This window comes from Antedon bifida, chromosome 8, assembly GCF_963402885.1.
Source record: "Antedon bifida chromosome 8, ecAntBifi1.1, whole genome shotgun sequence".
Taxonomy (NCBI): domain Eukaryota; kingdom Metazoa; phylum Echinodermata; class Crinoidea; order Comatulida; family Antedonidae; genus Antedon; species Antedon bifida.
In genome coordinates this window covers 9,059,827-9,204,005 of record NC_136233.1, presented here as the reverse complement: position 1 = coordinate 9,204,005, position 144,179 = coordinate 9,059,827, and the positions used below count along the sequence as shown (strand labels likewise).

The 144,179-nt window shown below is 31.4% G+C and overlaps 3 protein-coding genes and 1 long non-coding RNA gene across 5 annotated transcripts; 1 reads left to right on the top strand and 3 right to left on the bottom strand.

The window, feature by feature from the left end:
• Positions 1-11,474: 11,474 nt before the first annotated feature.
• LOC144849816 (iroquois-class homeodomain protein irx-1-B-like) lies at positions 11,475-19,008 on the top strand. The gene is made up of 6 exons (XM_078706889.1): positions 11,475-11,902; positions 12,313-12,531; positions 13,848-13,960; positions 15,833-16,164; positions 17,252-17,875; positions 18,920-19,008. Exons 1-6 carry the CDS (start codon positions 11,858-11,860, stop codon positions 19,003-19,005), a joined length of 1,419 nt encoding a protein of 472 aa, XP_078563015.1. The 5' UTR covers positions 11,475-11,857; the 3' UTR covers positions 19,006-19,008.
• A 53,099-nt stretch (positions 19,009-72,107) lies between these two features.
• On the bottom strand, positions 72,108-93,272 carry LOC144849856 (uncharacterized). The gene is made up of 3 exons (XR_013614009.1): positions 93,073-93,272; positions 84,337-84,490; positions 72,108-72,939 (listed from the first exon to the last, which is right to left on the bottom strand). It is a non-coding gene; the product is annotated as an uncharacterized LOC144849856 (long non-coding RNA).
• A 1,265-nt stretch (positions 93,273-94,537) lies between these two features.
• LOC144849828 (carbonic anhydrase-related protein-like) lies at positions 94,538-111,123 on the bottom strand. 2 transcript variants are annotated; one of them, XM_078706905.1, is made up of 9 exons: positions 110,881-111,123; positions 107,587-107,781; positions 106,943-106,996; positions 106,549-106,673; positions 104,666-104,761; positions 102,439-102,501; positions 98,182-98,233; positions 96,233-96,345; positions 94,538-95,329 (listed from the first exon to the last, which is right to left on the bottom strand). In XM_078706905.1, the coding sequence occupies exons 1-9, from the start codon at positions 111,080-111,082 to the stop codon at positions 95,195-95,197; spliced, it is 1,035 nt and encodes a 344-aa protein (XP_078563031.1). In that variant the 5' UTR covers positions 111,083-111,123; the 3' UTR covers positions 94,538-95,194. The 2 variants fall into 2 exon arrangements, with proteins under 2 accessions (XP_078563031.1, XP_078563032.1); XM_078706906.1 differs by lacking the exon at positions 110,881-111,123 and adding an exon at positions 109,511-109,703.
• An 8,617-nt stretch (positions 111,124-119,740) lies between these two features.
• LOC144850145 (GTP-binding protein RAD-like) lies at positions 119,741-132,333 on the bottom strand. The gene is made up of 4 exons (XM_078707359.1): positions 131,723-132,333; positions 125,432-125,520; positions 121,924-122,128; positions 119,741-120,743 (listed from the first exon to the last, which is right to left on the bottom strand). The coding sequence occupies exons 1-4, from the start codon at positions 131,919-131,921 to the stop codon at positions 120,436-120,438; spliced, it is 801 nt and encodes a 266-aa protein (XP_078563485.1). The 5' UTR covers positions 131,922-132,333; the 3' UTR covers positions 119,741-120,435.
• Between the last annotated feature and the right edge of the window lie 11,846 nt (positions 132,334-144,179).

Below are 144,179 nucleotides of genomic sequence, written 5' to 3'. Positions count from 1 at the left end.
AATAATTCTTTCAAACATTTTTGTTGTCGATAGTCTGGGAATTTTTTATTCTTAAAATAAATTTGTCTGTCCCTTTCTCCGCCAACTTTTCTTTCGCTACTGCAACTTTGAAACATTTCTATGCTTATTCATGCATGCAATAGTATCTGGCAACTTTATAAGTTAACAGCAACATTGGTTAATATTTCTGTAACTTTTATTCATTCATGTGAAAGACAATGTAAATTAGATTACAAATTAACAAGTGTAATATAATGCAATAATAACCAGTTGGTTATTTTCCACCCTGTCACATTAAATAATATGTAAATTGTAAAAAAATGATTTGAATAAGTTTAGAAATGAATACAATTTGGACTGTTATATGAAAAAGTAAAAAATGCATTCAATTATTTTTATTAAAATGGTTGTATAGGGTAGCACCCATCCTAGTGTTATTGGTTCGAGAAAGGTTCTGTCAGATAGAAGTTCATTAATATGTATTTATGAATCAAATAGGACATTTTACTTTTGGAGTCATATAGCAGTTCATAAAAATGGTAGTATGAAAAAGCACCTTTTCTTAAATTAAGAGGTTAATGGTTCAAACATGATTTTGTGGGAAATAATTTATTTGAGTCAGTATGTACACACTGAATACGTAAATAAGGCAATTGATCAAGAGAATTATAAACAGCGTATGCCAACTCCCTCGAGGGCACTTGATGGAATGTACTCAACAAAACAATATCTATAAATGAAATTAGAAACCACTTAAAAATAATACGGTGAATCAATCTTAGTCGTTAAGACTTACCGCTTAACACTGCTTGCCTATATGGCTCAAAATCTCCTCCCTGGTAACTCGGCCTTGTTGTAAGGTGTCGCGCTTGGCTGCCTCGCTCGTGTGTAAATGATCGGCGAGGGAGAAATGAGTTCCTCCTTTGCTAAGACGAAGGTGTTAAAACATCATTAAAATGGTAATGGACTTTATGTGATCACGCTTTTCACATGGTTGTCTGGTAATGATGTCGTTCGTGACGAGTTGTAACAACAATTACAGAAGAGAATTACCCAATTGTGGCCAATTCATTTTCCATTATTAATACGAATATCAATTTCCTACCTCCTCGTAGAGATCTGCTAATGATAGTATGATTGTAAAACTGTGAAAGCGAAAACAAGAAAAGAGACATTTAATTATAAACCAAGTTATTGAAAGCAAAAGTCTAACACATTTGGAGATGGTTAAAGACAGCCATCTCGTTGGCAATGAGCTGAGAAGTTAAGAATATTACGAGGCATGATTATATGTATGTAACATGCATTATTTAATGTTCACACAAGCTATGCTATGTTGAAGTTAAAAAGAGTAAAGTGGAAAGCAATATACATAAAACAGTTTTTAAATGATTAGAAAGGAAGTATAAAAATTAAATGTATTTTTAAATGTTGAAATTAAGAGTGAATCATTACTGGATTTCCAGTTATTGCAAGGAAAGTATGAAATTACTATGTGTTCATGACTGAAACGGAACATGGAATATGTTTAATATCTACAATAAAAGACTTCCCCAATTTAAAATAAAAGCTTGGAAATCTCCTGATTATGTGGGTCATTTGCAAACCTAGAGTAAGGCTCTGTTCATACTGGTGTAATTCCAATGTTTTAGCATACAACCCTGACAAAATTTATGTCTGTATAGTATAGTGTTTTAATGTAAATGTTTACGAAATTTAGTATAGAAAAGTGGAAAATGGTAAAGCGTTACGTTTTAGCTATATCTATCGAATCTATTTCCTATCAAATGTACACAGCCTTAGTATTAAACAGAGTTGTTCATTTTTATATATTGTTAGGAGTTTATATATGAAATATACATTAATCTTGTTATCAAACTCAACATCACCATCCTTCCTGTAAAAATGGAATTACTATTACTTATTTAAATAAAAATAGTGATTTTAAACCCAGAAGAATGCTTCCAGTAATAACAGTATTTAGGAAAATAGTATGTTTACTTTCAATAGGAACAAATAACCTCTCTTTTCATTTAATGATACATCCCTCTCTGTCCAAACTAAATAAGTTAAACAGTAGCTTTCTATTTAATTTATTTTATAACATATTACTTTTAACACAATATTTGTATTATTTAGATTATTTAATTTAGATGTAAAATGACCCCAATGGAAATAAGCTCCTAACATTTTGGGCTATCCAGAAAAATCTTCTTATTTTTTCTTCTATATTCTTAAAAATGTATTTTCATCCTGAAAATAAAATAATAGTAAAAAGAAATATTCACTTTGACCAGTGGTTAAGAAAAGATTATTTTCCTGTAATTTAAAGAAAATAATAGTCAACCTGAAACCCATTATCTGATAGTCAATTGGTTTCTGGTTAAATTTAACTGTTCATTTTTCCTTGCAAGTGCAATCATTTTTGTTTGTTCTGAAAATGGCTTATTCAAAAGTTTGATTTTAAAAATATCTCTCTACTTTTCATGTTTAGAGAACAATACATATTTAATTAATGTTGTTAATTTGTAGTTTAAGCATTTCAAAGAAATTCAAATTAAATCAGAATTACTTTCACTTAAATAGGCTATAGTTAAACGTTTGTTTTTCCAAAGAAACTTGCTCAACACTTAGCTGTCATCCACATTGCAAATTACTAATTTACATTTTAATATGTTCCATAATTCTTACTTTCATTACAGATTCTAATTACTATATTAATAATGTTTAATAGGTCATGTATATCATAATCAATATAGAATTTCTCACATTTGTTATCCGAATTTCATACTACCTAAATAAATAATGCTTCAGATTAGTGCTCTAGTAGAATATGATTATTTTTTTGTGAAAGTAAAACCAACATTAAAGATTATTAAAAATTATTATTATTATTAAAGATTATTTGTTGTTGAATATGCCTATATCTCACTTTGATCAAAAATTGCATCGAAAAAAAAACCCCTGAAAAAAAACTGTAATTTAAAGCACAAAAACTACGTACACTTATAACTTGTGTCAATGATGACATTTTTCATGAGGAGTCTCTCTTGTTGATAAATTGCCCTTCGTTCAAAAATTAATGCCAAGAAAGTAAATCCTCCGAAAAAAAGAATTTAAACAAATTTGTTTTTTGTTGAATAGTTAAGTTAAATGTTATTGTTTTACTATAGTATAATTTTGAATTGATCTGAAATATCTGGTTTCCGAGATTCAGAAAATTTCAAGAAAGTTTTCATTCTAAAAATCAGTGACAAAAAAAAATAGAAAAATTTGTAAAAAATGAAACATTTTATACATTATATATATATAATACTTATTACATATGGTATATTATAATATGTCCAAATATTGTATATGTATATTCATTTATTTAAAGATATATTAGCCCTCTAATTTTCTTTTTTGTTGTTGAATGTGCCATATTAATGTCACAAAATAGTTATTCACTTTGACCAAAAACTGGATGGAAAAAAAAATTGTTTTCCTGAAAAACATATAATTTAAATCAAAATACATGGCTGCAGTCGCATGCTCAAATTTGAGTTAGTGTTTACCGACCAACCGACCAATCGACCGACCGACATAGTGAGCTGTAGAGTCGCATGCAAAAAAACAACTAAATTGTCTGTCGGACAATGGTCTAACCGTTTCTAATTTTTTTTTTTGCTGAAGTGAATAACTTTATTGAAACTGCAAAACGACCAATTCAAAGTCTGATTTATTAACCTTCATTTTTCAAGTTTTTGAGGACAATACATTTTTAACATATTTTTTGGAATCGTTCTTTGTAATTAAAAAAGTAAAATTAGGTGAAACTTACCATTCTTTTGTGAAACTAGATGAATTTATTTCATCATTTATTTTTAAAGTATAATATACAAATTAATTTTCTAAAAATACAGTTGTTAATATGAATTCACATTGTTATGGTAGATTTATTTATTAAATTAAAATAGATTCACTTGCAATTATTAAATAATTTTCTTCGTCAGCAATGTATAATGACTAGTCATCAAGATTTTCACACATTTTTCATTTTTAAAGATATCCTTAAACTTCATACTTGAATGCATATAATTCAACTCTAATTTTATAATTTGAATAAATTAGTTTAACCTCAATAAATCTGACCCGATTCCAGACAATACAAAATTTCACTTGCACATAAAAAATATAGGACAAAGTTAATTTAAATGTTTTATAGCTTTTTATTTAATACATTATAATTTAGATACATTATAATTACAGTTACATTATTGTACCTTATTTTAAAAGTTAGATTACAAATTTTGGACTAAATTCAAGTATATCATTAAAAAAAAGAATAGGATTCAAGGATTCAAACAATATTTGTTTATGTTTATAAAATATATATGAAATGGAACAGATGTATATTTGTAAATTATTAATAAATTATTTACTTATTTAATACTTATTCATTCATTTATTTATTAAAGCAATAAGTAAAATATGATTTAACTGTTACAATATTTTTTTGTAAAATTGTATTATGAATTATTATTATGAATAAATAATTAATTATAGGAAAATTGTTTAGATAATTTTATTTACTAAGATTTATTAGTTTGTAAGAAGTTATATAGAACTGAATGTCAATAAATATAATTTATTTAATTATAATTTACACTTCACACAATTTACAAAAAATATTTAATTCACATATTAAAATATATATTTAATCAAATAAATACCCAACACATTAAAAGAATTATAAATACATACATTTAAAAAAATTGATGTGTGTAAATGTTCATTCACATTTATAAAATATAAATTTACGCCCAAATTTGATTTCAGGTTAAATATAATTTGTTTAAATTAATATACTGTACAGAAAAATCATTTTGATGTAACTATAATTCTTTATTTATTATGTATGAATAACACATACAAATATGGATTTCAATTAATATGATCTTAAATCAATCAGTGATGGATGATTTGATTGAATATGGCCATCCTTCAACAACACATTTAATGGATGTTTTGAAAAACTGAAGATTGATATTTCAATCCAGGTTTTCACTCTTGCTGAATTTCAGCTACATATTTTTCTAAATTTATATTGAGCTTTAACTAACCAAAGTAAGGAAACAAATAAAATGATTTGATAGAACATGGAAAAGAGATGATGAGAATGCCAAATAGCTATAGAGTGATGGGATCCCTTGTGACATCATTAAAACGAGAGTTAATAATTAAATCTAAAGTAAGGGATACAAACACAACTGATGGAAAAATAGATTGTTTGAAATACCTATGATTTGTTCTGGGTATAGTGTTCAACTTTTACACCATCATATCTTTACAGATGCATCTATATGTAAATTTTCTAATTTGTATTCACCTGACACGGATCATTGAACTGTCAGAACAGTTAGCGAATAGATTATGGGCAGTACGGTATCTATTTAAAGATGATTCCCTTGTTCGCTAGACCATGCACACGACAATGTACTGAAGGGGTTTTCGTCTTGCCGAGCGGTCGGCATTCTACGAACATCTCTACGAATAGCTGTGCATCAAGTAATTTCAAATGATTGTTGAGCCCCCGGCGGAATTTACGATACTGTGTAAAGTGTGAATCAACAACGCTAAATAAATCTTTGAAAATATTATATATAATTAAGGTTCTAGATTTTGACATTGATGCAGCAAGCTTGATTTTACTAGATAATTACATTTTGCCACTTGTAAAGCAAACTGAAATTTATCGATGATCAAAAGTTTCTTAGTTTATTAGATATTCTTACACTTGTTAGTGCTGTCGTAAGCAATTTATCTTATATATAGCTTGTTAAGTACAATCATACACATTATGGTTATCACTTTACACTAACCCTTAACCTTATAGATTGTGATGGCTTTTTAATTGACAATTTGAAAGTGCAATGCATAAACCTAATTAAAGAAAACATCATATACAAAATTATTAATGGAATTGTGGCGCGTTTGATATAATGCTTCTGTTTCCATATAAAATCTTAATATTTATATTATCTTGACCAAATAATACTGTGATCAATAATGTTATTAAATTACTAAAGACTTCAATTAGTCATGTTGGACATGAAGCACATTTTAATGATTTAGTATTTATTACTCTTGGGAAACTTTGACTCCTCATCATCATATTATCACATATTCAATGGGTAATTGTTTATTTTTCAGCTTGTCATTTCATAGGCAATTTCAAAACATTTAAAAGTGCAATATATCGGTTACTTATATTTTAACGATGGTTAGTGGTAAATTAGAAGACAGTTTAGATACAGAGTACAAACTAAATTAATTATAGGTCTCTAAAGATTTTGTTTCAACAGATTAATGTAAAGCAGAATATTATAATACAAATATATCATCCTCCATGGTTATACCAACCAAAACACAAAAGTTCCAATTTCTAGCATTTTTTGGGTGTTTTTGGGGGTGGTTTTAAGAGTCAACATATTCTTCTTATCGAGTTATATAGTCTGTTGGGAGTTGGCTTGGGACCAGGAAAGAATATTGTACTCAGGACCGAGTCGAGAAAGCGTTGAAACAGGATGAAGTTGACATGCGACCGAGTTGGCTGGGACTGACATTACTGACATAAGTAGACCTAACGTTGGGGTTTACGATGAAATCGGTCGCGTTTGAAATTGGTTGCAATAAAATGAACTTCCAGTATTTTTGTATGGCGCGCCTCTAAAGCTATAATACGTTTTATGATATCGGTCATCATGTCAGAGTGGCGGATCGAATGCAAAAATCAGCATGCATCATGTTCTCTTATTGCATAAACCTCATTGAGCTGGTATCCACTAGAACGAGTTTCATAATTAACTGTGATTAAAAAATACGCAATAGGCACGTCTACTTGTTTAACTAATAAATTATTTTCAATGCCTATATCAAAAAGACTATTTTAAAACGATTTTCTAAAAGAACACATTACAATTCATTGAAACCTGTAAGATAAAATGAAAACACTAATTATTTTTAAATAATGAGATATATTTATATATATTGTACTTAAAAAATAATACCGATTGAGGTTTAAAAAAATGTCAATAGTATTAATAGAATTTCTATATTCAAAATTAACTAAAAATATAATGAGCGTTTTCATTAAAAACGATAATGTATCTGGTGCGCCCCATATCAAACTAATAATAATAAAAAAGCATATCTAGCAGCGCTCCATACAAAATACCGGATGTTGATTTTATCGCGACTGATTTCAAGCGCTACCGATTTCATCTGACACCAACGTTGGCCCAAATAAAGATAAAAATGCTGCTACTGTTCTTTTGCACCTAAAACAGACCATTCATTCACCATCACCGACAAGCCACAGACAAATGTTTTTCAATTGGGTTAAGCTTGAGAAATTGAGGTAAATAAATTACAAAGACAATAGGGCCTTTGGATAGGTGCGGAAGTACATTAGCGCAGTTAAAAGGGAACTTTTTTGTGGACTGTCTCCCCATGGAGGTAAATTTACCTCCATGGTCTCTCCTCACAAGTTCGGTAGGTCACTCTTTCTCCACCACCTCACTAACAACCGAGCCAAACATTACTTCTATGTCTTATGAAAAAAAGTAAAAGAAATTTTGAGTAATTATGATATTACATTTTATTTCAATGATACCTACGTTTTAAACATTATTTACTAAAATAAATACCGGCGGCGGAAAATACAGGTGTTACCACGTCACTTCACTTCCCAGTTCACCTATATAGCAAGCTTAAGCTAACACATTATATTGACCAATCAGCAATCGAGAGCTGATGAACTTCAGCCCCTTTTTACTTTAGTTTGTAATTTGGTGGTTTCATGGGACAGACTGGCCTAAATTAGGTTTGATGAATTGTGGGTCGAACTTCGAAAATATCTTTCGATTGTTTCCTATATGTCAGTATATGTTATATCATATAGTAGGCATAATCTTTACAGGGGTGGTTAATATTTAGTATAATACAATATAGAAGTTTGTCTTATTTAATTTTCTAGAATATAAGTCGAAGAGAACATAAACCAAGTCAGTATCATGTCATAATAAAGCTTAAATGAGCCATTACATAGAAAATTAATTACAAAAAAGTTTTTAAATATTTTAGGTAGGTCTTTTTAAAAATGTTTGTTACTAATTTCGTCGAAAATGAGATTTGATTATTTTTTAAGATATAAATAATTACTGTTCTATGACCCGAGTCACACGTTGTTACGACTTATTAATTTACTTAATCAAAATAAAACGAGGGGGTTTAAAATCTGTTTTATTTGCAATTTAAATGCTAATATTGTTGTTTTTAAAGATGCATATTTTACGTCATATATTATTTGTAATATATAGTAATAAATTATCAGAAATAATGATTATTATCATCACAGCTAATTGATTGGTCAAGTGATTTGTGACGTGTTTGAAACTGAGGGCGCAATTTATGTTTCGTACACTTTCTTTGGTGACAGTCGTTAGATCTGTGACTGTGACATTGTAGTATACGTGAACATCTACAGTTTAGAAGGAAGGTGACTATTTAACACTGTGTACGAACTCATCAGATAACGTAGAAGAATTATTATATATTCCTATTATATTATTTTATTTATATTTGCTATTTATATTATTTTATGTCAGTACAAGACCAGCTAAAAAAAACAATAGTTATGATAGGCCAATTAATAAGTATAAAAGATATTAACAATATCAATAATATTCTTAATAACGTAAAACCTCGTTCACCAGAAATGTGTTCTTCCACACAGTATAATGTATACAGTCGGGAAAACAGGCCTAAGTTAACTTTAACTTTGAAAACCAATGACCACGCGATACCAAGATAGTTATTTATGTTACTAATGATAGGGATCGAAAGGCGGAATCTCTCAAATGCAAAAACCAGTTCATGCTTAAGACTTTTGTTTAATTCAATTTCAAATGACCATTACAGTATAGATAGGCCTATATTATCATTACCAACCAAAGAACAAAATAAAAAACAGCAAATAAATATAATTACTAATTAACGCATTTGCCTATTGTTGCAGTGACATCGGATTGTTTTTTATAATATATTATTCAATATTATTAGGCTACATTGTATTACAAATATATTTACCTGACGCTACCCGTGTCAAAAATAATTTCTTTTGAGGCAATATGAATAAATTTGTATCTGTATTATCATGGAAGTTTGATTACATATTAATAGGCCTTTGATAATGTTTGATGATGATAATAATTTATAGCGCGGCGTAGTTTATTTAAATCGTGAACGGCAGCAGTGTGAATCGCTGAATTACACCACCGATAGGCTTAAATCCGTTCAAAGACGCCGCAGTAATCGTTGGGCTAAGATTCTTATTGAACATTCACCTACTATTAGATGGAACGATTAGCCTGGCTCTGACACAGTATTCTAGGTAGACTGTCTATAGAAAAGAAGCATTAAGGACCGCATTGTCTTTATAAAATGACTTTAAAATTTAGTTAAATCTGAAGTACTATACTTTATAAAATGAATAGTCAGTTAAACGTGTTTTCCCATGACTTTAAAACATCGGATTACGCCATAGAAATTCGGCCAAAACAGTTTGTCTTCTTTTTCATTGGGATCATTTATCGTGTGTTCAATTGGTGATACACGATTTTAATACACTCTTCACAGTGCTGCCATATTTTATTTAATTAAAATGAATGGTGATATGCAAGATATATAGGTAGTATGTAAAACCTGCACTGATGAAATGATTTTACAACAACATCGAAGAGGACCGTGGGCCTATTTCTTCTATGTTTAACATTTGCACCAAATACTAAAAATGCAACAATATTCCGCAGAATTGTTCAAAATGCATTGGTTTGACTTTTAAAATGTGTCTGGCTTAACGAATATACTTTACCATGAAGGAAGAGATTGCGAATACCGAATTTAACGAATATATACAAAATGTCCATAAAACAGTATGAATAAAACGCAAATATGAAGAACAAATATACGTCCGTAGAATCTGCTGATGAAACCGGGTATCATCAGGCTGCCGCGATGATGCTGTATGTATATCACATACGCAGTTTAGGCCTATATCACACAGTGTCGTGATATAAGGTAAAACAATCGAACTTAATACTTAAATTTAATCAGTTTCAGCCAAATATAAATAGAAATTATTCATACGAATACATCCATTTATTCGCTTAAAATGTTATAATTATTTATACTTTATTTATCATCATTAAAATGCAGTCCCCAATATACGGTAATATGCTAGGCTCGTATGTTCGTTCTAAAATAACGGTAAGTTATAGCATTGGATAGGCCTGGCTATACTCATATCGAGTATAATGACCATGTATTTATATCTATACCTATCTATATTGCTGACAAACAACAATAAACAATTAATTAAAAATATTATCGAATGATGTATCAATGTTCGAGTAGGTTTGAATTTCAAGATGGTATTTTTTTCTTTTACAAAATAGGTCCTTGTAGGTTTTTGCTTCAACACAATAGAATCAACGTTATATAGGCCTAGTCAACGAAACAACATACATTCTACATATTATTCTACATCACACAATATAATAACCTATGTAGAGCAATAAAATTAAATTCGTTTATTTCAAATTTTATTTTCAACTTGGGGTTACCGTATATTCCACAATAATTATTATTATTGTTCTCCTAATATTACTCTTAATATTACATAAAAATATGAACATTATAACAAATGAAGTAGACTTTAATATTCGTTTATCATAATATGTTAAGAAATTTCAATCTACGGTAGGTTGAACTAGGGTTTATCTAAAGTCCGTTTTTTTTCTTTGTAGAACGTTTAAATAAACGAATGGGCCTAATACACTTAAAAGTAAAATATTTTCAACACAATATTTGTAACTGAATGGTTAAAAATAGATTTGCATTTAGTACGGCAGTTTGTTTTATTCCATATTAGATAGTAAGATTAGATTAGATTTACATATCCTACCATTTCTACTACAATAAACTACCGCTAAAAAATGAACGAATTTTCATTTCGCTTCAGTTATTAAAACACAGTTTATTTTAAAATATATATATATAATATTCGCATGTGTTTAAAAACAACTAAAATCGAAAATTTCGCTAGATTTGTTGACGACCAAGCCTAGCTGTAAACTGTGATTAAAAAGCGGTGGTTTATTTTTTGTTGTGGTCACAGAAATAATCGCCATAGGCACTGTAAGCGGGCGCCAATCTAAAACCTTTTCACTACACTTTTTTTTGTAGCTTTGGCTCGCGTGGAGTTGAAGGAAGTTGCCCGAAATAGGCTCCGCCTACTTTGGGCGGAGCGAATGAGTTTGTTTGGGTTATTCCATTATTATAGCGCGCTGTCAATTACCTAAAGTAGCGTCAATGAACGACTAATACAATTGGCTAATTCTTAGTAGATCATCAAGTCACTGACAAAACATGGGCTCAGTGGGCCGTATGGTGATTAGATAGGGACTAACACAGTAGACTACTTAGATATAGTACCCTCCCTAGTAGCTAGCATAACTTGTTAAAGTGACATACAGTGGGGTACTACAATCAAATCCACCTAACAATACTATACGTAACACTTTGGAATATAAGCACATGCAAGTTTTGAAAACTGTTTAAAACTGTTTCTACCTGTGAAACATCGTGTGGGAGATTAGTGTTGCTCTATTACTTGAACTGTATCAACGTGTTTGTACAGAAACCTATTCATGGTGTAGCTGACTTAAGTTTGAACTGAATGGCACAAATATAAATACCAGAAGTTTATCTACAACAACTGGTTTTGGAATTATATTGAAATCGTCTTCAAGAAATGTCTTCCTATCCACAGTTTAGCTACCCGTTTTCAACTTCACAGGTAAATATAAGATGTTAAATTGTTACTTTTAAAAAGGATGTAAAACAACTTTAAAGCTAAAAACTGTTTAACATTTTGATATTTCGTTATTTTCTACTTGTTTGTATAAACTAAACTATTCGTATTAGCTACTATAGTTAATTCGATGCACTTCCCTCTTTATAGTCATTTTTTAACTGGTACTCATATTGTGTAGCATTATAACTGTATTATTTTACCATTTTGTACACATTTTAACATTTTCGTTTCTTAATGAATAATGTTTTAACGCGCAAAACTTTAAAACAACCATTTCTGAAAAGATATAACTTGTACAAAAATATTATGAAACACTTTTTAATGCTTTTTAATAATATAGTATAAATACCATTTTATTTACTGAATAAATTGTATTTTTCTTTAACTTACAGCTTCTAATGCCTTCAGCCGCACCTCCACCACCGACCTCGTGTTGTGATACAAGCCGATCCGATGCCCACAGCCAAGGCACAGCTGTGTGCTGTCCACTGGATAGAGCTGCCTTGCTGCACGGAAGGGTACCTGGTTTACCATCGCTTTACACCTCACCCTATGCTGAGCCTGGCCTTATGCACCTCGCAGCGGACCCATCAGCGTTTTATTCACCCCTGGTAAGCCAATTTCTTTAATACAAAAATACATGTTTTTAAATAGGCCTATTATTGATATACATTTTTAATATTCTATACCATTATTACTATTTTAGTCTGTGCTTACAAAAATTACAACTTAATCAATTCAGATCCAATTTTTTTTACGACGCCTATGTTTTGATAATAATTTATTATACCACACATGCATTAATACATTACTACATGTAATTTGAACTACTGTGTGTAAATAATGTTACCATTAAGTTCATATAGCGTGGCCTAGGCCTATATGCATTCATTTCATAATAGTATAGTATATTTAATGTTAGTGATATATCACATCGCAAGTGAAAAACATAGGCCTAGATAGATGTTTAATCTTTTATTTGATGACTAACATTTATGTTAAGATAACAAACTAACGTATTTTGTATGTTTAATTATTTCAAGTAACGACAAGTTATTAAAATAGAAGTAGCAAGTATTATTAACAATAAATACTTTTTACTTAATTTAAAACCTAAAACAATTATTATACATAAGAACATTATAGACATGTTTAGCAGTCAAATATGAACGAAATTTGCCGATATTTCATGCCTAATTAAAAGTATCTGTTTACTGTTAACTAAATTGATGACCACACAAATCTGCATGGTGTTGCATCAACAGTCGTTTCTGTAGCTAGGCCTAGGTTTAGTAACAGACGAGTAATGGGCCTAATATATGTGAAGTAATATAGTATAGTAGTAGACATACAGTACACAGGACATAACAATATTCGTTAGGACAGTTGGTATTGGTTGTCATTTATTGTCTCATGAACCATCTAAACCTAAACTCTCCGTTTTCTAATAATAATAATAATTATGCCTAGGCCTATATAATTCAACAGCAAGGTACATTTGAGCCTTTATTTATGTGACAAATTATGTATTAAGGTTAAATAGTTTAAGCAAGTAATAATATACTAGTTTCGGTATTTCGTTTTAAAAATCATTACAAATTACTTCGTAAAAAGAGGCCCGATGTAAACGTCATATATTCGGTTATGTTTAAAAATGAAATCGGTCTACAAAGTACTGTATTCGTTTTGGTACTTTTTCGTCTCATGACTATATTCAGCATTTTTTTTATTTGATCTTTTCTATAAATCATGACGTTTAAAAAATCCATAAAAAGCGAACGCACATTGGTATTTTTAACGAATTCCTTATAACAGTTTATACTGTGACTGGAAATATAAAACAGAGAGTTATATTTTGAGTTTGTGTAGGATATTAGGCCTATGTGTTTATGTTTTTAACTGACCAATGTCCAATACTATTTTACAGAACGCAGCCTATGCAGATCTGAAGAACAGTTCGGCCGATGCCTGGTCAGCAATACACCAACCCACCGCTTGTTACCCCTACGATCCCACTACATACCCGTATTACGCTGACAGGTAGGAAACATTCATTTTATTTCCTTTTTAGAACATCATTTTCCATTTTACTTAAATATGAAATAAATATCGCGTGTGACGAATAATATAAAAAACCCAGAAGAATGCAATTCATTTTACATTAACAGTGTACGGATTTTCCGGCTATTAAGAGTAAAACTCGACATAATAGCCTGAATTAAGGTCCTATTGTATTACGCTAACATATATACAGTTATAGTATGATCTAATACAATACATTACTATACCGTATTGTATGATATGGTGTTATCCTTTGATCATTTAACGTCAGTCTTCTTGTATACTCAAAGAGCAAGCAAATAGTGACTCTATGGTACAGTATAATAATAGTATATCATAATTATACTTATGAATTCACGTGGATAGGTCATCATCCGGTACAGAATGCAGGAAACTCCCGTGGAGTTAAAATCATACACATATACATACATCCGTACAAACAGTATTACGTACGTATGACGTATAATATAACACTAATTGCTGTTAAATGGTAGATAGATAATTTAAAATAAATGTGTGCAGGAATATTTCTATGTGAAAAATAGAAATCGACTAAATCGGTATAATAATATATGGTCTATTTTTTAAAAGCAGGTCGTCCCTCTTTCGTTCATATTCATAATAATCGTGCCGTTTAGTGTGTCAGATATGGTCTTAAATACCTTAATCCACAATCTAGCGACACTATTGTATCATATACTTTATTAATAGGTAGTCCTAACACGGATCATATTCATTGAAATGTTTTGTTTGCATGATTGTGGTGCGTGTGGACAGACGCCACTTCATCAAAGTTCGTAAAGTATTTAAGTTTATGTAGCGGTGTGTTTAACGTTTTAAAATTGTTAAAATTCCAAAAGAAATCACGTTCGACGTATTAAAATCTTATAGTAGCTACAAGTCGTTTGTTCATGTACTTTATAATATTACTTATTTTAGTTTATGCATTTGAAATTCAGTTTTCCCATTATTGATGATTTATCAATCCAATAGGCCTATTATACTAATCGCATATACAATAGCTATCGTTTTGTTATACCCTATAAAATAATTATTTGATATGCATATTTTCACATTGCTTAATATTATTTGACGCTTACGGGTTAATTTAATTATGAAAGCACGATGAAGTCCAATATTATTCTCTATCGATATGACCTCAATGATTAAATTTAATATTACGATAAGCATGATAAATTTACTCCCGTTATCACAATTGAAATTAATAAAACACATCCAATTACCGAGCGTGTTATACGGTGGTGGTTAAATGATGATATCATCGCTATTGTAACTCTTTCACAGGCGATTTGCCTTTGTGTAATATGCCAACCTTCTGACCCTGCCCGATCGAATTCTTTACACTCTTATTTGTACAACAATGCATTATTTAAGTCAACAATTAGTAATTAACATCATCTATTAAATGTACATTCGAAGCTGTGAGTAAACTGAATAAACTAGCGCGGGTTGTACTATGTACATTTGTAGGTATTAGACCGTTCACAAGCCCTCAAGTGTAACATAATAAAGTTTCAAACCAATTAAATGAAAACTATTTTTAACTATCCAAAGGCGTGAAGAACCAGTAGAGATACTGTGTTGAAATCTGTACTACTGTACTACTGTATATGTTACAACTGTAATACTTAATTGTACTTGTACTTATCCCCGCAAACCACAATTGTTAAAGCAGATATAGTCAACGTTGTTTATGAAGGTGGACAAAAGTTAATTCGTGTACCGTGTAAGAAAGTGAATAAAGGACCCGATAAAGAGGGTTTAAGTAATAATAGTTCTTGTGTAAACGTACTAAATTATTTATACTTTGAACTGATTTGACTTTTCCAGATATGGGGCAATGGACATAAATGGAGCGCGAAGAAAGAACGCAACGAGAGAGACGACGAGTACTTTAAAAGCTTGGTTGTACGAACATCGAAAAAATCCATATCCTACAAAAGGAGAGAAAATTATGCTCGCTATCATAACTAAAATGACTTTGACGCAAGTTTCAACGTGGTTTGCCAATGCAAGGAGGAGATTGAAGAAAGAAAATAAAATGACATGGTCTCCTAGAAATAGATGTGGGGATGGACGTAAAGATGATGAGTTCGATTCAGGAGATGAGGCTGACGAAACGCGCGAACGAGATCCTGCAGACGACACCTCAAGTTTGTTAGGTATGTACAAAATTAGACTGGTTTAGTAAACATACAATATGTGTATTTGGTATATAGTAGAGAATTTAAACAATGAACTGAAACTACCATTCTTGCTATATTAACAATATCCACAGAATTTGAGTGTACATTATTGTTCACTAAAGAAAATAAGAAAGAACAACTTAGCACAATAAACACAAATGCAATATTGAACATTTTACTATTATAATACGACACATTTATTGGAAATCAAGAAACATTGACGTTATTAAATTAATCGTATCGGATATCTACAAGATAATTCGACATTGATACGGTACGCCCTTAATTGAAACTCCAATCAACCGTCGACTTATTATTGTACAGTTAATAAAACAATCAATACCATTGTAGATTTTATTAACAGAGGTGGTAGAATTTAACTACTGTGTTTCATTAAAACATGAATAATGTCCTCGAGATTGTCTAAAAGCAATATTTGTAAATTAATGTTGATGGATTGAATTAAAACTTGAAATACGTCGTTAACGAGTGTCATTATGATGGCCTCTGTTAAATTGTCTCCCCCTGGCAAAGTGGTTGCTGAAACCGCTGCCTTCGTTTGTATCCTTTCTATCGTTATCATTATAAAATCGATTATTCGTAAAACACCAGTTTTCAAATTTACAAAACAAAACTGTTTTTGATGCAGGTGTTTATGTTTTTACACTTAGATGACCTGCTTGTTCGTATTCATTTTGTTCAATAAATCAAACTGTATTTGTCTTCTTATAACGATTCAATAATGCATTAACTAAAAATCATACGCGAAATATGTTTAATAAAATATGTTGTGTTATGCGTATGTTTATAAGGCTTGTATGTATTAGAACTCGTGGTTTTATTTTCATTGGCTACGAAATATGAATAGGATCGGTTATTGTCTGCCGTTGGTATGTGAACCACTTGTGACCCGAAAGAAGCCTGCTTACTCTGGTGATGATTCATCTTAAAATAATGTTGGGAAAACTCGGTTTCTATTCCCGCAAGATCGCAATAGTTTATGTTACGTTGCTTTAGAACATAATTATTTTCATATATTTACTAAATGTGTGATTTATTACAGGTGATGATAATAAAGATGATGAACCAATTGATGTTGAAGAAGAAGACTTCAAAGCTGCTGTAGGAGAAGCAGATGCAGCGATGGAACAGGAAGAAAGGAGGAGAGAACGAAATGAAATGAATGTACATTCACCTAAAGCAAATGATGTTGAATCATTAAAATCAGACTGTATAGATGAACATGATACAAATGAAAACTCACGTAAAGAAACTAAAAACATTACTCAACCAGAGAAACCAAAAATCTGGTCATTAGCACATACTGCCACGTCAAGCAGTCCAGATAGAAAATCACCAAATTATATCAGCCCGCATTCAATGCCTCACGGAATCCATTTCCGTCACGGACTAAATCCTTATAGTGCACACTTAGCTAGCTTTAGACATTGGATCGACGGACCCTATCAAAATGCTCTACCGATGTCTAGGCTACAGATGCCTTTAAATCATTTACCCACCGGTTCACAATCCGCCACCACGTGCGTTGTTAGCAGCTCGGGGGTACCGTTGTTTTCATCATCAATACCCCTTAGTGCAGATAGATTCCCAGGCATGACAGTGAAGGCGCCAGCACCCGTCACTATTTCAAGAAGTCCGGAGCCAGCCACGTCAGTATCCTCGGCAGGTAAGGCAATATTTTAGATTTTATCGTATTTTTATACAATGCTTAAAGCACGAAATAGTAGTTATCGTGTACAAATATTATTAATAAGTGCAATATAATATTTAGATTCAGAAGCGAAAATATTTAAATGAATGATTGATCGGAGTTTGATTTGACCAATTAAAATACCAACGAGCATACCTCCGCGGTGGCTTCGACTGGGCCTACGGTCCTTTACAAAATATGTAACGATTTGAATGCTAAACTTCAATGACAATCATTCGCAGCAGGAATACTTAAATAAACATCGTACTGTTGTCCAAAACTCTTATTAAGCATGGCTCAAAAATTGTAAACTAAGTTAACATAACATATGAATTATTACTATAACACGCTTTATCAGTCAGCAATATCGCATTTAAACCGTGTCATTACTGATTGAATGAATTGTAAAAATTCTTACGAAGAGATCGAGTTACCTTTTCATAATGAATCGAAATTGATAACTTCTTGATTTAAACACACAATTCCAACTCTCTTTCATTTAAATATAATTCAAACTTTCCGCCTTCAAGTTTTCAAATATCTGCTCGTAAAAAAGAAAAGAAAAAACAAAAAAAAAACTTGTCATTACTAAAATAACCAGGTATAGGCCTACTTTGTGTCATGTTGTTAAAAATGATATATAACAATTCAATGGTGACCGAAAGTTGCTACGACAGGTAAACTGTGTTAACGGGTAACCTGTTCGTTACTTATTAAATTACAATTCTAGTTAACAGGTAACCTGTTCGTTACTTATTAAATTACAATTCTAGTCTCTTAGTAGTGATTAGTTTTGTCCCTTGTCGGGTTTAGAAATGACCTTAAGTAGCTGCTAATAAGTTCATCATTGTGCTACAATATAGTTTTACATCAAATACCATCGCTTCTAAATGTAACATCTTTTCTATTTTCTATTTTAATGTCGTTTTTACACAGTACGTTTTAAGAATTTTGCTGTTTAAATTATCTGTTACGAGTTTTCAAAGTGTTTATAATGTTTTTAAAATTTGTATCTTATAGGAGAATGTGGATCACCGGGGCATTTAGAAAGCGAATCATTGAGTCGATCGCTGACCACGGCTTTTAAACCCGTTCTCAAACGATAAAAGGTACGTTTGAATTACATAAGCTTGACTATTCTATCTAGAACAATGTGTGACTATTATCAGTATAATTCAATTTTAATCAAAATAATATAAAAACCTATAATTCTTGATATTCTTGAAATATTTGAAATTAGTAATTCTATTAAAATCTATCTATTGATAATCTAATCATAAATAACAATAGAACTTGATTACTTGATCTAATCATTGTAATCAATAAACCAAATTCTTTTAATATAATTCTTAAAAAATATAAAAAAATATAGCTTCTGAGAAAAATCGATAATATTTTAATCACTTAAATATCAATCACTTTAGTTTCATAATTTGATGTCAAAAAATTAATTTAGCGATACGTTTCCCTCCATTACCACATTTTACAGCACAGGCAAACGTGTTAATATTAAAGTAATGACATAATAATATACATAACTTGCGTATATTTAAGCCAGTCAAATATTGCGTGTTAACGAGATGGATTCGTGTTCATTATTTTAATTATCTTTACTTTTACAGAAAATAGAAACAGAATGAAGAATATATATGCACTCTTGTCTCGGCATCTACCACTAGACAGTCGCCTCAGAGAATACATCACCAGGCCTAGCTCTTCGACTCAAAATCGTCAATATTATAACTCATCTGTCGGCTAAAAGGACATTCCATTGAAAAGAAGAATATGTATTTGACTTTACAGAACAATTTCACCAAGAAATTAACAAAAGTTGTCAACTCGTGTTCTCCATAAGTTTCAATCTATGTTTATACTTAGGTAATGGTAAAAGTTGTATATCAGATATTTATTATATACAAATATTCTTAATTAATTTTTATCAATTTGGATTTGATACGGTATATATTTACAGGGTCGAATTTATATGTTCCAAAAAGTCAAAATTATTTGCGCGCCGACAGTTTATGAAGCTTGGTTCCCACTAGGACAAAGTTCTATAGAAATGTAAAAATGCTACTGTAATGCTATTAGTTAGTATAATTGAAGTATAAATAATGGCATTGTGATTTTGAATTGTTTGATGAACAAATTGTTTTTCTTTCTAAAAAAGATAGGCACATTTATTCTTGTCATCAATTCAAATAAAACCAAGGAAGAGTTAAATTTAATTTAACTCTTCCCTGAATAAAACCATTTTCAATCATTCATGTATTAATTAATAGTGTTTATTTCACAAACTACCTGTTCTAAAGAATATCGTAATTCGGATACTTATCTATAAGTTGAGTGAATGATACTGATCTTAATAGAACAAATTGTTTGTGACTATTTAGTCTCACAATCTTATGTATGTCTATTGAGGAATTTACTCGCCCTGATTACAATGGCAAATCAATAATATTTAAATTTATCTTACCGTGCGCCCTCAACGTGCAGGAGTAGTTAATCCGATAGTAGTCTTTTGTATCGATCTGTTGCATCTTTTTAAGTTACGCATTAGTGACATGTTTACAGGCAATAGAACGCGTTTCATGAATATTTAATTAAACGAATACATACTTCCTAAAGTAATTGAATATGGAATGTACAAGGTAGCATCTTCAAACTGCGATAATCGATGGTGCAATTATACTTTACCAAACAAAAACATCAAGTTGTTTACTTGATCGTCTGACTTTTGTAATAGTGTCACGCATGCGTCGTTACTCAATTATGGTATCATTATTCATACGCACTTAGATATTGGATATTCACTTTGACCGAGCTCATACGCAAGAGCACAAATCTCTTAATAATACAATAAAAATAGATAAACTTTACGAGTGTATCATCATAGCTTACTAATTATATTATTTTAGTTACATTAGTTGCTGATATTATTTCTCAGAATTATCTATAACATTGTCCTTATTTACTGACAGTTGAGTTATATGCTTTTTATAGAGCCGGGTTTATTTTGACGAGTAGAAAATAGTTTCTTGTATAAATTTCAGCTACAGTATTCAATATATTACTTTTATCTTGTTGGTGATAAATATAATCTAACAAGAATTACGTCCCCTTCTTGTAAATGGGAAAAGTGCAAATGTATAGTTAAAATAAGTTCAGAATATCAAATTTTATTTGACAAAATATGATAAGCCTATATATGGACATAATGAAATCATTATTATGACCATACATGGATACATCATGATTATTTATAAGAGTTCACTGGTCAAGTAAAATTTGTCAATGTGAACAGAACTTTATACGCCGTTCTTTAATGTTAAAAAAAACGATAGTTGAGGTCATTGAACGCGTTTGAACTGCGTCAGTGTTTCCTCTAAATGTGTATTGTGGTCAAAACTTTTGAATTTTTTTCTTTTATTGAAAGTTGTATATAATAGTGAAGAATAAAGTATTATTACCTCAGAGGTGAATAGTTTGGTTCAGTGTCATTGTTATAGTGTACTTACTATATGTATTGTGTATATATTTAGTAGCTACTGTTTGCTGAATTTTCACAAAGGCTTGCTGTGACCGACTTCCACGGTCACATCTGGGTCTTCATCGTCCTCTCCTGGGAGAAGGGTTTTCTTTAATGGATATATACGGTATCAATCACTCATAGAACCATGTTGTTTGTTCTTTTGCCAATAATACTGACAAGCTTTTAACTGTTAATTATTAAAGGCGAGAAGAAGACAAAATAAAACATAGGTTGTAGGTGTACGTTGAAGAAGCAGATGCAGAGTTCCCAGCCTAACAGAATAATGATACCTAATGCATAGTCCATTGACAACTTTAATGAGGTGTTACTATACGGTAGACAATCGAATCTAGATTGTGATTAATTCTTGGCGGTTACAGCACCAGAACAAACCGGCGAATGTTGAGAAAACTTCGTTAGATCTGAGATGATTAACTAGGTACAGTAACTGGTAAGCCAGTTTACGAAACTAGTTAAGTACCTCGTTGTGGTTTGTGCCTACAGGTTGGAACTGGCACCTGGCCCCCTGGCAGTGCTAATTCAAGTAAAACTTGATGTTGCTGATACGATATTCAATTAACACGACCACTGCTTACATCATTGATGATGTTTTAGCAAGCGAGCAGTTTGACTCAAGATACACTATTTAATTGTATATTTCCTTTATTGTGAGCCCTCTCTATTCTAAAATAAAATAAATCATGATAGATATCAATAGAAGGGCAATTCAAAACCAAATTGATTCACGTCCGAGATTTGAACATTCTTTTCATTTTAATTTATTTTGTGCAAAATATCATAATATGGAAAAGTACGAATACATTTCATTACAAATACATTTGGATACAAAAACTTACAAATGAATATTAAAATGACATGGGATACAGTATAAGTATTTAAAAAAATGGTTAAAATTCTATAAAATCCAAACAAATAAAATGTTGATTTATTTAAACATTTAGATTTAGAATGGGATAAAGCTTTTATTGCTAATTTACCAGAATACAAACCTCAGAAATGGAAAATAGAATGATTATACCGTATTTAAATTTGTTTGATGAGGAGCATTTTGCTAATGTGATTTACCAACATAATGGCAATTTAATCGTCCTGTTTACACACGTCGGAACGTCTGTCGACCGCGACCATACAATTTCAATGAAAATTGGACGTTTCTTTTTTTTGAATTGAAAATAAAAAATTAATAAAATTAGTAAATAGTTAAAAAAAAGGTCATGCGGCTCCTAAGAAAAGGGAGGATTTTTGTTTGCACAAATGGAAATTTTTTTTATCACATATTACAATTACATAAAGATGATGTTGATTGTTTTTTTTTTATTAATAAAAACCGTCAATCATATGTGAGAGCCTGGGTCTTTGGTTGACAGTGAATAAAAAGTGAATATTGCACGATTTGACTCAAGATAAAATAAAAGCTTAACCGTAAGCTCCTAGCTTGGAAGTTTCCGAGCCAGTTTGGGTTAAATCGTATGACTCAAAGAACAATTTGATTTCTGACGGTAACTGAAAGTCCTCAGTTAATAGTAATAATATAAGATAATATTTATTGGTCCATCATAAAACAAGATTAATTTTCAAAAACGGCGTACCATATACAAAAAAACTTACAAACATATAAAAACATATAATACTGGCAATAGGTAACTAGACTATTGTATAATTATTAATTAAATTTTATCGTATTGCACACTGATTATATAATCTTATTGAATTCACAAATAAAAAATTATGTATAATTATTATGTGATGAACGGAGAGCTCGCAATCTCAGACCAGAACGCATAATAAATATTGACTATGTAGAGTGTGGGATTCGTGGAAGATAATTGTATTTATTTTTTCTAACATTCTCTTCATACAGAATAACAATTTTAACTTAAAAGTTGGTAAGAGATATTAAAATATTGTAGCCTATTTCGTTTCCATCCAACAGCGTAAACACCAAGTGCAGTATAGAAATAATATGCCTACAAATACAAGGAAAAAACAGAAGAATTTACAAATATGGGAAAACAATGATGTACATAATAGGCCTAAACAGAAGAAAAAATAGAAATATTTATAGGGACTAGACGAATAAAGATATTCGATAGCTTTTTTCTATCTTCTGAAAACTCTTTAAGGCGTCACATCACATACATTGTATTATTAATAGGCAAATTACTGAAAAAATGACAATGCTGTGGGTATATTATTATGTATATTATACAAATTATTCATATTTAAAAAAAAGTATAGTATAGGCCAAGGATATTTACGCAGGAAAAATTATTATTTAATTTATTGTTATTTCCTTCCATTTTATGTTCCACGTTTGGTAATTAAAGTTGAGTTGATAAAAACTTTGAGGAAAAGTTGTATTCTTTGTTATAGGCCTACAAACGAAGGATTACTTACAACATGTATATTTGACATTTTGTTTAGTATTAAATCTCTAACTTTTGGTTTGATAGTGGCGCTGTTTAGGCTGTGGAACTCAAATGTGACATGGGCAGGATTTGAACATTTATCTTTACATTAAAATGATGTCGTAACATTTTTTTTACAACATTGGCTAATGTATGTCAAAGGTTCACTGAGCTAATCCCTATTTGACTTAGACTGCATGCTAAAACCAACATAGGAAATAGACTGAGAACTTCTAAATCCTTAAAAAATGATGTGCCATGCGAATTAAGATATCAAAATATTGGTACTATTGGAAAACCAACTTCAATAAGGTCATATTATAATTAAGGTGTCAAGATGACGCAGTGATACATATCCTACGATTTAACGGTTTTATCCTGTCAATCATAAAGAGATTGCCTATAACAACACATACCTGGTATAAAGTGACTCATATTTACTGAAGATGTTCATTTATTTGAAGTCACTTTTATTGGAATTATGTTATTAAATTTGACATAACTTGTTGACTTAGACATTGAGAAACAACAAGGATACAAGTTAAGCCGTGCTTTATTCACTTGCAGAACAAAGGAGAACAAAACGGTAATATAATTTAGAAGTAACCAAAGGACGAGCCGAGGTATGGACAAACACGTTTTGCACTTGTTAGGATAAGCAACGGATAAGCAGTCTTGTCGCCGCCTCGGAGGTCACGTTTGACATGCGTTGAATTTAGGCCTAGTAACCTTTCAGTTCAGATTCTATTTTATCTACGATGCGACAAACGTAAAAGTACGCCCATCGTCCACTGCACGCCCTTTTTGGTTGTCAAGGAGGTAGTCTTCGTTGAATTGGGATGACATTTACATTCTTTAAAAATCGTCCATGTCCGTCTCTTTGAGTAGGCCTACAACAGTAAATTAACACTAAATATCCCATTGAACTCATAAACATTCATCCTAATTAAACTTTAATTAATCCGCCTATTCCATATTGTATAGGCCATGCAAAAAGGCGGCGCTCAGATTTTGAGAACAGTTACATTTTCACCATTATTTAGATTAAGATTCATTTTATTTCGTCATATTTTTCTGTTTTATCTCACATCTAAAAACATATGACATTTTTTTCCCAAGACAAAATATAAAAAAGTTATTAAAAATTATATTATTATTATACAATTAATTGTGTTCCAAGTTTTAAAATACACAATTACTTTCTGAATGTTGATTATTAATTAATTATTAAAATGCAAGAGATAACCAAATGAACGTGATAGGCTAAATATGAGTACAAATCAAAATGAACTTCTATTCCTTACAAACTAAATATACTAATATAGTCATGCCTATAATACGTTTACTCGTTGCGAAAGGAAATAATTTTCATTAAAAAATGGCTAAAACTTATTGCAAATGTTTTTGCTATGCTTTTGATACACATTACAAAGAACAATTGACAACATGTTTGTAGTTACCATTAAACTGTGGAAAAATAATACGCTGATTGTACAATAGCATTATATTATGCATACGCCATTTATTTTATCTTGGTCCATTCGAGTAACAAAACCGATACAATTGATTTAAATTTAATTTTAAGTAGACTATGGATTTGTTCTTCAATTCCAGTTTTAATCGTAGGCCTAAACAAATCTTTATAAAACTTTATCTGTAAATAAATGAGCGGCAGGTGAGTGGATTCCGACTCTAATGTCGAGAGAGCGTCTCAGTGATTTTTTTTCTCTTTTGTGGCAAAACTTCAACTTTTTTCATTAATCATCATTAAAAAATATTGCATTATTAACATTTTTTAACAAAATTATTATTGTCATTGATAAAAAGCTTATGAAAGAATTCGAAGTTCCACTATTTAACCTTTTTAAAATGTATTCATTTTATGCATAGAAACCCGTATTCCATCAGACTATTGAATGTATAAATAATTTTTATCTGTATACTATTATGATGTGTTATATTTTAAAGTACTGTAAAATGTTTTATATATAGTGTTCTTAAATATTTTAATATTTTAAAACAAATGTTATACTCTGAAATACAATAACAAATATTTTCCTATTGAACGAAATAAAGTGATTTTATTTGATTTGATCACATATCTAATGGTGGGGATGAGTAGTTGGCGAATATTGGTACATGTTTCACGAAAGAGGAATGTTTAGAACCAACAACTATCCAAAAAACAATTTAATTTAATGTATAAAATAACTAGAATCCAACATTGCCCCCTCACGTGAATTTATGTCAATCAGTGTATCCTCTCCTCTACGATATTACCGATCTAGGTCTAGGACGTCCAGGGATCTTAAAAGGTCAAGAGTTATTAAATATAATATTAAGATAAGTGACACCTGGGATGACATGAGAGTCAGTCATACAACGCATGCATGTGCATTTAGACGCTTTTTAATGTGATTTCCATGCACGTGTCAGTCAATGGGAAGTAAGTAATAGGCCTACATTGGCTAGATTGAGTGGCACATGGGACTACAAATGATGTCCATCATCTGGGAGATATAATTTCAATTGATAATAAAACGTTATTAAAATTAGTTGATGAATGAGAACTCAATTTCAAATGCTGCCATCCACAATTCATTCTCCAAGAAACTTAAAAATCACCTTTTGTCACTTCACTAAATCAATTCTTGGTCTTGGTTCCTTGACGTCATGTACATTTTGATCTTTTATTCAGTATAATGCTCAACTGTAAATTTTCTTATTATCTGTCTGTTGGATGAACATAAATATCTTTTGAATTGATGCTTTTCATTAAATTGTAAAAGAATTTAAAAACTCTTATTTTGAACAATTGTACTCAAAATTGAATTTTTAAACACATTCTTCATAGCTGTCGACCTTTTAATCGTTGTATAGACTGATATTTCGTTCTCGGAACCTATTTGCTACATTTAGGTAGGCTATGGCGTTACTGAAAGACGCCTAAAATTATTAATTATTATTAAAGGGATTTTCATACATATCAAGGCATTTTGATATATGTAACTTCCTTGGCTATACGGTAAATAAACACATCTTAATATTTTCCTTGTAGACCTACATATATTTGTAAATATATTTTGTTTCCTAATCTAAAGAACGATGATAAATAGAAAAACAAAAAGATGAAAGAAAAGTAAAGAAATTAGAAAAGTTTTCATCCACGATAATAATTTATGCTGTCTTTGATGAAAAATATTATTTTTAAAAAGCCAATGAAATGATGTCATAATCAATAAGAAAATTATCGTCACGATATTGCCCTTACTAGTCATGACACCATATGATTGGACTTGTAAAAAATATTAATTTACTTTCGGTTACATAGCAATGTAACCGAAAGGTCTGCAAATCAACTTCAAATTCAATACATACATATAGGCCTACATACATCAAGTAATTACAAATAAATGTATTGTATGTATTATAGTGTTTTACATGTTCGTTTAACATACATTGTATAGGCATAGAACTTTACCCCTTTTCACTTTCACATCGCTTATTTCTTACTTAAAAGAAGATTAGGAAATTGCCAGAAATTATTGAGCAACTAAAAACAATGGAGATTGGAATAGACATGAATATAGGTCTGGAAAGTGTAGCTCTAAAACGAAAAAAAACCCCCAATAATAATAAATAAATAAGCAAAAAAAAACAAAAAATATATATTTTGGAAAGATTTAGGTCTACCGGTTCTTATAAGGTACCTTTTATTCTTTTGATTAGTAGTTCAATGGTCGACTTGCTCTATTAAGCAACAGCGTGATCTGGATGATTGGCTTCTATGACTGATTACAGATTAGCGAAATATTACAAATTGTCTACTGATCCAGTAGATAAGGAAATAATGTATCTTGTGCCGAATATAATGAATAAAATAACACAGCCGACCCCTCGATACCCGTGCGATACAATTGTTTAAAATGAATGATTGATTCGTCAACTTGTTAGAATGGGAATCGCTTTTACATGACTGTTGTACAAGAATAGCACACTAGACTGTTTTTTTAATACAATGCAGCAATTGTCTGCGAACGCATACGTCTGCTAAATAAAAATTGATAAGATAGAAGATCGGAGCCGACCTCAAGTGGCATCATAAACCTGGTTACTGAACTTATACCTTCATATTCAACCCAGTAAATCTATTCACTTTTCAACAATCTAATAAAATAAATCATTAAATTCCAGGTAATCCTACCATTCAATTTCTTGTTTTCTTATTCTTATAGTTAATTTTGCTCAACAATAACTATTTGTAATTACTGTGGTATGGCATGCTAAAAGTTTGCTTCGACCCCATTTAAATATTTGTTGGCGGCGTGTAAGATCCTTTTGATCACCGAAATTATTTCATTTATATTGTACTTAGAGCCTATTAACAGGGTTTATACACGTGTTCTGTTATGAAGTTCAATTATGAAATATCAATAGGAGGCAATACTATACACCCCATTTTCTATAGAATAGTAAAACTCGTTAAAAAGAGTTACAAAACTCATAAAGTCGGTTGACTACAGGATTACGTGATAATAAAAACACAAATAAAAACTTTATTTCATCATGTTTTCTAAACAATTCGGCATTATACCGGCCTAATAAAATAGTGCAAGTCTAATATACTATACAATCTGCAATTTAAATGCCTCTAATTATTTGAGAGGTGAAATGTTAATCGCATTTTGTGTAGCCGACCTAATTTTAATGAATCGAGGACCTTAAATTTTGCTACGATGTATATAATAGTCTAAACTGGACTAAACTACAGTACACAATGAAAAGTTTGACTCAATCGGTCATTATGAAACTCTTTGAAACACCAATTCAATTAAATTCAATTTATTTGTTCAAATACACATAGTCACGGCTTAAAATCTGATCACAAATAACCATAAAAAGACAAACAATGCTAAACAACATCGATAGAAGCTTGTGTTCTCTCTGAAACTCCAATTTTTGAGTCAACTGATACTATTAAGGTATTTGGAACTCCATGAAACTCCGTGTTCCAGTCTACTGTATAGGCCTACACCAAGGAACTTGAACTTCTCTCTGAAACTCTGAAACAAGTTTGAGTCAACTGTAACTGTACATTGAAACTTGTGAACGCCCTGCTCTAAGTTTGAGTCAATTACATAGAAGCTTGTGTTCTCTTTGAAACTCCAATTTGAGTCAACAGTATATATACTATGGAAATTGTGATTTCATGGAACTTCTCTTTAAAAATTCAAGTTTTAGTCAACTGTAGGCATACCCACTATGAATTTGAACGCCCTGCTCCAAGTTTTAGTCAACTGCATAGGAGCTTGTGTTCCCCCTAAAAGTTTGGGTCTGTTCAACTGATACTATTAATGAACTCTCTGGAACTTGTGTACTCCCGGAAAATCCAAGTTTGAGTAAACTGTATTAGGCCTAGTAGAAAAAACCACAACAAACAGACATATAGATTATTTTCTTTCAACTGCAGTACGAATAGCAAACCATTTAGAAGTTAATCTGCAATTCAAATATTGTATTTGAAGTTTTATATTTTAAACTTTAAACACACATTTTAACCACATTTGTTAATGTATTTTAAATAGTCTAACCTGACATTATAGACACCACATATGATACAAATGGGATGCTGTGTTACAACATATTCCTATATGATACTGTGCAAATAATGTAATATGTGGGAGCACTGAGAATCGGTTATGTATTTCAGGTCAACATATTCCACCAATCAAATCATAAAATGAGTTAGATGATTCATTGACATATTAGCATTAATGGAGTGGGATTTAGATAGGCCTACACATAATATTAGTTTACAGATGGTATTTGATACAACATTATTTTGTTTTATTAACAATCCATCCATAGCCCATACACTGACATTCGTTTCTTGGACATCACTGCCAACAAAAGTCATCAGTTTAAATTTAGGCTTACGTCTATTCAGGTATTATATTTTACATGGAGATATTCTAAATCCTTTTATTCCTTAGAGCAAAAGCTTCATTCATTAATGTCTGATTTTAGACGGAAGTCGGTTGATATTGAAGGGGAAATCGAGCTTTAAACCGGCTTAGTCCAAGTCACCGAAACATCTCATTGCAGTCTGTCAAACGTACCGTGAAAAGTTGTTTTAAGATCAAACTAATATAAATCCTTAAAACATATGAACAGGTTTTATATAATATGCGTAAGTCAATGTAAATACATTTATTCATGTTTTAACACCACGCCCGAAAGTAATTCAATAAATTGACACTTAACTGGTCAACTATCCAGCACGGTCAAATATTTTTTGATTTTTTTAGGCCTACATTATGGAAAGAAGGAAATGTTTTATGTCATTTAATAGTTATACTAATTGTACACCCAGCGCATTTAAATGATATGTTATGTTCGACAACTGATCAAACAAATGCCTATTTATAAAAAAACTATTTAAAACAAACTCGGAAGCAACTTATTGACAGTCAAGTTAAACATTCTTGTTTTTACTCTACTAAAACACCACATAGTCCTGTTTATCTGTACTAATAATGTATTATGTGAAAAATGTTAATATAATATTTTTTTTACAAATTAACTAGGTTCCAAAAATGTAATTTTCAATAAATTAGTTTTGTTACGACACAGACAAATATGTCTGTAAGTGGACATGTTGCCATAATAAACAGAAACTTTCGTAGTTAAAGGAATGTTCCCATGGCACTAACAAAAATCTTGAAAATAAAATATTGTATAAACCATATATACATTATGAGTAGATTCACGAAAATTCCAATTTGAAACAAGTGATAGTCTTATAGATAATTTCTATCGGTTTATCATAATGAAACATCAGAAATGACAACCTTTAAAAACTGGAATATATATAAATAAATAACTAATAATACCAAAATATAGGGCTATACACTGATGATGTAAATAACTAAATAAGTTTAAATCACTATCAATATATCCATTGCATTATTTACAAATTATTATAAACAAAGAAATTAATTAAAAATGTATAATTTAAATATAGCAATGTATTATTATTATTAATATTATTATTACACTATTATATTTAAATTATGTAGGCCCCTATTCAAGTATACTTATTTAAAAATTGTTGTATTTGGTATAATTTTGATATTTCAATTAATTCATATTAATATTATTAATTAATAATATACATGTTTATTGTTACATATTATATGCCTACAATTATTTGTCCATTGTTAAGGAGGGTATTTACTAAATATATCATACAATGCTTTCTTCGATAGTAATGGAATAGGCCTACTGAGCAGACCATGAAAACCATCAGAATCCTACAAAGTGTCCTTTCGTTGTCCCTTGGTTGTAGTGTAAAAAAACATATAATTGCCCTTTGTTTTTTCATTAGAAAATATCCTCTGAATAAAAAAAATAAAAATAAACTACTTTCGCATGTTTCATGAATATTGTATACACTCATATCCAAACCATATTTTCTCCTATTATTGCTATATTTCAATTATATGAATAAATAGTAATTTTTGCATAATATTTAGCGCGGTTTGCGTGTTTTAGTGTAATAACGTATGGTTAGGTTCTTCAGAATTATGTTTATTGTTATTTAATATGTAAAAAGTAATGAAGAAGGTAAAATAGAATTTACAATATACTGGTACATTATAGCAAAACAATAATAAGCCTACACCATCTAATAATTAAAATCTTTAGACACAGTTCGGCGTTTCATTTCGTTGAACGTATGGTCATAGCGAATCAGCCGATGATACCCGGTAATAAATAATTAATCAATCAATATGAAATCAAATACAATAGAATCCATATTAAAAGGACACCTTCGGGGCCCAACAAAGCAACAGAGTGTCTCTTTAACGCGGTGACTCGCCCTTTGAATAGGGGTTGGCTGTAGTGTAAAACATATAATGCTCTCGTTTGTTTCATTAGAAAATGTATCCTCAATAGGGGTGTTCTATCAACATTGCCCAGAGTGATTGCTTTGGTAAAATACGGCGTACTGTCACCACACTACACTCCTCCTTCAGCCTAATTCCTTCATGAATTCTAGCCTAATGAAACTCGAGCGTTTTAAAATGCAAGAAACTCGAGCGCACCATACAAACAAGTTGGCACGATATTATCTTTAGAACGTGTAACAACTTTGGTTCTTAAACTCACACTCCAAATGTTTACATATATCAAGTACATATTAAGAACCTCTGTTATAGCAATAATTAAATTAAAGTATAAGGGTCAACATGACCGTACTTCCATTATCACTATAATGGTTTAACTAGATTTTCGAACCATTTAAAGAGGTGAACAATAAAAATTCCATGAGATAGAAGATATTATAAAATCTCTTAAGTCATTTATATAGGCCTGACATTTTGTCCTGTATAATTTAAACAGATATTATTCTATTTGTTTATTTAAAGAAATATATTTTAAAAAAAAGAATCAGTAACAAGATAATCTTATTAAAAGTACCGGTACTATTTTACCACTTAATTTCAGCAAGATTTTAAAGAAAATAAGATGCCGAATGTCTTTTAAATTATATAGAAAGTCAGTCTAAATCTGCTTTTAACTATCGTAATAAAGTTTTCTCCAACTTCAACAGTAAACATAGATTATCTAGAACTAAAGTCTTTAATAATTTTATCAAAGAACGTACGTTAAAGACTAGTTATGGGCATAACGTACTGGAGTTGAAGAAAACCTGTTTATATACGAATATGTATTTGTTTACATAATTTTAGACCTAAAGAGAATTTTCAATCTTGAAATAATATTTGTTGTATGTGATTGTGAATGTTTAGGGCCCTATCCGTCTTGTATTTTATTAAGTTCTCTGTGTACCATAGCCTTTGTCTTGTTTTAAATGATATAGTTTTCTTCCATTCAAAATTAATGTTTAATTGCTATGGAAAACCTGAACAATAAGTTATTTTTATAATGTCGATTAATCGTTGCAGGATTTTATTGACATTGAGAAATACGAGGTAATTTAGAACAAAATATGGTCAAGAAAAATTATGAATTGTCTTCCATCATTAATTCAGAATTTATGCCAATTAATAAGTGTATAACAGTTACTTCTACCGGTACATTTGTAATGGCATTTAAAAGCGTAATTCGACGAAGGACATATGAATGCATGCTATATTTTAATTATGATCTGCCATGCGCCTAAGTGTCTCATTTTAATTCTCTTTATTTTTTGTCATTTCACCAATTTATATTTAATCACAAACTATAGAATAAAAACTAGGTTATTGCTAAACTATACGGTACTATACGAATTTACTGCAATCAGACTCAAAACTCTTAAACTGAACCAAAAAGATCAAACATTATTTCCTATTGGTATTGCGTTAAAAAAAATACATTGTTGGTCAGGTGAATGTTATCCGGTTGGTTGGAGAAAGTTGGCTTTTTAGAAGCCATGAGAGAACTTTTTACAATGTTGAGTTTAGGATTTGACACTTTGGATGGAGTGGAAGACGCGGATTAAGTTCGCAGGTGAACGTGGTTGGCCTAGTATAAGAATAAATAATAATGCTAATTAATATATTAATACAAATATAGAATAAAAATTATTTCCGTATATTTCACAATTAAAATGTATGGTTCCTTTCTTAATCTTTTCTTGAATTCACGTCCGGCTGTGTAACCCACAAACCTACAATATAATATAAAATAAAACGTCGCTAAATATGAAAATGTCATTCAATTTCACTTTATAACAACATTATTTTACTGAGGCTTATTGGGTGTATGCGACGACCACTCACGAGCTGCTCAAACTCTTCTCAAGAGCGGCTAGGATAATATAAGTTGAGGATCTAAAGATAATAAAAAAAGGTCAACTACACCTGAGATGGAATGGAAGAACAACCCCATATGAACATCCGTCATCCGGTTCTCAGTTCTGTATCTCCACCCGTAATACTTGTCTGGCAGTAAATCATAAGTACACCTCTAGCATAATTTTATGCCATTCTTCTCTATCATGTGTTTCTATATAAATGTGTCTATATAATTTTCAATTTCCTTTTTAACTTTCATGATCCATGTAGATTTTGGTCTTCTTTTTGGTCCTTACTTTTCTGGTAAAATTAATTTATTGGAATTTTAGTACTCGGTATTTTTTAATTGCATGGCTCCAATCTGGCAGTATCAGGCAAATTCCGTAAACAGGATTCACATGTGCTTCACATGTGATAATGTATCACGGAATTAGCCCATGATACTTCCGACCGTTAGATACAGTACCGAAAATCGGCTAAGATTGAAAACGCAGCAGGATTCAAAATAACACCAGTTAATACAAATCAATACATGTATGTTCAAATGATATTATTGTCTTTAATTCAGAGTATATTTCAATTAATGTTTGTATAACATTTTCTTCTACCGGTATTATTTGTAATGGTATTTAAAATTAATAATGATGCGAAACATACGGCCAAAATATTATCATAGCCATACGACATTGCGGTAACATTTTTAATCATTTTCCAACGAAAACAACAGATGCATAACGTAATAAAACTTAATTTCATCTTTGTCTATTAATTTAAAAAAAATGGACGTATATGGTACGGACAATCAATATATGATAACATTTTAAATAATCCACAAATGTAGTTATTTATGGAAAAAATGGTTATACTGGTATCAAATTGATGATTGTCTTTTTAACAATAAAGAACATAATTTGTTTAAAATTTTTAAAGAGGATAACTATAGTGCAGCGTATTTGGAATTAAAACAAGTAGTAGAACCCCTCCTTTGGGAAACCCCTATTAAGGAGACACTTTACCGAGAAACGAGGGGTACCGTAACAGATGTTTAAACATTACAACCGACCCTTACTCAAAGGACACACCTATACGAACTCAATCAATCAATCATAAAAACATACACAATTTGTTGGAGGAAAAAAAAGTTGGAGGACATAAAACTTACTGTTTTACTACTTTTACAGTAGCAACATACAACCAAATTGAAATATTGACACCAAATATAATCGGTATATTTTCATAACACTTGCATGATTGAAATTATCACTATTACTACTACTCGAAATTGACTTTGTTGAAATTTCGACTAGGACATTTACCTTTTAATTCGATAATAAATTATTTATACTTAAAAGTGGCACGAATATCATATTTTTCATATTATTTACATAACATTTAAAAATATATTAAAAAGGTATAACATTTGTATAAAAAAGTGTTAAATACACTAGAAATGTGTTTATTCAACTTTTATTAGCAGAATAAAGATAATTAATCGTTTCCATCTCAAACTCGGGGTATAAAATATGACATTATTAGAACATATTTAGGAAATTTGGTCAAAGTATTTCTTATAAAATTAATGGAGAATATGTATACATTTTCGGATTTACAAATTTCGCTTGAAGAGAATGCATAAATCCGATACTAAATATAATTATTAGACAAAGGCCTAAATGGCTAAACGAAACAAACCCAAACAATTAATTAAACATACAGCAGTTAAAGATGTATTGTCCCCAAAAACATGAAAAACAAAGATTAATTAAAAAAGACTTTGAATAAGCCATTTCGCGGTTTTAATGATCATGCTCCATGCTACTTATTATATTATTACTTTGTTAGTTGTCTTTGAATTATTTTTGTTATTGTTAATGTTTCTCTACTGAACCACTTTGAAAGTCGATGCTTTAGCACTGAAAGTGTCATTCAGTATAAAGACAGAATAAATAAATAATAATGTTACCTCCGTAGAAAAAAATATTTAAAAAGTTTTCACTTAGGTCTTATAAAAGGTTAAATTACGGTTTCTTCATGCAAATTTATTTTTATTTCAATTTTTTCAAAATTATTATGTAAAATTAAATTGCCATATTCAACAAAAACATACAAAATATTTTGTAGGGGGAAAATATCTTTAAGTTAACAAAGGTAAAGTCTGAAAAAAAAAGTTGAAACAACTGACATTAAAAAAAGATAATAATAGTAAAACTCCTCCTTTCCTGAGATACGAAATCAAGTAGAAACATTACAAAATTCGAAATTCTACTACTGGCTGTAGACTTCTTCATAAAGGTAAATTTTATGCTGAGATCAACATTTTTCTACTTGATATTTACCAACACAGATGAGTCTTCATGTTAAAGGAGAAATTTGTTAGCACTACGTCCAACTCCTAATTATCTCAGATCATCTAGGTAACGTGCTCAATGCACAAAGACTCGATAAAATAACAATACGAGAGAAACCCACCTCCTAGAAGCATGCCAGAACGAAATTCAGCCTACACACATGTTTAGCTTTAAAGATACATAGAAGCAAAAAACCTAAATTGTTGATTTAATTCAATTTCACATTCTGTAGGCCTAGACTTTCATATAAATATTACACAATTAAGAAATTCACACAGAATATTTAAAAAGGTATAAAAATAATATAAAAATGCGACCAAAATTGTTATTGAAAGCAAGTTCTAGAAATATATTCCCCCGCCACGATACTCAATCGATAATAATTAATCTTTATCATTTATGATGGTGATAAACCTACACAAACAATGACAATTATATTTAAAATAAAAAGGTTCCATATTGTTTTTAAAAAAAAATCATTTTTTCCTCAATAAACGGATATTAAGAAAGAGGTTAAACGATTATAAAAATATATGTGGTTTTGTCGGAAATTGATTTTTAATTATCATTTAAACATTAAAGTATACCGATATTATAAAATAGTTACAATCCACCGGGTATATACATTAATGTTATAGCCATACAACAAACATACAGGAATTTATAAGCTTTTACTAAAATCACAAGTTTGGCATAAATCAAAGTGGGCCTCATAGAATTTTATAACGATTTTTTAATTATTCTCTTGAAAGTGATTAAAATTTACGATCAAAACCCAGTATGGTAGAATCGTAAAATGTAACCATCAAATAAGACTTCGAAGTTTTTAATTCAATAACGTTTCATTATAAGTTAACAATAGAAACTGAATTACTGTATGCACTTGATACTCTGTAAAAAATAACTAAATTAATTTTGTTACATATTGTTTAGTAATTAAATTAGCGGCAATTCCTATAAATGAATAGTTTCCGAAATCCCTGACAACATCTAATTGCAATTAATTTTAACACTTCATAGTTTAAAAAAAACATCGTGTCTACGCATCGTGTTTTATTATTCGTTCATTCAGGAGGTTTGCCTGATTTTATTCATCAACTACCGTATTATATAGGCCTCTGGTGCATGGGTTTGGTCAAACTTGTAAATTAATTTGGTAACATTAAGCAAAATGGTCAAATACAAAATATGATTTAATGTTGTTATCTAAACAAAAGGTATGTCGGAAATGATACTCTTTTTGTTTCTTGTTTGTATACATTATGTTTATTTTGGTCGAAATAAATATTGAATTGAATTTAGATAAATTAATAGTTCTTGGGTCCAGTGAATCTATTATAGACGGTAGTGTCATTTTAGGTAGTTTACAATAAAAAAGTATACATAGTAATTGAATAGCCAATCAACGTAACCAGTTGGTAGTATTACTTTTATTGCCTGTATTACTATTAGATTATTTTCAAATTAATCCTAATTAAATAGTCTTCTTCTTTCTCCGGAGAGTGTCAAATGGATAAATTTGGTAATCACGCTGTTCCTCACAACCCTCTACATTCTGATCACCACACCGTTTGACGTTGTCTAAACGACTGCATATCACAAACCAATCGTCTTTGGAGATGCGTAACTGTGCTGACATAGAGGATACGTGAAGGATATTCTTTTTAAAGAAGAAGCAGAGAAAAGGGTGCCCTTTTTGGCGACAATGCAACTATTGCTATTCTCTCATGGCAAGATCAGAATACCTTTCAACACCCATCAACTGTTCAACAGCAACGCCGTCACTCACCATTATTAGACAACTCACGACAGGTCACTCCAACCTCAATAATCCACCCCACCCCACTGAAATAACACCACTGCAGTAACTCAAAATTAATTACAAACAAAGGATTATTTATATACATTTCTTGCTATTTCTTTTATGAATATTCAATTAGTTTGTTCAAACATTTATTTTCTCCGAAAAAAAAAATAGAAAGAGAGATTTAATAAAATAATAAAATACAACATTTTAGCCAATTGAAACAGTTGAATTTTTAAATAGAAGTTTAGAATATACATTATCATATCATTAACTGGACATTTTTATCTTTGCCTGAAAAGTTTTTGAAAAATGTGTATAAATGAATTTATATGTAATGGATAATGATAAATGAATGAAGGTGGCGAAAGAAAAGAAAGAAAGAAGAGTTACGTGTAAAATTAACTGTACCCTAACAATTATCTTTAGATCAAGTCCATCATATATAACTTTTTTGAGCTAACGTTTTGTTTTTACATTTCTGGAACTTTAAAATTTGTCTTTTGTTATTTCTTCAATATGTTTATCAAATTTGTAGAAGTTGTTTTTAAGTTTTGAAAGTCTAAACAGGTGATAGGTATTTGATGTCAGAATGTTGATTAGTTTTCATTTCATGAGATAGACACATCCTTCGTCAACTGTCTCATACTTCAAATGTGCAGCAAATGTATGTCCGTCAAAAACAGTAACTGTCAAGATAGATATTGTTCCAAAGTAGAAATTGTATTTGTATACATTTGCACATACGTTTCCCATAATAACTTTTATTTAATAATGATAATGCATGATGATGAAATTATCAAATACAGTAAGTTAAAAAAAACCCGTATTTTATAACACTAAGGTGTACCGTATCTTTGCGATGTGGGATAATGTATGAATTTTTATGAGTTGAATGAGGAAAATATGTTCATGAGTTCAAATATTGACCTGCAAAGAGTAAAAATATTATTTTCATTCGACGAATACAAATATAGGTTGGTTTTCGAACAAACAACACTCAACAACCTCGCGTTGAATAAAATTCTCACAATATTTTAGAAAAATCTGCCGTCAAAATATTGATAATGATAATTGCTATACAATAATATTTCTATTGAGAGGATCTTTTAAGATGCCAGCATTGAGTACAATTAAAGAAAATAGTGTAAAGGCCAACTTACATAAACGAGCGGTAACGTTAAGAGGTTATGGTAACCGGAATTCAAAAATTAGAATCTATGTTACTTCTTATGAAATTTACACAGACCGCGGAGCGGACGGGCGGTTGAGCGGAAATCAGATTCTATTTTGTCCAAATACCACGCGGCCATTTTGGATTCTGGCAAATCAACGACATGATTGATGTGACGTCATCTATCAACAACTTTTTTGCATGCTTTCGTCGATTCCAAGATGTCAATAATACGAGTGCCGTAGTAGGCCTAGCCTAGGATAACAAAGCTACGCGATTTTCTGTTTACCGTTACCGCTTGTCGTTACCGCTCGTCTGTGTAAATAAGGATGATGATTATCAGTATTACAAATTATTCTCTCTATCCATAAAAATGCGAATTAGAAGACATTTATTTCTTGTATCTCTTAGTTTTAAACTATTCGTCCAACATCATTAAACACGTAAACATAATTCTGGCCTTATCTTTAGTTTTAAAACATTCGTTCAACATCAATAACTATAACGTAAACAGCATTCTGGCCTTAGTGAGATATGGTATCAAACATATCAACTTCAATATAATCACAATTGATTTAGAAATGTCAAACAACCTCTTACAAACTCCTAAAAGTCTCAGGAAATAAGCAATATTCCAGAAGGACATCTTTACTGATCAAGTGTCGTTAAAGTTATTCTAACTCCGGTCAATTCATTCAACCTGAAATCTATACTGTATGTCCATCGTCAGTTGGCTAAAGTTTTTGATAGAAACGTGTTAACCTCAAAACTTCGAAATGTTATGTCCGTCAAAGTTTGAAGTCAGTATGAATTGTCATTATCAATTATAAGAATTTAGATGTTATTGATGTCAGCTGAATTTAACTCACTGAATCACCATCTCTCAGTTTTCCTTAACAGGTAGAACTAGCCAGATATTTTATTTTCTAGTATTTGTAGTAGTAGCAGCAGTTAATAGTGAGTTAATTCGGCAGTTTTATAATCGGTAGAAATTATTATGACGAACTACAAAATAACAACCATTTTTGTACCACGCACAAAGATACAAAACAATTGAGACAAGTTTAGAAAAGTAGGCCTACCAGGAAAAAAGGTTAGAATAGTAGTACACATACAGTTCTAACCATGGAAACAATGTATAAACCATTGAGACATTTCGAGAAGCACACCACGCAAAAAGGTTCAGAACCATTAAATTAAGTTTAGAGAAGTACACCACGCAAAAAGGTTCAGAACCATTAAATTAAGTTTAGAGAAGTACACCACGCAAAAAGGTTCAGAATCATTAAATTAAGTTTAGAGAAGTACACCACGCAAAAAGGTTCAGAACCATTAAATTAAGTTTAGAGAAGTACACCACGCAAAAAGGTTCAGAACCATTAAATTAAGTTTAGAGAAGTACACCACGCAAAAAGGTTCAGAACCATTAAATTAAGTTTAGAGAAGTACACCACGCAAAAAGGTTCAGAACCATTAAATTAGTTTAGAGAAGTACACCACGCAAAAAGGTTCAGAACCATTAAATTAAGTTTAGAGAAGTACACCACGCAAAAAGGTTCAGAACCATTAAATTAAGTTTAGGGAAGTACACCACGCAAAAAGGTTCAGAATCATTAAATTAAGTTTAGAGAAGTACACCACGCAAAAAGGTTCAGAACCATTACATTAAGTTTAGAGAAGTACACCACGCAAAAAGGTTCAGAACCATTAAATTAAGTTAACAGAAGTACCACGCACAAAAGTGCAACACCATTTGAAACAGGTTTTAGAGAAGAACCACACATAAAGGTACAAAACCATTGAAACAGGTTTAGAGAAGTACCGTACCAAGGACAGAGAGGTCTGAAGCCATTGAACGAAGTTTAGAGTAGTACCACGTACAAAAGTCCCAAACCATTGAACAAGTTTGGAGAAGTACCAGGCATTGAGGTTCAAAACCATTGAAAAAGATTTAGATAAGTGCCCGGCACCAGGGTATACATACCGGTATGTTTAGAATAGTACCACGCACAAAGGTCTAAAACCATTGAAACCGGTTTAGAGAAGTACCGTACCATGTGCAAAGAGACTCGAAACCATTGAACCAAGTTTAGAGAATACCACGTACAGAGGTCCAAAACCATTGAAACAAGTTGGAGAGGTACCATACGCAAAGGTAATACAAACCCATTTAACAGGTTTAGATAAGTACCACGCACAATGGTATACAAAACCATTGAAACAGGTAAAGAAGTACCACGCAAAACTATTGAAACAAGTTTGGAGAAGTGCCAAGCACAAAGGTACAAAACCATTGAAACATGTTTAGAGAAGTACAACGCACATAGCAGGTCCAAAACCATTGAAACAAGTTTGGAGAAGTACAACGCACAAACGTCCAAAAACATTGAAAAAAAAAAAATTAAGAGCAATTTGATTTTAATGTACAAAACACTGAAATGTTCGTGAATAAAGCAAGCGAATCCTTTGAATACAAAGTTAATAATAGTCTATACTGCTTTAGTATTGTTAATAATAAGAAGAATGATAATACACAAATATGTATTCACGCTACCAAAAAATTAAATGAGTTATACGTCACTAAGATCATAGTTTAAAGTTCAACACCGTACGGGTCATACTGTTTGGTTTACCTACATCACACCCCTCACTCGTTGAATTTATGTTATATACCCATTGCTTTTGAATTAAATGGTGCGTGTGAGAGACAGCTTTCTTAATTTGATACTAAAATCTATAAATCATAGTCTTTAACTATATTAGCAGACGATACAAAGGCGCCAAGATTTTAACAGTTTTAATTTCACACACTTTCAACAAGGAAATGAGGTGTTAACACACATTCCGAAGCCTCAACAGGGGAGATATAATAAGTTTAATTGAGGTAGATAATTACGCATATTAGTATTTATTACCAATGAATGTGAACGTTATTTAAATAGAATGTTAAATTCAAATTGTTCCAAAAACGTTCAACTTTTTTTGTGCATACGTTGAATTACTATATATTTATTATTTCATTTACTGACACTGACACTCGTACCGAGAAAGAGTTAGTGCTACTCGAAAATTCTGCAATTTGTTTCTGGCTCTTTTACTTTATCGCTTTGATTTAGCTGTTTTCTTGTTTTATTCTACATTGAGATCCAGATTTTGCCTTTGATATATAATTTTATTATAATAGTTTTCATTTTGGGTTCTAACAATTTGAAGCTGCGCTTGAATAGATCTAAATAATTCGTTTATGAGTAAAATGTTGTTATTGATCCAACAAAAGAAGTAAATAATTACAAATAAGTATTTTGCAAGTGATAAATTGAAATTAAGTAGAACACCTCTTTTGGGACACTAACTTGTGAAACGAGAGAAATATTAAAACCCATATTAACGGGAAATGTTCGAGTACCTAAGGTTGACCTCTTATACTGTAGATGTTTTACTGTAGGCCTATGCAATTTTTCGACACGTAGGCATCACAAAAGAAGTAGAAACAGATTTTATATACACTTTATTGAGATTTTTAAAATGCTTTTTTGCATATCCAGTATCCAAGATGAATAGGATCAATAGTTACCCTATTAACTTCCGATCTACATATTTTATGTCTAATTCTTTGGTCCCACACTACTTGCTTTGGCTTGATGTTCAAATGATTTATAATGGCAATAAATGTAATTGTAATCTATGTGGAAATGAGAGAATTATAACCACATACAGCACTTTGGGTCGGTCGTAAAGCTATCAGTTTAAGTGTTGGTTTTATACAAACTTGCTGGTGAGAACAACTTCAGATATTGATATCTATTGATATCTATTACCTTCTTTTGTTCAGTATTTTCATCATCATCATTCGCATTCATCAAAATTTCGTTGAAAAAATGAATACTCAAAATGAAATAGAGAAAGAGTACAAACACATCCATTCTGGTACTAAAGAAATAACATGTTTGATTATTTATTATTCGTTTTGTTCGATAGCCTTTGAATCACTATCACATTCTAATATGGTGTTTAATTGAAAAACTGTTTCTATAATTTGAGTGAAATATCATCTGGAATAATATAATTTTAGGCCTACTTATGACAAGTGTATTATTTTCATATTTTAAAATAACTTGTGTTGCTGTGTAATTTTGTCTTTCGCATAATCAGATGGTAGTTAATCCTAATATGTATTTTATTTTATATATATTTTATTCTGAAAATAGCCTCTAAAGTATCGTGAAAAATATGTATAGCCTACCAGTACATTTTTTCAATTGTTTTCTATTCATTTTACTTTGTTTTATTTGCATAAATTAATTGATTTCAATATGGTTCATTTTTGCAATTTCATTTTGAAAAGTTTATAGATCAATTAAAATCTCATTTAATATATGTAAATATTTTCCCGTTCTTTTTAAACACCAAAGACTACCGGTAATACGAAATAAAACTGGTACCGTACCGGTATAGGTTTGGTATAATTAATTTACACTTCGCTTTCTTAATTACCGGTACTAGACAATTGATTTCATCCGACATCGACTTAAAATAGCGTACCACCATACGGAAACAGCGGCTAATGATTAATTTAATGATAATTAATTAGGCTAATTAATTACTACTAACTTTGCATACTTGGTCAATGTCAATGACCTCATAAATGTATGCATGTTACGGCGATGTTAGTCTACCATATTAATTAGAACCTGGTGTATAATTAACACCATTAAAATATCAATGTGGATATTATAACTGTAGATACGTATTGCCTGAGCTAGGTTTATATATAGAATAATTTTCACTAACATTATTAAAATGGTTTAGAGAAAGGAAAAATGGGAGAAAGAGAGAAAGGTGGATAATTCGGTAAACAGGAAACCAATTCCAATGCAATATATATTTATAATGCTTATAGTAAAATCTATTGATTTCAAAACATATTTTCCCTCAAAAATATTAAAAAATGAAGATTATTATTTTAACATTTTTGCAGTTTTAATAAAGTTATTCCTTTTTGTAGAAAAAAAAGTGATGTCACTTATAAGAAGACGAAATAAATAGTTAAATTTAACCACAAACCAATTGTCTGACAGGAAACTTTTACTATTATTTGCTTTAAATGACAGTTTTTTAGTCGCGTGGACGCGACTCTAGTTCACTATGTCGGTCGGTCGGTCTGTCTGTCGGTCCGGTATCACTATGCATTGTAGCACGCGACTTAATGGCTGTTGGCCTTGTTCAGGTAAATATTTATTTTTTGATCCAACTTTTGATCAAAAGTGAATAACTATGTGATATTTAAATGGCATGTATTTCTTAGGGAGACAATTTATATCTTTAAATGCATGGTATGATGACTGGGGTGACACTGACGATGATAAGTTAATGTTAAATTTCAATGAAAGCTGTTAGTTACAAATATATTTGATAATTATAGTAATATTGATAAAATGATAGTAATCAATCAAAATTGATAATAGAGACGGCGATGATATTGATACTAAACGCGTAATAACGTGCGTAATCTATCGTAAAACGCGTCGGTATATTTTACATATCGGAATACATCAATCAGAATTATTGATTAGAATATGTTCGTAAATTACATCAAACGCAAAAATCGAAGTTAGCTACACAATTCACTGGTTGAGTAATTTAATATTCCGCAATTAATTGCTAAAGTGTTAAAAAAGGCGTTAAGGACAAATTTGTTGGTACACTATTATTTTGTCTTTAGACAAAGCAATATTTACAAACGAGATAACAAAAAAATCGAAAGGTCACCACAAGCTGGCCAGCAACGTGTATAAATTATTTTTATATACAGTAGACTTACTACTATCACAATAAAATAATTTTAAAAATTTATTTTGCTTTTTCGATGACCTATTTTATCTGGTGGCTAATGACCTAAAGTTTGAACCAAAACCTATTTTTATAAAAAGGAATTGTCTTATTTTTTTATTAGGCTTGTAATTACACAATGTAATTATGTAAGCCAATAAAAAAAAACCAAAACTAATAATAATCGAGAAATATGAATGCAAAACGCAAAATAAAACGAACAATTATGAAACTAATTTATATAAAAATAACACTCAACGTATATTTATTAATTTTTTCCTAATTAATTGTAAATATATATTTTATATAACTATTTTAGTATTATTATTATTATCATCATCAATTGATTATTGATGCGTAATAATTATACATTTAGTTGTTAAACGTACGTGATCTTGTAAAGAATTCAATATGACGCGCATACACGTCATCTTTCGCGCGTTCCAGTTCAGCGAGTCTGATTACCTCACGCCCCATGCGTCACTACCAATCACCAATCACCTTCTTACAGGATGTTTAAAATTGTACTGGCATTCAGTTCTCACAAAACTTATAAATCACTGAGACGGTATATCATTTTGGAATTACTATAATTATATTAGCTCTATTAATCTAGATACGGAACAGTTCAATAACTGATAAGGTCACAAAAAAAAAGTAGAAGCAATAAAGTGTAATGCGCATGCGTAATAATACAACATTAAAAAGTCATGACAAGTAATTTATGGGAATTATTTTCCGGTTGTTATAGTAACTGTATCCAATCCACCTGACAAATTGTATCAAGAGGTTTAATAGAATGGAATCACCGTTTGGATTTACTATATTGCTCATCAAATCACGATCGGATGTTCACACTGGTCAAGGATAGAGATAGATATAGAGGCCTACTTAATATATGAAAGGGTAGATCACTTCATGATAATTGAATTACTTAAATAATGATGTTGATTTAAAGGCGCTTGGCTCAATTAATGGCAATTTAAAATTGAAAAGTGTGTTTATTAATACTGATTCAGATTGTCTACACTTAAATCGCTGTGAAATTCTGTCATTTTGATTCATGACCCGACTGTGACAGATTTATGTTAAGGTTATACAGTTTAAACAAAATTTATGCCAATTTATGCTATTATTGTTAAATTAATATTAAAAAATTCTATAAATTAAAATATAACTATTTCACAAATAAAATCATTCCAAATATATTACAGTATTAAAATTCTTATTTTTTCTTTATATTAGGCCTACTATATATGTCCTATATATAGTAAATTATTATGTATAATGTAACAAACCATAAAGAAATAAGTTAGGTTAAATTTCTCCATGAGCAAACACAACTAATACTAGATTTAACAAAATTTGTTTTGATCAAACGAACTATGATACTCCTCAGGATAAAATCAAACAAAGAATTAAAAAACTATCACATTTCTCGAGAATTTATTCTCAAATTAAAATGAGCAATATCAAAATTCGCTACAGGAAGCTACAAGCAAGTTTGCATAGAAAATCAGGAAACATTTCCAAATATAGTCATTACATTATGACCTTTAACCCGGGTTGTTTGTTGTGCTTCTCTCTCCAGTGAAAACTCTCTAGATTGATTACACAATCTGCCACGAATGATGGCCCGAACGGATATTAACGAAGACACATCCAAAGGGCCTCAGTGGCCTCCAACACCCAGGGGACGAAGACTTTCCTCAGGGGAAAAACTTGCACCCATTTTTCACAATCAATAAGCGCTGAGGTGTTAATATATTTTCCAGTATTTAGACAGCTGAATGAGTCTATGATACGTAATGTTCTCAAAATGTCAAATATCGCTAGGATCTTCATTATATTAATAATAATAAAGATTATTAAAAACAGATGAAAGTACTTAATCACTGCCGCCATCTTCGTCATTGTGTTATTCTTTCGTTCATAATGTTTCTATAGATCTCTTATGGGGATACTTTTAAGACCTAACAAAGTGTGCCTATAGTGGTATCCCGTAATTAGAGGTTGGTCGTAAAACCCATGTTTTCTCTCGTTCGTTTCACGTGAAAGTGTCCCCTGACTAGAAAAGAAGGGGTCCTGTACTTTAATTGCATATAAAAATCATGCACAGTTTAAACGCAATAGATGCGCACGAAAATCTTCTGAAGAAAGTTCCAAACCGAGAATAGAACTTATCATACAGTAACGGTACATATCCCACTAAATAACTTTACCTACATTTAATTGAATACATTGAATCATTATATTAAATTAAATACAAGTGTCCATGTATTCACTATATATACTTAGATTGAGTGAAATTATCCTTAAAATTAAGAAAAATCTCCTACCTAAATGAAAACAATTTAAGGGAACACTTAAATATTTATTGAATTAGGAGAGATACTTAGTATTTAAAAGAAATGTCTGACTTAAGTGTGATTGGTGAATACGGCCACAGAACCAGACATACTTTGATACTTAATAAGGAATTAAAATAGTTTACTCCAAATACATTAGAATTTTATCAGAATAAGGCAATTACTGTATGGAAGGATTCACCAGAAGAACTATCTCAGTCACTCAATAAACTAATTTTGTCTCAGTAATATAAATTAATGTTTTAGTTAAGTTGTGAAAGTGACTGTCGATGACATGACCTAGGCATATAATAGTTTCATCATGGTTTCACGAATAAGACTTGTGAAAAAGGAAGAAAGTGAGGTCATAGTATAATTGGTATCCCGTGCATGACCTATGAAAATGAACAGAATATTATTATTCATGATTTCAAGTTCAACAGTCTATTTTTATAAGCTCATTTACATTAATCTATGTGCTTATTTCACAGGATTGTTTACAAAGTCATCCAAGTGTGAAGTATTCCATTCAAGCGTGACAAATATATGAGGTAATTTCAATATGCGCATTGATTGGTAAGTAACTTTTTAAAAAACTTTCATTAAATAAATGCATGAACTTGTTTATGTGAATGGCTTGTAAAATTTATTTACCAATGTCAGGTGTAAGTTATTCTCTTTAAATGTTAATTCATTGACATTAATAAAAAACATCAAGTGATTTAGGTATGTTTACTATATCCAACCAAAGGAAAGATTGTCAAATCCCCGGAGAACGAAAGTAATAAAACATCAACTTCATAAGGAACAATTTTCGCCTATAAAATCACACTTGACTTTCAACTAGTTCTAAGTTCCTTCGAAGGAGATCTGAATGTAATTAAGACAATTACACTATGTCTGAATTGAGTTATCTCGCTCTTCCTTCTTTCGTCCCCTTTCAAATCGGAAGACCTGGTAGTCGTATTGGCGTTCGGCCCTACACATTAAACAACTGGTCTTTTATTGACAGGCAGACACCTTATCAAAATGTGCTATCTAAAAATAACAAGTACAAAGTCAACAACTGATTACGTTATTGAAACGTAATCTGATGGTGGCAAATTAATTGCTTATTTACAGTGGTTTTTAAAGAGTTTAAACTTGTGCCCACAGTACAATTGTCATCATTAGTAATTACGCGGTTTTTGGCTAGGCGTGGCAACATGGAAGCATACAGCAGACGAGCAATGTTCAAGAAACAGTGAGTACCTACAAATACAATTTTTTCTTAGGCCTAACTGTCTAGGACCAGGAAAACACCTCTGATGAGTCACGTGATATTAAAGTATTAATTGGATTGGCTCGAAAACTTGTAACCACGAAGATTTTTCCTTTTTTTATAATCAATAGTCGAGTAGATTTAAGGGTAGTTTGAGTAAATCATAATTATTAGGCCTATAATTATGATGATGTATATAGAATACAGTATATCATAATTATTTTAAACACATGCCTTTACATAATCAACACAGGCCTGTTAATTAATTTATTTTTAGTAAAAAATACGTACTTTAATGTTAAGTTATATAACGAATAATACAACATTGAAAATATGTTAGATTTTAAAAATACATATAATTATAGGATTTGATGGTGTTTTTCCAAAAGGTCATAACAAATTGTGCAAACTAAAAATAATTCTGCGTCCGTCAAAATTGTTATTCGGAGCTTTACGTTTGATGATAATACATTATACTTCACAGAATTTCTTTACAATTTGATTCTAAAAAAAAATGCATGTTAGTCAGTCTTCGATAGGCTGAGCGGGATAGGCCTAAGCCTAGCGATACGTTTTAATTTGTGAATTGCGCTGGCCTGTCCATTAGTTCAAACAGTATTGTTTCTATATAAATTCAAATATTTTAGCCCATCTGACAAAAGTAATTCTTGATGGGACTTTTGATATAAACTATATTGTTTAACCATGAACAAGTTTCTATATTGACTTTAAAAGATTAGCCAACCCTTTAAAACTTTTTGTAGCATTTGAGTTTGATAATCTTGAGCGCCATTGGTTAAGTTAAAATGGACACTATATGAGTCAGGAGGATAGTTGCTAGGCCTAGCTAAATCAGTTGATGTACGCCTACCCGAGACTGGGACAGAGAGATCAGAACAAACTTTCTTGGTTGCAATTGCATGATTAAGATACCGGTAATCAATATTGATGTAAAGGTGATAATACAAAGTATCGGTAGGCTAGCTTTCGTAAAAATTAAATTAGATAGTATTAATATTTTTTTATTACTTTTATTTACTTTTTTTATACGATTAGTACACCTCCCGGAGAGAATTCAGAGACTTTTTCTTCTTACAAATATAAAATAATATTATATGTAAATACCATGTTAATGCATACAAGAAAAACAGTTGTATTGTTTAAACTATATTTAATAATTCTTCAAGAAAAAAATATATGTAAAAAATGTACATAAAATTCCACATCTAGTTAAATTTAAGCCTACCTAAAATCAGTTTAAGTCTAAAATAAATTATGTAACAAACTGGTAGATTAAAATGTCCGATGACTGTATAAAGGTTAATTGCGGTATTAGGATATAAGCACGCTATATTGTATAAAATGAAATACAGTTTAAAATACATAAACATAAAAACAAAAGAACACTAATTTGACTTGCTACACAAGGAGAAAGGTGAAAGTTCAAGTGGTTTCAATCGGTACATTTACGCTTAAATTTAAAGATATAATTCGTTTAAAAGTCAAGCCTAAACTAATATTGTTGTGCTGTTAATCATGAATATAACCACGGAATTAATTCCTGATAAAATGATTAAATAAAACGACGATAAAAATATCAGAAACACATTTTTATTATTATTAAAAAAATTATGGTAAAATGCATCTAGCGGCACTTTGGACAGCCATAACTTCTCGTCGATGCCAGCGATTCGATCAATGTCTCCTATCTCAACTTTGTGGGATAAGAGACCAGAATTTTTCTTTAAAAAGACACTTTTCAAGTAGAAGTATACCAGTGTCATGATATTACTAAATACCGGTACTACTACAACATAAATCTCGTTACTAGAATATTCACTTTTTGTAGGCATAGTGTCCTGTTTTTCTTCACTATATTCGTTTTGTTGTAATGTTATACTGTAAGCCTAGGTTCTAATTTGGGATGTTGATTTGGCCTACGGTAAACATGAGGTTTTATCTGATAATAATAATTCAAACATCAACAAAATGCAAACGAAAACATTTACATTATTGAAGTAAAATAACAAAACAATTTAACGAGTTTTCATATAATAAAAATGGTATTGATTTAGTTATTAAAATGGAATTGATTTAGAGGTAGGCTGCTACGCTACCGTAGCACGCCTGAAACTCGCCAAATTCCCCCGCCAAGGATGTTTTCTCAAGGTCTCACTATACGCCAGCAGTCCTTACCTCTGGTGTTCTGCCACAGTGAGGGCAATGACATTTTTTCTGGGTTAATGCTAATTAGTTACTAAAAAGCTATTAATGTCAATGATACGTATGAATCCGCCTGGAATAATCAATCAAATCTATTCTCTTAAATCGTTAATTAGATTAACATTTTTGAAAATGATAATATGGAAAGTTATAAACTATTTTTTTTTAATATCGTAAAAAAGATACGCAAACATTGTGAATTTACTACTGGATTTTATATGAAAAAAGATTCACGACTCTGTTTTGGTGGTCTAGGTCTAGTCTAGTCCGTATATTTTGCTGTCCATATTTCTTAGCAGTGGTTTTTAATGAGCTTATAAAAGTTCTATTATCAACGTATGTTTTTAATTTGCTGAGACAAATAGCTCCGTACGTATCTCAATTTCATTATACTCGTAGGCTATAAGTTTAATGATTTGTAGATTTCAAGTGATAAACTAAAGAGAGATTGTATGTTATGTTTAAATTTTATATAAATGTTGACAACCGTATCCTTAGTTTTCCAATAGATAAATTGTTCTTTTGAAAATAAAGTAAACAAAAAAACATGGCGTCTCATAGTTATCTGGCCAAAAATGAGATAACAAGTATTTACCTGATAAAACCAAAATTTAAAGAAAAAGTCAAACGGAAGCCTACTACCCGAAAGACCGATGGGGTTCTGGTTAAAGTTATGTTTATTTTATAGGCATTTATAAGCAAAATAATGCTTTGTGTTGCCAGAAGTTAATACATTTATCAAAACTACAACATGGCTTATTCAAAGTATGATTCTTCTAAATTGTTCCTTTTTTTGAGGAACAAATATTCCTACAGCTTTATTGAAATTAAACAAAATATAGGCCTACAGATACAAACGATGAAAATGTAAACAAATGTACCAAAATCACTGGAGATCGGGCCTATTCAATTTTAAGCAGAACCAGTGATTTATATTAGGCCTAGGCCTGTAACAAGTAACATTTCGTTCTATAACGTCCGCCTTTACTTCATTTGTAGCCTATATTAATACTGTAGGCCTACTTGTTTTACAATTATATATTAATACCGGTACTTTCAAATAATAAACAAATCTTCTTTTTTTGTGTATCATACAAAACAATTATACAGTATTTACAATATTCCTATGTCTTTGTTGTCATCGACACTTATGGATGGAAATAATATTATAACTAAGGCTGATTCGTACGGTAAACTGCCTTAGAGCACGTTTACCGGAATTCCCCCTTACTCACTTAACGAAATATAGGCCTAGCGTGGTGTTAATAAAAACTTATGAATTAATAATCATCATATTTAATTCTAAAGATGAATGCGATATTCAGACCTATCAGTGTCAGATATTACTATGTAACATAATATCAAACCCCCTCACGACATGTTTCTATTATTGTTTCAATAATAGTAATATGTTACAATACCGCTCTTTCAATTATTCTCAAAAGTACAAACCCCTATCTGCGTAGTTTTAATATGAAATCAATTAAAATTACAATAACGGTATATGCATAATACTTAAGCCTGAAGGAGATGTTGAAAATCAATGTTAAATCTAGTTGTCTGGTGAAAATCACAATAGGAGTATCAGGTGTCTGTAAGAACAGGGAGCTAAGGTCGATTCTTTGATATTTACGGCTACAAACAGTTAAGCATCACAGCGATATTGATGAGGTAAATTAGATATCAAACACTACTACTTATCCGATGTAATCCCGCCTAGAGTATATCGTACGAATAATATTGTTTGCCGTCAGGCTTCAGAACATATTGATTTTTTCTCGGCGTTGATGACATTCTGAAGAATTCTACGCCCGATCGGATTACGCATGTTTATTACAAGTGTATCGACTCGGCTTCTGTTATTACAGATTTGAGATTTAGTAGTTGATTTTTCAGCTTTTATTCCATTGACATATTACCATGATTGACAGTATTATGCCCGAATCGATAAGTGTTTGAATTATTGCATTGATTTACTTATTCAATTGTTCGCTGCTAATGATCAGGTTTAAGTTGTTAAAATTATTGAAACACTTTAATTCAATGATGAATGCACTTGTATGTAAAAGATGAAAGCGGCAAGACAATTAAGTCAATAAAACCTATATCCATACAAAATAATTTTAATAAACCTTAAAGAAATTAATATCACAATCTAGTTCATAAGGACATTGACCTTTGCCGGTTATACAACCTGATAATGTTGATGTATCAAAACCATATCATAAATAACATTAAAATAACATAACACATTAAGAATATGAAATTAATTCCAATGAAGGTACAAAAAATGGATTTATTGCTTTTGTCACTTTACTTGTTAACAATTGTGTTAAAAAAGATAATTTTAGATTTTTTTAAAACTGTTATATTGTTGTATATATTTTAATCCATTCTGTTAGTGGCGGGTTTCACGCTGTCGAATGTGACAGAAATAAATATATACCATAGAAAAGGAGGAAAAGGATGACAATAAATAATAGCTAGCTCGATGAAGATTTTAGCGATAGAAATAATAATAATCAAGATAATGATTAATAAATAAAAGATTAGGAAAGAAAAAATGACCTCAAACAATTTTCGTACTGTCAACTAACGAACGATTAAGAAAATATATAATTCGTTTAAAAAAAATGCAACAGATAATTACGTTATATGTAATTACAATATTGTGAGTGCATATTGATATTGATTATAATAACAGTTTTCAATAAAATCGTATTATTCTATTCTAAATTCTGGAAAACCCACAACCTAAAGTTTGAGCCATATAACCAAGATGTTCAAAGAGGGACTCACAAACCTTAACAGGTTTATAGTCTAAAGGTCACGGTATATCAAGGTATATATCAAGGTATAAAATGCAACTTAGAATAAAAAAATAGTTTCCCTTCCAATATTTTAGTTCCCCCTATTTTTTCCGAATTTAACCTTAAACTATTTACTACCGTATTTTAATCAAAAGGTCAAACGAACCGTTTTTTTCTTTTAGGATCTATTTAGATTTTGTTGCCCAGCGCAAATGTTGCCATTTGTCATAGGACGTCGGGCAACTAATTCTGCGAGCACTGCCATAGCCCTACATTATTGTTGACATAACAAGCCTAAGCCTAATTGAATTTGGTGGAACTGTCTGCTAAAATAGATCCTTAAAGTAGGCCTAATAAAAAACCAGCATGAGTTGTAATCTCACTAGCTCCCTGGTTGTAATATTAAACAATACAATACAATAAAACTTTATTATCCCAAAAATCCGGAGAAATTCAGTTGGTTGTGGTAGTACACTTCATAAAAACGTTTAAAAATACAAAAGGTAAGCACAATCACAACTATCATAACAAATCCAAATTATGTTAAAAGGAAATAAAATCAGGTTCATATTGCACAGCATTTCCATTATTATTATTTCCATTATATTATTAAATGATTTAACATTTAATTATAATATCTTAGTAGGCCTACACCTAATTGCCATTTGCCATGGCACGTCGGGCAACTGATTCTGCGAGCACTGCCTTAGCCCTACATTATTGTTGAAATAACGTTAGACTCTTATTTTGTAATTCGAGCAACGAATCAACAACGAGCCTAAGCCGAATTGAATTTCGCCATAGGCCTAATAAATTTCACTAGCTTCCCTGGTTGTAATATTAAACATTTTAATGATACATTTAATTATAATATTTTAGTACACCTAATTAACGATTAATAAAATGTGTAAACATTATTTATTTTATGGTCAATTTTAAATTATTAGTGTAGTTTAGCGGCTCTCTCTGACTTTTAAGTAAGAATTTTACATTATGTAAACAGGGGCATTAATGTAAATAAGATTTCACATCCTATTCTCTAAATTATGGTATTATTTATATTTTAAATAAAAAAGAAAGAAAATTAAACAAAATTGAAACTGTTTGCATATAATAAATAATAAATTATTAAAATAATTATAATGCATAGGCCTAAGTAACTATCACTAAAGAGATACTTTAATAAACAATAGTGTAAACAATGTAACCATGAAAGTGGAACATTTTCCTTAACCGAATATGTATAATATGATGAATCAAGACAACGATACAATAGATTATGATTCTATTCTATCCGCCTATTATAGTAGGCCTACTTGAATCAAAAGATCAAAACAAATTTTAAGATTACTCGGGAAGAATTAAATCACTCGTTCCTGGTAATCCAAACATTTTTTTGATTGATTTTGTTTTTTTGGATTACGTACTGTATTTTACTATTTATGTATTAATTCTTTCTTTTCGTGATAAAACAAATGTGAAAGAAATACAAAAACAATTAAAATGGTTCAGTAAAACGAAAAGAGGAGAAAAAGTAAGTTAATTATGTATTGATTTTTTAATGTAGGTCTAAAGGCAATATTTTAATTAAAACTGTCCGTATAGTTTACTACCTATATTACATTTTCAGTTGAGAGATTCATATTCTGCTTTGTGGTAGAAAGTTTCACTTAATCACCTAAAAACAATTATTATAATGATGTATTCAATTATTATGGACATGTCGTACTATTATTAAAAATCTAACACAACAGACTAAAACAGATTTTTGTTAAATAATTACCAATTGTAAACATTAGGATACATACGTTTCTGAAATGTTTTATTGAGTAGGCCTATTCTTTCTTAAACTTCAAATTGTTTTTGAGCATTTAGGCCTACAAAAAGTTATTCTTCGTGCAATTGGGATTTCTTTTCTTTTCTTTTTTTATTTATACGCGAGTAACTCGCCAATTACAGGATGGATAAACTATTTTATAATAATCTTATAGCTTATATAAACTAATGTAAGTTTATTACAGTTTCATTTGGTTGTTATTTTGTTGTTATTTTTGTTAGAAATGTTAGCTCGAGTGGTTTTATATAGAAAGCAAGATACGGCCCCTTAGTAACAATGATTACAATAATGGTTTGAGTATAAATAAAACAAAAATTAGTATGATGGATATTTTTAAAAACTTGTAAAAACAAATTCCAACGATGTTTTAAGGTAATCCTTCTACAAATCCCTACTTACCTGTTTATTATTCTACCAGACAATGAATTACTGCTTACAAAACCTGTTGAAGTATTAACAAAATAATAGATTGTCTCAACGCGTGCAAAACAAGGTTATATGGATAAGGAAGATTTCAATTTAATTCATACAAGTAAACAGTATACGTTTGATTTACATGTTTTTTGAATTATCTTACTTATGACTAGATAATGGTAAATATTCATATGAATTTGTTCCAGCTTTAGTGGTTTTATATTTCATACAATTATTCGATTTAACTCGAATCGGATGGGAGTGAAACACCAGATAATTCTTAGGCCATTATAACAATATACAATACCAACGTTTTAACAATTGAATCTTCAGAGACTAATAGTAATAAAATGGTTTAATTAATAACAAGTGTGCTGGTGTTATAGATCCGTTCTTACGGGCGAAATGCGTTTTGTTAGGCAGCTTGAGCTACCTCAACTGACCTTCGCGGTAGCTTCAGACTTCCAGCGTACCAGAAAATCCCGAACGGAAATCTATATTCATAATATCGGATTCCTTTTGATTAATCTACCTCGAAAAGGTGTAATATACACGAGTATTGAATAGAAAAACTGTAATAGCATAATTAAGGCGTATTTGGACCATGCATTCTCTTTAACCAATACCAATTGTCTAACAAAATGCTTGATTACGTCTACAAAAGCTTTGTAGCGACAAACAACACAAAAACATGCATTGATTTCTGAAATGTTACCGAGCGTGAAATATATACTTTTAACACGTGTTAAACACGGTGAGATGATGCGAGTTTATCGCAAACGCAACGACAGCGGCCGCACTACGAACCTCCTTTCAATTAATTTCTTCGTCTCAACCGATTAATTAATTAACACAAGAGAAACTTGTAATTTACTTAAGACTTCTGGTTATTGTGATGTTATTGAGTGAAATTTGTCGGACATAAGCATGTTTTATTCGCCTGAATAACTAATGTAATGACGACTGGTCTATAGCCTAATGTGTGTATTCGAACGATTAAAATGCAATTACTTATTATTATTGTCGACTCGTTATTTTTTTAACTAGTAAACGGATTTCAAGCACCAAAATGTTCACGTGACCATAATTGTAACAGTATTATGTACTTTTAATGAATCAAATTCCATTGTAAATTAACAGGGCCTCCCTTGACCTAAATGCATATACAAGTGACTATAAAAATGACAGCAGGTACCACGGAGGTGAAAAGTTCTGTCCAATCTTACAGTTCTCCAAGCTCCCACCAGTCTGTTGTTATTTAATAAGGGCTTAAATTGTGGACATGCATCATTTTTTAATAGTTGTCAATCTTGTTATTATTATATCGTTTAATGTCCTAATTTCACAGGTCATGGGAGGTTAACTCTTTGAGTTGTGGCACTAGTTATAACCTTCACGTGGACGTTTTTCTTAAATTGAAGCTTCCGAAATGACCAATGGCCCGAGTTAGATGAAACTTTAGATGAAGTTTGGTTAGCCAATAATAGGCCTCGCACGTCTGCGATATTGTTTCTCGAACAAGGTTTTCTTCAAGGCCCGGAACCGTGCCAGATAAACTACGGTATGTATGAATTATATATAATTGATATTAAATTATTAATCAGGTTTTGTTCTTTGCTTCAAGGAAGTGTCAAAACCGATAGATGATGCCGTTCACAATTTTGAAATTGTGGAAGTTGTGGCATTATATGAACTTTACTAAATACGGTCTATCACGTAGTGAAAAAATCAGAAAAGAAAATTGATATTGGCCTTATAAAAAAATTATATAAAAATTGATTTTGATGATAAAAACATTTTATTTTTATTAGGCATATTTATTTATTTATGTATTTGTTATGGTCTATGGTTTTCTTCGAAAAGTTTCCGGTAGTTTTAGGTAGTACCGTTTACAATAAAAAACATGAAAAGTATTACTTTAGGCCCTAAGTCTACTATTCATTCTTAATTCATTATTCATTTCTTCTGCCCAATATGTTTGAAAAACTTTTACATTAATCTTGTAAAATTAAGCAACTATGGTTACAAATTAAAAAAATAATTAATGTCGTTCTATATTATATAATGTCGTTTTCTAAACAAAAACAAATATATGAAATTATAAGTATAATAAGTTTAATTAAAAAAAGTATTATTATTATTTATTAACTTATATTTTGTTTCTTCTGCTTATATTCTTTAAAACAAATGCTACCAGTATAAAACATAATTGAAAAGATATAATGTTTAGAAAGATTGAAAAACATTTTTTCAAAATCGTCAAATATTTAACAAACTGTTATGAGTGTAAATAAATTAAAATAATAAAATGAAAATGAAATAATTAGAAAACTGCCTGTATGGATACCGTTAACAGTTCTACTAAACAAAATAAATGAACATTTTTTTTTACGAAACAGCACCAATTAAAATTACATTAAACATATTAATTAACATATATTTGTTTTAGTTTGAATTTGTTGGTATTGGACCATTTTAGAGGTGTTTACCACCATTCACTATAATATTAATAATAAAAATCTATTATTAATATGTGTTTTTTCTATATTTCTTAGTAGGTGCCTTTTAGCGCGAAGTTGAGTAGGCCTTAAAGAATATCAAATCAAAGAAATATTTGTGTTTAATATTATTGATTATTTCATTCCACTAAAAAGAACTTGTTGATATTGTTTTTTCTTACCTTACATATGTTGTTTCTTTTTAATATGTTACCTTTTGTTCACCTGTTGTTCACCTGTTCGATATTCATATTAATTCTAGAAGTTTTTGTTTTTGCCACACCTTTACAGTTTCATTTTGTGGACATGATGTTTATTTTTTAAATTTCGTGGTTTACCATACAAATTGTGATATTTTTACAATAGTTTTAAATCTTTTGGTTAGATAAATTTTACATCATCATGACTATTAAAAATAAAAACTCCTACTTATTTATTTTATAATATGTAAATTTGCTTTTGAATTTTTATCAACCTGTTAGTGCCGATAATTGGTGAAAATATTAAATACAAAAACTAACAAGGAAATTAGAATAAGACAAAGTAGATATTTATTCAGACCGATAAATATGTAAAAGGAAAGATATTAGTGCTTAATAAAAACTATTTGTCTAGAGAATTTTATTTTTACATAATGTTGATCATAAACAAAAACTGTCTAAGAACAGGATTAGGCATTATTCGTTACTGATAACTGATAAAAATCCTAGTTCCAACGAAAAGAAAAAATACATGACTTTTGAATATTACATTTATAAAATAATGTATAATTCTTCAACAAAGGGCCAAACATTTATTTACGACTATAGGCCTATAATTCGACTAAATTCGACGAAAATTAGACGATACACATTCTGTTTGACGTTTTCATAAAAATTATCACTGACTTATCTATGCTATCAGGAAAGATTCGTAAAATCTGTGGAATAGCAAACTAACCGAGGCGCCGGCAATCACCGATCAAAATAGAAGGCGACATTTTTAGAACTTGGCTTGGCGTAAAAGTCATTTGACCTTTAACATTTTGTTTCTTAAGCAAGGGAAATGATCATATGTTGCTATACATGACTAGAACTACAGTTGACATAAAGTTTCCTTGTTTACATAAAGTCGTTTATAGTATGCATTTCTTTCAAGAAAATTGCTATTGGCTTCAGCAAGCTTTCAGGCCTTTCATAAGCATTATCTATATCAGAGGTTTTTACTACTATTCACTTCACCTTATAAAATAGTTTCAACAGTTTTTACATCAGGTTTTCTAAAGAACTGAAAATAAATACAGCAGCGTGCCTAACTATCTATTTCTATGTCACTGAAATTAAACTGAAACACAATGTCTATCATTAAATCTTTAATATTTTTGTTGATGCTTATGTACGCGCTGCTTTCTGGAAACACACGCACGTAAAAGAGAATCCGGGCTACTGTATGTTACGAATCCGGAATACGTTAGTGTGTGAACGGTTCTATCCATAACAACTCCACACGCAACATTCACCATGTTTTATCCTGGCACGGCGCAGGATCAGGACTCAGTGTGAACGTAGCTTCTGAATGGCGTGCGTTTCAGTGTGAACTTAGCTTCAGGATGGTGTGCTTTTAGTGTGAACGTAGCTTCAGAATGGTGTGCTTTCAGTGTAAACGTAGGCCTAGCTTTAGGATGGTGTGCTTTCAGTGTGAACGTAGCTTTAGGATGGTGTGCTTTCAGTGTGAACGTAGGCCTAGCTTTAGGATAGTGTGCTTTCAGTGTGAACGTAGCTTTAGGATGGTGTGTCAACTGATATCAAATTGAGTTGTGATTCACAGGACATATCAATGCTGATTTGCCTTCCCACAAGTGCATTTTGTTAAACGAGATTTTATTGTTTTAGACACGAACGAATTCAATATTAATGAAACGGCAAACCACACTATAATTAATTGGTTTTCATTGTAAATTGTAAAATGGAAATGTGACATTATGCAACATAATAGTATATTCATCATTCCTAGTTAATAGGACAAAAAAGTCTTAACATACTAAAACAAAACAATCCCCAAATAAGATAATAGTAATAAATTGTATTTGAAAGTTCAAGTGAAAATATCTTTGAATCTGTACGGTACCTGCTGAAAAGAACAATATCAGGTACCGATTACCACATATGTTAAATCTCAATAATATTCTTTAATACTGTTATAATAATTGTATAATTAGCAAATGAAAATAACTAAACATTGCGTAGGCCTATTTTATTTATATTCGCGTTATCGAAGTTCATTCAAATAATCATAATTACTTATTGCATTCTTGTTCTTCTAGAAAAATTAATTTAATCTTGAATTGATTATTTGCTGTTGGTAAACTACGATATTATGATACTCATGGACTATCATAACGCATTAATTGTGGAAGAGGGTCTTATAGCGCACGCCATCCGTTTTCACAACATCAGTGTAGGTTGGATTGATCCGCTTTAAATCAAAATGTCTCAATCAATCAGATCTTGTGAATCCATCTAAGCTACCAGGCGACGACAGAAACTCTGATGTCATGCACTGATCAAATATAAACTCCACCTACATTCTATGCTAATACACTTTACTCACCGAATTTAGGTCTTATCAGGGAAGTCCGTACACGCAATAAAGACATTTCATATGAGCTTGCATGTACTTAAACTTGCGCACGTATTTACCACGGTGTTATTAGTAATTGTATGATGCGACGCAAACAAGATAGTAGGGTTTTTTATTTGACGGTATATTTTACATTATGTAATCAAATTTTTTAACATTTGATTTCATAAAAACCAACAGCAACGAAAGTTGCCACTTAGACCTAAAATTATGAAACAGAAAACAGATTACTTTTTGTTTATAACACACCTAATAGATAAAAGACGTATTCAAGTAATCTATTGTTTCTATCTTTAATCAATGTGAAATACAGGTAGGAGTTTAGACCATTAAAATATCAGAACACGCTTTCGAACGCGAAACTGTCACCAGCCCCGCGTTAAGATTCTTAACATGCAATAGAACCATTTCATTAGAAAATTCAATAGAACCTTGCCATGCAGTAGAACTAGTATACTACAAGACAAACCTGGTTCCCACATGGTGCAACGCAAGGACGTAAGCTTGACCAATCGTAATGGATCATCCGAAATATCACTTGTGATTATGCTTGGTTTCCACCAGAGACTCAGCACAAAGACGTAGACGCAACGCAAGCGAGTTAACCAATGGCAGTTCGAATAATCCACCGCTTGTGATTGGTTAAATCACTAATGCTTGGTTCCAAATAGAGACTCAACACAAGGACGTAAATGATTTGACCAATCACATCACAAGCGATGAAATATTCAAACTGTCGCTTGTCATTGGTCAAATCGCTTGCGGTGCGTCTGCCTTCTTGCGCTGCGTTTCTTGTGGGAACCAAGCTTTGCATTTACGTCTTTAGTGGAAAACAAGCATTATCTGTCAATTCACTTGCGTTACGCCTACGTCATTGCATGTCGTCCAAGTGGGAACCAACTTTATGATACAAGAAGTGTGTAATATTAGGTTACCCAATATTTCAAGGAATAGAAAATGAACGAATTTTGTTTAGCTCAAAAATATCAGTTGAACAGTCAATGATTCAGATCATCAAGTGTTAAGTTTATTCATGGATTTAAAGGAGGAAACATTTATGAGCAACATTGTCACTTGTATAAAAACGCCAAAGATTTTCGTGTCCACATAGTTTAAAGTACTTAACCTCTTAATCGTGTCAAAGCAAAACAAAATTAAGAGTGGGAAAAGTTATTTAAGAGGGACATAACATTAGTCGCAGTTGTGACATTTTTGACACAAGGGCTTAACATGACATCTCTACGACATAATCTAATATTTGCGTACTGGCACACGAACTAAAAGATTGTATGTTTCGGATGAAGGAGGCTTAAGAATGAACTTATTTCGGTTTCATATACTTTTGTGCATGGTCTAAAACATTAAGAAAACTTTGGCCCATGTTTGCTTATAAAAAAGAAACAACACTATCTTAATAAAGATCTATGTGTTTTTCTTTCGTTCTCGCCTTGTCTATGTCAAGTTTTATAATAACAGTAATTTGTCCATTTTTTCTTATTTAACAATCGAATTTCTCAATTATCCTATACGTTTTTTAATTAGATTAACTAAAACAATTACTATAATACGTTATATGACCTGTGTGCATACGGGTATGTTCAATTTAGGAATATGATGTGTTAGATTACTTTTTAGTTCTTCTTAATTATTCTGTTGACAACATTAAGTAGTGCGGTACATTATTAATTAATTAAATATAGTGTTGCATCAGAACACGATATCTTCCATTAATTTTTAATGCATAAGTCCTCATCCCAACACTATATCCGAAGATATTATTTGTATATTATTGTAATTTTTTATTCGCAAAAAAGCTAAATTGATTTGAATAATAGTAGAAACAATATTAAAAGGCCAACAATTTGTCCCCTTGATAGGAGTTGGCCGTAGTGTTATATATCAGACATGTCAACAGAAAGAGATGTTGCAATTGTTCCACTTCAGCCGCAAATATTCCAACGCATTTGTTAAATAAATAAAGACTCACCAATTAACAGTAGAATAGAAAAAAAAACCAATATGAAACTAAACATGACAACCGTGAATATAGGCCTAAATATTGATTAAATATTAGAAGAAAAAAAATCAAATCAAAAATTGTATCACAGAGTTACCAAGGCTACTCTGTTTCTATCAAATTAAATTTAGTCTCTAAGAAAGTAATTAACACAATAACTTGACTTGGTCATAATAGTAACATTAATAGTGAAACATGTATACAGGTTTTACTATTTGAAGTCGTGGGTAGGCCTACTTGACAATGTTAAAGTCAGTATACGCTGACTTATAAACTTAAGAAACTTGTTATGCTTCAGTTTTGTATTTTGTTATTTATCATTACAAAGTATTTTAATGTCCGAGGTTAAGAAAAAACATTTAATAAATAGTTTAAAGTTATACGGGTTTCAGATCAATACCGTACCCAAGATGATTTGGTTATGAATTCAATATCGTGCGAAACTACAAGTAAGGCTAATGCCCTACATCAGTCTGGTCTTACAGACAATCAGTGGTGTAATTGTGATTTTATACAAGTGCTGAGAGCGATTTTCGTTTCTACTTTCACTCTGGAGAAATCTTCATTCGTTCACCAAATATGTCAAAGATAAATTAAATATACTGATGACTCCGATCATCGTATGACCACTTAAAGAAGACGAGTATATCCACCTTAAAAAACACAATATTGTTTTAGCCTTAGGGTGGGTGACCCCTTGCAGGTGCTGGTCAACCTAGCCGGGGGTACTGGAATCCACGTCCACTTGGGGGCTAGACTATCTTACCGCGGCGTGACATACAATGACCTAGGATATATTAGGTTTAAAGCGATAAAACATCGCCCGGAGAACATATGTGGCTTCAACTGGACACTGTCACATTCAATTAGATGTCCATCCGTTTGGAATGGACGAATATTATTTTTAAGCGTTACAGCTGAAGTGATAATATTCCTGGTTATTTGTACTGGTTATGGAGGTAGAATTGGTAGTTTACGCTAAACGGTAAGGGTACAATAAAGAAAGAACAGGAATGGAGAAATCAAAATAATCAAATCAGGACAAGATTACTGAAATGACAAAAGTACACCAGTCAGTTACCATCTCCCCATATTATACCCGCCCTTCTTGCAAGTAAATTGTCATCTTGTCATTGAAGTAAACCAAACGAATATAGGTTTAAAAAATAATAATTACCCTGTCATCGAATTATAATAGGCCTAGATCTAAATACAATAACCTAGAGTTTAACATTATTGAATAGGTCTATAAGTTATTATTATTATCATTTTGTTAAATGAAGTGGGTGTGAGAGTTGAGTGAGGGTGGAGAACACACAGACAGTCATAGACTGATTCAGGCTTACATTTTGAAAATTGTAGAATATATAGAAGATAAGATACCATATTAAGTTCAGCACTTTATATCATCATTTTTAGGTCCTACCTCTCTCTATTTCAAATCCTGGATCTGCCACTGGTATAGTTCACAAATGATATATAACATTTGGGGTTATTGTAACCCAGCATTCCACTTTCTTAACCTGGTTCAACTGAAAAATGGAGGGTTATTCCAATGTAAACCAGTTTATTGACTAACCACCTAACGGGCTAACGGTAGGCAAACTAATAAATGTATGTAATGTATATGAAGCATCGAACACTAATCAATTCCTTCCAAAAGACTTATTTGCCAATCAAGATCGCAATTAACTCATCACAGACAGATTGGAAAATTACAATCGGCAGGTTTTATCGCTAGAAGGTGGACCTAGCTCTTAAGTGGTACACTCTGTATAAGGCTTACTATTCCTCTGGCAATATACATATGTTTGACACATTAACACCAACCAAAAGAAATGTTAACAGCTGTACTAGTGCATATGAAACACTATACAAAATCAATACACTGCCTAGAAAGTAAAAATAATATGTAGATTGTCACTGAAATTAACTAAAAGAAATGCCAGGTTTTCAGGTAGCCTAAACCAAGGCAAACAAAATTAAGCAGTGAAATTGATTGTAAAGATATATGTCTCTCTATTGAAATACTACGTTATTAACGTTACGCCCAGGACAATGGAATTATCATTTCTGTTAAATAAGCGCGTAACGCCATTGTATTGTTGAGTGCATGTGTTACTATATCTCTGCCAATGCACTGAATATCTGGCTGGCCTGGTTTATTGAGCCAACTAACCCGTTGAGCTGCACATAATACAAACGGCATTAATACATCCATTTTGACATGTACTAGACTTCGGCGTATACATCGATGATCGATTCATTCCCGCTCGAACGAAGCCTCAAAAGGAATTTATTGATGAAGTTTTAGTAGGGTGCTTGCGCCGCCACGAGTCCATCCGAGCGCAATGCCGAACAATAAGCGGTGCTGCCGAATACATCGTCGTACATCATTCTAAATAATAGATTAACCGATTTAGGCCTACTAGGTTGAAAGCCGACGATAAACGTATTGTGGATAAAGCCATTGAAAGCTACCGATAGCAGGTGTATGTCACACACGGTTTACCTACATAATATGAGTAATTCCCATGCATCAACACGAAATTAGGTACCGGTACTTCATTTAGTATGCCTAAACAGAAAAATATTTACAAATAATCAAAATATTATTGTTACTGTTACTGTTATAGTAAATAAATCAAAGGAGCATACATTATACAATCCTGTAATGTTGATGCAGTATTTCATACAGACATATCTGAAGTAACATTTAAATAAAGTAATCATGAGATTCAGATTCATAAACTTGTTCTTTTTAAGCATTGCTTATTAAACATTCAGTTAATTGTTTGCCTTAAGCGTAATTTAACCAATTACGACTTGATGATCATCCACTATTTTCCGTACATACTTTTTGCTGCAAACGTGTAGTAACAGTTAGAACCCCTTTTAAGAGGACACCATGGGGAGCCAACAAAATGTCCTCTTATTAGGGATGTGTCCCCTGAATAGGTGTTTGTAATGTTAAATCATATTTCCCAGTATAATTTTACACATAATTAAGGATGTCCCCCAAGGGATATTCCTCTGGATGGGATGTCTCTCTGGGTGGGATGTCCCAGGTGGAGAGGTTCTACTGTATATACCATTTTAAAAACGTCACTAAATAATTTCAATTTATGCTCAAGATCAATGGGCTTGATCATGGGGTTTCAAAAAGATCTGATTATAAGACTTCATGGCGTCATTACGGTGATAGGGGTAGAATTGCTTATATCTCAAATTCGGATGAGTCAGGGGGTAGATTCTACTACCTATTATGGTGGCTTAGCTGTATTATAATAATGACAGATCATAAAGTGATGGCTGTCACATGGTTGGATAGTAATGTTTCGTTTCAAATGTACTGTGGCCTAGGTCTATACTTCTATTATTGTCTAAAATGAAAAATGATAATTAAGCATGGAGTATATTAAATTTATTATTAATGTTATTTCAGCTTAGCGTTTTGTGGTATATTAATTTTAACCTTTAGATGTTAGGCCTACGGTTTTATAAATAAGGTATATATATAATATTAGAACAATAATTAATCATCTATTAGACTAAAATGTATCTACTTTTACATTATTGAATAGATCATTAGTAGGCTATTTCTTTGTATTTGTCTCATTTGTTAAAAAACAGATATATTGAATCTTTATTCATTTTTTGTTAGGTGTAAAGAATAGTTTAGTTACAATCACGATTGCTCTCTGTTGTACCTTATGTGTGTTGAAAGTTTCAGATACAAAGTGGTTACTGAATTTATGAGGGCGGGCATTGGGACACTGTGAATTAAACTCGATCGGGTTGTTGATGTTATGTTACCAAACCTTCTTTTTATGCTAACGAATTACAGGCAAATGTAATTATTTTGATGCTGTTAACTAGAAATTTAAATTAATATTAAAACAGTTTCATCTACATTAAAAAAATATTCAAGTAATTTTAGTAGCAAAGTTAAGATAACCTTTTACTGTTTAAATATATAAATATTATTTCAAAATTGTCAATACAACATTTAATAGGCCTGGATGGATTTTTACAATTCTTACACGTTAGCTTATATCATATTTCGATGAAATTTGGTTATTTTACGTCTTTTTGAATAAACGTAGACTAAATAACTAATAGAATACTAATATTATAGTTTGTAAGTATTATAATAATTGTATTTTAGATAGACCAAATAGTTTTGTATGCCACTGAATCTAAAGTATTGACGTTTTTTTTTCTAAATTCAATCATCTTTATTGCAACATGTCATCAAATGGTAAGTTTATCCCCAATCATCATAAAAAAAAATATTCTATTTGCAGATCAGTAAGGTGTTTTAAAATAGGAAACATTACAATTATATTACTTCAAAATATAGAATTTGAAGTTGATAATAATTAAATTTAATGTTTCTGAAAGTTCAGAGAAACATATTTTTCTAAAAAAGTATCGATAAATTGAATCTGAATACAATAAGAATAGAACAAAATATGATATATTCAAATTCAACGAATAGGCCTAATTGGAAGATTATTCGGATAAATTATTTGCATATGTAAACTATATTTCCTTGTCATTAAGATACGGTTTTGTGATGTTTTTTGTGATTCCAAACCATAAAGTAGGAGAAAACAGATTACCACTTACCAATTTTTTCTTCTGTAAGTTTAAATAATATTCTATTTCTTGTACAATACTTTAAATTCTTGTTAACGTTTTGAAAATAAATTATTTGTCTTTTGTGATTCTCATTACATTCTCATTTTTCGTTATGGTTATAATCACATAATTTAATTAAATCTTTCTTTGCAATTGAAATTATTGTTATCATGTATATGCGTATCAGTAAAACAAGAATAATTTTTAAATTGGTTTTAAAAATTCTTTCTCCATTTTAATGATGAAATAAATAATATTGATTTCCATCCTTCCTATTTAAAAAACTATATACAAGCTATATGTGTGCTATTCTGTTTGTTTTGACATTGTAAATAATTCATCCGTCATTTGAACTACAAACATTTAGATTGAAATTCCCAACTGTGGTTAAAGATAAATATGTTTTTCTCATAACAATACGAAGAATATGAATGTTGTAATTGTGCATGATGCGACGTTGAGTCGCCAATAAAACCCACTATTAAATACCCCAGTGTTAATCGATAGCTTATTGGGTTTCAAGACATCATTGGGGTTTTGTAAAATTGGGTTTTGCATTCACCCAAAAGAAGTGTTGATATACGGGTCGGCACATAACCTACGTTTGATGCATCAACAATGCCGTAACGATCATTATTTATCTTCGGGTGTACACAAATTCCCATAGTTCGCTGCCTACCCTTTGATGATCGCATCAACATTTCTGACAAGTGTTCATCACTTTGAGATCTTTATCAATATAGCAAATTGCGTGGACTCTCTGGCTGATGTTATCCCTTTGAAAGTACGTTCTTAACTTATAATACTTTTGACATTCGAAATCTTGGTAAGTGTCGCCAGGAAAATTGTCAGTTTCTGCTTGATACAAACAGGTGCCTTAAAAGTTCTGTCAGAAACTATTTCGTTAATTTCTGCTTGGGAAAACTCGACAAATGTGATGTGGATATAAAATGTATATTGATGTCTTAAACTTTGTCAGAGTATGGTTGCAAACATGTCCATGGCATTCAAAAGAAAGAAAGAAAGAAAGGGCGATTTGATTTTCAGATTAAACTGATCTTTTAATAAATTCGTGAAACAATTATAGACTATACACAAGGTAATTGCTTTATTTCATGCACTCCATTTTTCTGAAAGTTTATTTCAAACATACAGAGAATAGGCCTCTTTACCAAAGTCATAAGCTAATTAATTAATATAATAATGTATTGCATAATAACCTTTTCACACTTTCCTAATTACATTGTTGTTTATAGTCATTAATAGTTCCAACTTAACTTTAAAATAAATGTACACTCAAACTTAGGTATACATTTAGTTCTGACATTTCTATAAATTAAAGTGAAGTACGCAATAAAAAATAACAAGACCAAATCATAAAGTTTTTTTTCTTTCTCTTGTGCATCTTGTATATTCATTTTTTATTTCGTTTTTTTTGTTTGTAGATTCTCTTTGTAGGATCCATGCAATCAAACCAATGTGAAATTTTAATTTTTTTTCCACAACATGGAAAACTTGTTTTCTTGTTAATTTTAATTAAACGAAAGTTCGGAGTTTATATTTATAACTTTTGTATTTATAAGGTGTTTAATTTTTACAGCTTTTATCGATGTAAAGAAATGTTTCTTTTATGAATTATTTGAAAGTATACACACTTTTAAATCAAACAGATTAAATTTTCAGATTCTCTGAAAAATAAAACATACTATTTTATTTTATTTAAACAATTGTTCGCATTGCGGTTCATTAAAATGATTAAAGGGCTGCTAGAACAAAGAGTTGGTTGTTCGTTTTTGTACATATCACAAATTAATACAACAAAATTATCTCTGTTTTGATGTGCTGAATAATGAAATTTACGACTGTAAAAAAATGATGATAACAAAACATATATGATACAACCATGATTTATTTGAAAGATAAAAAGAAATATCAATTGTTATTGTCTTAGGTTAAAAAAATAAAAAGAAAAACAACAAATAATTTTCTTCAGAAAGATTTTTTCTTTTACGATTTAATAATGATATTGAAAGATAAACTTTATGAAGTGATGAGTTTTTCTGTCGAATACGAAACATTGTTAGGGTTAACTTTATCGTTTCATGTTAAATTAATTTATTAGGAGATGTATACATAATTGTTATTGTAATTCTATACATGTGTTCAAAGTAAACGCATTTTACTGCAACACAGATTTTAATTTCAAATGGCCTGTTCATTATGACTGGGCGATCTCTTGAACCATATAAATGGCAAATCAAACGTTGCTAATTCGGAATGAATATTTATGTCCAACATCATTCTGAACAAACTACACATCGCACGCAATCACCCGAATAGACCCAAACATGAATTATTTTTTGTAAACTACAGACCATAGAAATAGTCAAAAAGGAAATTAATATGATTCAACACTATGTTTCGACCCCATCGAATTAGCTACATTGAGAATCAGGTTGGATAGAGAAGACGGATATGTGAAATGTTAAAAGGAAGGAGAGTTGAATTTTATTGAAAGATTAAGGAAGTTTAAAATTATAGAGTATACGTACATGGTTAAACTGAAATGTATCGGATTATGGTGATGTTGACCTAGTGAATCAGTCTAATCAATATTGGTCAATAGTCCTAACTTGTGATGTGTACTTATACCTAAAACTAATTCCTGCACTGATTATGTACGTTTAAGTAAAAAACCAATAGATAATTTCATTCATAATATGTATATATTATAAACATATATAATATATTCAACCTAATTACATTTTGGACCTCTACTTGGTTCCATGCTTGCAACTTTCTTTCAACTTTCATAATTTTTCTTTCTTAAAGATGTATTGTCCCGAAAAATTAAGATAAATAAAGTCAGACTTTGTATAGGCAATGTTGCAGTTTAAAAACAGTTATTCACTTCCATCGAAAACATACAAAACCAAAAATATTGACTTCATTTACTAAAGGAAAAAAATAAACGCTTCCATTTTATCAAAAACCCATTATCTTAAAAAATACAATGTGCTCCCGTTTGAATAATTTTTGTTTTGAATTTTAGTTTATTTAGGCAAATATTTTTTGTTCGATCCAGTTAATGAACAAAGTGAATAACTATTATATGACATTAGAATGGAATTTTCAAATAAACGAAAGTATGTTTCCATATTTAACTTTTCTCAACGTCTTAACTTTTCTCAACAATTGCAGATATCAAACCATTTCTTAAATATACTCAGGCAGCGCTTGTCTGCTTTATATTCTCAATTCTGTTTCGGTACTCTCACTTGCACCGATGTTTCCAAAAGCTAGGACTGTTTTACTTTTTAGTCAGGTGCAAACGCGACTCTACAGCCGATGTCGGTCGGTTGGTCGGTTGGTCGGTCGGTCGGTAAATACTGACTCAAATTTGAGCACGCGACTGCAGCCATGTATATAGCTTTGTCTTTTGGCAAACTAGTTTGATAATGTAGACAGAGCTTTACGGAATGAAATAAACAATTACAAAATGTTAGTATTAAAAGAATGTTGCAAATAGTAACAGAATAAGATTAATTGTATCAACTAACAATATTTTCAGTTGAATAACAATATGAACATTATTAACTTTGAAAATTGTAAGAAAAAATTCAAAGGGGTGCGGTCTGTTCCCTATAGTATAATGGATGAGCCTATCAAAAGATCTGGCAATAACATTTTGAGTAATCCTGTTAAAAAACAAACAGGGGCGGGTGTAATAAATTAATTAATAACTATTATTACATACATTATGCTTCAAAGATCTATAAAGTAAGTAAGTATCATATATTTACCTAAATTCATTGAAATGATCCCAATACCTTACATACGGGTTACTTCTTCTAACCAACATGAACCATGACATGTGTGATGTAATTAGAATATAACGAATTTAGATCATTAGGCGTAAGAGGCCTTTCTATAAATATTATATATTTTCATCTCAAACAACCTCGAATTAATATCACATTTTAAAACAATACCTTAATCGTAATAACCACCAGAGACATCCAATCACAATTTATTATTTTTTTAAATCAATATTTATCTTAGCAAACACTCGGCCTTGTTTCTGTGCTAAATGTTTTACCCGATGAGCTAAAACGGGAAACACAGTCAGTTATTGAGCTTAAACAGCGAGACAGTGCTTCGTACAATGCGTTGACTGAACCACTTCTAATGTTAACTTAATTACTACATTTGTAGTTATTCTTTATACGATTCCATTACACTGTAATATGATGTTTACAATTCGTTTCAAAACCAATTATATACACTGTCGTTTTGACCAACATATTCAGCATATGGCCCAATCGAAAGTCGAATAAAACGATCAATGTCGCCATGGTATGGGAATATTGTAGCTAGGCCTATTACTAGAATGTAAAAAGTACACCACGCAATATGGAACAGAGCGTTTGATGGCGTGCATATGAGTGCGATTTGACGCTGAAGTAGTATGACCCATAATATTTACAAACTTATCAACCTAGTTTAGCCGAATTGTCAATCAAATCACTTTCTAAGGAGATCAAACTTTAATAAAATAAATACTGAAGGCCTATATACATAAAAATAAGAATAATCATTTATTTTGTATAGGTATTATTCGATTATAGAACAAACAATTATCCAAGAAGCTATACTAAAACTGGAGTGATTTAAACTGCAACATTGCTAATTAACTTTTAGTTAGTTTTATGTTTTTTGATTGTTGTTGAAAATACGATGCATTGTTACATAGAATGCACAACTGATTATGTTAATCATTGCAGTTAGCAAATACATCAAAGAAACATTTCGTCAGTTTAAAATATACTGTTTCCGTTATAACTGCCTAAAAAAAGCATACGAACTAGGTGCGTGTAACAACTAAAGGCCTTTTCCGTAGCTAACAATTGTGAATAGTTCAAATAAAATAATTTAAAAATATTAAATTAATTAAACAGAAAGTGGATTAAAATTACAAGATATTTTATAAACTTTTAAATTAGTTTTTATAAATGATTAATTGTATCGGGAAAAATAACATTGAAGAATATTATCAATAGCCAACAATGGTGAATATGCTAATTGCCAGTCGATTTACCATTTAAAAAGGGTGTGTTTAATAAATATAGACATATTACCGACTAATATTCACTAACAAAATACCATGACGTGTTACAAAGATCTGGTAAAAATCCACCTTCAAGAATTCGTTAAAATAATTAATGACTAAATTAACAGTCGACACCAAATTAATAGAAGTTGCATAAATTCGCACAGACTTTTGAAATTAGCTTATTTAATGGAATAATATTATCAAAGCATGGTTATTGCAGTTGTTAACATTTTTAAGATAAACTGTTGAGCATTGTGGAACAGCATCCCACTTCGTCAACCACTGGGGACGACTGGAATGAGTCAGTGCATTGACAAACTCCTCCAGCAAACAACTGCAAAATAGAAAAAGACCTACAAATGTCATCGTCAATCATACAAGTTTAAACCTTGTATCTTACAAATAAAAAAATAAAATAAAATAGAAATATTATCATTATGATAACTTCACTTTACCAAACACACTATAAAAAGAAACTGCTTAATGCTGAGTAAATCTATGTACAATTTTCATTTAGATATTTTGTTACGGCTTAGGAAAAGATATCGAAAAGATTCATAATTTTTACTATAACTTAGAGTTGGAATATAAAGTGAAAAAAGGTCTCGTTCAAATGTGCAGGGCAGACAAAATGACCAAATCCCATTCTTCATATAACACCTGATAACAAGTTTAACTTACTAATAATAAACTTCTTTTGTATTTTACAAAACATGATTGATGACGTGTCATGGCAATATTACACTGTGAGATAGAATACAGACATTTACAAAAATATAGATAGGTAAATAGAACTGCAACAAACGATTGATTACCACCAGTTTGTATTTTTGTGGTATAACAAAGAACTTAAACAAAAGATATTTAGAATGCAAGTAAATAAAATAAAAGAATATAGATAAAATAAATTGTTTAATTAAAAACATCACATTTCTTGTCAATACTATGTCTAGTTATGAAGATTAACCGAATTTCTGTCAGAGTTTCTGATTTCGCAAAAGTTGACTTTTAAAATATATTTTTAGAATTTAAAATATTATGTAACTTTCCCACAAAAAAATGAAAAAGAACAACGTTTATTTATAAGCGTAGCAATCTATGGTCATGGTACGATTACATTATAATGTTTTTACATACTTTGATGATTTATGAGGCCTACCTACTGAACAGAGGCTAAATGATGGGTAACATAACAACATAGTTCTTTGATACCAAGAAAAGTTCAACTAAATGATCCGTACTCAGCTGAGGAATTCTATGCCTTGTACACAGGGTTCAAATAGAGAATAAAAAATGTATGAATTTGCTGCAATAAAAAAAACCTATCATTCGTCGTCTATTGTAATAAATATTTTAATTTTACAAAGAACTTTTGGATTGATATTCGTTAAAATTAGTATGCCTTTAATTGTGTTTAGTAAAATAAATAAAATGTATTTTTTAAAAATAAGAAATATGTTTTTGTTTATACATCTATTTGTTTGTTTCTGGCGACAAAGAGGAGTAGTATAATTCTTCTCTGGTGAGATGTATTGTCCCCCAAAAGCATGAAAAATAAATAGGAATAAAAGCAGACTTTGAATAGGCCATTTTGTATATAAAGTCACTTCCGTTTAAAAAAACGGTAACAAATATTTTTAATTATACAATACAAATAAACGGTTTAATTCAACCAAAAACCTATTGGCTTGCAGCCAATTTAACTACTTTTTTGCTTTAAATTACAGCTTTTTAGGTAAATAATTTTGTTTTCGATGCAATTTTTAGTCACAGTGAAAAATGGCATATTCAACTAACAAATGTAAAAAACAATTACAAATTATAGGGCAATGGAACATGACTCTTTGCTCTTAGCTGGTACTGTTCTAAAATAGTTTATCGTTACATAAATGATATTTCTGTAGTTTTTGAAGGTCATTTATTAGAATAATATGTACTTGGATAACCATTTAACATAAGGATGCATGAATAGACCACACAACTCATCTTGAACTAGTTAACACTGTATCTAACGTGCTTTGCGGAAGCAAGTTTAATATTACAAACTCATGTGAAAGAATTAATTATTGTGGCGTCTCTGATTTTTATTCATACTTCGATTTTCAATTATACAATGATTAAGCTTGACGGTTTTTATGAAAAACAACATTTTCATGAATATAATATTGTTTAATACAAATGTATCCAGTTAACCGACTTCATACATTTTTACACGGTAAAAAACATACATTTGTACAATGTTCGACAATAAAACATAACATGAATTCCAAGACGGATTAGATACATTTTAAGTATGAATGTTAAACGAAAGTACATCAGAAATTAAAGGAAATAACGCCAGCAGGAGGTAATAACTAAAAAAAGTAGGAAAAGGTTGGTTTGTACGAGATACAACATTATACAATGTAGCAAAACGACAAACTATTAAGTGTAACTAAATATAAAATTAGACCAAGACACTTTACAAAAAGAGAAAATAATTCATAACATATAGGATACAGTAAACCTCGATAAACAGTACTAAATTAATTACGATAGTAGAAAAATTCACAAACACAAATAATATTTGATAAAATTAAGAAGAATCATTATTGAAAACTGAACAATATAATATTAAAAAGTCAATTTTTCGTTAAAAGAAACTACATTCAAGTTATTAGCTATTAACAGTTATTATCTTCCATTTTAGTTATTTTTAGTGCGCCCATTATTTTCCATTTGATACATTTATATGTAGGTCTGTCTGTTGTAAGATTTATTCCTCAAGTTTGCTCTTTGTATTGATGTATTTATTTATCGATGAACATTTTTTTTATTACTACTGAATTATTATTATTGTTATAACTATAGAATGTGTTTTTATTTTCATAAAATTTGTTGGAAATTATACAAGAAATACATTTTGTAAAATGTTTATTTCCTTTAAATTTGATTGATTTAGAAAAAGTTAATATTACAAAATATAAATACGATTTATGGAGATGTAGGTTAAGGATGTCAAGAATATGATGGGTTATACTTTAACCTAGTTTGATTTGTGTATTTAATTTGTGCATGTACCTTCTTTGAAATGAAATGGTAATAAATATTTTCTTGACTTGCCAAAGTACAAAAACAACAAAATCTTCTGATGCATCAGGGTTAAAAATGTTGAAAAATATAGCGGGTGTCATAGTTCTGGGATGATATCTATGTTACAGTGTCTTCAGAGAGGGTATATATTCAGGTCGCAGCATGTTTTACCCATCGTTACAGAAAAGCCTTACCCTTATTGGGTTGCAATCTTTACAAACAAAATAACCTCATGTTCTGATTCTTTCAGTTACTCAATGATATGGAACCATTTTTTATTTGACTGACCTAATTCAGTTTCAATTGATCTAGTTTTGATTTCATTACACTGATATAGATTTCTAATTTGACATGAAGATATCTATAACAGAGATTACTAATCGTGTTTAGTGGTCTCAAGATTCCTAATTTCTGGTACACAAACAACAAGAACAAGATGGAAAACAGAATATGTCTCTTTGCTGGATGAAATGACACGGTGTATTATTAAAATGGCTAGACAATTAGGCTGCCAGTTCTCTTAATCTCTATGAAATATTAATAACACAGCGATGTGACAAATGTTTTCCGTACTGATCTATTAGATATAAGAGTGTAGAAAATGTAATGAGTAGATCTTTGATTTAATTTGTTATTAATGAATTCTACTTATGTTGCCACGTGTTTTTTCTAACAATCTTAGCAGTTTGCTTGAATTAAATTGATTGACCTACATCGAAATAATTGCATACTGTAAAGCAACTTCATTTGTAAATACAGCACACCAGGTCATTATCACATAACCTGCTAACGACATTATACATTGTTGATTGGTTCGTCTTTAATGAATAAAGAAACTAATTGAGAAATTAAGACACATCCATTTTGTGGATAGAGATCTTATACATCGATCTGGCAGAAAAGCATTCAAAAAAATATAATGTACTTCAATTTTAAAGATTTTAGCCTACTTTTCCTGTTTAAAGACTGTATATTTTTTTACTTTAGACTTGACTAAGAATTACACAAATATCTAAAATGCAACACATTGATTTATTAGAATGAAGGAAGTCCAACAGAAACAAACATACCACTGGCACAATATTTGGGCGTAACAACATCCTAAGTGAATTATTATAACATACTTGTAAATCATGAATAATAGCGTATCTAATCGTATGGTATCGTAAAACGTTCTAGTAATTTTATTCAAGATTTAAAAATCTCCAATGAAACCAGAAACCATTATTGAGAAATTAAGTTAAAGTTTGTTCATTATAAATATCATGTTCTGATTCAAATGTTTAATAATGAATTTATAGTAATCATGTTAGAAAAAGAATTAGCATATGAATTGATGTTATGTTACTCTAGATACATGTGAAACAAATGTGATGTTGTATTACCAAATATTCCTATGATACTTCGGAAATAGATACAGTGCTGAGAATCGGCTGCCTAGATCAAAATTGAATATAGGCCTACAACGCCACTTGAGTAATGGGCATAGGTAACTTTGACCAATAAAATTACAACGAGATGTTCACAAATCTTAAATACATAATCAAATAGATAAAAGTAACTTATAACAGATACACAATTAGTTTGACTGATAGAGAGTACACAGAAAAACGTCAATTAATGATTGAGGTTTTTTGTTATAGTCCCGATGGCGCCATTATTAAACCAGACTATAAACTGTACCTATAGGCTATTTACAAATATGATTTATTGCGCACAATTATGAAACCAATAAGATTTTATTGATTACATTATTGAATATTATTACAATAGTTTATACAGCAATATATGTGTTCTACAGTATAGGCTACGAAAAGGTGTTGGTAATGTACTGTACCATATTAATGTGGAAAAGTATAAAAGTGACTTTATAACTAAAAGGAAGCCATGATTCGACGTTTCGATCTTTCGAATCATGGCTTCCTTCTCATTATTTGTTTTATACTAAGTTATTTAAACATACCGGTAATAAATGCATCCATTGGTTAATTTGGGATAGTTTTAGAATTCTTGCAAAGTTTATTTAACTGTTTTAGTTACTAATGTTAATTATTACGGTAATGTTTTGAAAATTGTTATGACTATTTTTACACATGTTGACTGTTTTGATGTAATTCGAAGTGATTATGCTATTATTTTTATCTTTAATTATCATTTTTTTGTTGTATGACCTAATTGATGAAACATTAGTATGATTTTTTTTAATGATGTGCATTTTTTTTCTAATCTATTTTCTTTTTAATCTCTTTTTTAAAATTATTTATATGTGTTTTGTTTGAGTTTATAATTGTATAAATGTATAATAATATCCGCAATTCAGATAAAATAACACCGATGTTTCAGAATTTCGTATTTTTCAAATTATTTTAAATATTTATTTTCTCCAATGATATATTCATGCACTACTCTTTGCCCATCTTATTATGTCGATTAAAAATGTTTTTTTGTATTACTATTTTATTAAAAAAAACCAAATATGGATAACAAATTAAATTAAACAGCTTTCCATTTCTCCCAAACAAATAGAGACAATAGTATTATGTTTTTCTCTAGGTTATCATAAGCTATATTAAAAATAAAGGTAAAATATATAAAGCATGACAGTAGTAACTTAAAACTTAATTAAGATTTTCATTTGTACACAACTCACCAGGATATAACCCTACTATTGGAACTGTAGTTTAACATCCAAACATGAAACGACGAATAAACATCTGGTGATTAAGAACGGTGTCGTGAAACAACTGTTCTCAAGTTTAGCTATTTGTTAGAGTTAGTTTGTATTAGAGATTGCTTATTACTTTACTTATTTCATAATGTAATCTAATTTGAGTAAATTTCGGGTTTTGTCCTGGCGATTTATTACACTAAATTGGTAAAATGCAAAAGCGACTCATATTTCCTGATATATATTTACGCACACGATACTTAGGACGGCATCTCAGCTGATTGGAAACGTCGTAAGAAAACGAAGCTAATTTGTAACTCTCTCCGCGGTTCGTCCCATTACACAGTTTGAGCACAGTATGGGAGACATACATGACATACCTTATGATTTGTGATATTTCATTGACTAAAAAGAGCCGGCAGCAGGGGCAACAATCTTGCGAACAGTGGCACCGATGTTGACGTGTTTTAGTAAGACAATCATGTTACAGCGGACCAACCGACTTTGTACGACACAAATTAGGAGAAGCTTGCAGAGAGGAAGGTTAAGAAAACATGTAATGCAGTTGTTTCCTGCGGTCTTCATTTTCCCTAACAATTCGTCCAGGTACATAACATCGGGGTTATTGACTTGTTACTACTGGGCAGACTTCAACCTGACAACCTGACGTACCTTTTGATTTTACAAGCTTCCACCTGTAGTTATGTTGGGACACATAAGAGAAGATCATAAAGAAGATAAAAGAAATAATGATGAAGAAGTGATTGGGATGATGAGAAAGATAAAGATAGAGAATACAATAGATGATGATGAAGTTGAATATAAAACAGAAACACATATCTGTAGTTTATATTAGGAATACTGTATACACACTAACCTACAGCTGCAATTATAAGGAAGCAATTCTTTTCAATGTCTTTTCGTTTTCCAAATGAAGATATTAAGGAAATGAACAATTTCGATCTGTAAATTATCATATTATGGCTGTTATACCTATCAGCAGAACTATGTTGTCCATGACCATAATTACCAGTCAAGTGTTTTTTATCTATACATACACCACCCACAAATTTACAATAAAAAAAAAACTTTTTACCATCTTTATCGAGGTCAATATTTAAGAATGTTTATCAAATCAATTTGTTATATTGATTACAATGATGCACCAAGTGACACATAGAGTCACATCAACCTAATATATTGTTGTACTCGATAGGCCTATGTATAGAGTTTTGTCACGACATTATTCAAGAAACCCTTAAAAATATCACATTAGTCAAAAGAGTCAAATCAATCATTTGTCATTTTTCAAATTGATCGCAATAGGACATGTTATTTGTTTTTCAACCTATCCGGTTTTTCTTAAGTAAATTCACTATGTGGGTTTTTTCTTATTTGTCAAGTATAGGAGCATGATCTTGTACAACGAGAAAAGTACGTGCAGTTCTATCAGTAAAGTCACGAACACACCTAACCTCCAATTGATCACTTTATTACAAGAACATCAAATACCTATGAACGGAAATTATCCCTTTTCACAATGATACACTATGTACTACTTCGTGATTTTACCGAAAAAATTCGAAATCCAAGAGGTAATGACAGTTCATGCTATTCTTTAATTTTGTTCCAACAACTTTGAAATTTAAGACGGTGGTTAGGCCTATATATTGTGATTTAAGTTTGAAATATTGAAATCTTAGTAGATGGGACACATTTGGTATAATAACGGGTCATATCAACAACGTTACAATTTTGCAACGGTTTGTTAGAGCAGGTCACGAACCTAATTCGATACAAGAGAAAATAAACCGAAAGAAAAACTTAGCTGTGCGTCTCCCCTCTGGCATTTTGAGATGCATCAGTTCAGAAACACTAACCTGGATGTCATTTGACTAGAAATAAAGTCATGCTTAAGTAAAAATGTATACATATATTAATACCGGTATATGTATCTACACAGGTGATTTAAGATAACCCACAAATTAAATTTTAAAAAAGATTTTAAGTACCGAACGACTTAATTTGATAGTTATGAAGATAACGATAAAATCATAAAAAGAAATATTGGCCACAAAAACAAAATTCCATTAGATTGTAGACTAAATTGAGCCTATATATTGTAAAATATTACATGAGCTTTCTGTTTTTACTATTCTAAATAGAAAGTTAAAACAAGTTGATAATAAAATGATTTACCAATAGTGATAATAATTGTCTTTCAATCATCAATCATTAAATATTTTTATTAATAACATACAATGTTACTTTTGTAATAACTTTTTATAACTTAGAATTAAAATGAGATTTAAGCTATCTAAACTAGGCATATCATGTTAAAATAATAATGAACATAAATAAAATAGCTGGATGCAGAAAGAAGTTTTTTTCCAAACACGTAGAAATATAACATATAGGCCTATAATTGAATATTCATCAACAAGCCTAACAATTACACAAATTTAAATTTAGAACTTTCACTAAATTTTAATTTGAAAAATAATTCTAGATTCTAGTTACTGATAAAAAAAAAATATAATGTTGAATAAATTGATAATGATAATTTATACTTAACATTTGCATGTTTAACTACTGTATTTTTAATTGTTTGTATAGTTTTAATATTTGTGGCGCATGCAAGCGAAATCGGACATAAGTAGCATGTGTAGGTTTGTAGAAACAATCACAAACAATAAAAGGCTGAAAATTATTTTTTTTTTCTTTTAAAGAAAATGATAGCTGAAACAGTATTTATTTACATTACCTTGGTGTTTTTCTATTTTGAGACAAATAAATGCATAAATGTTAACATTTTGTGTGGTATGTTATGTAAATTATGTATGATTTTCATAAAACCTATCATGTTTTTATCTGTAGAGGAAGTGCTACAAAAAGAAAAGTACTGTTGTTGAAAACATTTGATATTTGTTGACGGTGGAGTTAAGTTGCTGAAACATCTCAACGTTTTAAGACTCCTTTCATAAAAGTATTATTAGGCCTATGTATAATATACAGTATAGTACGTGTTTTCAGTACCTTTTGTAAATCAATTAAATATTTACGGAGGTCAATAAATTTAAACGATTGTAATGATAAGATGTGTTGAAATACTTCTGTTGGCTTGTAGCTCTACATTATTTACATGTTTGTGTGATTACAACGACATGTTGACACACAGGTCGTTTTGTCCTGGATATTGATAACATAATATTAACACAAGCGCACATGATAACCGATAAGTGTTATTCTATCAACTCGGCGGGGGACCTGATCACAAAACTTATATCTCAAGAAGTCGTTATATAAAACACGAACTTCGATAACACGGTAAGTGCTTCGACAAGAATCAAGATCTAGGGGCAATCGTGTAGCCACTTAAGTTTAACACGTTGGTCAAGTCTATAATTACTAAATATTGCCAAATTATCATGTTTGAATATTTGTTTAACATCAAAATAAAGAACAAAGATAATAAAATAAAAGTCATTGTTCGTTTAGAAATTTAAATTTGAACATAAATCAGCAATAAAACATCAATCAATTTTAAATAATCTTAAAACATATAAGTAATGTTAATATATCTTACTCAGCGCTTTTATAGGCCTATTTATTTTCTTATTTCTGGTGTAAAAGGTTCAACGAATTCCAATTGGCAGCAGCGGCTTGTACTGTATGTTATACCTGAGTGACTTAACTCAGTGGTAGCATGTTAGACAAACATCAAGCGGCAACAACTTACACGGGCAACCATGTGTGGTCGAACAACAGCCCCAGAACCGCAGTGCGGATTAATATCTCCTTTTATTATTTCATAAATACAGAACATACTAAACCTGAAGAGGCGAAATACTTTTAAATGTTGGCGTGTTTTATTTTCCACCGCGATGAGTCTGATTTGAAGCCCCCTATGGAGTTCTTATATGTTGAGTTGATACTACACTCGTTAGGAGATGAGTGTGCATTCGGTGTAGACGAAGCCTGCAGCGGGGTCGGGTGCCGAGAACAAACTGCGGCTTAGTACTGTCAAGCTAGTTGAGAAGAGAAACCTGCATAAAACATCCCTATGGTAACCTTTTCTATAGCGGTCATTGTCTGTAAAACAGCTGCTATATAATAAAATATGCGCGTAAATAACACTAAATTAATATTATTAGTGTATTATTAGACAAAATAAGTTGATGAACTATTTAATTGCCATGTATATAGGCCTATCGTTAGATATTCCAATCGAATTATTAACTTAATCACAGTTTTGTGGGATTAGAATAGCTATTTCTTTTGGAAATTCTGATAGAGGTGAATGCCCTGGTTGGAACCTATGGATATGATATTGGTAGGCTATCTGAAAGATACACCAGTAATGCAGAGGTAATTCAATATATCAATTATAATGAAGTGAAATATTCAACTCATGTATAACAACATGTTTTCTATTGTAAAGATATATTTGTGTAAAAACTGTACAAAATTTGTACAAAATCATAAACTAAAAGATAAAAAACTTGACCACATCTTTTCCTACATTATATCTGATGCCAGTGTATACTAATTATTGAAATGGAAAACTAAAACATCGTTAGAAGATTCAATCAATCACCTTTAAAGTCATAATTGGCTATGAAACGTTAAAATAACATATTTAAAACAACCTTATGTTTGACTATACTGCTGAATAACGCCTGTTAGGTTAGAGTACATTTTATTACTGAGCCACGTTTTTAGATTAATACGGTAGTGTGTATGCTGTTAATTTAAGAGATAACAATTAGAGTCAACGAGACTATTGGTATCTGAATTGAGTCAGATTCAATTGATAATAGTTGTTATTTGTAATAAGTTGTAGATGGTATATTATGATTGACACACTGTCGATCACTTTTATCAGATACTGTAATGAATTGATTCAGCAGTGGTTGGTGAATAATATGCCTATCGGAAGCAACTGGCGGCTTAGTAGGCACAATATACCTAATCCTAATACATTCATACCTATCTATTCTATTTGATCATACGTGAACGTATTACAGGAAATACGTACCAATCTATTACTTGGATTAGAAATACATACAAAAACCTCGACAAGGATTCCATTTTTGTCGAGCATTAGGAGATACGGTTAATTCAATAAGAAAATCAAATTACTCAGGGATACAAAGTTCCAAACTTTCAATACCCTAGACACCAACACTCACACATTTCTGCTTCATAGTAGGACACTTAGGCGCAATTTTGTAACCGAATGTCATACTTAGTAATACTAAATTAATGTTCATTTTCCTGTGTATGTTTAAGATCTTCGCACGCACTATCTATCTCTTTTGAACTATTTATGAAACAAGTGGCCTAAATGTCTATAAGGAAATACAAAGCATAAACAAAATATCAGTTGATATCCGAAATCAATTTAGATTTCATTTTACAAATAATTGTATATTTTTATAATTATCTAGATCAATGTCAAGTCAAGTGAAACATAAATTATGTTACACATTCCTAGACTGTGTATAAATCTATGATACCAATGTTAATTAAAGAGAAATCATATGTCACATTTTAATTAATATCAAGTCGTAGTAATTATAATCAATTATAGTTGTTTTCTAGAAATAACTTAAATTTACCATAAATGTATGCATTGGATTTTTGTCATGAATATATCCAGTTAGGAATATTTAATAGTGGAACTCAGTGAGCAGTTCATGCATCTACACGTAGGGGGCGCTATAATAGCTACGTTTTGTCGACATTTTGAATGTGTGTGCTCGTTGTTGAGGTTTCAAACAAATTGAATGCTTGTCGACTTACTTGTGATATTTAATAAATTGTGTTTATTTGTGGCTACATGATTGATTAATAGTGGAAATAGGCCAGGAATATGAATAATAATTCAGTGGCTTATTTCAATGAAAAATCACGGGAGAGAATTCGAATGTTTCCCTTGAACCCCAGATAAAAAGTTGACGGGAACCACAATTTGTGTGGCTAACGTACCTTCTTTAAATATCCACTGTTGTCGTTGGGGCTATTGCATCTCCAAGGACTTTCTAAGAACTCCTATTGCTAAAGTTTTCAACATTACCACTCCCGCGACAATCGACTTCCGAACAACCGCCACTTAGATCAAGGACTTTCTCTGACAGGAGAACTGAAATGAAACAAATAAGAAAATATAAATAATAAGAAGTAATTAATAAAATATGAATCGATAAACATTCTTATATGTTCTGTCCACTGGGGTCAAAATTTATAATTCGTCAGGGTTCAGCAATGCGTGTGAAATAAATGCTAAAATGTGTGTTTATGTCTATGTGGTCAACGCGGCTACGTAATTTTCCTCGTCAAATTTAATCATACATTAAAAAGTCGCAACTTATTATATATTACTGAATTAATAGTTTCGCCAGTTGGTACTATTATTAATGCGTAAACGGTTTTTGTAAATCGTAATCCCGGGAGTCCATCTACTTTCTTAGCCGTAACAAGCGACACATGAACCGATTCATTGGTCCGAAGTTTCCGACGTGCCTGATTTACTACGAACACTAACGATACTTACAACACATAAGGAAAATAGGTTCCACGGACCTAGATTTTAAACGATAAATATAGGCTAAGCAATCCGACGACTATTTAGGACGTAGCTATAAAATATGGGACCTGCTCATAAAACTGTTCAATTTATTAATAAAAATGCGTAAACTTTTCGTAATATTATACTTTTTACGAGGTACCATTGTTTTATGTGTTTACTGGCTTTTGTTTAACAAGCCAACGCAAGATTTAAAGATTATTTTACAATAAAACGGGGTTAGGGCACAGCAAGCGAATATTTTATATACACGTTTGTTACGAATAATTGCTTATTATTACGTGTGATTACGTGCAATTAACTTTTCTATTAGATTCTATACATATACAAAATCCTATTACAGAACATTGTAACTGAATTTAAAATTTAACATTTCAAAACTATTTACTAATAAATAGCTTAAATGGAAATTCATAGAATTAATTTATATAATGACCAATAAATTAAAATATGTTTACTTAACAAAACCACTTTTTCCACAAACATTAATATTGTTTCTGTTGATTAACATGCCTAACCGGTACTTTAGTAACACCCGGTATTAAGATCAACCAATGACACTCCACCATGGAGGCAGTCGACTCCACTACGTTAGTTGTGGTTTATGCGCAGTTGCTATTTAATTGTTCGTACGATTCCGGTTTCCGCGCGCAGCACGCTTCTGACGAGCCACCCCATGGAATTAAAAGAAACACACAATTACTAAATTCCATTCTTGTTATATTATTATTTCTACAATACCAAGAAATTTTATTTCATATTCAATTACGTCATCGGACTATTTCAGGTCAATAACCGGAAAGTCATTTTTGTAATACAGTATTCATATTATGATTATAACACTTTGAGATTCTACAGATTTTGATTATATCTAATTTGTTAGTTGGTACAAACACTAATGGCATACTTAAAAATCGTTTAATTGTTGCTATAATAAGGAATGTTTATGAGTGCAATGGTACAAATAATGTCACGGGGTAAAAATATAACATTTATGATGTGAAAATATAACATTTCATCTTTCACCGAATGAAATTGCACGAACAAAACATTCACCTTCAAATAAAAGAATTTACTCATGTGTGTTTAAAGAAATGTTGATTTGAAATATATGTTACTTGGCACTTTACATAGAAGTAGGCCTATGTAGCAAATTCCAACGTCAATCAATTAACTATTAATTAGGCCTAACAATTAAACTATTAATATGGCAGTATATGATTCATTTTGTTAGGCATATACTCTTTATAGGAGAGTTTAAAAATCTGATTTATTTTATTTTTATAAATCATGGAGAAATAATTATATGTGAAGTGAAGGTATATTGTGTATGCCTGAGAACAATTTGTTGAAGTTTTAGAGGATCTTCTTTTTGTGATGTTACTGTTAATAACATTGCTATAGGGCCTATACGGTTCCAAATTATATTTCAGATAGTAATTTTAGCAGTCATATACGTTTTCTACCCATCTGCTTACAGCGGTTATCGACCCCGAACTGTAAGTAAATTGTGTATTTTGGACTACCTACAGAGTTGGACCAACACTGGCGTATTGCTTGACCCTGTTCTAACCCAATCTGATGTCAACACTCAACAACATAAGCTCTTCTGCTTATTGTATTTTTACCTTCTAACCTTCTTAGGTTCTGTTGATGCTAAATTAAATCAACAGGGCCGGAGGGGACTATCGCCGTATGCATTACAATGTACCTGCATTCTCTAGACCTAGACTGACATTCATACCGAATAATACAGTTAAAGAATACGTGTATAATATGGGCTGGATTATAAAACATACACAGTTTGCGAATTTTAAAGTTTGTTTAGACATGCCTTAAAGAATGTATCCTTTGGATTGCGATGTTATTCTTCAGAGATTAAATGTGCTAATTTATATAGTGGACACATTTTGTTTTTTACCTGTAGGGGCTTTCAATTTGAACTCGTTAGGTCAAAATTGGAATGTTTGATGATATCTATTAATAATAAAATTGAAATAATAATAAAAAATTCTTTCAACATAACAACCTAATAATTTGCAGAAATTACTAATACAACTCTAAATATCATAAACAGAACTTAGAAGTTACTATATGCAAATAACTAAACTGTTTGTATTACATCTAAGTTTACTTAGTGGTCCATGGCAGGTAAGCACGTTTTAGGTAGAATAAAATGACTACAATACTCTAATGTGAAATAATAATATGCATTGTTGAGGCCGTTGTTTAGAATTGTTGATAAATATAAATACCTTTTTATATTAAACTATATCGCATATTATGTGGAAATTCATTGTTCAACATTTCCAACTTTATCTGGAATAATGACATAAGGTGTAAGGTGTATACATATACTATGAATGTATTTTTATATCCTAATGTTTATATACTTTTTAATGTAATAATATTTTATAAATGTTTGTATTTGATTGTGTATTAAGATATAAAGTCTATATTTATTTTATTTTGTTGCACATCTCTTGAGAATGGTGCCTCTGTTATAAAAGAGAAACAATAAAGTTATTATTATTATTATTATTATTATTACACAATTTGATCAATACAGATCTATATATTATTATTACTATTATTATATAATGCATATTTTCTATATGATTTGATATTTTGCTAACACCTTACTTAAAAGGCGTTTATTGTAACTTGATATGTAATAAGAAAAGTTTAGCTTTCGTTTGATGTAATTGCCTGCGAAATTATGAAACAAGAGACGTTATTAATACTACGCCTCTTTCAAATCATCGCGTACAAACTAAAGGCTGAATTGACATAAGTCCATTTTCAATTATCAAAACCGTATGAAAAGCCAACCTTTTATCAAACTCCTTTTCTAAACAAACTCATGTATTAAGTTACTGTAATGGATCGATGAACCAATTCTAGTTATCGTTTCTGTTGACAGTGGCTGTATGATGAAACTGCATCAATTCAGCCTATCTGTTCGTTTACGCATACTTGATGAAATCAATTTTCTTACCGCGCTTTAGTTGCTCCGACAACAGCGAAAATCATGTGACAAAAATGTTCAGATACAACAATTATAATACTCTACTAATTATTACTATTACTAACAATAATAATTTAAAATACAAACCAATTTAATTAATTTATTAATAATTTTATTTTAATATGTTATTATTAGAATGGTTTTAAAATTGTATTCGATAAATGTTGTTAATTGTACGATTTTGTAATTTAAAAACTTTAGTTTACATTAAAATTTATTAGATAAATACATTACCTAATTTAAAGTAATTTTAGTAGGAGTCCAGTATCTTAACACAATTAAATCAAATAACATTATTTATTTTTATTTATTTTTAAATTTAAAAACATATTTATTCATGACAGCATATTGAGGAATAAGGCGATACAACGTCAATATGATCATGTTATGTAAAATAAAATGTGAACTAAAAAAGCAAGAGAAGTTAAACCACACAGTATAATGAAAATAATAATTAATAGAAAACGAAAAAAGGGTGTTTTTTCGTACATTGTTGTATTTAGCAAAACATGAACAGACAAATCAGCGAAATGTTATCTAACAATGTATTTATATAAATACATTTGATTTCATTTTCCAACAATTATGTCTAAGTTCTTTAGATTATCCAAAACACGCGTCTTCACTTTGAAACGCTAGCGGCAATGTTTCAAAAATGTTCCCAAACGATGCGATGTCAAACTATTTACATTCGCTTCTCTAATTTGTCGTCATTTTAAAGTAAAAGAACTATTGTATAATAACTCATTGTACTAAATGATGCTATGCAAAGAAGAACACACAATGATATCAAACAAGAGTAGGTTATCTATATTTAGTCGTTTTAATTCAATCCGTTTGCTGTCTTTATTCCAAAGTTTATTATTTACAATAGAAACTTAAAGTTCAATTTTTAACGTCCCATAAGACTTAACAAACAAAACTGTTGTAAGTACAAATTACAAAGCTTTCTTTGTGGTATTGTTTAAAGCGATACGTATAGGTTTGGTAAAGTTTGTATAAATAACGAAAAACTGAGTTTGTTTTTCGCACAATATCATCAGTCGGTACGCAGCCACGATTCTCTCATTCACACGAGCGTGTTTTGTGGGCGATGTTTACAGTGTGAAACACAAGAGTTTGATGGGTGTCGATATATAATGGAAGATGTGTTGATCTGCTAACAAAAGCTACTCAATGCAAGCGTTTTGTCGACCGTACGACGCACCGACGATAATCTTATTACTCAACAAACGCACAAGTGTGTTCAAACAGAGTAAACTTAATCATACAATATACGTATTTTAAACACGTAACACACTGGTGATATGTACAGTAAGAAATGTGTTAACTTCAATAAACGGTTTAAAGTCAGTTTACGCCTACAGTATTAAAACTATGCAAACGTTATAGTTACGCATATCGTGATTACGATAACAGTTAGCGCTAAAGTTCAAGCGAATTGGCCAATCACAAGTGATAGAATATTCGAACTGTAGCTTGTCATTGGTCAACTCGCTTGCGCTGCTTCTAAGTCTTCGTTGGAAACAAGCTTTATCCCTAGTACACAATCTCGATTTGGTAACTTATAAAAACAGATAAAATGGAAAAAGTTGTGTTGTTTCATACTAAATCATTGACGTATTTATGTCAGTTACCTGAGAATATTTTTTACGTACTAAACTACCTACTTTAATGTTACTCACCCGACCCGGATCGGTACGTGTGCATCATATATTTGTGTACAGCGTGTTTAACGTAAGCACAAAACTTATATGAAGGTTTAAAATACGGTTCGACAACATCATCATCATCACCATCATAATAAACATTTATTTCCAAATTCAAGCAAATGCGTCAGGGACGCCATAACAAAACAGACAAAAGAAAATAATAAATATATATTATATATTATTATATATATATATGTATATATATAAATCCTAAGGCAAATTACTGAAAAATGACAATGCTGTGGGTATCAGTCGCTGGATCTCAATGGAGATACAAAAATAAAGCTAAATCAAAACGATAAAGTAAATCAGCCAGAAAAGTTAGCAGAGCTTTCGGGCAACACTAGTCCTTCATCAGTGTAAGACTAACCCTAACCCAAAAATATATATAATTATACAAAAATATCACAGAAATGAAAATAATAATAAAAATTAATCTTAACACGTCAAGCGGTACATTTCAATTGCAGTATAAATCATAGTAATCTGTTGATTACTCCTATACTTAACCTTTTAGATATTTTAGTCACCAATTCATTGATTATGGTTTTTCCCAAGTTAACTGCTCATCAATGAAAACACCGAGATATTTTGTTTGTTCCACTCTTTGAGTGTCATCATTGTTCAATTTTTAAATTATCTACATAATCAGCCTTCTTTTTTCTTATTACTAGATATAATATAATTACATTTCTTTGAATTTAATGATAATCTATTAGCCTTAAACCATTCACACATTTAATATAGTTGGTTGTTGACAGTAGGCCCCTACGATTTCTTTATTCGTACGTACAACGCACAAACCCATGGGAAACGGGTTAAAATATCTCTTAAAAATCTTTTCGCGTCAACTACAGTTTAACAACAAATCTACCATAAATTGAACTAGGTATAAGCATAACAGTTTAGTAATATTAGTTTTTAGCTCATTAATTAAGATCTGATAAGTGTTTTTTCAATCGATCTTTAACTGAAACATAGTCTCAAATGTCATACTATCACAGCATGCATGTAGCCTAACTCCCGGGAGAGGTTCTCTCGGGGTATAGGCTGCGTTGTAGAATGTTAAAGGTACCCCATAGGCGATAGAATCGGAGCACAGAGCGGCCTGACAGGTGTCGTATAAACGACATTGTAACTGAGATCTCGTCTCACCTTGTATGAAAGCGCTTCTTTTTTTGTTCGTAGAGGTCGATGTTTCTGGTACAAATACCCTGGCAACCTCATTAAAACACACTCTGTGCAAATGGGCCGGGAGGCACAAACTGAGATACATATCAATGGAAACTTTGGATTGCACCTATTATTAGTAATGACGCATCATAACAAGTAATTGCAGCAAAGCATTTTGTTCTCCAATGCAATTTGTTTCAATGTGAAAATGGGGATTGGGGAGTGGGGAGTGGGGTGGGGTTAGTAAATATCAATAGAACCGAGGGGTGCTAATCTCATGATCGCATCACTTCATTACCTCCGCCAAGGAGGTTATGTATTCGATCGCGTGTGCCTGTCTGTCTGTTTGTTAGCAGGATTACTCAAACAGATGAAAATACAGATAGATATGCCGTCAAGGCAATCCGGACCAGGATCCCAATTTGGGACCACTTATTATTATTTTTAGACCTGCTAGTGTTAAAAATATAGGAGACAATTTTAAAAAGCTGGCGATCTGGTACTGAGAAGTCTTTAATTTAACAAGTAAACTGAAATTGTACTTTCTCGAGAATAACTTCATTTTTGTAGAGGAGGAAAGAGTATTTAAAAAAAAAAAACCCCATTTTTGTTTCTGGCGTTTTGACAGGCTCATCCATTATACTACGGAACAGACTTTTTTCTTACAATTTTTAAAGTTAATTTTGTTAGTACCAGCATATGTGTAATTGTTGATTTCATTCTGTAAAACTTACATCTTAGTAAATTGGTACGGCCCTGCATGGTTAATTAAGCACCACAGTCTTAAGGAGATTATCAAAATCAGCTGATAAGAACGTCACCGCACAAATATTAAATAGGCCAAGAAAACTCTCAAAATTTGTATTTATAAGGGAATTAGCCTATACCAAGTTGAGTTTAGAATTATAGTAAAAATAAACAAAATATAAAGTAATAGTAATGAAAAAAATATTAAATAAGTTATTAAAAAAAATAATGATAACCGAAAAAATCATCAGCAGTAATTAAACCATAGGGATCTCTCTGTGAAAAGCCGGATACTGTACATTACTATTACACCAAACTCGCTTTCACATGGTTGTTACAGTGAAATTAGCCTGATCACACACAGAATTAAAACACAAAAATAAAAAAATGTATATATATATATATTTCCGGAGAATTCTTATGTAGAGGAATTTTATATTAGGCGGAGGTACGGTATGCACTCTCAGAGTGCCGTTCTCGTTTGTGTATGGGATGAACACGCAAAGTTAAGATGAAACATGGCCATGTTTCCTCAGCTGCTGCGGTGGTGAAAGTTTCTACCCCGACGAAGCCTAAATATCTGCACCTAAATACATTCCTGTCAATGTGGGTCACATGGCGTGCAATAGTACGCACTATTAAACGATCGTTTAATATTAGTTTTCGCGTTTGGAAATATTTTGTTTTATACTATTGCTTTAGAAATACAACAGCGCCACTTATTTTGTACTTTCGCCGCGATTTGAATTGTATGACTGGTTTTTAGTCACGTGCTAGTCGCGTGCAACGCGACTCTACAGCTCACTATGTCGGTCGGTTGGTCAGTCGGTTGGTCGGTCGGTAAACACTAACTTGAGCACGCGACTGCAGCCATGTATATGGCCTTGTTCGCGATGGAAGTACATTTTCTTTCGGCCTAGCTAGTATTAGCCTAGGCGTTTTAGCCTGGCTAGGCCTAGGATTGTTTGGTGGTCGCTTGTTGACATAATTAACATTAAAGCAGGTGTGTTTATAAAATCTATATAAATATAACATTTAATATAATATTATTAAAAACCAAATGTGACTGTTTTATCAATGTGAATCAAATGTAAGCCTTGGCTAGGGCTAACTTTTATTTGATTCAAATGACAGGAATCTATTTAGATAGGCCTATAAAACAAATAATGAATGTTTTATATTCGTGTAATGGTACAAAATAATGGAATTTGGTGAATGATGAAAGGTTAAATATCAATTATCTGTGGCTGCGACACGATCAGTTCTACGGACCGTGGAGAATACACATAGTACAGTACTGTTGGTATATGTCGCAGCCAGACATAAGATGAAATGAGTTTCTATCTTGGCAAGGCTAGCTCAGTGTCCTGTTGTAAGCCTTACTTCTCTTTAACCATTGGTGTACGCGCCTACCGCCTGCCGCAGGCAATGATATTGCAATAGAACCTCAGTATAGTATGCTATTCTCTACTACTTACTTTGCTTATTTCGTTACTATTAGTCTACACACACTCCTGTTTATAATCAACAATAAACTTTAAATATTCATAACCGTTTGAACAACTGCGAATTTTAGCTGATTCATAGTGTCTGAAATTGAACAGTAATACGATAGCTTCTACTGAATAATTGTTTTGTTTCTCCTTTTGTTTCTCTAGGAATTTGAATAATAATAGTGACAGGGGATAGCGGCTGGATACACATTCGTCGAATAGCAACCAACCCAAGGGTGGAAGTTGCCCTGAAAGTTAACATCGCTTGCGGCTCCAAACGATCTTTAAAATTCAAAGTGTCCAAAAACAAAACATAACCATGTAAATTCGTAATAGAGAATTGTTTGTACAGACTTCGTGAACGACTATGGCGAAATACGGACAAGGAGAAGGTTGCCCTATCAGACAGGTTGTTACCCTCGGGCCAGCACGCTTCAAATTCATCGACCATAATCTTAAAATCCACAAATAATAAAAGGCATGTTTTTCTACAAATTGTTTTGATATTCATCTACTTTTGAATATCCAGAAATTGACACGTTTTATATTGATTGAGTAATTTGTAACAAGTTTGTATTTCAACAATAAATGAATTATGAAGGAAACGTGTTTTAGTACTATACCACAAAAAATAATTTTCAATATCCCACAGAAACATAAACAACAAAAACAATCCAATAGCTCACTTCTATTGAGAGCATGTTGGCAGAGATTCTAATATGGCCTATTTGTTTTGAGTTGAGCCATTTCTGAATTTTTATAACAAGGCAATATAGATGGCTGCAGTCGCGTGCTCAAGTTAGTGTTTACCGACCGACCAACCGACCGACCAACCGACCGACCAACCGACCGACGTAGTGAGATGTAGAGTAAAAATGTTGCCTAATTTAAATTAATGCACGAAAAAAAAATTAAATAGGTCTAGGCCTACATGCACTTAATTTAGATAAAGCTTGTGAAAAAAAAATCTGAATTTCCGAAAATAATATTGATTTTACGATGAAATGTGCAGGTGGCCATTTTTGATTGAATTAAAATAAAGAACGTGTCTGTATGAGCGTGTTAATGATAATGATTTCACTTATAAAAAGATAAAATTTAACCAAAAACCCAGTGCGCTTACAGACAATTTGAATAATTTGTGCTTTAAATTGTTTTCATTGTAAATCATTTTTTTTAACCAATTTTTGGTCAAAGTGAATAACTAATATACGACATTAAAATGCCATATTCAAGATTTTTTCCAACTCAGATCTCTTCACAATCAATCAAAATAATCCGAACTTCTCATTAAATTATGATTAACTATGCGATAACTTTAGACTAATGAAGAAGATGAAGAAAATTATTATATTGTGGTATAAATGTAACATGGTGTAAAATCCCTGTAGACGTCAATAGTAAACTTTGTTCGCATAAAAAATAAACATACAAAAAACAACGATTTTTATATTACATTTAAGACATTTTACTATAGCAAAACACATATAATTAAATACATACAGAAAATTTGATAAAATAATACATATATTTGAGACCATTATAAAATTATATATTTGTTTTAAAAGTACATTTTAAAAACTTTGTGTTGATCATAAAATCACATGACATGTTATTTGTGTACATACATCTAATTATAATAAATAATTCGAAAGTTTGAAATTAATAAGGTTTATAAAAAGTAAATATAAATTTTATATATTTTTTAATAAATCAAATTTTCAATTTCGAAACCTTTAGGCTACAACGCTAATCTGTAAATTCGACAATAATTAACAATTTGTTCAACAAATGCTTAGTTAAAATGTTTTTACAAAATATTTTAAATTTTAAAATTCAAATTGGCTTCCGTGATTGCGATACAAAGTTTAATCTCCGAAAAATCCGGCCTTTGGTTAATTCTCCTAAAATTATATGTTTGTTCTGTTAGAAAAGATACGCTTTTGTAAGCCTAAGTTGGAATTTTATCTTGTTTTTATCCGTTTATGTTGTATAAAATGTTAAGTATTTTGAAAAACTAATTGCACAGCTATATTAGCACATTACCACTTAAATTGTTCTTTTTACTGAAACGACACTTGAGTGTGTAGAGTTCCATATCTCCTTTTCACTGGAACGATGCCTTGACAACTCGTCCGTTTAGTGACTGTGTGGGTCTGTAGTTATCCACGAGGTAGCCATCATCTTCAGAAGACGGCACGTCACCCTTCAAATGAGTCCGCATTCGTCGAAAGTTCTCCAACTGAAAAGTTTAGATATTCTATTATTATAATTTTATTATTATATTATACTGTATTATCAAAAATTTTAAAGATATCTGACATGATGTTTAATCATGAAGTATAGGACAAGACAAGAAGCCAAATAATGGAAATATATTTTCCAGAATTACAATGTTCCAAAGAAGGTCTTATTTAAATATAACTGATAACATGGTACAACTGAGAATATAAAAAAGTTGAAATAGTAGAAAACCAATCATATAATATATTTTAATTAAAATGATTTTAAATTATAAAATACTAAAGCAGTTGGTATAGGAGCTTAGTAACAGTGAAACGCCTTTTGCTGCATTAGGGCCGCTATCTTAATTGATACTAAAACAAATTGCAGTAGACTTAATCAAATTCTTTCTTTAAGTCATGATATGAAAGATCTGGCGAGCGAACTTAAAACAAAGAGATAAGTAGTAGATTTTAGTAGATGACGTCTGAATCAGTATGTTTTAAAAAAGCGCAACTCCGCTGAAACCATTTATTTGAGATTTAAATGCGTCGCATAATCAGCCGTAACCACACTACCTGGTCAAAAATATTATCAGATTTCCTTGTGGAATATTTTTAACTAGGATCTAGTGGAATTTTATATGATGTCATAAACTATTAGATATATTGATTGGGCCAAAAAGTTTCTGGTCAACCGGTGTTAATATGTCCTCACAAGTCCAGGTTGTCGCGGCAACAAATAAATAATCAAATTCAAATATCATTTCAATCTAAATCTTGTGGGATCCCGGGATTAGGAAAATTGCGATCTGTTTTTTTCTGGTCTTATTTGACCAGGTAGTTTTTAGAGAAGCGTACCGTACTAAGCACGAAGGTATTCTGTTAAAACTAATGAATCAATATTCCATGTTAAAGCTTACCTGAGCATGAGACACCGTTAGTGGATACCGAAACAGAATCCACTTTACGTTCTCAAAACAAGGCGGTGTTGTCAGCGATCCCTCATAAGTCCAGAAATCACGGAGTGCGGGATCTTAATAAAAACAATTATTTCAAAGTTAATGTAAGTTATTAATTCTCAAACGCAGTTTTCTTAAAACATAAAACAGAAAAGAACAGTAAAAAAAAATAAAAAAAAGGATCTTTAACTGTCTCAGTTTTATTAGGAAGAAGTCTTTACAACACAACAACATACAAAATAAAAACTGCATTCACATCAGAATATGAATCAGAAAATTCACAAAAATGATCCTTAACTGTCTCTCAATTTTATTAGGAAGAAGTCTTCACAACACAACAACATACAAAATAAAACTGCATTCACACCAGACGGCTTCGTTAAATTCGTTATGATTTTCAAAACGGCGCCGTCTTGTGTCAATGTACCTTTATGCATTGAAAAGAGCAACAAACAAAATATTATAAAATTGGATTAAAGGAAATCAAACCGTTGGTGGCACTTAGTGGTGGATTTATATTGATAAATGGTCATTTACACGTGTTCCGCTTCCGAATGGAACACGGGACCGTTTTGTTAAATAATCGAAAAACGTTAACAGAATTTTTCACACCATAGCATCAACATAAAATTGTAACAACAGGCATAAGCTCTTATAAATCAAAGCGCACGTTTCCTTATCTAAGGTCTTAGTAGTATTCACATTGCTATGTTAAACAAGTGGCAAACTCGCTGTTAACTTAATAGATAAGTGTTATTTAGTTCAAAGAAAGATTAGATATTATCCATCATTTTACACAAACCCATTGAAACATATTCGAATCCATCACATGCCATCTGCATGATGACACGAATTCAGGTGGGTGTCTTCCCACAATACTTAACTTGAATGATAGATACGTCATCATTATCATCAACTTTGTAAACAAACTCCGCCAAACAATATTACCATTTATGATTGATATGGTGTGATTTAATATTTGGATACTATTAGCATCAACACTTTTTCATTTTTTTCACAAGCTTTATCTAAACAAGTTGCAATTTACTTAAGTGTATATATTTCAGTTATATCGGACATAACCTTTTATAAGGTTTTTAATCTCGTAAACTCCCCTTTTCGATAAACTATGACGAGATAATGGCATGGTGCCATTACTCAACTTCATACCCAACTTATTGAAAGGGTTAAAAAGGGGTCCTAACAATTATTTTTGGCCTTAAGTACAATTCATATAAATTAGCTTTAGCAGTTTAAAATTTACCTTCGCTAAAAGTCAGGCGTTATAATCTTGTACTGACATTTGGCAAGAAGCTGTCGAACTCGGACAAGTCACAGTTATCTGCTCCCCTCCCCCCACCCCGATTCGTAGTATTCCTCGTGTGCTCTGAAGCAATGGTCAAATATCAACAATTAAAAAATTCACCCATCCCTACAATAATTAATATATAACAAAGCGACAGAGCGACATTGCTGTCCTTTTAATTCGTTTTGATTACATCCCTTGTATAGTTATGTAAGTAAAAGGCTACTTGTTGTAAGTTTTATACCTGAATAGACGTAAATAAATTATATTGCAGTATATTTTAGTAGAAAATACTCGTGCGATATCTCCACAGTATCATACTGTTAGGCATGTATGCATATTTGATGCCCTGTATCATGGAAGGTGTGAGTGTAGGCCTAAGTGTGTCGCATGTGAGGGTATAAATGTTTTTCACATGACATGATATACTGTAGGCCTATAATAGAATGCTTCTATTAAACTGGAGACTATTAGATACTGTATATCATGACCGAGAATTGGCTATACTATATCACTAATTATTTAAATTATAATGAAAAGTTGCAACATTGTTTTATAATTTAAGCTAAAAATGTAGCAAACAAATAACTCCAATACTCCTTACCTGGTAGTAGACAATTAGGATTAAAGGGAATTTGTAGCGAGTAACTTTTTCCCTGTAAAAAAGATCAAGACATACTGTATTAGTGAAAGATAGATCGGACAATGTACAATTGCATCATGTTTTCGTCAAATTAAAAAAAACACGATAACGATTGACGATAACTAGAAAAATATGCATTTTTTATAAATAAAATCGTTACCGTAGAACAGGATAATCATTTATTTTCCTTTGGTTGATTTGATTTAAAAAAAATTATACAAGACAGCATTTTTCTAATTTCTTTTGGTTTATGTAAGAAAATAGGTCTATCTATTTAGTGTCATTCGTTATCGTTCGTAGCATAAATTCTGATATAATAATATACTAAATTATAATTAACAAAACAACTTTCTATTGATTATGCCTAAATATAGGCATTAGTGGTATAAAACAAGACTTCTGAAAAAAAACCAACAACGATTAGGTTATGATTAAATGCAAGTTTCATTCCGCGATTATTTGTTTGTATTTTCTTTATTTGTTTCTCCACACTTCAACAATGCAACGTAGTTTATTTTTATTTATTTATTTACAATCTCATTCAACAGCGGGAAACCCGCCCCTTACAGAATGGAATAAAATATATATATATAAATATTAAGACCTATACAATACAAAGTTATACAATCTTACTAATTTTATTACAAAAACAATAGATATAATATATATAGATGTAATGAAGAAAGAAAGTGTGGAATAAGGTCAAGTAATAATGAGCTATAGGACTTGACCACCATAAAACAACACGAACTATATGCAATCATAAGAAAAAACAGCATAAAACATTACGTAATGCAACAATATACATTTTAGAAAGGTTTCTGTTTAATAATCATGTATATATTAATTAATGTAAAGATTACGGTACTAAAATAACATTATTATTATAAACTAGTTTTCTAGGTCAATATTTTGATTTTTTGAGGAATGATTTTTTAGTTTAGTTTGTCAAAATTAATAACATCATAAATATTTACAACTCCCTTAATGTTTCTACCTTCTATTGTTTTCAAAATATTTGTTGACAATTCAAAGCGAAGTGTTACTAAAATACTTAACAATACTTATGTATCTTTTTACTTAAGGCGCCGCAGTTGTAAATCATTAATTCTGTATTGACATTTACTCATTAATTATTATTTTTCTATAAATTAATTGAAATTATAATTTAGATTGGAATTTATTACCAAATAGTTTGATATTAAATACATAACACATAATGGAAATGAGTTTATTCATAGAAAACAATTTTAAATGTATAATTTTTCCGAAGAATCTGAGCTAATTTAATATAAACATCCTTCATACGGTAGACAAGTGTACTACACTATCATGCCACATCTAAACTTCCCGCAACATTTTCTTCAAGTATTGTTAATGCAGTGAAGTGGAATTTCCATCATCGTATTGACGAATCAATTGATATCGCTGTGCAGAACAATTAACTTGAATATAAGATGCATATGTTGACAAAAACACTTACAAACGACCGTAACACTATTGAGTAACGCTCGGGTCCACTTATAATATTAATTCATACAACAACGTTCAATGCGAATTCAAATAGATCTTAGTATGATAATGAAATTATCGCAATATTCAAAAGCTATTTATCACACTAAATTGCGGCTACGATGAGTACAGACGGTAAAATTTAATAAAGAAATATTGACGATCCTACCATGTCTCGTACTGATGTCACAGCTTCTGTATACCATGTTTTAATTTAATGGAAATCAACTTAGTGACATTGTTTAACAAGGATTGATTTAGATTGTTGTTTAAACCGAACAGTTTGCGTTCATTGAAACGCAACAGACATTATGTTGAAAACACATTAGGCTTCGTTCGTGGTTCTGTCAAACACAATAGCTAAGAGTTTAACAGAACTAATCTAATATAAAACGTAGTTAATGAAAATATTATCTTGTTTTCGTTTCTCATGAAATTCGATTCCGCGGTCCTTATTGACAAAAGTGTAAATTGGCGACACAAAATCGTACTTGTGTTAGTGTATTTACTTAATGTAGCCAACGATAAAGAGTGTCGAGAAAATTATTCAACGTTATCGACAATAAGGAAATGACAAATATTATAAAAATATGCGTCTTGACTCGATCTCATCACAGAACAATACAACAATAATCGAACATTTACAGTGACGATGTATTAAAACCGAAGACACATGAATTCTATGCTTTGTTCAAGACAAGTAAAATTCATTTCCCTAGAGTAAAAGTATAAACACACGACGAGAGAGTTATTGTCAGATGTCTACCAAAGAATAGACTACGAATCTATAGTAAATACACGAATCGCTAAAACTTAATGAAGATGGATTGATATTTAAAGACTTGACATTTCCTAAGCTTTGAATAAGGGTTAACATATAGTTTGATAAAACTTTGACATAAGCCTAGATCGCAATGTTTTATCTCGTCTAATTTTGTTTTTCTTGTTCTTTAAAAACACATAGATTACTTTTTAACGACTCTAATTACTGTTTATTCTCAATACTTCATATTAGTCATTGAGACTTTCAATACCTATGCAAAAAGCAGGAGAGTAATGTAATAATAAAATGTTACCAAGGTTAATGAGGACTGTTTTAACATTTTTTGAACAATAGAACGCCGTTGAGGAGGAGGTGGGGGTGAGTTCACAGACTAATACACTAACAATTTAAGATTGTACTTGATATCAATATTCTAGTTTGTCAAAAAACTGTTTTTCTAAAAGAATTAGGAGCAAAATGCATTTTCTTAAACCAAATTAAAATTGGTAATAAATGTTTTATCTATACATATCTATCTATTGTTCTTTTAGTTTATAAAGTATCAATTTATTCCCCATTTCAAATTCATTATAAAGTTTATTCATTGTTATTGTTTTCAAAGAATGTACTGCGTTATTTAATGCACATTATCTATTATTGTATACGGAACCAACGGCTTAACGTCTCATCTTAAAACGCGTTGAACATCTACCATGTATTCCAACCCGCTAGTTGGAACAACGGATACAAATTAATAATCTATACAAAATGCAAGAACTTAAACAAGTTCAAAAGAGCTTGTGATAAATTTTACCACATGAAAGTTTTATTCAATGAACGACGTCTCATCTAAGTAGAATACTGCCCTAAAACATTCAATACAATGTTATAGACGTGCTCATTAAAAAGTGCTCGCAGTTATAATTTCCTATTTGTACCGAAAGTACTTAAACACTCATACATCCATCTCAGTTTCTGATACAATAATTGCCTAATAGACAACATAATACAATGAGAATGTAAGATGATGAAATTTAATAAATGAGTTTTTAAACATAAAATCTAAGGTGTACGGCTGCTTATTTTCATTATGGTTGTTTCGAACAAACATTGGACAGGTAAATTTTGAGAATCAATATCGAATGAAAGAGAGTTTTAGTCATTTTGAATGACCGATTTGTACGGAGCACAGAGCAATAGTAACTTTTCGTATACTTTTTTCAAGTCATAGTATTGCTGTTTCAGTTCCACGTAATATCTCTACCAATTTGGAAACATTTATGTAAAATTAAAGATTTAAAAGACTGTACAAAACTACATTATGATGATGTTTAAATAATTTATTTATATGATAATAATAATATATTTTATTATAAATGGCCTCCGTATATTGTGTATAGTAATGTAGAAAAAATTCTTGTATTTCGGAATTTTTATTTTTTTCTGCAATTTAGATTGATTTTATACATGAAAATTCACTTAGTGATAACAACAGTGATACGAATAAAATTTAAAGATGTTTTCTTGGGCAGACGAAAAAACATCAACAACAATAAGATCATTTGTAGTGTGAACTGATCAAATATAAGAAATAAAAACAGGTTTGTATTTATGTAGTAGTAGTAGTAGTAGTAGTAGTAGTAATAGTAATAGTAGTAGTAGTAGTAATAGTAGTAGTAGTAGTAGTAGTAGTAGTAATAGTAGTAGTAGTGTAGTAGTAGTAATAGTAGTAGTAGTGTAGTAATAGTAGTAGTAGTAGTAGTAGTAGTAGTAGTAGTAGTAGTAGTAGTAGTAGTAGTAGTAGTAGTAGTAGTAGTAGCATCAATGGAACAGAAATAGGCCTATTAACAGTCGGTTACTTAGCTGTCTTAATGGAAAGTAATCTTCCTGTTGATAGAAATGCATATAACTGATTTTTATTTGCTTTAATCCATTGTACTTACTTTATATTGCACAGCCTCTAAATTATCTGTTAACATTCGGAGTCCAGCGTTTTCTCGACCAATCTAAAATTAGTAAACGTTGGTAAAATGTTACTCTTATTGTATTCGATAGAGAAGTGAAGTATGAACAGTATATTAAAAACAAAAAAACAAAACGACAATTGACTGAATTGACTTATTTAACATATTTACATGGTAGTATGTTACTAATACTGTATAAAAACATGGAGGAAATATACAGTATATTTCCTCCATGATATAAATGAGTTTACTTTAGTATTTTTATATAAGGTTTTATACAATAAATGATTTAATATTAACTTGTTTTATTGACTTGTTAGGTAATATATTATTATTACTAATACCTTGTAAATAAATAATAATATTGTTACATTTGTATTTTAGATAATTTTTAGATAATAAAATTACTTTATTGTTAAATGCTGTATAACATTCTATATCAAATAGTATATAGGTTTAATGACCGAATGGTCAATGACTCGATTTGGCACAAAAATATGCATTCCATATAATTTTACAAGGTTAGCCTAAGACATCATATCCAAGGTAGCCTAGGCGAGCTTAATTAAATGCAACTCGCAGAGGCTGGCGATCGTGTTCAGTTACGCTGAAATCCTGTAACCGCTGTCTATTTTTCAGACGGCCTACAATTTGACGTGAAACATTCGCAACTTTTACCCTTTGACAGTAATCATACTGGTTGGAATTTAGGCCTAGGCATCGCTATGGCATTGTAAATACTTACTATTGTTTTGCTTATTAAATTTGAAATGACAGAGATAGGGCTGAAGTATTAGTAAGCGTAACAGTGTTTTTGAAAATAAATGTCTTCATATATTTTGTTTGATCTATTAATCTTGACGGCATGGTTCTAATCGAAAGGAATCACATTGTTAATTTATACTAAGGCGATAAAGATCGGCGAGAACTAGATAAATATGCATCCTTTCTACATAAAACAAAAGAAATAGAAAAAATTTATGTTGCCTTTGATGGAAATACAATTATACTCTAATGATTATAAACGTTATCATTCCAGTAGCTATAAATGTGCCTTTACTCAGTGTTGTAAAACACTTAGAGCCCTGGTCCTAACACGATTTATTCAATCAATATTTTAATTTGAAAAGTGGGAAGGAAAGGATAATGTATCAATGTACATGATAGAATGGAGTATTCGAATAAAAGTGGGATGAGCCGCACAAAATACACAAAAGTAATGTTATTAAGGGCTTTAGTTTGAGGCTAAACATTTGTTTTTCTTCACTGTGTTTAGTTTTGAAAGATGAAAAATAAATATTTACCGATAAAAATCTAAAAAAATATACATACATTCAAGTAGGCCTACTTCTAATTTTGTTTTTAAAATATTCCAAATCTTCTGGCCCCACTTTATTTTGTACAATTAAAGAAAATTAGCAAACAAAGTTCGCCAGCGGTTTTTAGTCTAATTTGATATCGGTTAATAGAACTTATATAACCTACTGGAAACATTTCCTACACAGACAGTGCGTACATAATTCAATTTCAACATATAGGCCTACTATACAATTTCTTATATAATTATATCTGTTTTATGTTCTGTAGGCCAATAAGTCACCATGATAAAGGACAACTATCTGGACAATTTAAGATTGAATTTAAAAATGTTTTGACATAAATATGCTGTTATAGCTGGTTCGTGAAATGTGTGAACCTTATCCCTTCCTATCTACGCAACCATTATGGTAGCTAGCAATTTCAGACAATTCTAACACTCAGTAGAGTACATCATGGAGGCATGTATGTATATCGCCCATGTAGGCCTATTAGCCTACACCTTCGAAATGAATATGATAGATGTGATATTATGGGTGTTAGGTGAGGCGCTCGTGAAATACAGTACTTTGGACGCGAGTCACATAGATAAAAGTGTTTTCTTTATTAGTATAATGTTCAGATTGTATTATATTATAATGGCTCCTGAAATAAAGAAGAATTTCAAACGTGGTTCGCACGATCAGGTTATTCTGTATTTTGACGCATTTTACTATATTATACAGTAAATCAAATTTTGCAAGTCGGTGGTAAGTAAAGTTTCCACTAGTCTACCACTGCAAAGCGACTCAAAAATAACGTGTGCTCCACCTTAAAAACTTGATTATATTTCTTTTATCAGTCGTATAGGCTATAGATTACCGGTTGAAATGCATAATCAATTACTTGCCTGAATAAAAAGAGCAACTATGCAAATCCCATCCGGCTTGCCCATTGCTTCTTCTAGACTCGTGTACAAAGTACTATTCCAATGCACCAGATGAAGCTGTAGAAATGAATAGAATCATTTATAAATGACTATACACATTAGTAAGTTACTTATTGCTTTTGGATGAAATCAGAATATTTTACAATGTTAGTAAAATTCTAGTTTTGTCTGTTAAAAAAAAAATACCATTTATCACAAATGAAAAGATAATTTATTCGAAAAATTGCATGGATTAACCTTCCGTGGTAATTGTTGAATAGTCTTATAGCTAAGCCTATAGTATGCATGAGCAAAACTTATCTGTTAGATAGTCTATCTAACATTTTTCTCCATTTTAAGTGTATAATTACATCATCACATACAGTATTTGTCAAAGAGTTGAATAGATATAAGATACATAATTAGAACAAAATGCAGTGTTCGGAACAATATTGTACTTGTAGAAAAATTGGTTGTCTTTTATTCAATGGATATTACTTGTAAACTAATTAATGGAGCAGTTCTCATGTTTTTCTTCACGAAACTACGAATTCCTCTCCGTCCGATTACTGCAACCCGGAGAAGATGTATTGTTGCCGCACTACTTAATAACAAGTATTCGGTCTATTGATTGTGAGAACCGTAACGAGTACAATACGCATTGTAACCACTACAACACGGTTTGTTTTTATTATTGAAATCATCGAATGTCCCTACACAAACTTATCACTGCCAACATTGTATTAATAGTCTGTAGTAGTACTCTTGTGAATGTCAGCACGTTTTATATTTTGTCTTGGTTACGCTATTGTTTGAGAAAACTCGTTTTACAGGTGTTAACAATTTAAACAGTAGTTATTGTCTTCTTCGCATCTGTGCATACTTTGGAACATCGCAACACAAATGAATGATCAATCAATTGTAATTAATTTTTGTGATATGAAAATCTAAAATAATACATCGTCAACATTGACAACGGTTAGGTCCTACTAGTATACGGCCTAATCAAATATTTTTTCTCATTCGATTATTTAGATAGGTATTGTTAATGAAATATATTAAATTTAACCAAACTTAGCGTTGTCAGTATGAATAAAGACCGTTGTGATAATTCGGTATCGATTTTGGACGGACAAATGATTATCAATCATGTGTTTAATTGTTTATCAAATCATAATACGTTATTAAGCAAGTAGGATCCAGATGTCAATTTATGAGGATTTTCACAAAACGACTGTCAATATTCTTGACAAGTGTTTAAATATATTTAGTGAAACAATTGTCACACCGTTCATCATCGTTTACTCTGAGAAAACACAAAACGAACACGTTTAATTAAAAATCATTGGATTAGGCCTTCACCAATCGTCAATGGTGTTGAACAAACGATTTACGTTATTTTAATATATTCATTACCGATAAAACATTCCGATTTTCAAAAAACTTCAATGTTTCATATTACAGATGAACGTAACTGTTTTCAACAAAATTAGAAAAAGAAAATGAATGGTGGTTTAAATGGATCGAATGGTGATTCTTAAGTACAAAAAATATATTTAATAATGTTATTATTTTTCTTCTTAATAAAAAAACATTTTTCTACACGAATAATATTGTAGGAATACGCATCACGTGTGCTGCGTGATAATTATCTATACCATTGTCTCAAATAACCTTTCCGCGATAATGTTGATAATGCATTTACACAGAGGGCGATATAACAGCATTCTTACACCAATGTCAGTTTGTTACAAATATATTACACGGAAATTTTTTTTTTTTTAATGTGGTACATATTACACTATAGATGGCGCTATTGTCTTATTTTAATTCATCAGACACCACGCTCAACCTTTTTTTCTTACCTCCATTGGATAAGCCTTATAGTTTACTGTATGCTCCGAGCCTCTTTCGTCATCTTTTCCCCAGTGAAAACAAAATTCAGTCAGCTCAAAATCATACCCTTCTGGCAAAGGACCACCAGTCATGACTAATAAAATAAAAACAAAATGTTTTTAGATAAAAAACAAGATTCCCTAAAGTATTCAATGAAATGTCAAATTTGAGGCGCGTAGCCATATACAATATCATTATCAGCAATTATTGAATGTGCTTGTTTGCACAAACGCTGTACCACTATCAGGATTTGAATGCGCGCGTACAAATGCTGTACCATTATTATCAGCACTTAATCGGGCTTCTAATGTTTTCATTGTTGACATAAAATTGAAGTTGTGATTTTATTTCTTCGAATCATACCTGAGCGGGGAAATGTTTCTTCTTTGCCATCACGTGATGTTGATATTGTTGGATCTTTAAAACAAAGTAAAAGCACATTGATACCAGTAAAATGATAAAGGTAATAAATAAGCCCTCTTAACAGGCCCTACCGCTCATATATGTTTGGCGTAGGAGGATTTGAAATAATTTGTTAAGTTTATTGATGAGATCGAAATAGAATTTCAGTCCCAGAGAGTTTGAGAGAATGCATCTTGCCTATTATAAAGTCGGCCAGAAACAAAGTATTGTGAGAAAACACACCCAGCATACTTAATTATAATTAGTATTAGTTACGTTGGGTAACGTCTTTGACAAATGTAGGGGCCTACTATGTATAATTGTTTTGGGTCTTTACATTTATCAGTAAATGTGGTAGGCATACTAAAGTACATTTTTTTGTAACTATATAACGTATAGTGGATGACTGTTATTAAAATACAAGTTTATTGGACCAACAACTTGTCTCCTCCTCAACAGCAAGTCTTTCTTAACTAACCCACGTGGTCTCTCTTTCCCAGAGCGCCCTCTATCATAGGAGAGTGACATTCTATTTTCTATGTACAGTATAGGGTTACATTATTTTGTTTATAATAGTCAGTTTATTTATCGTTGGTTTTACTTACCTAATTTGTATCTTAGTGAAATTTGCACTGTATGGCCTGTGTTTGTTATGTCACACTCTCTGCATAGCATATAATTTGCATTTAATTGATTGTGATTTAAAGATTCATAGTAGGGAGTGTCACGTGAGTTGATGTTGATCGGCGATTGGCAGTCTCCATTTGCTTCTGGGAAATGTAAACCCCATTCTGATGTACCTAAGATTAATAAGTGTAATAATAGATTAATTATAGCGATTGATTCTACTTTAAAAATACTTCGGAGTTTATTAAAGCAGTAGCAGGAATATGTTTGTCTAGTTATTGATTGTTTATTTCACGTTGTTAGTATTCCTTTACCAGCGCCACCAACGGGAGTTGGTGTAACAAGCCATATGTGCAAAAATGTTATTTTTAACAAATACGATGACGAATTGCTGTCTTAGACCAAGACTACAGCGGCAACGTAATCCTACTACTTCTAAAGATCGAGACATTTAAAGATAGCTGATTTTTCCTAAAAACTGAATCTAAACCTACTTTAAACAATCTCTCTAAAAAATACTCAATAGTTGTACAAGTTTAATTCTATACCATTCAGCCAAATAATTGACTTGCAGAAAACATAACAAATGATGGATTGTTTTACGTTAGAAGGATTGGTGATGGGATGAAGTTTATAATGCTAGGTGGGATATAGTAATAGGTAATACTAATAGTGAAAGAAGAGGTTGTGATGGAAAGTATGGCTAGGGTGTTGATAGGCGCACAGTGATGATAGGAGTAATCGAATAGTGTGATCGTGATGATAGTAATGATAAATATGATGTGTTAATGGAAGTAATAGTAATGGTGATGGTAATTCGGGTGATGCCGGTGGTGATGGTGAAAAAAAAATCTCAATTGGTTCGGTTCACAATTTATGATTGTACTAATCTTACAATGCATCGTAAATTTTCTAATTACACAATAAAATATTCCATATTACTAATCCGTTTATATACATCTTGACCAGAATTGTGGTGATAATAACGATGGCGACATTTAGATATTTTTGAAGATATAGACTGGAATAGATTAGTTTGGTTATTAATATACCCGCCAAGCGCGTTTGACGAATAACTAATTACGGTGTGTAAAACACCACGGTTGTCATAGCAACGCTTCATTATAAATTCATTATAAATTCAAGTACACCGTAAAATTCAACGAAGCAGACATAAACAACGAGTTGTAATTAAGGAATACTGCCTCATTGTTTTTTCATTCGTTATCTTTATGAAATAATTATTGTTATTTTAAGGAGGGAAAATAAAGGATATTGTTTAAAGATATATATTATTAAGCATTGCCTAATCTCATAGAAATTCATGGTATTTAGTTAATGAAGACAATGTATACGATAGTATAACTATACTACGGCATGGGGTCATGTGTTTTTAGTGAAGTTTGGTGGCTGTAGATGAAGGTGGATGGGTGGTGAATTTTAATGATGGGTGACTGGTTTACGCTATAATTAATTATAATAATAACTGTCCCATCTCCCACCTCTAGATTGCCAGACAAACGAAAAAAATACAAAATAATATAGTTAAGCAATTAAAAACTGAACGGGATGACAAAATACAAACGAAGAGAAACCATGGCATTACGAGTATAAATAAAATAAATACATTTAGATTTAGCTAGGCCTGGAATAATATGGATGGAACCTCCATATGTAATAAACCTCCATATGGAATAAACCCCCATATTAATTAAATATATTGGCTAAATCCCATATTGCAGACTTAACTCAACAACATTAAGTGAAATCATTCTTATCAGCGTTAGGCTATAATGCGATATTGAACAGCCGGTTCGTGTCACACGTATCGCAGAGAAAAATCACTTTTGAACTAGGCAGACGTAGGCTTTCTAAAGCTAAATTATAAACACATATACATACCGTCATTATGATAAAACCATTCGAGTTCTGTCTCTTCACTCAGTTCTGTCGCCATATTTAGAATAAACACAATTTACGTTCGAGATGGGCTTCGTACAATTAGCTATGCACCGCCGCCGGTTATATAAATAATAAGGCAGCGACAGTTCGTATAGGCTATAGTATTACAGCAATAACAAATGCTCCGTGGATACAAGTAAGATATTAATAAATCGCTGTTCTCTAATAGTACGGCTATTTGTAATGTTGTCTATAAAATCAGTGAACACATTATGAGGCTATAATGAATTGCCTTTAGGTTATCATGTCAATTTGTAATGTTAGTAACAATAGGCAGATGTAATTAAAATGTCTTTATCTGATTGAAAGCAACTAAAAGGTTTTGTCTTTTTAACAAAAGGATTTAATATCGGAGATGAACTACAAAAGATACGGCTCAGTGGCCAACTGTCAATGACTTATCTGCGCATGTACATTAGGAACGTACATTGATTGCATCCTCTAATTAAAGACTAATTAGAAAAAAACTACTACTCTACAAATTATGAGTTCGGTTTAAAAAGTTAAAGGATAACTCCGGGTCGAAAAGAATATGTTGTTTGTTATAAAAAATAAACCGTTGCAACCATATAACACACTTATTTTACCGAAAGTGATGAAGCAGAATGAACATCCTGAAAAGTCTCCCTTTCAAGTGATGCTACATGACTTTTTCCTAGTGTTAAACAAAATTTAACCGGTTAATATTTAAAACATATAAGTAACATTACGAGAAAGTCCTAGAGCACCAATTTTAAATAAAAAAAGCTATAGGTTACGACACTCGTGCTTCAATGCTGTTGAAAAGGTTGTAAGGGTTTATATTTTATACATCGAACAACCCCCAAAACAATATAAAATTGTAAACCCGGAGCTACACTCTACCGTGGCCTCTTTGTATAATTATTATTCAGGCACAATAACGAAAAATTATATTTCAAGTACTCGTCTTCATCAAATTTTAGAGCCACAAGACTTTTTTTTAAAGTTAATATTGTGTAATGTGAAATTTCCCTTTTGGCCTTTTGTAAAAAAATCCCCAATTCAGCTTTTTTTTTGGTTGCTACAGATCATTGTTTTGATGTTTTATAATCAATTGAAATAAAGATACCGAGATCTATACTACGTTTACAGATGCTACGAAGGCCTAAAACTAACATAACTATATCCAAATACTATACTATGGTATTACTTAATTTATCCTACACGCTTCCCACGCAAAATAAGCCAAACAAGGTTGCCTGAATACGTTGAGGCGGCCATCGTAACTGTGTTCGTTGTCTACTACAGTACTAGTCATAAAAAGTCTAGGCTTAGGAATTCATACTTACACATATACACGAACGCTTTATCGGGGATTATAATAGGAAAATCAACGGTACAACTTTCACGCAAAAACCGTTTTGTCCATGTACACGATTTGCACCAGGCTCTAATGTAGCGTCTCCTTCGCCTCAGAACTTTCTGCACATACTTATTTGACTTTTTAATGTTATCTTTTGATAACAAAACAGTATTCGTAACAGTAAACATTGCAATGTCTTAAATGAACAACGACTGAACTACGGTATGTATTCAGAAGAATCAAAGCGCTGGCCGGTGCGAAGATGATTTGCATAATATGCAGGTGAAAGAGAGAAACGGGAATCGAAAAGAAATAGCTTTCATAATAACTAACACGGTACTTATGCGACTAATTTTGTTTACGCAAAATATTATATTCTTGAATTATAACACACAGTATACATAGCACATCAAAATGCGGTAATTATTCCAGTGGTTTTTGTTTACCGGTGTTAAATTATTTATTATATTATTATCATAAACTTGTTAATAATAATAGTTTCAAAAAATACAAGTTTCAGAGGCAAATATATTTCAATAAACACGGATAAATACACCAATTTCTCCATAAAGTTACGCCTTATGATTGTAGTTTAAATTGTTTTATTGTTATAGGCCTATATTATGCCTAACTATCATTGTTATTGTCCCTCTTACAATGTAAAATAATAGGCATGTGCGAAAACCGAAAGTATGAACAATGTAATAAAGCTACATGGGTTTCGGATGTTGATGAAAATGTGAAATTTATTTGAAAATTGTGCATTTCAAGTAAATAAGGTGCAGAAAAAAGTATCAACTTCCTATTATTATGAATGTCGCCATCTTTCTATTTATCTCGGCAGACCAAGAACCATTGACTTATCTTTCATCCTCCATATTTGAAATTACGTTATCAATAATGTATTCATGGAGTGCCTTAGAAAATACAAATATACAGTATAGTAACAGTAAATGTAATGAACAATAATGTTACACGCTCAACTCAACGTTTTTCAGTTTGAGTTAATTTTGAATTATATAACATTATTCAACAATAATATTAATTACTATTTGCTCCGTAAGGCGTGTCTGTAGTCAAATTACCACGATAATATAAACAAGATCACGCAGGATTATGGGTATTACCGGCACGTCATTTGAAATTGTGTTTGTTTAACAGTAATCCCGATCACTGAATATAGCATGTAGGAACTCGGAGCTAAAAAGGGAACATTTGACATCCTTTGGTCACCTTCATGTTATTTAGTGTAGTGCAATGCGATGCTGTGAACATGTAAAAGGTTTATCCATATACAGTTGAACCTCCCGTAAGCGGCCACCTCCCTTAACGGCCGCACTTTCAATTCAATTTTAATTTATTTCCACAATATAACATAATGTAACACAATGAAATACTATTAAACTAAAAAATTGTTGTGCTTTTTGTAATGATTTTGTCATTTGTATTGATAGGCCGCGGTTTTAAAAACATTTTTGTGAAGAACATTCCTGTGTTTTTTAAATAAATGAAATGAGAAAACTACACAGATTTTGACCGACCATTTTCATGCATAAAAGCTTTTAAAATTTGTCTGAAAATCATAAATAATACTAAACCACCTGATCATAAGTAATAAAATACAATTAGCTAGATAATTTAGAGGCCTGTTGCGTTAAGGACGCTGGACAAATATCGTGCATAGCCATAATACATGATTTTGGCCCTCTATCGACAGAACCTCCCGTAAGCGGTCACCTCCCGTCAGCGGCTACTTTTCTCGGTCCCGACGGTGCCCGCTTACGAGAGATTCAACTGTATTTAATACAAACAATTATTAACGCCCTCTATAAATATCGATGTATTTTTTTCAAAGATCTATTTGCAATTAATTTGATAGGGCCCTCTCTTGTTTGGTTATTCATCTCTGAATATTTCATATTTCCAAGTTGGAACCCCTATTTTCGGTACTATGCTGGGGCCATTCATATGTATATCATTTTACAATCACACAATGATCTATGCTCATATCTTACAATAATCTCGTAAACAACCACTTATTGCGAAATGAATTGAAGGGTGGTTAAGTGTACATTTTTTTTTATGTTATCAGTTAGGATGGCATAATAATATTAATAATAAATAAACTGATACAAAATGAACTCCCGATGACATATGAGTTCAATGGAATAGTTATTGAATATCATGTGACCTACAATCCTCCAATCAAATTACAGTAATCTACTCAGGTGTGTTATAAAGGTGCTGTATAGCTTAACTGACGTTATAGATTTTGGAATCATTTTCCGTTTATTTAATCATGGACCAGCAAACAGATTGATAAGATAATTAATAGCGTCATGATGTCTGATGTACAATATTATGCGAATAATAAATGTTTATGAGTGTAATTGTACAAATAATGGCATGAGGTGAAATATAAACTTTCACCATTCACCGAATGCTATTATTTGTAACATTACACAGATATAAAACATTCATTATTTGTTTTATATTATAACGTCTGTCATTTAAATCAGATTGAATAAAAGGTAGGCCTAACCAGGTCTACATTTGATTCACATTAAAACAGTAACATTTATTTATTTGTTTTTTTTTGTTTTTTTGTAAATATATATTTTTATAATTATTTGTTATTTGGATTTTATAAACACACCTACTGTAGTGTTAATATGTCAACAAACGACCAAACAATCATACCCTTCCTAAGCTAGAAAGGCAGAGATTCCATTACGAAATTCGACAGGCAACTGGAACTGATCTAGGCTAATTGTGTTTTCCCAACGATTCCACGTCTTGTAAGATGTTGCCATTAATTAATCAAAAATCATAAAAACGATCTAAAGCTAATTTAAATATTTTTTTCTGTGGTCTAAATTAGTACATATATCAATAGAGATATTATTATAATATCTCTATGATATATTTCTCTACACAAAATGTATGTAAGATACACTCGCCTTATCAGGAATTATCGCGGCGGAAATACAAATGCGGTACTATTCGATTTATGAAATAAGCTATGCGGTGATTTGGTCGCCGAGCAGCGGTGCTTGCCGTGGTAGGCCTACCTTCTTTCTAGGTTAGGTCAAGGTGAATTCACCCAAAAAATAAGTGAAAATAGTTCATAGACCCATGTTATAAAACAAATAATGCACAAGTCTAAATTCGTACGTTAGTGGAGATGCGGCGCAATCTCGGGTATTCACAATGTCATGCATGTCGCACCATTGTAAATACCCTCGAGTGCGCCGCATCTCCGCTAGCGGCACTCTATTTGTATTGTGACCCACCCACAATCGTCCAATCAAATGACAGGAGTATTACAAATGCAATGCACTGTATCAAAAAGTTATGAAACTCTGTTCAATGTCTGTGTAAGCTGTAATATTATTTCCCAAGCCATACCGGTAATTATTTTCACTATTTATAGCGGAGCATAATAGCGGAGTGACGTCAAGAGACACTAACTCCTCTCTGAAACCTCTGTAAGATGGTAGATAAGGCTTTATTTCCTGCAATCCTAAGGTTTCGAAATATTTCTGTGTTAGGATGATACAATACTTCATTAGGCCAACTGTACCAGAGTACCGCTCCAACTGAAGAGGATGATATTATGTAGACCTAAAGTAATTAACTAAAATAACACATGCGTAGGCCTACACAATAAGTATATCTATATTATTATATTTATAATTTACTTACTGTATACAAAATTAGTATCATTGTTGTAACTCATCTTGGGTTACTATTTTCAATAAGCCGTAACATACACATTTTTTTTAGTACTTCTTGCTATTAAACAATGCTTCATTGCTTTGATCACGTCATTGGAAATATAGGTTACCTCCGCTCGGACTGTCATGACAAGATGGAGCTTATGGCAAAATTACACCACAGACATTATTCCAGGATATAATGATGCAATCCAGTAAATCTAGCTTTCGTGGTGGAAACTAGGCCTACGTCGAATTATCACAACGTCAAAAGCTTGTCGTTCAGCTTCATGCTCTGATTTGATAACGTTTTAGATAATTTCTATTTTATCACTGTATTATTATTGTCTAACTAACTAACTAACTAACTAATGTTATGAAACAAAACAAACAACCCATAGGCTATGTATGCAGCATTAACAAAAATAGATGAACAATTTATGAACAAGTGTATTTGTGTTCTTAGGATAAATATGCATGTTTGATTTTAAAATGTCGTTATTTATCAACATTACTTTATGATTATCTTTCTAAAAGACTAGGGTACCGTCCTACACAAGTACTTACTCATGGTTTAATTCGTTTATCGAAGGAAAAACTATGGTTTGAGTATTTTACAAACCATGATATTAGAACAGGATAGTTAATGTGTCGGATGGCGCCCGGTAGTAAGGTTCTGAATCATCATTTCACTCTTCTCTGTCCAAGACTGAAACTATAAAGACTGCCGCCCTTGTGACCACCTAAAAATTCTTCCTAACGTTCGGTTTCCGAGATAGATTGAAATAAGATTGTAGCTAACACACACACAAACGACAGTATAAGGCTTACCAGCCAAGAGTGAGAGCTACCGTAAATTATGAAATAAAGGACAACATCGAAGATGTTTATACTGAATATCAAAATATTAATGTAGTTCATTTGAATTTCCTAAGAAATCAAACCAAACGAGTGAATTTTGACCATTCTGTGTTAAAACAAATGATATATTAATAATAAGGTTCAAGAAAACTACGTACGCATCCAATTAATGGTAGCGTCGTTCTCGTATAAAAGCTACATCCGGGTTTTAACTACCCTTGAAGATCATACAAATGGCCGTTACTTTAATAAAGTAGACTCAGAAAAAGAAGATGTTGGCGTTACGTATGTTCCATTAGTTATGGCTTAGAAAAATATACATCCGTTTAATATTAGTAAATTAATAGAGTATGCATCTTTACTGAGCTTGTACATTGTGTACAATATAAATTGTGTATTAAATAAAACGTGACGTAACGAGTTTAAATAGATTAATGTTGGAGAAGGGGATGACGTCGGTGACCCCGTGTACAGTATTTTGACACCGGTTACTACGGTATGGTAATTTATTTTGTTTGTTTGGTATATAAATATATATATAGCAAAACTGGCCTGAAACTCCATACATCTATTTCATCGACTCTTTTTGTCGAGCAGCCAACATACTAAGAATGATAAACTAGGACCAGACACCGGGGTAACCCTTACTCTTCCTAAAGACGTATAGGGCGTGATCAGGGTCTGGACCTTGTTTGTTTTGTTTCTCCAGACTTGTTCTATTACCATAACAAATGGCTGAGGGATTCTTTACCCTGTGCCGATTTTATGGTTAGGGTTTGTTGTTGGCTTACCGCTCAGTCTCTTGATTTATAAATTGCTGGTAGGCTGTTTGTAACTATTTTGAGTTGTCTTTTTGCTTCCGACGACGCTCCTCCGTCACATTGCACCATACCACGGAAATCGTATGTTGATACCTGATATAATCAATCACCACTCTGTGTCATAATTATCCCCACACAAATCACATCACCAACTTATTGGGTACGTCACACGGAAATACGTCGTTAACCCTTTAAATTCTAAATTTAAATTCTGATCACATTTCAGACCCATGATAAAGCATTATTGGGCATCTAAGGTGTCACAAGTCGGTTGGCCTACACTTAATTTGAAACGTGGTATTAGTTACCCGACAAGAAGGTCAATCAAACCACCGATAACAAATTGATTTGATAACTGCTCAGAAACGCGTCAAAGGCTTGTTTCAGGAATGTTAACGCGTGTCGACACGGTGCGTTCTAGGCCAAGCACACCCATCCTTCTCATATTCTGAAGTAACACCGCCATTGGCCAATTAGGTGGATAACATTGAATAAAATTATTTCCCTGACACATATTAAAGTACCAGGCAAGGCAATACGATAACGTTACGCTAGTGGACGGGTCGTAAATATTGTTCTCATTCTGAATTTTATTGTAGAAAATTCTACGAATGCAACTGGCATAGCTAATAACTTAAAATAAACGAAGCACAAAGCAAAAGAAATATTTACGCTGATGAAGTTTAAAGAGTGAAGCTGAGATTTAAATCGATTGACGGTGGCGCATGTTCTGGTTCACAGTGTGTCATCTGATAGATGGGAATAGTCGATGATGTTAACGTGCTTATCAAATGTCACATTCCTGTTATAAATAAACTTTATCATTCAAGTAATCGAGAAAAAAACGACAGTTAATAAAACATACAGGTGACGGGTACACGGCATTCATTATCTTTAATCATTCAGGTTTTATTTCCTATGCAAAACGTATGAGCCATTAATATTGTCTACTCTTCCTTGCGACGATTTCTTGAATGTTTTTTCTTATAGAGCACACAGCGTGCCTGGAATATACGCGGAGTACTATATTACCATGCCAGTAGAGTTTTCTATAAACAAGGCCATATACATGGCTGCAGTCGCGTGCTCAAATTTGAGTTAGTGTTTACCGACCGACCAACCGACTGACCATCCGACCAACCGACCGCCATAGTGAGCTGTAGAGTCGCGTTGCAAGCGACTAAAAACGGGTCAGCCGGCATCGTGCCGGCATCAACCACACCTGATCAATACTAGTAAATTACTAGGAATATTCCCCGCAGTGCGAGACGAGCAATCTGTGAGAAAGAAAGCCGTTATATCCCTGTCTTGTACAGTCAAATGTAAGGAAGGTTTTTCTTTCCACGTATTGTTTCCACACAACTCGAGAAGGAGGCCCACAAACTTTCCGTTAAAGGTAGTAAAAAGCAAGTGATGAAGATATGGTGCATATTATAAATTGCATAAACAAACAATAAAAAAGACCACAATGAATCTTTGGAATTGAATTCGTCACCATAATTGCTAGGAACGCCGTAAACATAAACAATAAAGGGAGCCCTCAACAAGTAGTATTTAAACGGACACTTTTATTAACTGGATATACCTCAACCTAGTCTGGGTTTCAGGCGGAGTTTTGACTTGAATATTAGTAAAAAGATAAATATTTTGGCACATATAGCGTTTCATACGTATACTACTTGAGTTGAGCTCGATTTCAGGTTCAGGCAAACATCGAACTAATATATAATATAATAACTACAGACTTGTCTGACCTCGACTAGATATAATCCTGGCACGACAGTGAATAGTATGTCCAGGGAAGAGTGAAATTTACTTACATTTTACAATTTCACTCTTCCCTGGTAAGCCGGTAACGATGCAGGCACGATACAGGTAGGCATATCTATACAGGAACTGGCTGGCACGTCTATGAGGAAAGGGCTTAGGTAGAACATCGAAAAAAAGTAGAAGTGGGGATAGTTCAGTCGGATATACAACGGTCGTTTCTGACTAACGACAACCAAGCGATGAGATGAACGGAAAAGACAAAAAAGTAAAAAAGACACCGCACCTAATATATAGTATATAAAGATTCATTGGTTATGTATTCTATAAAGGGAAGCAATGCATAACAATTCAGATACCAGATATCTATTTGGTATCAATTTTTTTTTTAAAGTGATCACATTTTAAAAATATCTGAAAAAAAAAACAACATCAAATGACATCAAGTCTCCTGATAATGCATTTTATTTCTTTTTCGGGAAGGAGTATTTCGATAAATGAAAATACCTCATTAAATAGCAAAAGTTTACTAAAGACCTAACCTTTCTGTATTATAGTCAAGTGAAACAGACTTCACTAAGTATCTTTTATCATAGATGTTACTAATAATTCCCCATACAACGACTAATAGAAACTTTATAATATCAGAAAACATCTGAATGAACAACTTCTATCACGCTCAATTAAATACCAACAGATAATAATGTATTAAAAACATAATAATTTGAACTGTATAAAAGAACAAACAATGTGTAGGTTGGTAGCTTAAGAGTGGATAAACTGACATTGGCCATTCTTTTTCGTAAAATTAATAGAATACTCCATCAGAAGAGAAGTGTGGTATAATAGTTTATGGCTATGGTTATAAAGCATATAGCGCAATCGGCTAAACTGGTGGTCGCCAATGTGTTGGACACTGTACCGTGAAATACCATAGGTTTTCTTGGTCCCCGGTTCGAATACCATGGTCGCTCTCCATGTGTTCCAACTGGTTGGAATACATGTAGACAGAGCACCGTCTTTCGGACGAGACGTTAAGCCGTTGGTTCTGGGACCTATGTGCACGTTAAAGAGCACAGTACACTCATCTTCGAAAAGTAGGGGTTCGTCTTCTGGTGTAATGCCGCATTAAGCACTAAGAAGGACTCCACCGAAAACAAGTATAATTCATTGTGCAACATCAAGAACTGTTTTATGCTTAATCTTGAATAACAAAACAAATGGTAATAAGTATATACAATGAAGCTTATATACCAAACACATAATATTATCTAAAAAATATATACAAGCACGAAATATAACTTAGTTTACAAACTCGTTTGCACAGAGTTTAAAGACGTTTATTGTGCCTGCCTACTAGTTACATTTGTTCATCTGCAAGACCTACTGAATATTGTAAATTGATTTGCCAAGTTCACAAACGCCATTAATATATTTATAAAGAATGTGCTTGGTCTAACTTCTGCAAACTAGTTTTCTAAAGTTTGACGAATTTTTTCCTCTGGTTCACATTGGAAAGCTTTGGAAAACATTTGGAAAACTCGAGTTCGCTCGAGTTACAAACTAAAGTTCTGCTACTGTATTGTAGACAAGGCTTGATGCATCTTATAATTATTGTGTTAACAAAATAGAAAAGGTTTCAACCTTTGATTTGTTTGATTGATTTACAGCTATTTATTTGTTTCCTTTTGATCGTTTGAATGTTATTAAGCTCCTAAAGCCTACTCTATAGTGGCAACCTCAATCAAATTTTGACAAGAACAGTTTTCAGTGTACAACAGTAGAAGAAATTCGGAAAACTACAGAAAACAAGTTTTCATAAGTCTACACAAGCAAACATCAAAGAAACAAAATTGTAATATTTGCTTGTGTATATCGTTATCTACATCGTTATACATCGGTTCTTACTCGATTTCAACAGACATGAAGTTAATGACAAATATACAAATTCATAATTAAATATCACTTTATAAATATGAATGTGAAGATGTTTACAGGAGGATGTTTTTGCCTTATCTGATTAATAATATGAATATTAATACTATATATATCAAGTACAATAGGCCTATTACAACAAAAATGTACCGACCATTGAAGCGACAGAAGATTGTTTATGTTCAAGATGAATTGAGGTAGGCCTATATCGTATTTCTTTCTTTATACAGTTTATCAACAACTCCTTTTCGTGTTCGTTTTAAGTGTATACATTTTTATGCGCAACGTTTCTAGCTCAAAGTTTCATTATATAAACCTTTGTTTATCTAGTTCTGTTTATATACATTCTTTACATCGTATCAAAATAATTTAGGCTCGCAGTTTGAGTTCTTTCTACATATGGTACGTTTTTCCATCAGGTTTATTTGTGCATTACACATTTTATAACACCTCTAAAATGTGACAGGATTTTGAACGTGATCTATAACCCGAAGGCTCATTCGGGTGCTTCCGGCGGAGTAACCTTCCCAGCATTCCTCGTGCGCGTTTCAAAAGGGACGATCGCCGTTTTTGTAGCATTCTACGCGGGCTTTCATGATTGTGATTGGCGTCAAGGTCTTCTGATCTGACGTGTTTTCGCAGACGATACTGGCGTATTACACCGAGGAATAATTCATCAACATTGTGTGATAACGGCACAGATGTTTCTACAAGTTTGCAATCAAACGTAGCAGCGAAGTGACGTCCTTCTACAGATAAATCATAACAAACGACATACATTATTGCACCAAATCAAATATTAATAGCATTATAATCATTTTATATATATAGTATCTTCAAATATTCATGTCAACTTATGTGAATGTATTGAGTGTATGTTGCATTATTAATATAGACGTCATAACGCCATAAAAGGAAAGTTTACCTTGATAAAAAGTTATTGTAATGGCAATTTGACAAAAATAGCAGTTGCAGCGAGGTTATTACATAATTTAATTAATTCGCATGTGCTTTGTTTGTGTTTGGGATAAAATATTACCATATCTTTTTTCTCTATACTGTACTTTTCAAACAATTATTATATACCTTTTGAGTTGATTTATGATTATTAATAATGAATACAAGATCCAATTATTCCTAAAAAAAAGATGACTCACTGGAAACACATTATTATATGCTAGTTATTTAATCAGATCACATTCTAAGTGTAAAATGGATTGCGTAACAATTAGAGGTAAACTTCTTGTCTGTGTATGGGAATAGTGGTGTTATGTGTTATAGATATTGTGTCTACAACTCTACGTTTCCACGAAAAGTATCGAATACTCGATAATACAGCATCTCATGTGTATCATATGTGGTGCCTGTATCTTACATTTAAGGTTAGGTTAGGAGTTAGGCGATACATGTGAAACACGCGTGATGTTGTAATACCGAGTATCCATATGCTACAGAAGAAATAGTGATACAGTATCGCAGCGCGGGAGGCATCTGTGTTCAGTACACTCAGTAAAAATGAAAATTAATTTTAAGAGATATTTTATAGATATTGATTAGCATCAAAACTCCGCTTAAAAATCAGTGTGATGGAGAGGCCCTGTTGTTATAAGGTCTTTTAATGCATAAAGATATTTCGATTATAATCGAGGAGCGAACGTTGTTCGGGTTGCCATTTGGTAGCAGTGTACAAACCCATACCATTCTCGCGGATTATCAGATGTATAAAGGATTCGACACACGGGTTAGATTTTAACTTGGCAGAAAAAATTAATGAGATAGTTATACTATAATACGCGAACGAACGGCAGAACAATAGTATATCTTGTGTGAAAACTCCCGTCGTGTGTACTGATTATATAATGGTTGCGCTCGTTGAATAATTTGCACTTACCAGGAGACAAGTTTTAGATTTTATGATCGCATGCTTACCTTCGTATTGAATTTCTCTTGACCTTTCCAAATCAGTTTTGTTGGCAACAAGAATGATTGGATCTGTTTCTGTCTCCTTCGTTCGACGAAGTTTAAATCTTAATTCACAAGCCTTTTTGAAACTTCTTTTATCTGTAACTGAATAAACCAATAGATATGCGTCACCAGCCGTTAGATAGCTATCTTCGTTTTCTTCAAAATTTTCCTGCACAAAACAAAAAAAATATTGATAGTGCTGACTTATGATGGTGAAACAAGTTACTACCAAATTTAGAAGATACACCAACATGGGAAAGGGTACCGGTACACGAACAAACATAATTACAATCGAACAGTTACGCACAATTCGGTCTGAGAGGAATTTGAAGATAAGAAGGTTCAGAAAATAGCGCCCACTATTAGGCCTAAATATAATTAAATCGTATTAAAAATTAAATCTTCTTTCGTTTATAGTTTATACTTGTCATTGCATATTATTTTAATGCCTGAAAACTTTAATGTAAAAACCTGTTAATAAAGTTTCTGACGACATGTATTTTACATTCTGAAAGTACGCCTATTTTATTATATATACGTATTCCATATTAATCTATCGCACTGTTTTGGGAACAGTATCGGTAGCCTATAGTATGGTATGTAGGCCTACAGATCTTATAGAGAATATTAAGGATGCTTGTGAATACGGCCTACGACAGATCTTCCGAATTGACAAAACGTTCACGTCTTGCCTTAAGGACGCATACAAGAAGTAATGATATGCTACGGAACATTGTTATTTGCTATTTTGAATTAATCATTACTGCCAGTAAATATTCCAACCCAAATCAGTCACGTATCATTGAAAACAAATTAAACTAGAGCAACAATAACATAGTTAATTACTGTTGTGCACATCGCGGGGTTGTTCACATTGTGTTCTGTGTTATGCAGATCAATAGACATTAGTAAAGACCAAAGCTTATAATATCAAAAATGAATATTAATACCATCAAAGCATCTTGTAAGAATAACTCGGGCATACATTTATAATTTTTAATATAAAATATGATACTTTATCGCCACGATAGTAACAAGTTATGTGTACGAATAACACCACTTTTATATGAAGTGAACGTTTACATTTGCGACGACCGACGAACTACGTCATGTTAGTTTATTGTACGCATGTGTCAATATTGGGACATATTCAAGCTCCTCACCTCGACACAGGTTTTATGATATCTAGTGCCAGAAAGGCCGAAAAAGGCCAGGTCAAGATGAGTGTATATACGTATTGCTAGATATTTTAAAACCGGAGTTTTCCTTTAATCGTTTCTTTTAAAGAATCTTTCAGCATACTGTGTACAAACTTATTTAGACTAGCGTGTAAAGAAAAATACGTTTGCCAGTGTCATTCCATTAAGATTTACAATGCTTTCTAATCACTGAGGAATTTCTGCACTTTACTTCTAGTCCGTGTCCGACCTACGATGCGTTGATTAGATTCTATATAATAATAGATTAAAAGTGCGTCATACATCTAAAAGTAAAATCCCGTTCTCTAGGTCACGTGTACAGAAAATAATGTTAGCATGTCAAATTAAAAGAAAAAGATATCTGTGGGTAGGTCAAATTAAAGTAATTACAAAAGAAAGCAACTGAAGTAGATCAAAAAAAAAATACAAAGCAATAACTGAAAATTTTAAATTAAAAGGAAGGAAAACAAAAACAGAAGTATAGTTGAAATTAAAAGAAAAAAAGAGTAACTTAAGAAGATAAAATTTAATGAAAAGAGGAAGTGAAGAAGGTGAAATTAAAAGGAAGAAGGGTAACCGAATAAATAATAAATTTAAAAGAGTGACCGAAAATAAGTAGGTGAAATTATGTAAAAAAAACCCCGTAGAAAGTGAAATGAAAAGAAAAAAAAATCAACGAAGAAGATAAAATTAAAAGGGTAACCGAAGAAGGTGAAATTAACTGATAAGATAAGGGTGGGGGAAGAGTTAGAAATTTTGACAAACCTGACCATTTTCTTAAGATTATCAACCAATATAATTATTAGGTTGTCTTTTTTGTTTGTTACGATGCATAAAGTACACATCCAAACACGGCTGGCGACGACGGCTGCGTGAACACAGCCATTAATTCGTAGCTGCCGGGTGATATCGTCCTACCATTAGTGTAAACGCCATATTAAAGTCAAAGTACGGGTAATGTAGCAAACTTATTATGATAAGGTCTAATTAAGTAGGATAAAATCACGGGGTAATATTGGTCGCAATGGTCTCATAATGTAAGCAGACGCCGAACGGATATTGTCGGGTTACTGCGTTATAGTGTTTTGAAGAAATGTATGTCCAGTGATTATGGAAAACTATAATATACTTTACTGTATATCTTAGATTTTGTTAACATGTTATTGAGTGCTAATTGGGAACTCGTATGACAAAGGCAACATTATTATAATATAAAAAAAAAAAAAATTTAAATTGGTTTGAAAGATAATAATGTAGTTTGATTTCAGACAACAAACCCAATAACCTAGGCGCAATTTGCTATTGTTGGATTCCAACAACGAAGCAGTATTGCGTTTTCGCTACAACAACGACAGGTCACAAGAGGCGCTATGGTTTTGTGTTTTGAAAAAAATGCTCTTATTCAAAACACTGTATAGTTAAATCTAGGTCATTTAATATCACATCTCTATTTTTACACATCTTGTTTACCAGCCAAACTCTCACAGGAGAATTATTGATGCGTAAATTAATAACTAAACATTATAATTACCAGATAACTTGAGTCATCTGTTAGGATGAAATTCAATCTTTATTTCTCCGAATCAAAACTTTAATTATTTTGTTATTGTTATAAATTTATAGACATGCAATAATGTTTTCGAATTTCAAATCAACCTCAAAACGTCAGTTTTCAGCATGTCGACGTCAAATGACTAATTGATGGCACGCAATGAAAGCAGGGTAACCCAAGATAGTTGGTTTCATTTAATTAGCCATTAGGTGAATGATATTTACCATTTATATGCAGTTACGATATTTACCACAGGTGTTTTTATTTGTTGTTTATTTGAAAACCCAAACATCATTAGAACATCAGAAATAAACATGATAAAATAGCGCCCTCTAACAGTGTTCAACTGCTGTACTTTAATTTGGTACCGTAACTGGTACTATCTAAAAGACGTATCAGAGCGAGTGAGTGGCAGAGAGGTTACAGTGTAACCGTAATTACGTAGCCATAACATCGGCAAGGGTTCGAGGCGAGGCTCACTCGCTTGGATAAGCGCTATAAACCAGTGTACACATCTACCTCATGTGCACTTTAAAGAACCTAGTACATCTTTCAAGACGAGCAGGGGGTTACCACAGGGTACTAGTACACACAGCCACTGATTATAACTGGGCCTTCTAACAGAAGAAAGAAACAGTCTTTTTGACTGAATAGTATATAAAAAATAAGAATAAATAAATATAAATAAATAACAAGCTAATGTTTGGTTGGCTGTGCTTACCTGTCCGTATGGCGGTGTGTCAACAAGTTGAATGACTACCTCTTCATTATCTACCAAGATCTTCTTCTCATAAATCTCACAATTTGTATCTAAATATTAGAATATAAAATACATATTAACATTCATAACCAAGCAAGCTGAAATGGAGATAATGCATTATAATGTTCGTCTTTGACTATATATTTTTATTTCTATTTACCGTGAAATTAAAAAAAAAAATCTTGAGAGGACTAAATAGGAAATATATATATATCTTTTACAACATTAATTAGAGAAACAATAAGAAAAGTGTAAACAGGTTGTGGTGATTGGTGTTTTTACATAACAACGAAATAAACAATAATACTAATATGTGTCGTGGCATACCGTTATTTTCTGTAGAGAAACTCAGCAGAAACCCAGTTAACAAGTCGTCTCAATAATATTGAGTATATTATACTATCTTAGGAAAGTTCAATGATAATAGTTTACCATGTAACAACTTTATATCAACATTAAGAATTTACCTCCGATATTAATACATACGATATTTTCCTAGACACACCAGGAGTTGTTTTTAATAAACAACTCTCTGGAAACACTAAGGAAATCCTACTAATAATCCGCAAAAGTACCATAAAATCGTTAATATTCTTGTATTTTGACACGTCAAAACCAAATGGATCAATTCTTTGCTTTTATTTTGAAATATTGCATAAAGATAATTCTGATTTAGTAACGTCATGACACGCTCGAGTTAAAATGCCAGTCAGTGTACGTATTTAGCTCCATGTAATAATGTAGAATCAATTTAGGTAAATGATTGATGGTGGTAATCTTTTGTGAACTCCTTTGAAAATAATGTAATTAATATTAGAGACATTTTGAAAGTAAATTCTGCAACTTTTGGTTTATTCTTTCTTTATTTTCATTCTAAAAAAATATTCATAAATAAGCATAATATACAGTGAAGAAAAAATGGAAAGGGAATATCACAAGAAGAGCTTATAAGTTTAGAAAATATTGCTTCTCTTAACCTCTATATTACCCCCTGTTATACAAAATGATCAGGAAATCAAACAGTTTGGCGAATAATACAAGCCCAGTTGGTAATTTTGATTTTAAATGGCTTACGAATATCTAATCAATACCTTATCAATAAAAGGTATTGACAAAAAGTTATGTTGATTTAATTGAATAATTAAAGATGTGAAGCACACGGTTAGAATTGGAAACTTTCTCAGCATCTAGACCTCTACACAACTCATTGACGGGAATTACTACTTTAGTGAAAACAATTGTGATAAACAAACAACAATAATAGTAGACTTTGTAGTATTAAACATTAAAAAATGCATAGTTCTAATACACGTGATTATGTCAAATTATTTATACATTTATGTACCTTGGATTAGCCTAAATCCCTTATTATTCAATAGGCCTATTGACAATAGACAATTTGTGCTAACGGTACAACAGCTGTGAATTTTGACACTGAAACAGATTAAATGAATAAATATAAATCATTGACAAGCGACAGATTGTGATCCTTCTTCAATGCTTTTTAATATGGTATTAGATAATAGACGTAATAAGTGGAAATGCTTATGAACCACGTCCCCGGCAGCATTGGAATATTTTGTTTAGTGGCCTTTGATGATACCACTTTTGATTCATTTCTGTAGTAGTTAACTGATGGCCGTTTTCATAAATATAGAGTGTTAACCTTTTCATGTTAAATTGTTTTACAAATATAAAGTTGATTTGAAATGACCTTTAGACTTAAAATAAATTGAGAAAAACCTATTTAAATGGTCACGATAGTTTATGAGCATGGTAAGACTACCACATAGATCTCAGGAAATAATATGTGTTCACAGAAACCAACCACGTATTATATTCCACCATTTCATGCCAAATTATTGCTACATCTAACATGAAAATGAACATCTTAAGGCCTAAGTTTGAGCTAGCAACATATCTTTGCGTTGATTACCAGAGTATGGAGTATGTTTCCATAGGTGTTTGATATAAAAAAATGACCGGAGTAATGTGCAGCACATTGAGAGTTTGCTTATATGCGCCATAAGAATGAACTATATTATTATGTCTAATAAACAGCACACTTCCACTTCATTTCTGATATGTTAAGAGTACATGGTGTGGTAGATGCTGATAGTTTAAATCGCTCGTATTAGGTATACCTGAAGAAAAATATTACTAAAGCTATGGTAAAGGTTAATTAAATTACATGAACCAATGAAATTTACTATAGATTTTATTAGAAAAAAAGTTTACACACGATCTTTAAAAATGAGCAAATGCATGACATATTTATGATGCGAGGCACTTATATTGTGACGTGTTCACAAAATACAAGGGCGAGATTAGACTGATATAATTTAATTTTTGTAAACAAATATTAGCATACATGTAAACCATACACTGAAATTAAAATAGTTGACAGAGTGCATCACTGGAAGCAGATTCGATACTCTAAACTTGTCTCAATCAAAACGCGTGACATGGTCAAAAACGTAATATCCAATAACTAAAAGTAAGATTGAATATTATATTATAAACAATTTAAATGTCACTTGATTGAACCAATAACTTGAAATAGCAAGGGAGACCTGATGTATGCAGAATCATTTGTACATCAGCAAATCAATTACGTCGTGTAAATGTGTGTTCGTTAACACTCGGTTCACTAACATCTTTTATAGGCATGGACGCGTCCACCAAAAATACTATTTTATAATAGTTCACTCGTCCTAGTTCACACCGTTTATTTACACTGGAGTATGACACACTCACACACACAACCGTTACTTTGTAACTGGTTCTTAAATCTTGCTAAAATAGGCCTCAATAAAAATTCATTAACAATTATACATGACGAGTACGGCACATTTAACATACAATAATTATAGATTGTGTGTAAGTAATATAAAAAAAGTTACGAATGAATGTATTTGCCACAGAGAGAAAAAGAACATTTGCTGTTGTTGTTGAACTGCACTCTTCCCTGAATAGAAAGTGTTGAAACAAAATTCAACACATCACAATCTTTAGGTGTTCCGTTGTCATGTCTAGAGACGAGAAACTGTGGGTAATGTATAGTAGGAAAAAGGTGGTAGATGAGACGAGAAACTGTGGGTAATGTATAGTAGGAAAAAGGTGGTAGATGAGACGAGAAACTGTGGGTAATGTATAGTAGGAAAAAGGTGGTAGATGAGACAAGAAACTGTAGCTGCTGTAATAGTTTCTAGACATAATACCATACGAGAAATTAGGTGTCTTTATTGTGTGTTATTTTAAGTTTCAAATTATTAGATCCACAAGACTACATTTGTAAGTTTCTGTCCTAAAAGAGAGTCCAGTCGATCATTGTAACTTTCTAAACTATAGCTTGATTGTGCTAAAACCTATTAAATTGTTAATTGTACCAATAAATTAAGTTTATTATTATATATACTATTACTATTTAATATTTTGCACTCCAACTCAATTATTCATAAACCCAGAGGCAATGAAGACATGTAAATAATATAGAAAATTCAATTTCCGATACTAATTGCTTTCAGTTTTAACTCAAAATAATGGTCTCACTTGAATGTGCTTAAATGCCTTAATTGTTAGTATCACTGTCGACACCATTATAGTTTAAAAACTATAATGGTCTAACCCTTGGACCTATAAAAATGTATCGGTCCATGGTTTATACTTCAAATGTGATTCAGTTTGTCTAATTTGAGATTACGTCTGATAAATGTAGTAGATTTTCATTATTTTTATTTCCTCTCACCTTGTATGATTAGTGTATTTATAATTTTCTCATTCCTTTTAATCTGACAAACATCTTATTATTTCGACGAGTTTATCAAAAGTTTCAGCAGTTGCAATATCCACTAATGCATAGGCCTAAGGTAAGTTAAAGTATCATATTAAAGCGATAACATTGTATTGGATATACTGAACTATCTTGAAATCTAAGTTAATGATGTATGTATGCATGTAATGTTACATACGCCCTCGAGAATTACTAAATAGGTAGATACCTAAACTCTGAAATAGAAGATTAAAATTTAACTTGAAAGTGAGATATATTGTTGTTCATCCTTTACAAATATCTCTATACGACAAAAAAAAAACACGTTTCAAATAACGCTATAGGCGTACTATATATCAGGTTATTATATGCACTGTTTTAAAAATCAGGTACTGCACGCTGATTTAATTCTAAACTCGTGCTTTCAGAACTGTTGATTTATGGTTAGCATTTAGCAAAAAATTAACGAGATTCGAACCCGGAATAGTTTGCCTAAGTACTACTGCATGTTTGTTTTATCTTCTGATAATTAATAAACCACAATAACTTACTAAATTATTAGCTTGTTAAAGACTAATAATAAAAGCTTTTAACCGTTATATCATTAATGTACTACTGTAACTACGCCCGAGTTCACAAATCCAGGGACCTTGTTGAAGTTTCATCAGATAAACCATCACTAATTTATTGAGGAAATAATTCAATTGTGTTTCTGCTATGATTAGTTGACAGAATTGACAATTGCGGTGATCTATGATGGAGATAATAAGCAAGTGAGCTGCTTACTACACTGCTGTCGACACTTAGGATAATAAGCAAACCCATCAATCCTATCTTACTTCAATGTACTTAGGCAAATGGATAATGACTAAATTATTATTTCTATATTTGGATATAAAAACATTATTATGACATTTCAGAGAAATATAAAATATTAGTAAATATCAAATTTATTGGAAACAATTATGATAATTGACATCAAATATTGTCTGTTGTCACAAGGTAAAGTATTAGGCCTATACTCGAATTGTATGCTGTATACTTGTTAGTGCTTGTAGAGTCGGAAGACGTCGTCAACTACTTTTAGATAGATGGTAATTATGCTGATGTTACAGAACGTCGAGAATGAGGTGTATGTGGCTGTGTGTGCTCCTCCCTGTGTTTATAAATTATTATTAAGATCTTAATGTTAGTTCAGAAAAAGTTTTTGTTTATTGCATAACCCAGCTATGTGGTTCATAAAAAAAACTTAAAACCACCTAAGTAAATCATTGCAAATTTGAGTAATATCGTATCACGTTATTGTATTCTCCCATTTCAACGATTGAAAGTACTATTCCACGGTCAATGTTTTTGTAAACAAATGTGTGCAACGTCGTTCACCTGAAGATATTGCATGACCGGAAATCAACGTTTACTGTATTATCTAACTATTCTGCTCCGGCGGCCAAAATCCGCGAGCACCGGATGTATGCATGGTCTAGTTTTCAACATTTGATCCCGGTTGGAAGCGGTGGATAACAATGATTTACTCTAAATCTATCTGTAGGTTTATTATAAAACTAATAATGTGTAATATTCCTTGAATAAGTAAGAAATCCATCACATGTAAATTATGTAGACTAGTTATCTATACAAATATTAATAGTCATTAACAAACTAATACAAAAAAAAAAATACATTACATACTGTAGTTCGGCCTGATTATCATGTGACCACAAACCTACACATTCACGACATCAAGTCCCAGGGACCTAATTAATGCTTTATCCACTTAGGCTAATCCTAATTTCTCTAAGGACAATATACAATAATTACAAGCATGAAAGACCAGAACGCTGTGAGAAAAAATAAAAGTATCAGAAGATATTATATATGTATCGTAATTAGTCCTATAAAAATATAAGTATTAATTACAATACGTGTATAAATTCTAGGTCTACATGAATGCCCATTAAAGCTATGATCGCGTTCTATATTGAGAAAACTACAATTCATTGATAAATACAGCAATCTAGTACACAATTGTTGTTCATAGAAAACAAAATAGGCATAAACACAATTAAAATCTGTAAATAAATTGTGGTTGTTTATTAGTCGCGTGGACGCGACTCTATAGTTCATTATGTCGGTCGGTCGGTCGGTCTGTCTGTCTGTCTGTCGGTCCGGTATCACTATGCATTTTTCAAAATGTTCTGTCTTTGTAAAGCGCATTGAGGCTTTCAGCATAATGCGCTATATCAAGTACCAGTTATTATTATTATTATTATTGTAGCACGCGACTTAATGGCTGTTGGCCTTGTTATTAGCTAGTACGGTATCGTATTAATAAGATACAACAATAAACTAAGACTCTTTGTATAAAATTGGATGACATGTCTTGTGAAGATTCAGTGTTATGAGTGAGTATACGTAATTTAGTGAGCCAAAATCACAAAGTGAATTCCATTGACATTGAGCTAGATAAAAACAACCCTTACCGTGTTCTCTTGAGAGTTCATCATTAGAGTCTGAGGAAGAGCCAAACGTCTCAATTAGTGCAGACTTTCCAACTCCAGAACATCCAAGCAATATTACACGTATGATGTGTGGCCTACCGTCATGGTGATACTCTTCTAGAACATCAAAACTCAAAGATGGTGCACTTGCGCTACGCGCGCGTGGTCCCTTGATTGTCATGATAACACTTCAAACGGCTTTGTTACACTACTTTTTAAAACATTATTGTTCAACAAATAATATAACAATGTCGATCAATTGAATCTGCTACTCTGAATGAACTTCTTGATACGTTAGTGACTCAAATGCCTATTCAAGATGTCTGAAACACCCAGATCAACAAGAAATAAGTTACAAGAGAACTTGTTTTCTCCCGCTGTCAGTTGTCTAAGATTCCGCCAAAAATGATCAATAAGCTGGCTGGAGTAATACCAGGCCGCAGTCAAGTCAACACAATTGTAAAACGCAATTAGGAAATCGATACAAACGTCGAGTTACTGACTCGCTGTGTTTAGACAGATATCAATATGAAACTTGCCTTAAATATCTATCTACTCAGTTTGTTGTCTTCAATAAAGATCATGACACAGCGCCTGTTAGAACATTAAAAGACTGTACGATTGAAATGTACCGTCTGCTATTTATGACAAACTACCAGTGACGTCAGGAGGTTTTACCCAATCAAAACGCATGACTCACAAGCGCTTTAATTTCTGTCTATTGTTATCAATTTTTGATGAGGATGCAGATAAAAAAATATAAATCATAACGCGTTTTCATTATGGTCTTGTTGATTAACAGTTGGGCGATGCATTAATAACACATGACGACGAATATGTACTCAATTACTAATCACAATATAAAAGTCATCTGTTCATATTCATGCATTTACATTTAGGCCTAATGAATAAAACATAATTAATTTCATTTTTTCTCGTCTTAAACAGCCTCGGGCACTCGATTGTTTTCTAATATAGATTTTTAAAGTTAGCTTTTTTTGGTTAGGAGGGAGACATACCATTATATTTAGGCCTACATGCAAAACGCTATTGGCCTTAAACACAATCAATAGTAGCAACACGAGTTAGTTCCGTTCTATAAACAAACGATTCTCGTATATGATCGCTAGGCTAACATAATTAATTAGATCAGGGTTACATGGCCCTAAATACAATACAATAAAGCGCCCCACGATTAGCAAATAATACAGTCATTTTAACACATAACAACATAATTCAAATAAAATATCAATCATATAATCATTTTCCTAGTTAAATTTGACTATTAAAACAGCTATTATAAATCACAAATTCAGCAGTTTTAGTTATTTGGGTAAAATACAGCTTAGCTATTAGCAGCATCTGTCAAGCTAGCCTATGCAGCAACAAGCAAGCTTGGCTTTTAACATTCACAATGCAGGTGCTCGAAATGCACTTTCGCCGTAGTAGCAAGTTGCGCGTCTCATTAACCACAGAAATTCATTTGTACAGTCTCTTTCATCATACTTGAGCTTTCGAAAGCAACTTCTCAAATGTGAATTTAGGTTTCATAATGTGATATGTTGTTGCTGGACTGAAATAAAGACAGTAAATGAATTAAATGAATATACCTGTAGCCTATATGCAAAATGAGAAATGGGAAAACCCGATTATTAGATGTGCTTCACATATCCAAAATGAGGAGGAATTCGCAAATTAAAATAATGCCAAAATATCAAACTTTACTGACAGATATTTGAATAATAATAATAATAATATGTTACGGTATTGTTTATTTTAACAATGTTTACACACTTCACTCTCCTCTTTAAGGTTTTTTTTTTATATTATCGGTAGGCCTATTTCAATGATTCGTATAGCCTGAGTTTTCTGCACTACAATTCAAATGTGGTGATGTAAATTTTAATCATATATTCACAAATTACATTTATATTTGATTAGTGGCACCAGAAGAAAGGTTAATGTCCTTTAGTCTATGGAAATCCAGACAAGACGTGCTCAACTGGAGTTTTATTCATTGAAATAACAATTCTACAACGTATGCGCATATTATTATCAATTCGAAGCGCACCAGATCTATCCAAAATAACACTAGTTTTACAAGATTGTAGAATCAAATGAAATTTGTTAACATTTAGTATCAGCAATACAATGTGCATTAAACCAAGGTGAAACGCTGTACGTGCTAATGCTTGGTTAACTAGAGACTCAACGCAATAACGTAAGCGCAACGTAAGTGATTAGACCAATCACAAGCGACTAGTGGGAACCACGCTTTAGTAGAGACCCAACGCAATAACGTAAACGCAACGTAAGTGATTAGACCAATGGTCAACTGTCGCTTGTGATTGGTAACTCGTTTGCGCTGCGTCGACATCCTTGCGTTGCTTCTCTTAATAATGCTTAGTTCCCACTGAAAACGCAGCACAAGGACATTCGACCAATCACAAGCGATGGATTATTCGAACTGCTGCTTGTCATTGGTCAACTCGCGTCTTCGCATTGCGTCTCTAGTGGGAACCAAGCTTTTTGGGAACCCAACTTTAAGATTGCTTCCCACTAGGAACAGGGATGTAAGCCACGACGTAAGTGATTTGCCGCTTGTGAGTGATAAACTCGCTTGCCTTGCATATATATCCGTCCTTTGCGTCTCTCCAAGTTTAAGCCAACGTGGCGTAAATATCTATATCACCATAATTCTGACGTAGACCAATCCGTAGATTAAGATACTGCGTATTATTACTAAGTAGACTACCTCAAATAAGATAAGTATACAATATATTTTGTTCAGTATCTGTTATAGTACGCTAGAGTCACATTGTCTTACCGCGTTATTTTTAACAGCAAAATACTCCATTAATTACAATTTTAATTTTTACTGTTACATTTTCAAAGGTTAAACTGGATATAAAAATTATGCATCGTGTACGTAGAAGTCAGATATAGGTCTATTAATATCTCGATTACAAACAAACTCTATTGTTATGTAATATTACAATCACAATGACGTTATAGAAGTTATTATTTACTCCATGCGTATACGTATCAATATTTAATTTTATTGTGTATATATAATCTAAATTTGTATTATTTTTACACTGCTTGCGTCACGAGCTAAAATATAATGATATAATTTCACAATGACTCAAAATAAATAGTTAAATAATATTTGAACATTAGTTCAAAGAAGAAATAGGAAGTGACATTTCAATAAAACCATATCGACCACTACTATTAAACTGTGAAGAAGAGGTTGTTTTGGACAACTAAAAATTAGGATAAGGAAAAGTAATTTCTTCCCCATAAGAGGGTAATTCATAAAAATATAAGTATATTTAGATCGAATTGATCAATTGATTACATGAATGTGAATACGCAAGCAAGCCAAACAATCCTATGTTTATCATTTTGAAGAACGGAACAAAACCTTCTCCTCGCCCTCCTTACATTCTACTGAAAGATAATTATTAATGGTAGGGTACACATTATTAAAATTATCCCAAGTTAATAAAGATCAATTATCTTTCATTGATATTCTTAATAAATTCTGGTTATCCATAAAGCGTGTGTTATTAAGATACATGCAAACAAATTGATGTTCAATATATAATTATTACTGAGATTGAAATTGCTATTATATATTATGAAGAAGGACATTTGTCTTTTACGCGTTTTCTTTACAACCAGAATATGCAGTTTTACACAAGGAAGGACAATATCGGAGGCTGTGTCGAGATACTAATAATTATGTCAAGCGCTTACTTCCATAATGTTACAGCCTGTGTAGATTAGGATGAGATATTGGAGGAAGAAGTTGGAATGTTAAACGCCCTGACTCTAGTTAATGTGCTTAATGTTGTAAAAATCTAGTTAGGTCAAAGAGTTACACAAAATAATGATTATAACAATATAATATCTGTGCTTGTATTTTCCTCATTACAGACAAAAACTGAATTGCTTGTATATTATTTACAATAAATACATTGAAGTAGGAATTGTTGATTTTACTTCAAAAAATTCATTGACCACACCAAATGCTACAAGCAAGACAAGAACCAGATGTATATCAACTCATCTTCATATTGTACGGTTACCAATATTGATGACTGGACGATAATTTTATAATAGATCAATCGACCATGACTGTTGCTAAGGGTGTTGATTGATTAACAATTGCCATTATTCTTCATAGAATTCCAAGTGATCACTTTGGTATGATGACGTACAATTAATCATCACTCTCGTCTAAAAGTACATAGCAAAGGTAAAATAAATGGTACTTTACTAGCTGTAATTTGGATTTTATTCTGTGCATGTGGTGTTTATATATTTGTCTAAGAAACATCATGAGTGAAAATCAATCAGTATTCAGATGTTAGTAATGTTGCTTTTTCAAGATCAATTATTAAATAAAAAATACAGTAAAACAAGTTTTACTGGAACATTCCAAAACTCAACTAGATAGACTTTTAATAATCTAGCTGCTAAATACTTTTCTGTCATATGAACTCTGAAGAATTGGGCATTTTCTTGTTGTTTTTTTAACCAACCGAATACATTTATCCAGGTGTGGATTAGTTTTACTGTATGACAGACCAATTTTAGAAGACTGTCTCAAAGATATACACGATTCTGGCTACTAAAATAGAACAATCAAAGTGTGGTTTCTCATCCAGCTGCAAATTAACTATGGAGTATGGTGGAGTTTATTGAAGAAGAGTTAATTAGAGGAAATATCGACTTGTGTTTATTCATACGTATATAGCTGTGCTTTTCTTAAAGTGTTGCTGTTCTGATTCTAACTCGAGCAAGTGACACTTCTATGCAAAGTTTCACACCTTTCTGCGACAAGGTTTCACCAAACTAAATTTGCAAAAGGCACAGGCACGATAACGATTGAATGTTTTTATCAAACATCACTCAAAAGTGTAAAATGGCACACGTCGTAAAGCTCTTGGTATATGAATCGATTGACAACACAAAAATGGAAACGTGTTGTATACCCAGAGCGGGTTAGCTGATACCGTTTTTGTTGATGTGACATTTCATAGATCATCATTATTCTTTATTAGAAATCTATTAATGTAGTTTTGAAGGAAGTTCACGGTGGCATGTATACAAGAATTGATTCATGTTTCTGTAATATTGGTGTATCATATACATATGATCACGTTGTTATTTTCTCTTGTGTACAGAAAATTTCCTTTTTAAATCATTATTATCTATTGTTATTTTACAATATTAATTAAATTCAATTTATTGAAAGTAAATAAATTAAACAAAAAGAAATGTCGATACATAATATAATAAAATGTAGAGTGTTGTTCACAAACATATTGCTCCAAATTGTAAAATGTAAATATACCTGCACCGCCATGAACCTTCCTTGCGCTTTTTGTTAACTTTCAGTATCATTGACCGTACAGGGGATTCGGCCGAAAAAGAGTGAAAATATTAATAAATCATTTAGTGTATTGATCCTGTATACACATTATTATACATTTCATTACAATTAATCACATTTAATATTTCAGAAACAATTCGGTGAAAAGGTTACAGTAATAAAATGATAACAAAAGATAGACAGAAAAGCATTTTGAGATTAAAACTCCAAAATTACATAAACTCATAACATTTCTGTAGTGGCATTACTATCAAAGCGCTTTACGTGGACCGATTAGTTTGTCATTTTTTTTCTCTTGGGGAAATATATTAATTCAGTATATACATTCACAATACATGAAATTAAAAATAATAAATATATATAATAATATATATAACAATATTAGGCATAGAACATTAATTCTAAACCGCCCGGTGATATATTGAAATTTAATTAATTAATTTGAAACGATAAGATGAGGAAATCTGTGAGAATGAGAAAAAGTCGCCCCAACCATTTCGCTTTACTTGTAGCCTACTTAATGACTAATTATTCATCACTATGGCGAATCATAGTTTGTTAACATTCCCACGTGTTCTTACTGATGTGATTTACAGTATACAGGTTTTAATGAACAGATGTTCAAGAAAATGTATTCCTAAAAAAAACAGTTATCAACTAATTAAACAAAAGTGGTTAAAGTAATTTATTAGGATGCTGTTTCACATTCGTTTTACAATCCACATTAAACTACAACAACAAACTAGAGAGATGGTCTAAGGCTTTATTATTATTTTTTTTTGGACCATATTTAATGAGGGTGATCCATCCAGCAATTGCTGATCATTAGGGACCCTCAGAGGTTCACAAGACAAACATATACACAAGAGGCTCTGAGTTGTAATTTTGTCCTTAGAAAAAATCCAGGACCCTTGGAGTGGTAGCTAAGCATCATAGCCACCAAGCCACAACTGCACTCCATTATACGTGTAGTTAAAACTATTGTGTCATCACCAGGCCCTATATAAAATATTATCTATCATCATCATCGTCGTCATTATCATCATCATCATTTAATAAATATTAATAGAGAACTTTCGCAGGAGCACGTAGACGTTATCTTTAACGCTATTTCACAACATGCACACTATACACTTTGTAAACAAATCTATCTACACGTACGCAAGCATTGCGAACAACTTTAGTTACGTGCGTCGAGAACCTTATTTCTAAAAAATAGGGTAAAATTGTTAATCGAAGGGTACGGCATCGAAACATGGAAGTATCATTACATTTCTGCAAAATAATTAAGAAAACAAATTGTTGGAGTGAATGGAAGCCGCGTGGTCTATTGATGGACGGATAACCTGCTTACTAAACACAAGATTGTTATCGATTCAACAACAGATCTCAGATATCTCCGAATGTAACTTTATTGTTGATAGCAAACACTTTGGATTTATCGATCACACTTCTATTAAACAAGTTGACAGCACAATTGGTGTTCAACAAACTAAACTGGAAGCTTCATTTAGCTTAAATTTCCAATAATATCTCCCAAACCATTGATGTACTAAATAAACTGAAATCTACATTACCAGCTAACATCATCACCTCCTTGCACACTACACTCACCTTGCCTCACCTCTTCTATTGTAACACTGTCTTTTAGGGATTAGTTCCTTGAAACTAGCCTTACTGATTGATAATAATATTTAAGAGCCATTGTCTGTAAAAATCAAAGATTTGGTGGCAGATGTGAAAAAATGGATTTCTCTCAAATTTTTACCATGAATAGACATTTCAATAAAAAGCATATCTACAACATTCATTTTAATTTTTAGCCTCCGTTGCCATGACAACGGTCAATTATCCAAATTTTGATGTTTTTGCCATTTTTCACAGATTTTCTATATTGAAAAAGTACAAACTTATATACTTATTTTAACCAAAAATACTTACAGTATACAGTTTTTGTTTATAGCAGTGTAAACAACACGTATTGAGTTCCATTTAATGTAGAAAAAAAAAATTTACAAAATGGAGTTTGGTTGATACCATTATTTTAAAAAGGGGTGTTTTTAAAAAATATTTTTTTTATAAAAGTATACCTCATAAACGTACCTATAACTTCCAAAGTGGTGTTTTTATATCAATAAGGTTTTGTAATTTGATAGTCAATAGGTTTGTCAACAATAATCACGAAAAAAACACTGGGGTAAATTTCGTACATAAGTTTTGTGTTGCCAGGAAAATACGAAAAATACAAAAAAAAAAAAAACAAAATATCAACAAACAAAAAACATGAAACACAATTTAAATATGGCTAATCCAATAATAAAATGTATATGTGGCTTGTCATAATGCTACTAGAGTCATACGAATAGTTTAGATAAAATAGGAGAATGTGTTGCCAGGTTTATTTCAATTAATTGCCAGAAAAACAGTATTTTGCATTGAAATATTTAGTTGATGGAAAATAATGTTAAACTTTGAAATAATTGCGTCAATTGTTTTTATAAATTTTTACATCTATTTTGTGTAAAGAGATACAGAAAGACCTCCCAAAAACTCTGACCTTGTAAATAGGTCATTTGAGGTCAAAAGGGGTCAGAATGCAAAACAGGACAGGTCCCCACTTTCCTACAACTATTAATGTTTGATCAAAATTTACAAGATAGTTCATAACAATTCTCAACAATTTTCATTTTTGACCTATAGTGTTACCTTAGCAACCATTTCTATGTGTAACTAAGGAAAGTAATTTAAAAAAAAAACGTAAAAAATGGCGTTTTTATGAATACAAAGAATTTATTGCATTTGTAGTTTTTCTCAATTTTACTTCTACTGCATTCTAATAATCTTAAAGTGATGACAAACTTGACCTTGTAAATTCATTCATTTTGAGGTCAAATGAGGTCAACATTTTACCATAGTAACTGTTTCTATGCGAAAATATTTAAAAAATAAGGGGTTTTTCATAAATACAAAACATTTTGCCAAATTTACTTTAAATACTGAATCTTAATAATCTCAGAATAAAGGTAAAAAATTGACCTTTAGTGTTATCTTAAACCTGTTTACAAAAAAAAAATTATATTTTACATATTGAGGTCAAATGACATCAAAATTTTACCTATAGTGTATTGTAGCAACTGTTTTTATACGTAACTAAGTACAATATTTTTAATACAGTATGTGGTTTCATGACTACAAACAATTGATTACATATAAGCTTTACTGCTTTTTCCCAAATTTACTTATCTACTGAATCCCAGAAAATATCTGACCTTGTGAAAGGGTCATTTGTTGGGTCAAATTATGTCAAAATGTATTATTTATGTTATCTTAGAACCTGTTTCTATGCGTAACTAAGGATAATTGTTTTTTTTAATACAGTTGAACCTCCCGTAAGTGGCCACCCTCGGGACCTGGAGAATTGGCCGCTTACGGGCCAAAATCACGTATTATGGCTATACACGATATTCTTAACGAAGCGAGCCTCTCAATTTTCCAGCTAATTGTATTATTATTTATAACCAGGTGGTTTAGTATTTTTTAGCATTTTCAGACAAATTTTAAAAGCTTTTATCATATGAAAAATGGTCGGTCAAAATCTGTGTAGTTTTCTCATCTCTTCACAGTAATGTTTTTAAAACAACAACATAAAGAAATACAATAAACATGGACCTCTAATTCATAGGTCCATGCAATAAGTATCACATTTTTCGGGTGGCCGCTTACGGGAGGTCATTTATCATACAAAAAATCTCATTTTTAGTATAAAAAGGTGCCCACAGCTGCTTACGGGAGGTGGCCGCTTACGGTAGGTACCAAATGCACTAATTAGATAGGAAGAACAAACAGGCTTTTCAAAGTGCGTCCGTTAAGGGAGGTGGCCGCTTACGGGAGGTGGCCGCTTACGGGAGGTGCCCGCTGTAAATAAAATATGGGGTTTTCATGAATAAAAATAATCACAGAAGAAAGTCCTTACGAATATGACCTTGTGAAACGGTAATTTGAAAATGCAAATAAGGCATGCCTGCTAATAATCTACAAATTAAAATTTAATAAGTATAAAAATTCTAAAGAATATCTCAATTTTAGTTACCATAGTAACTGTTGCTATAGGAAATTAAATTATTATCAGATAATCATTAATTAACAATTAATACTGAATCCAACCATCACATTAAAAAAAAATATAGAATTTAAAACCAATATTTAATATAAAGTGTGATATTTTACATGCTGACCTTAAATGAAATGAAATTTCACATCAGGGCTTCAATATTTGTTATGTAGCATTAACATACCTGAGTATATCATTGACTTTTGATTGGTTTAAATTTGGGATGGGGAAAGTGGTGGATCCAGGAGTTTGAAATATCTTTTGCATTGCAATTTTTAACTAGGGGTGGAAGGGGGGTTCGGAGAAAGGGGGAGGGGGTGGGATGGAGGAGTTTGAATCCGTCTATTGGTTGGGGCGATGGTAGCGGCAGTGTGGGTGGTGCTTGAATGCATGTATTTGACACTCTATAGTGGTTGATCGACCAAAGTGTTACAGTTTATCTTTTTGTAGTTATTGTCGGGGTCGGGGGGGGGGGGGGTGTGGGTGGTAGTCGAAAGTGGTGGTGGATGGGCATGTGGGATCTGCTTAGGTTAGCAAATAAAAGGAAGTAAAAAAATGAAAGAGGAGCTTAAAAATAAGAGAGGAGTAATCTGTTGCAAAGATTAAAATTCACAACGATCTGATAATTTATTCAAATTTCCAGAGGATATAACCTATAAAATGACATTAAAACTGGGAATTACAGAATCTATAATTAAAAATATTGTTTTTTTTTCTCACAACACAACTAGAACTATATAAAACATTAAGAATTTTTCTGACCAATGAGTTTCAAATCAGATAATCAAAGAAAATAAAATGTTTTTACTAATATACCATGTTTTTTTTTTTATAAAAATGCCTATGTTTCTCGCAACACTGCTTGTAGATTTTTAAATTACCCCAGTATTTTATTTTAGAAATCAATTATTAAACATTAGAACTACCTATTTGTAATAAATCAGCTAAAAAAATACACCACTTTGGGCGTTATGGTGAAGTAAGGTTTAGTTGCATTTAACAATTTTAAAAAAGTGAAAAACACCCCTTTTTAAATAAATGGTATCTCCCAAAGTATGAAATCAAAAATTTAAAAAAAATATGAAACAGGTACACAATGCATTGTTTTTATGCATACACTAATTATTTTTTATAATTAAATGAACAAAACAAAAATATCGTTCATCAAAGTAGTACCAATATCCATTTTAAAAAACCTTAAAAAAGGACAAAATTTGTCAAAAACACAAATTTGGCCGTTGCCATGGAAATATATGTGTGAAATAAAAAATACTTCATATTTGATTTCTCTCAACACATATATAGCCATGTGCAAAATTTGAAAGAAATCCATTTTTTTGAGTCTGCCACTATTTTTGATATTTCTTTGATTCTTACAGACAATGGCTCTTAATATATAAACTTTTAATTCTCAAATTAAATAATGAATCTAAACTATATAGTATAACAATATATAACTAGAATTTAATTCGTCACTTTGACGAATTATAGGTGATCATTTTTATCATTTTACTGAAACTAATTTTTTTTAAACATGCACGTACGTTAACATACGATCGGAAAATGTTGATGTATGCCATCCTATTATATGCTTATAGTGCTGAGTTGTGCCTATATGCCATATACAATATGTACAGTGTATACTGTATATCTATATACAGTGTAGCATAGGTGAAATTACGGGACACACATGTTCTAATTTTTTGGCATGATGACGTTATCAAACTAAACTTTAAGATGACAATTTCGAAAGATAATTAATTGAGCAAAAAAATATAAGATTTGGAAAAAAATTTGGCACGTAGAAGCGCTGTGCGCGCTCTTTGAATTGTGTATAACTTTGACGAAAAATATGAAAAAACTACTTTTTCACTTCAACTGGCCATATGTTAACGTCACAACATCCGATAGGCTTAATTTTTATATGAATTAATATCTACATTTCATCAGCTTTCATAATAAATTATAATCATCAAGGTAACCTTCAATTCTGAAGAGCTGTAAGATATTCAAATTTACTGCGAAGGTGAAATTACACTGCCTACGTTATTCAAGTTTTTACGCGTGATGACGTCATTAAAATGAAGATAGTGTCAACTCATGATAAAGATAATTAATTAAGCAAGCACATACTGAAAGTTGTGCGAAATTCGAGCACACATAACCAAGATGCGCTCTGTTGAATGTGATAATCTACACAAAAAGATAACAAATCCTAATTTTTTAATTCAAGTGGCCATTTGATGACGTCAAAACATTTTGTACGTAAAGTGTGTACATGAATTCATATCTACAACTCAATGGCTTCCAGAATAAGTTAAAAAAATCGGGGGTCATCTTGCATTCTGAAGAATTATTTTCATTTTAAAAAAGACCTATTTTTCACCATTTTCAGAACTTTTGTAAAATTAATATGCGCATTTTGTCATTTTTAACGTGCTCGTATAGCGTTATTTTAAGTCGGAACTGACTCAAATTTGGTGAATGTACTAAGGATGGTGAGTAGAATGAGATTTGTAAAAAAAATTCATATTTTTTACGCTTTTTAAGTATCGCGCGCGCAAAAACGCATTTTTGCGCAGTAATTTATTGAAACACGCAAATGGCCTAATTCATGCTCTAAATTGATCAAAACTTAATTTTGAGCATTTTAAATTTTTAACGCGCGATATCACGCGCATGAACCTACGTGCGCGCGCGTTTTTATTTGCTAATATTTTTACCCTTGATCTGAAGTTTACGTGTAGTGAATTTCATTAATATGTGATAATGAATTATGGAGATATGATTGATAATGTGATTTCGCAAAATGGCGTATAAATGTCGTCACGGATGAGTGATCACGCTGGAAAGCTTATTAGGATTAAGTTATATTATTTGAAAGATATTCTGAAATTTTTGTAATCATTGACATTAAACTTTTT

Excerpts from the sequence above, each read along its gene's own strand:
- LOC144849816 (XM_078706889.1), top strand. The coding sequence starts at position 11,858 with ATGTCTTCCTATCCACAGTTTAGCTACCCGTTTTCAACTTCACAG. Across the intron at positions 11,903-12,312 it reads ACCCGTTTTCAACTTCACAG|CTTCTAATGCCTTCAGCCGC; the intron begins GTAAATATAAGA and ends TTTAACTTACAG. Across the intron at positions 13,961-15,832 it reads TACCCGTATTACGCTGACAG|ATATGGGGCAATGGACATAA; the intron begins GTAGGAAACATT and ends TGACTTTTCCAG.
- LOC144849828 (XM_078706905.1), bottom strand. The coding sequence starts at position 111,082 with ATGTTTACTGTTACGAATACTGTTTTGTTATCAAAAGATAACATTAAA. Across the intron at positions 107,782-110,880 it reads TAAAGCGTTCGTGTATATGT|GTACATCAGAATGGGGTTTA; the intron begins GTAAGTATGAAT and ends TATTAATCTTAG. Across the intron at positions 104,762-106,548 it reads ATAAGGCTTATCCAATGGAG|CTTCATCTGGTGCATTGGAA; the intron begins GTAAGAAAAAAA and ends TCATTTCTACAG.
- LOC144850145 (XM_078707359.1), bottom strand. The coding sequence starts at position 131,921 with ATGACAATCAAGGGACCACGCGCGCGTAGCGCAAGTGCACCATCTTTG. Across the intron at positions 125,521-131,722 it reads TGAACTCTCAAGAGAACACG|ATACAAATTGTGAGATTTAT; the intron begins GTAAGGGTTGTT and ends TCTAATATTTAG. Across the intron at positions 122,129-125,431 it reads ACACACCGCCATACGGACAG|GAAAATTTTGAAGAAAACGA; the intron begins GTAAGCACAGCC and ends TGTTTTGTGCAG.